This window comes from Stomoxys calcitrans, chromosome 5, assembly GCF_963082655.1.
Source record: "Stomoxys calcitrans chromosome 5, idStoCalc2.1, whole genome shotgun sequence".
Taxonomy (NCBI): Eukaryota; Metazoa; Arthropoda; class Insecta; order Diptera; family Muscidae; genus Stomoxys; species Stomoxys calcitrans.
In genome coordinates, this window is record NC_081556.1 from 52,124,474 (window position 1) to 52,255,125 (window position 130,652).

The following is a 130,652-nucleotide window of genomic DNA, read 5'->3' on the forward strand; positions in this document are numbered from 1 at the left end:
AATTCTTTTATTAAGTTCAAAATGAAATCCAACAAGTAAAGATCAAGCTGTGAAGGTTGGCGCATAAGTTTTCTCAGTTTAATGAAAAGATGATCATTCAGATCACAGAGTTATTACATTATTTGCAAAATTCTTTCGGTATCGATATAGATGTCCGCCATATCCTGAAATGGCTCACATTTAATCAAATTTGCCAAAGTTTAGAGGAAGTAATTTGAGTTTGAGTCATCTCTCTTTACAAAGGAGTTTTACTATCCCGAAATAGTCACTGCAGTATGTTGAAGGGCAGTATCAGGGTTGGCAGTGTGATCAGATTACGGCTTCGTTTTCCACCTAAACAGACGATTTGGCAGTAAAGGCCAGAGGAGTGCCGTCAATATACTTGGCTAACACGAAACCTTTCGGTTCGACGCAGTCCGAGTTAAGGGTGTGGGCGACGAACTCTCGCTGTGGAACAGCGAAACGGTCGGTAGGACGGGGAGACCCGGGTCTGGAAAAGACGACGCTAATACTGAAAGGAAGAAAGAAGGAGGTGAGTATGGCTTTCGGTATTATAACGGGACACAGGAATACGAGCTCACTTATGTAAAATCGGTTTGGCAAGTGATAGCATGTGTAGGTCGTGTAGAGAGAAATTAAGAGTTTTGTAAGTAGCACTACTGTGGTACACTGAAAGAATGTAGGCGGTACTTCGCTAATATCTTTCGGTATTATTTTATTCAATACCAATACAAATAGGTCTGATACACTTCTAATACCGTATGATGGTAATTAAAATATGTTTGGTATCAAGTTTTCTCTCGGTTTACCACAAGAAACTACAAGTATCTAAATGAATATGTTGAACAAACTGTAATCTAATGGGATGAAGAAATAATCATCCTTGAAAATAGACCAATATGTTAATCTATGTTATGCTCACGGTGGCTCTAATCTTTCCTTTCTCATTTTGTTTCCTATTGGGATGCCCATAGGAAAAATGTACGGATAGCTAGAGTATTTCTACAAGAAATTTAAAATATATTGACCAGAAAAATCGCCTATCTTCAATTAAAGTATCAAATATCCCACCAAACAACAAATGTACCCCAGTATACACAACTGTTTCACCACAATACAAAATAATTTCAAGAGTTAGCGGCAAATTAAAAAAGCAATTAGGCATATAGATTTCAATCTAATGAATGGGAACTTTTATAAGCTGCGAAATTAGAACAATCTAAAAGATTAGCAATTTCGTTTGTTTACATGGATAAGATACTGAATGTCCGAAATACGCACTATATCATGACAAACTTCAATTTAGTTTTATTGCGCCGCTTCAAATCGGAGACACAAAAACCATTTGTCCCTCTCTAGCAAAATTCGACATATTTTTATGATGGCCAATCGTCATAAAGATTTCAAAGTTTTTCGTAGAAATTTTGAATTTTGTTGGCGCCGTAATTGGTTTGGTGAGTTCCATGGCATTTTATCACAGACCATATAACACAAAGATAATTATTATTTTTATCATGCTACCCAACTAAGAGTGATTTGATGGTCAATTCGTTCACCACCTTAATTTGCATTGATCAGTTTATTTGTCACCACCAGTGGAATCAGGTCGTTAGATTAATCCTTTAAACAGGGAATATGTGACGTGTAAAGTCCTACGAATGAAGTATACTTTAATTAAATAATTTAAATCTGGCAAAAAAAAGTACTAAAACATTATGGCTCAAACTTCCGGCCTAGACAATCCGGCATACAATAAATCACAGTCCGATTTGCCTGCAACGCAAGATGATTTTTGGCAAAATGAAGTAAGTAAAGAAAAAATTGGAAAAAAATGTTTCCTTAAAAAACAAAAAGAAGACTTCTATTGTATCTACCAGTGTTATTTAATGTGAGCTACGACAAACCTAGATCACTTAATCAATCATTTTAAGTGTTATATCTCCCGGAATTTCGCAGTATTTCGAATAAAATATATGCGACGATTTGCACAACAGTTATAACTTTCCAATACTAATATACATACAATAGATTCATGCCTTCGCTTGAACGCAGGCCTTCGTGGAATTTTGACAAGAGAAACTGGGACAACTATAAGCAAAAAAAAAATTGTTTAAAAAATTTTTACGACAAACAAAATACTTTTGTCACGAAGTTTTGCTTTTATTGTAACCGTGTAACTTTTCGCTTTAACATACCAAACGGTTGCCATAAACGTAGTATTATTGAAAGTACCTAACTTTGGTTATTTTACCGTCTACGTTAAAAGGACCTTTCTTTTGTTGAAAACCAAAAACTTTTTAATAATTGTAATTATTCCCCTGTGTCTCTCATAGACCAGTGGTTGGCAAAAATACTCACTCTATTGCACATTACTTTAAACGTACACAAGAAAATAATCCCAAGCAGATACATGGGCTTACAAATAATTGCAAAGGTGTGCTCGCCAATGGTAAAGACACATTCTCACATACAACATTTTTTCCTTTTTGTTTTGACTGAGCAGAGAACAGTCTGTATATAAAGCGGCTTGGACGAGTGCGGATGGTAAACTAGGAAAGTATCAAATTTGTAAGATTCGGTACAAAAATGCTGGTATGTCCAATGACAAAAATCATTACAGCATCACACAAATTCCTGCCAGAATTTCCAAGGCACATTCATTGTTAGGTGACATTTTTGCGATAAAGAAATATCTATCACATAGTAGGTATTTATATGTGCAAAAATAACAGCGCCTGCTTACTAAGGTTCTTGCTTTTACACGAGGAAGTAAGAGCTTTTGGTCGTTCGTGAAATGGATAAAAGGTAATTCTTCATCAATTCCAACTCTTTTTAATGATAATCAAACGTTCACTGACCCGGTTGATAAGGCTAACCTATTGGTTAGCTGAATAGCAATCAACCAATCCCCTCGAAAATGTATCTGGCATCATGCCGCAGATATTTTTTCGAACTGGTGGAGTTAAAAGGGTTCTTGAGAATCTAGCCGTAAATAAGTCCTCGGGCCCGGATGGCATATTAACACTAGTCTCGCGCAGGTGTTCTTCGACGCTTGCTCGTCCATTACGCAACCTTTTCAAACTTGCCTAATCAGACAGGTTCTCAAAGAAATGAGAACCTAAAGTGGAACTCCTTCTGACTGCTAGTTCGGGACACACACACAAAAGGTGTTCTATAGTCTCTTCTTCCTCGATGTCCTTACAGCTTCTGCCAAAGTCGTTGCTGGCAACCATCAGTCTGTCAGCATATTTTCCAATTAGACAGTGTCCTGTCATGACGGACACATTGACTGAGTCGTCTGTTCTAGCCAATCACAGCAAAGCAGTAGACCTCTTCAAGTCTAGATGAGGCCACATAGTTTTGGAATGCTCACAGCCCCCTCTTTGTGATCAACTATCATTCGTTGTCCTTCGGACCTGGTCCTGAAAACTTAGCTTACATGCCGCTAGAGGTATACCCACAAATTCCAGTGTCTCTGGAGTGTGTAAGGCAGTTCCTAGTCTCGCAAGCTCGTCTGCTTTACAATTCCCTGGGATATCTCTGTGGCCCGGCATCCAGAACAGGTGAATTTTGAACTGATCAGCCATCTCGTTGAGAGATCTGCTACAGTCGAGGGCGGTTTTTGTGTTCAGAGATACGTTCTCCAGGGATTTAATGGATGTCTGAGAAGATATGCATGCCAATCATCGTAATGACATTATATCTTAGTCATTGCACCACTTCCTTAATTGCAAGGATCTCTGCTTGATACACACTGCAGTGGTCGGGAACCTCTTCGATATGACCAGTTCTAGATCTTTAGAGTACATCCCAAATCCCACCTGGTCGTTTGGTTTGGAACCATCCGCATACAAGTCTATATAACTTTTGTTACCAAGGATATCAGGAATAGTGCTAAGGGTTCTATCAGGAATAGTGCTGAGTCGTCTCCTGATTCCCCTACCCCACCGCTTCTATAGACCTTCAGTTTTAACTTGTGGAATCCGTAGGATACAACCCCTTCAGACTTGTTGAGGTCTGCGAGATAGCCGGAGTTAAGTAAGAAAACTGCATGTCTCCGGTCACCATCAGCCTCATCCAATCTTCCAGTCGGTGGTTGTAGGATTGGGATTACATTCCCTTTGTCTTCCAAGTATCGCTTCAGGATCTGAGGGAATCCTTGGTATGCAAGCATGCGCCATTGGTAGAGAAGGAATATCTTGCTTCTTGACTAAATCTAATGCTGCACCTGGCCAGATCTCATCAATATTTTTTAGCTCACAACGATACATTTCAATTGAGCGTGGATCGCCGAAGGCAATTAGTCTGTATGGGCCTCGATCCCAGCCTGTATCGTCACAAACTGGAGGAGAACCAAGAAATTCCGCAAAGACATCGGAGTATACTGATCACAGTCCAATGACTATCCCACTCCAATTATTTCTAGGTATGCAGCACTGTTCTTCTCCCTTGTCGACAACTGCCATCACCAAACTGTCCCGAGCGCCTTTAGCAAAGGTTATTTTAGGCATGGGATGCCCTCGAGGTGACCGCAGCCTTTTGTCTGACTGAGGTGCAGTTTCCGAATCAAGACGTGTAGTCTTTGGTGTAGCCTGTGCAGTAAGAGTCCTAGGAACATTCGCACCAAGCCTCTCATTAAACCTGAGAGCGATGCGACTTCTATTATTCCAACCTCTTAAAGAGCGTGTTTGTTTGCTGAGGAAGGCCGATGGCCTAGGCAAATTATAGGCATGCGGAGAAAGAATAGGCTCGGCTTTGTCCTTTAGACTCGAACCAGGTGTCTTCGTCAAAAACCCCGTAGTCTGTCGGCTAGTGGAGCTTGGAGCAGCCGCTCCACCAGTCGAGGTTTCAGTAGCAGACAACATGCTACGGTCTGTATGGTAGCTATATCAAAGTCTTGATCGATCTAGGCCAAATTGCAGAAATATGTCGAGGGGCTTAACTTAACTCACTGTCCCAAATTTCGGCGACATCGGACAATAAATGCGCCTTTTATAGGCCCAAAACCTTAAATCGAGAGATCGGTGCATATGGCAGCTATATCCAAATCTGGAACAATCTGGGCGAAATTGAAGAAGGATGTCGAAGGGCCTAGCACAACTCACTGTCCCAAATTTCAGCAAAATCGGACAATAAATGTGGGTTTTATGGGTCTAAGACCCTTAATCGGCGGATCGGTCTATATGGCAGCTATATCCAAATCTGGGCCAAATTGAAGAATGATTTCGAAGGGCCTAACTCAACTCACTGTCTCAAATGTCAGCAAAAGCGTATCATAATGTGGATTTTATGGGCCTAAGACCCGAAATCGGCGGATCGGTCCATATGGGGGCTATATCAAGATATAGTCCGATATAGCCTATCTTCGAACTTAACCTGCGTATGGGCAAAAAAGAATCTGTGCAAAGTTTTAGCTCAATATCTCTATTTTTAAAGACTGTAGCGTGATTTCAACAGATGGACGGTCGGGCATGACTAGATCGTCTTAAATTTTTACGCTGATCAAGAATATATATACTTTATAGGGTCGGAAATGGATATTTCGGTGTGGTGCAAACGGAATGGCAAAATGAATATAACCCCAACCTTCGGTGGTGGGTAAAGAAAGTTAAAGTTAAACAAATTTTTTTGTGAAAATTTTTCGAACGAATGATAACTCAACGCCTTATTTGCTACTTGGAAATAAAAAATATTGAATGTAATCAAATCTGGATTCAGCGGTAATTGGGGTACCATAGATAACCTAGCTATTTCGCACTTGGATATAATGAAAGGTTTTTCTTGAAGAAGGGACGTAGAAGCGGTCTTTTTTGATAATTGTACGGCATATGTACCTAACTTTTAGAAAACTGCGGCGGAGGTTTTCCCCTCCTAATGCTGGCGACATTTGTGAGTTACTTTGCCATGTAAAAACTCCTCCCCAAATAGGTGTCGCATTGCGGCACGCCATTCGGAATTGGCTTCTGAGCTTAAGCTTGAATTGGACAGCCCTCATTGATATGTTACAAGTTTGCCCCTGTTCCTCAGTGGAATGTTCGTGCATTTTTTTTATTTTTGTCATAAGCCTAATTGCATAATACTGCCAAATGTCTTTCAACTTACTCACTCTAACTCCCATTATTTTCCTAGAATGCTACAAATGTTGATGTCGAAGATCCAAATTCACCAAAGCGTGATAATTGGGGTAATGACCTGGAGTTTTTAATGTCCTGCATTGCCCTCTCCGTTGGCTTGGGAAATGTGTGGCGATTTCCATTCATTGCTCTACAAAATGGTGGTGGAGCCTTTTTAATACCCTATCTGATAACACTTGTGTTGGTGGGCAAACCAGTCTATTATTTGGAAATGATTCTGGGTCAATTTTCCAGTCGAGGAAGTCTCAAGGTATATGATTATGCGCCCATTATGAGAGGTAAAGTGCTTCAGAACATGTATTATATAGTTGAAGATATTTATTATAATTTTGTATTTTAGGAGTTGGTTTTGGCCAATACATTGCCATATTTTTCGTAGCCGGTTATTATTCCTCATTAATGGCTCTAACATTACGTTATCTGATTGATTCATTCTATTCCACACTGCCTTGGAGTTATTGCCGCGAGGAATGGGGTGACATGTGCATCGATTCCAAATACAAGGATGAAACGCCACCCACAGGTGGTGAAGTGAGGAAAACCTCAGCCGAGTTTTATTTTGTGTAAGATTTAAGAGATTTTTGAACTTTAATAAAACTTGCCAATAACTCTTTTTTATTTAATACAGCAATATAATTCTGCGGGAGAAAGATAACATTGATGATGGCATTGGAGTTCCCAACTGGACGCTGGCACTTACACTTGCCTTTGCATGGATTTGTATTTCAGGGGTTGTCTTTAAGGGTATCAAAAGTTCAGGCAAAGCCTCCTACTTTTTGGCCATATTCCCCTATGTGGTAATGTTGATTCTTCTGATACGCGCTCTAACATTACCAGGCGCCTTTGACGGAGTGTTGTTTTTCTTAACGCCACAATGGGACATGGTACTCGATGCCAGAGTATGGTATGCTGCTGTCACTCAGGTTTTCTTTTCACTCTCCATTTGTTATGGTTGCATCATCATGTATGCTTCGTTCAACCGTTTTCGTCACAATATCAGGAGGTGAGTTTCGAACCATGTATTACTTAAAAAATATGTTTTATTCGTATACTTAAAGGGATTGCAACATTGTAACAACATTGGACACATGTACCTCTATGCTCTCGGGCATTATTATATTTGGCATTTTGGGCAATTTAGCCCATGAGTCAAATACCTCCGATATACAGAGTGTAGTAAAGGAGGGTCCAGGTTTAGCCTTTATTTCATACCCCGATGCCATCTCAAAATTTCAAGCTGTACCACAAGTAAGTAAATGTATTCTCAGAATCACCACAAGTACTCATATTAATTCTCTATACAGGTATTCTCAGTCTTGTTTTTCCTGATGTTATTCATATTGGGTGTTGGCACCAATGCCGGTGTCTTTTCGACAGTCATCACTGTGATATGTGATCGCTTTACAACGGTCAAACGTTGGATTATCCTTGTAGTTACAGCCTCGGTTTGTTACGGTTTTGGATTGATGTATGTAACACCTGGAGGTCAGTTCATGTTGAGCTATATTGACTTTTATGGTGTAACTTTCGTTGCCATTGTTTTGGCAATATTCGAGCTGATATCCGTGGCGTGGGTTTATGGTAAGCTTAAGTTCATAGTTTGTATACATAATTTGTTTAAACTGTGGCCCACATACGTAGAGTTTTCATCTAAATCTGAACACTTGGACTTTCGTTTCCGGTGCAAAATTGCATAGGCTCTATTAGGTATAATGGTATTTTACTTTCTATCAACACACTGCCTGACATATAGGGCCTTGTCGCCGTTTAACCAAAGAATGCGCTCCCTGCAGAGAATCCAGCATAGGTTTAAACAATAGATGTTCCGTCCAACACAACCCCATTTTGCAGATTAATACGGCAAGAGTTGCTTTTTTCGCTCTTTCCAAAACGTTGGGTTTCCTGTGTAGTAAAACACCCAGGTATCTTGCGCTTACACCAAATGGAAAATTCTCTACACCCAAGTGGACAACAGTTACTGGGGATTTCTTTATGTCTTCTAAAGAACTACTTCCATTTGGACGGGTTTAGACCATTTTCCTATGATCTCTTTTTGTTCGTACAGAGATCTTCTTAAATTATATTTCTAGAATGATACGCGACCACTTTTACAGCATAATATATTGTTTAAGGATATAGCCTAAAGTTTTGATGGTAATACAACCTCTTGAGGTCTCCCTCACAGAGATATTCCCAGGAATTGTAGCACAAAATAATTCGTTTCACATAAAGGACATTTTCTACAAGTGGGAGCATATTTCTACACCAGTAACGAGCACACAATTGCAATCACTTGCAAGACCATGGGCTTGCTTGGAATTATTTTCTTGTGTACGCACACAGTACTGTGCAGTGGTGTAAATTTTGCCCATTATTGGCCTATACGTTCAAACACGAGCACTTTTTCTCTAGTATGAGAGACACAAGAAAATGATTATTGGTCCAGTACACGAGTAATCGTTGGCGGCTATCGAAACCCTGTTGCCATTAAAGAGTTTTTGGTTTTACAACAAAAGAAATGTCCTTTTACTGTAGGCGAAGCTGCTAAAGGATTTACAATAAACAAAGTTAATTACGTCCATTAAATCGTAAAGGCAAAAGTCTGGCGGAGTCGACTATATAATACCCTATACTACCGAGTGCGCGTATTTCTTTTAATATATAAATTTTGCATACCTATTGAAATATTGAATAGAACCTTGTAAGATTTTCTTAGGATAGTACAAAAATTGTGGATTCTACAGCCCTAAAAGCCTATCATATAAAAGATATAAATCTAAAACGATTTTAATGAAATTTTGCGCCATCGGATCAAAATTGTGCTTACCACAGCCTTATAAGGCCATATCGGATGAAAAATATGTAAAAACCAGCAAGAAAGGCAAAGTCGGGCGGAGTCGACTATATAATACCCTACACTTCCTAGTGTACGTAGTACTTTTTATATATAGAACAAATCTCGAAATCTAGTCGGTCTTTAATTTGGATACCTATTGCAATATCTAATAGAACCATGTAAGATTTTCCTACGATAGGACAACAAATTTGAATTTAGAAGGCCAAATCGGATAAAAGATTATATGGGAGCTATATCGAAACCTGTGCCAATTTTGATGACACATACTGGGACGTCAAATAGAACATCTCACGCTTTATATAGTAAAGATATGACCAAATTTGTGCATTTAACTGCCTTAAAAGTCCAAATCGCATAAAATATATACATTGGAGCTATATCTAAATCAGGACCGATTTTAATAAAATTTTGCGCACGTATTCGAACGTCAAATAAAACGTCTCATGAAAAATTGGACGAAAATTGTGGTTTTTACAGGCTAAAGTCTATTTCGGATGAAATCTAAACCGAATTTTATGAAATCTTGCACACGTATTAAGACGTCAAATAAAACTCCCAAGATCGGACTAAAATAGTGGCTTCTACAGCCTTAAAGGACCAAATAAAACACCTAAGATCGGACTAAAATAGTGGCGTCTACAGCCTTAAAAGACCATGTCGGACAAAAGATAAATATGGGAGCTACATCTTAATCTAAACCGATTTCTATGAAATTTTGCGCTCGCATTGGGACTGAAATAAAACAACTCACGCAAATTTTTGTAGGGCCAAAATTGTGCCTTTAAGTCCAAATCGGATAAAAGACCGATTTTTTATGCACACACATGAAGACGTCAAATGAAGCACCCCATGCCAAATTTTGTAAAGATCGGACCAAAATTGTTGCCGCTACAAAACTCCATATCGGATAAAAGATATATATGGGTGCTATATCTATACCTGAACATTTTTATGAAATTTTGCAGTCATATTTAAACTTTAAAGAAAACACTTCGTGCAAATTTTTGTAAAGATCGGATCGAAATTGTGGCTGCTATAGTCATAAAATTCCATATCGGATGAAAGTTATATTTGGGAGCTATATCTAAATCTGGACAGATTTTTTTGAAATTTTGCGCACATCAAATAAAGCACCTCATGCTAAATTTTGTAAAGACCGGACCAAAATTGTGGCTTCTACAGCCCTAAAAGTCCATATCGGATTAATGATATATATGGGAGCTATATCCAAATCTGAACCGATCTTGTTCAAAATCAATAGCGTTCGTCCTCACTCCAATGCATGATCTATGGAGGCCAACTCACAAAGCCATTTCGAAAGACAAACTGCTTACTAAATGCATACTTCAATATATCCACTGTTTCACGAGCACCATCTTGTCGTGTATCATCGCTCGATATGAACAAAATTATACGCCGATGCCACCATCCCATAAACTACACCAACTATCTTTTTTTTTTTTTTTTTGGGAAGCATCGGTATCTCTTGTCGGCATATAGCTGTTCTCCATCCTATATGCGACAGTTTTTGTTGTTTAAGTATCCATGTACCTTGAAATAAATCTCATTACTGAACACACTTTTTGACGAAACAATGGATTTCCATCAATATGTTATAAGGCCCATTCCATCGGGTTTCAGTCGTTGCTCGTTTGTGATTTTCTCTATGATGAAATAGCAGAGTATACTGAACGCTTTTCATTTTCACAGATGGCTTTTGGACTTATCAACTAGTGCTGCCACCCAACTGCCAGATCTTTGAGAGACTCGTCTAACATATTTCAATAATCTGAGGTATATATCGCAATGTCCGACCAAAAATTTCAATATCGTTATCATAACCGAGCAGCATGTACGGTTTGCGATATTGTATTCAAATGGATTATGTAAGGTCAGGAATACCCCATGGATTTTTTGTATGTTAAAATAAGAATTGTCTTAAGTAGGTGCTGAAGATGAAACATCGAGTGATCCACTTATATAAAGCTACATCAGATCATAGGGCGATAAACGATCAACATAAACGAACGACTTCACATAACCCCACATGAAATAATCAAGAGGCGTTAGACCGCAAGATCTATGGTGGCCAACTCAAAAAGCCATTTCAAGGGATAAACTGCAACTGCATGATCTATGTTGGCCAACTCACAAAGCCGCCGATGCCACCACCCCATAAACTACACTAACTATCATTCTTTTTGGGATGAATCGGTAACTCTTGTCGGCATATAGCTATTCTTCACCCTAGATGCGACAGTTTTTGTTGTTTACATATTCATGTACCTTGAAATTAATCTCATTACTGAACACAGTTTTCGACAAAACATTGGATTGCCATCAAGCTGTTATAAGGCCCATTCACCTATCGAGATTCAGTCGTTGCTCGTTTGTGATTTTCTCTATGATGAAATAGCAGAGTGTACTGAACACTTGCAATTTTCACAGACGACTTTGGACTTATCAACTAGTGCTGCCACCCTGAAGAACTTAGCTAATAAAAAACCAATCGTTATTTCCGCAACTGCCAGATAGTTGAGAGACTCTTACATATTTCAATAATCGGAGTTGTATATTGCAATGTCCGAACAAAAATGTCAATATCGTTATCATAACCGAGCAGCATGTGCGGTTTGCAATATTGTATTCAAATGGTTATCCATTTGAATATAATATTGCATTAATATTGTAAGTTAAGGAATATCCCATGGATTTTTTGTATGTTTAGATAAGAATTGTCATAAGTATGTGCTCAAGATGTTAAATCGAGTGATCCACTTAAATAAAGCAACATCAGATCATGGGCAGATTTAAGCCCGGCTTGATATAGAGAATCGATGTCACTGGAGAAATCATCTTGCAAAATTTCAGCCAAATCCTTTACGAATTTCGCCTTTTAGAGGGTCAAGAAGTATAATTTGTTTTCGGACCATACTTGGTACTACTTGGTTAGGGTCACAAGAAGGTTATCGTGCAAAATTTCAGCCAAATCGGATAAGAATCATCCTATCTAGAGACTCACGCTTATATGGGAACTATATTTAAACATGGATTATACATGAACTGTAGCAGATTAGACCCTAATTCATAAAAAATATTTGTGCAAAATTTCAAGCAGCTAGCTTTAGTTCTTCGATAGAAAGCGTGCTTTCGACAAACGGACGGACATGGGTAGATCGACTTAAAATGCTATGAAGATCAAATTTATATGTATATACTATGTGGGTCTTATACCAATATTTTGAGTAGTTACAAACGGAATGTTGAAGGTAGTATGCAAATGAAAATTTTGCCCTTGCCCTTCCACCATGGAACAGGGTCTAACTTCTCAAATATCAATGAGTGCAGTCCAATTCACTTTGAAGATAGAAAACCCCCATTTTATTGTAAAGCAAATTTTGCCCATGAACGCTCCATTAAGGAACAGGGACAAACTTTTCACATATCAATATGTGCCGTCTGATTCTGAAGTTTTAGTTTCAATGATAAGGAGCCTCATTTTTACAGCCGGCTCTGAACGTCATGTCGCAGTGCGACACCTTTTTAAGTAGAAGTTTTAGCATAGCATATTATCTCACAAAAGTCGCCAACATTATAATGGATTAACACTACTGAAATTATATTGTTCTGATGTTCTCACCAGGATTTGAACCCCGGCGTTCAGTGTCATAGGTGGAAAGTGAACCTAAACGCCACGATGGCCACCTTCCCCCCCACACATTTTATTGTGGGGGGTATAAAAACTACACTGCACTACACTATACTACATAGATGATGTTCTTGTCTTAAACCTTGTTGCCAATTTTTACTGCGGAAGCGATTTCTTATACCAACAAGCAAAGACATATCCGTTTTACATTTACTCATGCTTACTTTAATTTTACCACTCATATATATTTTATGCTATAAATAAATTTATTTTTCTAGGTGTTAAAAACATATGTCGCGACATAAAATTCATGCTGGATGTCAATACCTCGATTTACTACCGTATCTGTTGGTCCATCATTACACCACTTTTTATTACGGCGGTATTAATTTACATGTTGGTCGACTATGAACCGATACAGTACAATGGTGTACGATATCCTGAGGGTTTTTATGGTAAGTTCATAGTAACATTTTGTTGAATGTATTACAATGCGTTAATTCGACCCTCATTATAGCTCTTGGCTGGTGTATCTCCGCTGTGGGTATTAGTCAACTTTTAATATGGGGCTTCTATGCCACACACAGTGCAGGTCCAGATCTAAGCTTTGGTGAGCGTTTTAAGAAAGCTTTTAAGCCTCTTCCTGATTGGGGTCCACTTGATCCAAAACATCTGAAGGAGTATAAAAAATTTGTCTCAGATCAAGAAATTCTAGCAGTGCGAAGAAATGGATTTTGGGGAAAGGTTTATGATAATATTTTTGGATAGTATAATTGCAATATCGAATACATGTATATTTAATTTTTTATTTCGTTTAAGTAAAGAAAAATATGCTCTAAAGGTTAGGCTATTTTATATAGTAAAAAAATAAAAAAAAAAAACTTTGCATTTGAAACTCTTTATTTGCCTTGTTTCACTAGTTTGTTCAGTTCACTGTGGCTACACAGTGAAAAAAAAAAAACAAGTAAAAGCGTGCTAAGTTCGGCCGGGCCGAATCTTATATACCCTCCACCATGGAGCGCATTTGTCGAGTTCTTTCCCAACATCTCTTCTAAGGCAAAAAATGATATAAGAAGAGATTTGCTCTGCTATTAGGGCGATATCAAGATATGATCTGGTTTAGATGACTATTAAATTATATGTTGGAGACCTGTGTAAAATGTCAGCCAATTCGAATAAGAATTGCGACCTTTGGGGGCTCAAAAAGTAAAATAGAGAGATCGATTTATATGGGAGCTGTATCGGGCTATAGACCGATTCAGACCATGATAAACACGTATGTTGATGGTCATGAGAGGTTCCATTGTACAAAATTTCAGGCAATCGGATAATAATTGCGACCTCCAGAAGTTCAAGAGGTCAAGATCCCAGATTGGTTTATATCGCAGCTATATCAGGTTATGAACCGAATTGAATCATACTTAGCACAGTTGTTGGACATCATAACAAAACACGTTGTGCAAAATTTCATTCCAATCGGGTAAGAATTGCGCTCTCTACAGGTTCAAGAAGTCAAGACACAAGATCGGTTTTGCGTTTCTGATAAGGGGATATCAGATATCAAAAAATGTAGTACCATATTTTCAACACGGGGTCATTATGCACCATCTGTGAAAATTTTAAGAAAATCGGTTCAGCCGTTTCTGAGTCTATAAGAAACACACAAACAAACACAAATTAATTTTTTTTATATAAGAAGATTGGAGTATTTTATATGTATGTATAAGAAAAAAACTATATGATTAATAGCAAGAAGCGCTGCGTGAACATAAGGCATCAACAAGCTCTTTCCATCAAACTATGTCAGTGGCCAAAACCTTTGCTTGATTCCATATTGTATGGGTTGATTCTAAATCTCTGATTGTACAGCGTACTTATCTGTTTGTCAGGCGTCACCTACCATGCTGTCCCTGCGGGTTCCAGCCTACAACATTTCGGTCGGCAAAGAGTCCACCCACCAAGTCCATTTTTTGCTTGGGATTTGTACATGAACAGGGTTAGTGTTGGTTATTGCCATTCTTCATTTGGAATTTAGTTTGGCCAGAAAATTCAAAGTATTGTATTAATATAATTTTTATACCCACCTCCAAAGGATGGGGGAATACTAATCTAAGCATTCCGTTTATAACACCCCGAAATATTCGTCTAAGACCCCATAAAATAATATATAAATTTTGGTCATATCTACGTTCTAAGTGGCTCTAGCCAATTCCGTCCGCCTGTCGAAATCACGATAGCGGTCGAACGCGTAGAGCTTCAGAAGTTAAATCGGGAGATCGGTTTTTATAGGAGCTACACATAGATCTGAACCAAAATGACCCATTTGTAATCCCCAATGACCTACATTAATATTAAGTATTAAGCGGCTGGCTTTACGCCTTTGCCCGCTATTGTGATTTCGACAGACGGACAGACGGTCATGACTAGATCGACTCAGAACGTCGAGACGATCAAGAATATATAAACTTTATGGGGTCTTAGAGGAATATTTCGAGGTGTTACAAACGGAATGACTTGATTAGAATGCCCCCATCCAATGGTAAAGAGTCGAAAAATAGATTTTGCACTACAGTTGAAAATTCGAAATTTTGTATTATATGAGATGTTACTGCATCTCTGAGATATCACTGAGACGTTGGCCACAATCCACATAAGGGCTAAATTCTTCAACGTCAGCCTTATTTGTGCCAATGCCCTGACGGAAGACAAGAACCAGCAGACCAAAGCGAACTAAGATGTAAAGGAGCGAAATGAGATTTACATCAGTCAGAATGAAGTAATGAAGTGCGGAAATTTAGTCAAAGAATCAAACATCAAACGAATTACTTTGGTGCAGGCACATCCTCCTGCAGAGATAAAGAAGGAAATCTAGTGACTTTTGTAGGATTTTAAGAGCTCTATCTCAATCAAGCCGATAGGTCCATAAATGACTGTTTGACAAGCAGAACAAAAATTGACATACTCGAGGTGACCAAATTTCAATCCCCATGGATAAGCCTCTGAACCCACTTGGGTTCCTAAATTTTTCGTACTTATTGGAAAATACTTCAACATTGACTGTATAAAGTTTCTTGTACATATCTCTATCCGTTCAAAAACTCCAGAATTATTTCCAAGATTTTTCGATTCGGCAACACTGTGTGACGGTATATAATGTTAACCTCATAGTCAGAATGAGGTCCAAGTAACAGTGACCCGACTGAAGAACAACAAGGTAGCTGGAGCCAATGGGTTACCCGCTGAACTATTTTAGACTAGAAGCGACAAGCTGATAAGTCGTATGCATCAGCTCGTCTGCGCGATCTGACTAGAAGAACGCTTGTCCCGTAAACTAGAAAGGAAACAAGACCATTTATAGAGGAATAAGTCTTCTCCCCATCGCATACAAGATACTCTCGAGTGTACTGTGTGAAGGATTAAAACCTAAACTCAATGAAAAAATTTGGCCCTATCAATGCATTTTACGAGTTGGTAAATCCACCATGGACCAGAAATTCACACTGCGCCAACCCTGGAAAAACCCAAGAAGTACCCGGGAAGGTCAACTCATACCTTCTCTTCGTTGACTTTAAAGCCGTTTTCGAAAACCCTACACGTTCAAAGTTATTTCAAGCCATGTCTGAGTTTGGTATCCCTTAAAAACTAATAAGCCTCTTCAAAACTAATAAGCCTCTGCAGGATGACGCTTGCTGATACACTAAGTTAGGTTAGATTAAAAAGAGGGTGCGGGCATTAATCCGCCTCATGCCACTGTGGACATAAACCTAAGCCAGCAATCGGCTTGTTGTGCGGTCTAAATACTAAAATTAACCTCAAAAAAAATCTTTGTGGGGAATTCTCAGACACACTACTTACAAGAGAACACATACTCGTTTATGCCGACGACATCTACATAATGGGTCGGTCAACGAAAGTAGTAACTGCAACCTTTGAAAGAGTCGAAAGAGAATCAGTGAGAGTGGTAATAGAGATAAGACAAAATGGACAGTATCAAATCCCACACCGTATTGTACACCAGAGCGTATAAAACAAAAATATGAATAACGTTGGGAACCACAATTTTAAGATAGTCAGCTATTTTTTTCACCAGTTTTGAAATATAGCACAAAATAATATTAGCAAAAAATGGTACTTTGGATTAAGAAAGCAGTTTAGACACAAGGCCAGCTTTCTTATATGGTTCCGAGGCATGGGTACTTCATCAGAAACAGACGGGGCAGTCCTTGGAGTGTTTGAGAGAGAAAGAGAGCATTGCATGAACCACGCACTGTGTGAGCTGTATGAGGACGTTAGCATTGTGAAACGTATCAAATTATAACGTTTGCTACGGCTAGATCATGTTGTCAGAAGTAATGAAGAAGCCCCAGCGAAGAAGTCTTTTGCATGCGATCACGATGGTACACGCAAACCGGGACGTCCAAGAGCCCGATGGAAAGATCAAGTGGTGAAATGCATCTCGAAAGTAGGTGCCAAATATTGGAGAAGGGCGCTTGGAAAGCTATTCTTAGTTCGGCAAATCGAACAAATGTTCTGTAATAGCTAATTTAAGTAAAAAGTAAAGTCACTGCAGCTCCAAACTTTGTTGAGTTTGGGAAGGACATTTTTAGTATTGTTGATACATTTACGGAAGCCTGATTCCGATTATCATTCCTGGGCAATTTTACTGCCAACAAAAGAATGTTGTCAGCAACTTCAATCACAAGACCGTTTATAATGATCGGTGTCATATTTGTTATACACTCCACCATAGGATGGGGGTATACTTATTTCGTCATTCTGTTTGTAACTCCTCGAAATATTCGCTTAAGACCCCATAAAGTATATATATTCTTGATCGTCATGACATTTTAAGTCGATCTAGCCATGTCCGTCCGTCCGTCTGTCTGTCGAAAGCACACTAACTTTCCCTAACACGCTAACAAATACTTCTTATTAGTGTAGGTCGGTTGGGATTGTAAATGGGCTATATCGGTCCATGTTTTGATAAAGCTGCCATATAAACCGATCTTGAATCTTGACTTCTTGAGCCTCTAGAGGGTACAATTCTTTTTTGATTTGGCTGAAATGTTGCATGAGGTGTTTTATTATGACTTCCAACAACTGTGTTGAGTATGGCTGAAATCGGTCCATAAACTGATATCGCTGTCATATAAACCTATCTGAGGTCTTGACTTCTTGAGCGTCTAGAGGGCGCAATTCCTTTCCGATTTGGCTGAAATTTTGCACGACGTGTCAGGTTATGATTTCCAACAACTGAGCTACGTATGCTTTAAATCGGTTCATAACCTGATAAAGCTGCCATATAAACCGATCTTGAATCTTGACTTCTTGAACCACTAGATGACGCAGTTCTTGTCCGATTTGGCTGAAATTTAGCATGAGGTGTTTTGTTATGACTTCTAAAAACTGTGTCAAATATGGGTCAAATCGATCAATAACCAGATATAGCTGCCAATTAAATCCATCTGGGATCTTGACTTCTTGAGCCTCCAGTGGGCGTAATAATTATACGATTTGGCTGAAATTTTATACAACGGCTTCTTCTATGACCTTCAACATACGTGTTAAATATGGTCCGAATCGTTCTATAGTCTGATACAGATCCCATAAAAACTGATCTCTCTATTTTACTTCTTGAGCCCCTAAAGGTCGCAATTCTTACTCGAATTAGCCGAAATTTTACACAATGGCTTGAACTACTACTATGGTCTCCAATATTTAATTCAATTATGGTCCGAATCGGACCATAACTTGATATAGCTCCAATATTAAATCAATTCTTTTCTTATATCCTTTGTTTGCTCTAAAAAGAGATATCGGGAAAAGAACTCGACAAATGCGATCTATGGTGGAGGATATATTGGGTTGCCTAAAAAGTAATTGCGGATTTTTTAAAAGAAAGTAAATGCATTTTTAATAAAACTTAGAATGAACTTTAATCAAATATATGATTGCCATTTTGTTCGATAACCTTTTGCCATCTTCCTGGCAAATTTAGTATTCCACGCTCATAGAACATCTGGCCTTTATCTGCAAAAAACTGAACCAAGTGCGATTTTATGGCCTCATCATTGCCGAAAATTTTACCATTTAAGGAGTTCTGCAAAGATCGAAATAAATGGTAGTCTGATGGTGCAAAGTCAGGACTATATGGTGGATGCATCAAAAGTTCCCAGCCAAGCTCACTCAGTTCTTGGCGAGTGACTTAAGATGTGTGCGGTCTAGCGTTGTCCTGGTGGAATATGACATCTTTACGATTGACCAATTCTGGTCGCTTCTCCTTGATGGCTGTATTTAATTTGTCCAATTGTTGACAGTAAACATCCGAATTAATCGTTTGGTTTGGAAGCAGCTCAAAATATACCACACCCTTCCAATCCCACCAAACAGAGAGCATAACCTTCTTTTGGTGGATATCAGCCTTTGAAGTGGTTCGCGATGGTTCACCATGCTTGGACCATAATCGTTTTCGACTAACGTTGTTGTAGACAATCCATTTTTCATCTCCAGTTATGATTTGTTTTAAAAACGGATCGAATTCATTGCGTTTAAGGTGCATATCACAAGCGTTGATTCAGTTTGTTAAATGAATTTCTTTCAATACATGTGGTACCCAAATTAAAATTGACGCCAAACAAACAAATGTAAACAAAATTTCGCGCACTTTTTTTCTAAAGCAAGCTTAAAGTAACAGCTGATAACTGACAGAAGAAAGAATGCAATTACAGAATCACAAGCCGTTGAAAAAATTTGTCAACACCGACTATATTACCGACAATTACTTTTTGGGCAACCCAATATAAGATTCGGCAAGTAAACAAGTAAAAGACTTGTTAAGTCTATCCTCATCAACTTGGTCTTACTTTTTTATTTTTAGGCATACTCTAGCAGCAAGTTCATCCAAACGTCCCAATTTTACCTTTATTTTACTTCAATGTCCACATTCAAATGACTCTTGGATTTTTTCTCCCAATTGGTGATAAAATGTTCACATTTCGTTTAAAGTATTGAGGTCCAAACTTCTTATTAATTGACTCATAGCTCACATAACACTTGAGCAGCTATGCATATAATAATTGAGTTCATACAAGACGCGACCCCGTCGGCGTTCATAACATTTCTATTTATTTACAATGTGGGCATCATAAAGATTTCTTAGATTTTAACAGAAAAATTTTCAAATTACCTTTTTTATCAAAATGATTAAAAAAGAAAACAAAGAACATAATGAGTTGCTACTATCTTTGCCAAATTTACCCACTTCGTTAATAGCCTTATATTGAGTTGATCAGTAATTTAGCTACCACAAGCGGGTGTAGGTTGTCCAAGAAAACGTTCTACAAAAAATGGAATATCGTCTCAGAAGTCCTACGAATAAAATTTTAAATTAACCTAAACATAAAGAGAAAAAAATTATTATGTCGCAGGCAACAGGGATGGATAATCCAGCTTACAAGAAATCACAGTCAGATTTGTCCTCAACGCCAGAAGATGATTTTTGGCAAAATGTGAGTAAAAACAATGAAAAAAAGAGCGTGCAGATGAAGTGAAGAAAGAGCATGAAGATGAAGTGAAGGTTTCTCGATTCAGGATTCTCAAATTTCGAAAGTTGAAACACAGAAAGTATTGTCCTAACAATTAAATAAAAATTGTTGCTTTAAGTAGGTGCGGGAAATGTTTTTAATTATTTTCGTTTTTTGTTGATATCGTTGTAATCTATACAACAGATATTTATCAGACAAATAATTGTATGAACTGTAAACAAAAAATTTTGCGAGCGTGGTATATTTACGTTGACTATGTAAATAACAGTACCCAGTATAAATAAATACATAGAACTTAGAACTTTTCGAGTTAAAAACGTACCCCTCTATTTATTTAAGAATTTTTATTGAGAAAAAATATTTGAAATATCGGGCTGTTTCATTAAGGGCATTGGTAAGAATTTTACCAATACCGCCTGTCAGCAATACGTAGCGAACTTAGTTAAAGCATGCTAAGTTCGGTCGGGCTGAATCTTATATACCCTCCACCATGGATCGCAATCGTCAAGATATTCGCCCGATATCTCTTAATAAGGAAACAAATCATAATGGATACAAATTGTCATGCTGTTGGAGCTATACCAAGTTATAAACCGATTGGGGCCATAATTGGTTTGGCTTCTGGAGACCGAAGTGGAAGTCATTGGAAGCTAGATCATGTTTATATGGAAGCTAGATCATGTTATGAACCGATTTAGACCATACTTGACACTTCGTGCAAAATTTCAGCCAAATCGGGTAATAATTCACACTCAATAAAGCTACAACGGTAATATCCTCTAAGCGGTTGGATATCTGCGTCTGTTTCCAGCGGAGCGGTACATCTAAAGTCCGGGAGTAGGCTAAGAGTGAACTCCACAGACCCAATACCTGCAAAGGTAGTATCATCCACTATTCGGCAGCCTACTGGTCTGGCACCTGGTTCGAGTCTTGGGAACAAGATGGGTCCAATACGTTTTCGCATGTTTGCCATTGGCTTAAGAATTCTCTGGAAAAAAATGTGGGGTCATCGAAGAGGTGGAAAAATGAAAGTTTCTTTGCGTTCTATTTTTTTTAATGGGCTCGGTGCGGCAGTTTCTAAGACTCATACCATAAAGGACAGAGATTCCCTTAGTTGAGCTTGGGAAATAGTAGTTGGCCGGGCTATCCCGGACAATCAACATCCTAGTTCGAATGTATGTGTCGGTCACCTGGTCAACATCCTATCACCAAGAGAACTAAGGCTAACAATAGTACACATTGATTCTTGGACCCATTATATATAATGTGGTAAGTGATATTCAATGAACTGTTATGGAATTGGCATGACCTATTCCAGATTGTGAGGTTGCAGTCTGGTATAGAGACCGATTCAAATTAATTTTTTTGGCCTGGAGCAGAACTTTGACCTGTGAAGAGGGAAGATATCGCTTTCCGATCTATGGCACACTTATGGATACAAAAGAATCAGTCAGATCCCGAATCCATATTTAAGACACTAATGAACGTTTGTCCCGCTTTTTCAACCACCGACTGAAGGATTGGATGAAGCTGATGAAGCTCCGGCTGCCTCGATGACCTTGACAAGTAAAAGAAAGTTGTGTCCTATGGATTCAATAAAATCAGGCTAAATGTCTATAGAAACTGTGAGGTTGGGAACTCAGGAGATGACTTAGCAATTGTTGTTGATGACATGTCTGGCTATCACCCCCTAATGCTGGCTACATTTTTGAGGTACTATGTCATGTAAAACCTTTTCCCCAAATAAGTGACGCACTGTGGGACGCCGTTTGGACTCGGCTATAAAATGAAGGCCCCTTATCATTGATCTTGAACTTGAATCGGACAGCACTCATTGGTATGTGAACAGTTTGCTCCTGCTCCTTAATGGTAAATTCATAAGCAAATTTGCATTTTTATACCCACTACCATAGGAAGGGCGTATACTAATCTAGACATTCCGTTTGAAACACCTCGAAATATTGATCTAGGAAACCATAAAGTATACATATTATAATAATATAGATGTAGCTCGTTGGGGATTGCCAATGGGTCATATTGGCAGACTGTCGCTTAAATCTAACCCTAATACTCATTACAAACTATTTTCGATGTGAACTTTCCAATATTCAGTCCATTCTTATGATAAATCAATCTTTTGGGACTATAGCATAAATTTAAATATAAATTAATTGTACGAACTAATAGTAATATAAAAGTCCGCCTTACTGAATAAAAAACCAGGGTATCAACGCTGAGAGTCTAATTCATCTCTTCATAGCTTTCGCATTACTTAAAGGTGGATCCCAAATTGCTCCTTACACCATCGTTCGTTCCATCGCTTGCGTCTAAGCTCCCATCGTTGCGATCACTTATGCCTCGCCGAGATCAGTTTTTTTCGCCTTAAGGCGTCTTCGCAGTTTCTTGCTACTGCAGTCCAGTTGCCAATTCTGCCGATCATTTTGTCAACAACATTTTGTGCAGTTATTGACCCAGACTGGCCTTAAAAGGATGCTCGTTGTACCTCCCATCGTGTGCAGTGGAAGTCATCCAGGCATTCTTCAGCTCGTAGAGGCAAAAAATTGTGCGTAAATATTTCAGAAAATATCTGTGTTATGTAATGTTTGCATCCCCATGTCTCGAATATAAAAAATTCTTGATATCTGGGATTAGTTTCGTGGTTATTCCTTCTCTTCTCTTATTTAATTTTTGTAGTTTTGGGTAGGTTTACTGTTCTGTCTCTACTTGACAACTGCAGGGCGCTCCTCGGCTGCCATTTGTGCTATTATCTGCACCGCACCACCCATAATGGTCCAATATGCTACTCTTAATACGGCGGTTCGCTGAACATAAATCAGCTTTTTTGCTCTGTGCCAGACACAAAGGCTATTCGCACCCATATAAGAGGATGCTGTTACAGGGATCCATTAAAAGTTTTCTCTTTTTGAGTAGTGGCCCTCCTATGTTCCACATAAGTCTGTCCAGTTGGGCCATGATTCACATCGCTTTTTGAGCACAGAATTTTATCTGCGGACCAAAAGTCAGTTTGGTCGAATTCCAAAATTATTTACCGCTTTTTTTGTCATGATGACTATGACATCGATTCGTATGTCTATTTTCAGAAGAATTCGCCGTTTTGTAAGCAGAATTAGTTGACACTTGTGTGTGGCCAACTCTAGTCCGCATTTGTATAACCAGTTCCTAGAGCGGATTATGACCTGTGTTTCCGGTATGACTGCCGCAATATCGTCTGCGTACCCTACGAGGAAGGTCTCGTTAGGCCATTCCATCCTTAGGATGTCATCGTAGCTGATGTTCCACAGGTCCGGGCCCAGGAATGAAACCTGGGCTGCTCCTGATGTTATCTGTAATCTCTTTTTTACAGAACTCGTATTGTAGACCAAAGTTCTATGTCTACGGCAGCGTTTGATTACTCTTAAAAGGTTACCCGGTATTTTAGACTTCCTTTGAATTTCGTCTAATACGTCTTTTCACCTAAGACAGAAGCCGTTGTGCCTTGCGGATAACCCTCCTCCCGTGCTTATAACTTCTCCCAGTCAAGCATATATAGAGGTCTGTAGGATGAGGGTGCCTGTGCATATTCTTTTCCCTTGATTATCAATTCCAAATTCTGTTCTTTCCAGCATTCTGGGAAAACACTTTCGGTAGCCATAGGAGTGAGTATGCCCGGCCTTGAGAAGGCACCTTTGTTGGATTCCCATCAGGACCTGGTGCTTTCATATTTTTAAATTTTATGGCTGCCAAATTAAGTTCCTTCACTATAAAAGGGACAAAACCCCATGTTTTCTCATTAGCAGTATTTCCTGCATCTATTTTGTGTCTGGCGAACAACTTGTTTACAATGCTCTCCATAGTCTCATCGTCTAGCTCGCTTGCTGGGTTGTTACCGCCAATCTTTTTATAACAACTTTGTAGCCAACTCCCCAAGGATTTCGCTAAATATCCTCTCTCAGTGCTTCCCACTGGTCTTTTTTTGCTATTCTTTCTTTGCCTCTTCATAGTATTCGTATTCCGATGATGCTTGTCCTCTCCGCTTAGCTCTCGTATATTTTCTTCAACATCTAGGGCTATTTCGCCTTAGAGTATCGATTGTTTCGTTCCACCATTGGACTGCAGTTTCCTCTTGGTGTTTTGGTTTTCGGCATCGCCTTGTTACTGGCTTTAGTTATGGCACTCATTGTCTGGGGTACTACGGTTCTGCCATCTTCTTCGATCTGCTGGCTACCCGGTAAATCTCAAACTTGAGTAGAGAAAATTTCAGCTTATTCACATTCCACTTGAGGGTGATCTTTACACAAATTTTTGATACGTTCTTTTCCAGTAAAAATTTGCAGGAGAGTAAGAACAACCTCCAGCTTTGTTTGCTATTTATTTGAATTAAATAGCTGGTTTTCATAAATGAGCTGTTCAGTACTGAAAATTTCTGGTGGGAAAAAAGCCTCCAATAGAAATTTACAAGCTCTCAATTACCCAACTCTCAAAATTAAGGTAGCTCTCACGCTCTACTCTGCTGGCAAATAAAGTACGCAAATGACTTCCAGTAACAATTTGTTCAAATTATCAGACATTTTTGAGTACGCGAGAACACTTTATATTGTAATCTACGAAAAATTCTAAGAAGTTTTGCCTAAGAATCCATGGGTCTAAAACAGAGGTGGGCAAAGACACACACAATTTTGTACATTACATTGCAAGAGCATAATTGATTAAAAAACCATGGGTTTGGAAATGTTGTGCACATGTAGGGGTGCGCTCATCACTGCTTAAAAATAAAAATTGAACTTTCTGGTTTTATCTACAATATTTGGTTATTGGTTCATTTTAAAATTTTATCATCCAATGCTTACATACTTAAATGGCAATAACAGAGCATTTGTCCCATCAGCCGAACGGAGAATAGCGTTAGAAGCGCCTCGATCTTCTGTGCTCTAAAACAACACCGATAGGGTCCAAGTATTTCGTTGACTTTAGACTTTAATCTTTCACACAGTACGGTCGATAGTATCTGGTATGCGATGGGGAGAAGACCTATCCGTCTGTAGTTGGCACATACCGTCTTGTCATCTTTTCTGTGTACGGGTCATAGTAGGCTGAGATTCCAATCAGACGAGCTTATACATACGCTATATCAGCATGTAGCCTCCTGTCTTAAACAGCTGGCAATCCATCGGATCCTGCTGCCTTATTGTTTTTCAGCCGGGTAACTGCTACGTAGACCTCGTCATGACTAGGTGCTACATATCATTAGGGATTGGTTCTGCGGCATCCTCTTCGTCGCCATCATCAGATACCAGCAGATGGGAAAGTGTTATTTCCATATCCTCAGCATACTATCTGTACAAGTTACCAGATTTCCTTCTTTGTTTTTGCGGGTGGATGTGGCTGCACCAAAGCAATCGGTTTGATGTTTAAGTTTTTGATAGACTCTATTCTGGCTCCTAAACATCTTGATTCTCTCACTCTCAAGCCTTTCCATTACCTTCTACCTCCTGCGGAAAAGACGATTCTCTTCTCTCCCAAAACTTATCCTTGGCGCGTTGCTACTGACTGTAATGTGACCCTGTATGCCGCATTCTTGGCTTCAGTAGCATTTTGGCACTCATGGTCGTACCATGGGTTACTTGGGGGAGGCTTTTTGTACCCAAGTACGGATGTTGTGGCTCTTTTCATGGAGTGGGCAATGGTTTGCCATTGCCCTGCGCTTTCTTGAGGCAATTGGGTCAGCCGAGTGAAGTATGCCGTTGCCACCTGTTTTGTTAGTAGCTTTCCGAAGTTTTGCTTCCTTGCTGTGTTAGATCGTACATTTCTCGCCATACTAAGACAGGTGCGAAACTTTGATGCAACAAGGTAATGATCCGAATCGATGTTCGTGCCTCTTACATCTAACACGCTGGTTGTATGCCTTCTATCACATGTGGCCATGTGCATCCTTCGATATTGGAATCTGGTGCTGCTAATGTTTTTTACCGCGGCGAAGTTGATTAGCATCAATTCATTATCGAGAGTTTCTTTGTGTAGGCTAAATTTTCCGACTGTTAGGCCAAAGATATTTTCCTTCCCTGTTTTCCCATTAAAATCTCCCAGAACGATTTTAATATCACGGGCAAGACAATGGTCATGTGTTGAAGAATTTGGCCTTTAAACCTGGAGATAAGTTGTTTCAGTCTCCGACTTCCGACAAATCCATAGCCAAATTCATGCTTCGTTTCATGGCAGCCACAAATTGACTCGCCCTAAAATGAACTTTCTGTGTATGATGTGAAAACATCTATGTGTCACTTTATATTTAAATATGTTGGCCGATGATTTATGGATTCATGGTTGCACTTAAATAAAGTCTATAAAAATCTTTTCTGAAACTTCTAGTGTCTTTGAAATTTGCCAAGCTGAATCGACCCTTTATGAGTTTTTAGATAAGTGAAACTTCTGCCGCATATACACAAAAAATTGCAATGGACTTTTGAAGTTGAGACTATGGTTTTGTATCCTTCTATCAATAACTGTCCTATCTCTCTAAGGATCACCTTACGATTCCTTATCCAAAAAAACAATGTTACACAATAATATATTGTTGTGGGACAACCGATCTGCAAGGGTCATAACTTTCTACCAGGGTTCTTGGTTGTTCACCACAAATAAACTCTCTAAGTAACAGACTGGTGGCCACCGTAGCGCAGAGGTTAGCATGTCCACCGATGACGCTGAATACCTGTGTTCGAATCCTGGCAGGAACATCAGAAAATTTTTCAGCGGTGGTTATCCCCTCCTAATACTGGCGACATTTTTGAGGTACTTTGCCATGTAAAAATTTCTCCTCAAAGAGGTGTCGCTCTGCGGCACGCCGTTCGGACTCGTCTATTAAAAAGTAGGTCCCTTATCATTGAGCTTAAATTTGAATCGGACAGCACTCATTGATTTGTGAGAAGTTTGCTCTAGTTGCTTAATGGAATGTTCGTGGGCAAATTTCCATTTGTAAGATGTATATTTTTTGATCCCAAGCCAAAAACACGAATCTAACAAAGCACCATCCAAAACTGGGGGTTACTTGACCATCCAACAGACTTAAATGAAAAGTTTTTGAAAGTTGAATTTGGCTCCATTATCAAAATTTGGGAACGAGTATCTAGGATCGAATCTCCTGGCAAAACCCTCGGATTGGAGAATTTGACTGATCGGAATAGTATGGGATTCAATCGAAATCTTTGAAGGGGTAGAGTACTAATCTGACATCTAAATTCTAATTCTAATAATAAAAATCAAGCAAATGGACATTTAGTCTTATCGGGAATAAAACATGTTTGAGGAAGAGAGAAAAAAGAAATCTGAATCTAAATTTAAAACCAAGTGCTCAAAAAATCTCCCAAGTGGCAATATGAAAATATCTGTAGGATACCGACTTATGTACCCCTAAAATTGTCTCCATCGATGAGTACTCTAATTCGGTCTTTATAACACACAAATAAATTATATTTGTAAGCAGAGTACGATCAGGAAGCAAATTTTGAGGTAGATTATTCGTAGGCCGCCTAACCTCTTAAATATAATCGCAATCATAAAGATTGGGACATTAAGAGACTCAAATGAAATCTATTTAGAGTTAGAGCATTGATCAGGCACCAAAAATTATGGCGTAGTTCCCCACGCCACTCCAAAGCTCCTGATCAGATATGTAGTCTGATGAAGACACTAAGAAGTTCAAATGAAAAGTATGGAGAAGTTGAGTACGAATACGCTATCCAAATTTCATGATTCGAGGCCCAAAGTCACCCCAGTGGAGTTTAATGTCAGACTGGATTATATGGAACCTAAATGAAAGGTTTTTGTAATTAAAGTATTTCATATTTTCTCCCTCTTTTTTTCAGACCACTACAGATGCTGATGCAGAAGATCCAAATGCACCCAAGCGAGATAATTGGGGAAATGACCTGGAATTTTTAATGTCCTGCATTGCCCTCTCCGTTGGCTTGGGTAATGTGTGGCGATTTCCATTCATTGCTCTGCAAAATGGCGGTGGAGCCTTTTTAATACCCTATCTCATAACGCTTGTGTTGGTGGGCAAACCAATCTATTATTTGGAAATGATCATGGGACAATTTTCAAGTCGTGGAAGTGTCAAGGTATATGACTATGCGCCCATTATGAGAGGTAATGACGAAGATTAGCGATAGCCCAGAAATTAATAATAACGATCCTCTTTAGGCATTGGTTTTGGCCAGTTTATTGCTGTATTTTTAATAGGCACTTTTTATTCCTCTCTAATGGCTTTGACATTACGTTACCTGATTGATTCCTTCTATGCCATATTGCCTTGGAGTTATTGTCGCGAAGAATGGGGTGACATGTGTATAGACTCCAATTACAAAGCCCAATCCGAAAACCAAAAGCTGGACGAAGGCATTGGCCTGAAAAAAACTTCTGCCGAGTTTTATTTTGTGTAAGACTCTTTTAAAAACAAATGAATAGAAACTTTAATGCTGTCATACGTTTAATGCAGCAATATAATTCTGCGGGAGAAGGACAACATCGATGATGGCATTGGAGTACCCAATTGGACACTGGTTCTTACTTTGGCATTTTCATGGCTAAGCATTGCAGCCGTTGTCTTTAAGGGTATCAAGAGCTCGGGCAAAGCCTCCTACTTCTTGGCCATATTCCCCTATGTGGTCATGCTGATACTTCTCATACGCTCGCTAACATTACCAGGAGCTTTTGATGGGGTTCTATTTTTCCTAAAGCCTCAATGGGACAAGCTACTCGATGCCAAAGTATGGTATTCTGCTGTTACTCAAGTCTTCTTCTCGCTGTCTATTTGTTATGGAAGTATTGTCATGTATGCCTCTTATAACCGTTTTCAGCACAACATCAGGAGGTAAGATTAGAATCTGCAATTCTAATATGGAACGTCTGAACTTTAAATATTTTTAGGGATTGCAACATTGTAGCCACATTGGACACATTGACCTCATTACTTTCGGGTATCATAATATTTGGCATTCTGGGCAATTTGGCCTATGAGTCGAATACCAATGATGTTCAGAGTGTAGTAAAGGAGGGTCCTGGACTGGCATTTATTTCTTACCCCGATGCCATAGCAAAGTTTAACGCTGTACCACAAGTAAGTAAATGCTACTTTCAGAATTGCCAAAAACTCTCATATCTTTCCCTATAGGTATTCTCTGTTTTGTTTTTCTTGATGTTGTTCATATTGGGTGTTGGCACCAATGCCGGTGTTTTTTCAACAGTCATCACTGTGATATGTGATCGGTTTACAACGGCCAAACGTTGGATGGTCGTACTTGTTACGGCTGTGGTTTGTTACTGTTTTGGATTGATGTATGTAACACCTGGAGGTCAGTTCATGCTGAGCTACATAGATTTTTATGGTGTTACTTTTGTGGCTATTGTTTTGGCCATATTCGAGTTGATATCGGCGGCCTGGATTTATGGTAAGTTCAAATGCGGTATTTTCAACAATACCACATATTACGAGACAGGGCGGTCGCAAAAGTAGCCGACCAAACAAAGAAAACACAAAAAATTTGGGGAAAAATTTCTTTATTTCTCAACATAACCTCCTTTTAGCTCGATACACCATGTCCAGCTGGTTTCAATCACTTCGAAGCCCTGTTTGTTCACAACAGACAACAAATTTGCCCCTGAACATTCCATTAAGGAACAGCAAACTTCTTCTCCACTGATACTAGTAAAAAGTAAAAGCGCTTTTATCAATCTGATAATAATGTGGGAGCTATATCAAGTTATGAATAGATTTGGACCATACCTCGCACAGTTTTTGAAGTCGAAACTAAATACTTCGTTCAAAATTTCAACCAACCCTCTAGAGGCGTTGCGGAGGCCACCGTAGCGCAGAGGTTAGCATGTCCGCCTATGACGCTGAACGCCTGTGTTCGAATCCTGGCGAGACCATCAGAAAAAATTGTAAGCGGTGGCTTTCCCCTTCTAATGCTTGCAACATTTGTGAGGTACTATGCCATGTAAAACTTCTCTCCAAAGAGTTGTCGCACTGCGGCATGCCGTTCGAACTCGGCTATAAAAAGGAGGTCCCTTATCATTGAGCTTAAACTTGAATCGGAAAGCAGCACTAATTGATATGTGAGAAGTTTGCCCCTGTTCCTTAGTGGAAAGTTCATGGGCAAAATTTGCAATTTGTATTTCTGCCCTCTAGGGGCTCTAGAAGTCAAATCGGGAGTTCGGTTTATATAGTAGCTATGTACATCAGGTTAGGGACCGATTTGGACCATACTTGGCGCAGTTGTTAGAAGTCAAATCAAAACACCTCATGCGAAATTTCAGCGAAATCGAATAGTAATTACGTCTTATAGGGACTCAAGAAGTCAAGAACCGTGACCGGTTTATATGGCAGCTACTTATATTATCTTATGGATCGATTTGACCAAATTTGACACAGTAGTTAAAAGTCAAACAAAAACCCAATGCGAAATCTCAGTCGAATTATAGACTCTGGAGACTCTAGAGACTTAAGAAGTTAAGATCCAACATGGGTTTATATGGCAGCTATATCAAAATATGGACCGATGTACTCATACCAATCCAGAATATATATGCTTTGTGTGGTATCATATCAATATTTCGATGTGTAACAAACGGAATGACGAAATTAGTATATCCCCATTCTATAGTGGAGAGTATAAAAATAATTTTCATGGATTATTTGACTCTACAGAATAATTAAGAAACAATAATTTTTTCAATACTTGCATGTGTTGTGACCTCCTTGTGAGTAGTGTGCCATGCCTATTCACACCTGCATCTCGTATAATCTTCTCCAGCAGGACATTAAAGAGATCACACGATAGGATGTTTCCCTGTCTGAATCCTCGTTTGGTACTGAACGGTTCTGAGAGCTTCTTCTCAATTTTAACTGAAGAGCGTTGTGAGCTAGCGTAATCTGGTTCCCTGGCTTAGGGAGATATACTCTGCTTGTATTAGAATGTCATATATACCTTTGGGATGGAGGGACACGAAGATTATTTTCATTCCAAAAGCAGGAAAACCCTATCACACGAAGGCGAAAGATTTTCGTCCTATTAGTCTGTCATCCTTTATGCTGAAGACTTTTGATAAGTTGATAGAATCATATCTTAGGGAAAAGATCCCTGGAGATCACCTTTCGCAGCAGCAACATGCATATAGTAAAGGCAAATCCACTGAAACAGCGCTTCACGACTTAGTTGGCTACATAGAGGGTTTACTCGCTGTCAAGGAATACAATGGTAGCATTCCTTGACATTGGAGATGCTTTCAATAATGTAAAACCGACGTCAATTATGAAGGAGTTGGAGTTTCTAGGCATCAACTCTACCGTAAGAAAGTTTATTAGTAACTTACCTATTAAAAGATGCATTACGGCAGGCTTGGGATCTGTGGAGAAACACCTCAAGAAGGTGTACTGTCTCCTCTACTTTGGAATATAGCCATTAGGTTAGGTTGAAAAGAGGGTGCAGATGTTAATCCGCCCCATGCCACTATGGACATACACCTAAGCCAGTAATCGGCTTGTTGTGCGCTCTAAAAGAAAAAAAACAAAACATCATCTTCCCCGCATGCCCTACACATGCTATGACTTGCCGCACCGATTTTACGTAAATGAGCTCGAAGTCCTATGTGTCCGGTTATGATACCAATAGCTATACTGACCTCCTTCTTGCTTCCTTTCAGTAGTAGCCTCGTCTTCTCATGATCTGGATTCCCCGATAGGATTTTCGCCGTCCTACCGACCGTTTCGCTGTTCCACAGGGTTTCATGCGCATTGGCCGCCCACGCTCTTAACTCGGACTGTGTCGACCCAAAAGGCTTCGGGTTAACCAAGTTTTTTGACGGCAGTCCTCTGGACTTCACCGCCTAATCGTCTGCCCTTTTATTTATAACTATTGGTCTAATCACGCTCCTGTAGAGCCAGTGGACTATCCTCGGATTCAGGCCTTATTTCGAGCCAAGGGCTCGTCTACATATTGCCCAAAATCTGTGAGCCTTCTCAGTACGCTCCTGAATGTGACACTTCCAACTCAGTTTCCTGTCCAAGATCACACCTAAGTATTTGACCTTGTCAGATATCGAGATCGTAATCGAAACATAGCCATTAACAATATATTATTGTCTCTGGAAGAGCGTATGCTGATGACGAGGCAATTGCGGTCTGGGGAAAGTTTCCCAGCACACTATGAGATATACTTCAGGAAGCTCTACGTGCAACAGCAAAATAGGCTACCGAAGGTGGTCTAGGTATAAATCAGTGCAAGACAGAAGTAGTTCTTTTCAGCAGGAGATACAAGTTTCCTTCAGTGGAACCTGTCTCCTTAGGTGGAGAGAAAGTTTCATTTACAGAAAGCGCAAAATACCTGGGTGTTTTGCTGGACAGGTAATTGAACTTCAAATCCAACATTTTGGTAAGGGCAAAAAGGCCACTCTTGCCCTATATACATGTAATAAAGCCATTATCAAAAGTTGGGGTTTAGACCGCGGGTCATGCATTGGGTATATACTGCAAATGTCAGACCTATTATGCTATATGGTGTTGTGGTTTGGTGGAAGTCGCTTCAGAAGTCCACCTACTGCTCAATACTTAACCGAATCCAGAGGATGGCTTGTTTGTGCATCACAGCCGCATTGAGGACGACATCATCTGATGCACTGAATTTAATGCTATATCTTATGCGTCTGGACATTGTGGCTACCCAAATTGCAGCGACAACTGCCGTGAGGTTAAGAGAGCTTTTTCATTGGCCATACGGACACTGTGTTATCCTTGATCAATATCCGATGTCCCAGGCAGTGTGGATTACACCCAATATGAGTCGCTTTTTGATAAAAAGTACTGCACCACTATTCCTGATAGAACCGATTGGAACTACGATATCCCTGGTAACAGAAGTTACATGGACTTATATACGGATGGTTCCAAACTAAACGACCAGGTGGGCTTTGGGGTGTACTCTAAAGACCTAGAACTAGTCATATCGAAAAGGTTTAACCGACCACTGCAGTGTTTCTCAAGCAGAGATCCTTGCAATTAAGGAAGTGGTGGAATGGCTAAGATATAATGTCATTACAAATATTGACATAAATATCTTTTTAGACATCCAGGCAGCCATTAAATCCTTGGATAATGTATTTCTGAACACAAAAACCACCCTCGATTGTCGCAGATCTCTCAACGAGATGGCTGAACAGTTCAACATTTACCTGTTCTGGGTGCCGGACCACAGAGATATTCCAGGGAATTGTAAAGCAGATGAGCTTGCGAGGCTAGGAACTACCCTACACATTCCAGGGATACTGGAGTCTGTGCGTATGCCTCTAGCGGCATGTAAGTTAAGTTTTCAGGACCAGCCCCGAAGGAGTACAAGTGATAGATGGTCACAAAGAGGGGGCTGTGAGCATTCCATAACTATGTGGCCTAATTTAGACTTGAAGAGGTCTACTGCTTTGCTGCTATTGGCTAGAAAAGACGTCTTAGTCATTGTGTCCGTCATGACAGGTCACTGTCTTACCGGAAAACATGACATGAAAACAGACAGAAGGTTCCAGCAACGACTTTTGCAGAAGCTGTGACTACAACGAAGAAGAAGAGACTATAGAACAACTTCTGTGTGTGTGTCCCGCACTAGCAGTCAGAAGGAGATCCACTTAAGGTTCTCATTTCTTTGAAAACCTGTCTGATTTAGAGCATGTGAACATTCGCAAATTATTAGGCTTTTAAAAGCGATCTGGATAGTTCAACGGTAGGAACCAGAAAGCATTTTCCTTCTTCTGTTCGTGTAGTATCAAAATGGACGAAAACGTCTAGTGAGTCTGATGCCAGACTGCCACTTACACCTAACCTAGCGTCATCTTGCAAAGTCGTATCAGTTTTACAGGGATGAGCCCTTCAGCAAAACGAAATACAGATTCGGATTTCAAAAAGTGAACATTGTACAATGCATGCATTCGGGTACATTTTACTTCAGATAAAGTACTATCTTGCAGTCTGCTATCGTAGTACGAAATTCCTACAAATGCAACGTGTTTGTTTGGCAAAAGCTTGGGTAAACATACACACGCCTAGTTTTTTATATGAGAAAACAAACAATTTGCAAACCATTTGTGTGATCAGTCCACCTTTTTATAATGACAGCGAGACGCTTTCATATACAGCGGGTAGTTTCCCATATCTCACTGTAGAGGTGATGAATTCGAGATAAAAATACTCCCAAGCACTGAAAGGTGGTTGTTTTTCAAAATTATCTACTCAACAGCAACTTATTAGTGTTACTCTATCTTCAGTATCTCGCTCTTCAGAAGTCTTAAAATACAACATCATGTGGGTTCAGCGTTTACCAGTTCAACAAAACAGTCACTAATGAATGGTTTTGTGCAGGCCTTTGGCTCATGCTAGCATGGGAGCTCTCTGAGGGAGAGCAACAAGGATTACAGTGCCCAGCGTACCAAGTGTCTGATGTCAGACAATTCTGAACAAATTCTGAACTCTTCCGACAAAATCCTTTCGAATTCTGTTTGACTTTCTCAGGGAATTTTTATCCCGATAGTTCGGATCGAATTCTGAACGATTTCTTATATGCTTGTTTGAAAGAATTTTTGTTCTAACAGTTCTGAGAGAAATATGAACGTTGTCGGAACCCCGTTCCGTATGGACCTTTTTGAACCGCTAAGAATTTGTCTTCCGACATTTCGGAAAGAATTCTGAACGATGTGTGAACTGCGATTCTGAAGTTTTTTTTCCAGAGATTGCTTTTATTGCGATGTACAATATTTGTTGGATCGTTATGAAATGTTGTTCCGACAGTTCTGAACGATGTCTGGACAGCACGCCGAAGGATTTTTGTTTTCTTTTGTGTTCGATTTTTGTGCAGTCTGAACTTTTTGTTGTACTGCTAGTATTTAATGCGAAGGAAGAAGAATTAAAATAAAGAGAACACTACAAGTGCTCTCTGGAGGTTTCCCTGGTGGTTTTTGTTCTTTAAAAGTACCCAGTGAACCAAACATTCAGAAATCGGTCAGAAGTCTGAAAAATTTTTCGAATTCGGATCCGAATTCTTAGCGAAAAATATATGCAGTGGTTGACACGATGTCAGAACAAATTGTCGGAGGGAAATCTGATGCTTCCGCCTAAAGTTCTGGCAGAATACTTTCAGAACTCTGAATCAAAATTATGGGAAACTTGGAAGGGAAATTAGAGTTGTAGTTAAGACTGACGGATGTATTTTCCGACTTGTCTTATCGATTTCTGAACGAGTTCAGGCATAAAATTTTGTAGAATTCGAACGTATTTTGCGAGTTGTCTTTTGGAATTCTAAAAAAAATCTTATAGAATTTGAAGATGTTTTTCCACGGCTGAAATTACAAAGTTGCTCCTAAACATTCCATTAAGGATCTCCTTTTTATAGCCGAACCAAAGGGCGCACCTATACCTCTTTTACATTGCATAGTACCTAAACTAGGTGGGCTGAAAATTTTTTCGGATGTTCTCATCAGGATTCCAGTCACTCAGCGTCAAGAAAAATATGCAGAAACTTTGACGAACTTTGGATACCCATCACCTCGAGTATATATGTAAACCCCCTTTCGTCACAATCCGATGAATATTGGATAACTTATGCATACAAATTCGGCGCGGACATTCAGTGGTCTAATAAATATAAGTCACTGATCAATTTCGCAGAACAAAATATTGGTCTTTTTGGAAGCTATATCCAAATATAAACCAATCTGAACCACTGCGTCTAACATAAGTCACTGCGTCGAACGAAAACGGATAATAAATGCGCTTTTTATAGGGACAAGACTTTAAATCGATAGTTCTTTCTATATGGCACCTATAACAAAATCTGGACCGATTCGGGTCCCGAGAGCTCATATACAAGAAACATTTTCATGCTTTTTATGGGATTAAGACCCAAAATTGGGATATCGGTTTATATGGCAATAAATATAGTCCGATCTATGTATGACAGCTATATCGATATAGTCTAATCCGACGCATATTTTGGGCGGATGTCGGGAGGCTTAAACAACTCAAATTTCAGTGAATTCGTACAAAAATTAGGCTTTTATAGTCTTCAGACCCCTTATCGAGGGATCGGTCTCTTTGGCAGCTATATCTAAATATAGTTCGATCTGAACCATATTTAGGTCGGATGTCGAAAGGCTTAAAAAATTCACAAATTTCAGCGAATCGGTTAAAAAATAATGCATTTATGGGCATTAAACCCTTTATCGTGAGATCGGTCTATATGGCAATAAATATAGTCCGATCTAAACCATGTTAAGGTCAGATGTCGGGGCTTTAAGTAACCCACTGCTTCAAATTTCAGCTAAATCGGGTATAAAATAAAGCTTTTATGGGCTTCAGACCCTATATCGGGAGATCGGTCTAAAGGGCAGCTATATTCACATATAGTTCGATCTAAACCATATTTAGGTCAGGTATCGTGAGGCCTAAAACTACTTACTGTTTCAAATTTCAGCGAAATCGGATAAAAAATAAAGCATTTATGAGCATTGGACCATTTATCGGAAGATCGGTCCAAATGGCATCTATATCTAAATATAGTCCGATCTGAACTATATTTGGGTCAGATGTCGGGAAGCCTCACTGTTTCAAATTTCAGCAAAATCGGGTGAAAAATACAGCATTTATGGGCATTAAACCCTTCATCGGGAATCGGTCTATATAGCAGCTATATCCAAATATGGTCCGATTTGGTCCGTTCAAGAACTCAACCAGCGTGCATTAAAAAGACGTATCTGTGCATATTTTCAGCTCAATATCTGAATTTTTGAAGGATGTAGAGGACACAAGGACAGTTAAATCGTCTTAGAATTTTAAGAGGATGCGAAATAAATTTGTATGGTCGGAAATTGATATTTCGATGTGTTGCAAACGGAATAACTAAATGAATATACCCCCTATCCTACGGTGGTGGGTATACAAAGCAAACACAAAAAGACAAAAAAATCCGACACAGAGTTCAGACATAGTTCAGAATTACTACCGAACTGTCGGAAGAACAATAAAAAAAAAAAAAACAAGTTATGGTTCATTTCGTACCATAATTGATCTGAATATTGGAGACCATAGTAGAAGTCATTGTGTAAAATTTGAGCCAAATCTAGTAAGAATTGCGTACTTTAGGGCTGAAGAAGTAAAATAGGGAGATTGGTTTATAGGGGAGCTGTATTAGGCTATAAAGCGATTCATGCCATATTCGACACGTGAGACTCATGAGAGAAGCCATTGTACAAAATTTCATCCAAATCGGATAATACTTGCGCCCTTTAGAGGCTCAAGAAGTCAAGATCCCATATCGGTTTATATGGCAGCTATATCAGGTTATGGACCGATTTGAACTATTCTTAGCACAGTTGTTAAAAGTTTTAACAAAACATCTCACGCAACTATCGGAAAAATATTCCTTCAAACCAGCACTCCAGAAATCGTTCAGAATTTCTTTCCAACTGTCGTACGAAATATTAGAAAAAAATCTACTACGACTTTCGTTCAGACTATTGGCCGAATTCAGGACACTGGGTGGGAGCGCACAAATAAGCCTGCTGATGTCGGCAAAGAGCATTGGGTACATGGGTTACACGACACTTGTTGTAGAGACATTGATTAGGATTTATTTTATCGCAAACCCGAGAACAATTATTAAAATAAATTTTAAGAGAAAAAAACATAACGCAACAATTGCGGGATGAGGCAACAAGAAAAAAGCTGTTGCGGTCAGCTTAGTTTAACAACTGTTCGCTTTAATTGCTACAGCTCGACCAATAAATGGATTGACAAAAAATCCACTTGAACACACTATATTTTATAGCAAACTATGAGTAACTAATTAATTAGGGGAACACTCCACTCCGAAAAAAAACCCTCACCAACTGACATACAATATATGTATGTGGGTTGGGACAATATGAGACTGAATTTAATGGTATTTGGCGACATGGTAATGAAAATGGCGATATTAATATTTGATACCAAGTGTAAAGGTCACTTTGTGAGTCTCGGAATCACTTCCCGATTCGACTTGGCGATGTTCGTTACGTTTTTTTTTAAACGTATTAATGTAAGAAACTTTAACTCTCTTTCAGGTGTTAAAAATATTTGTCGCGACATTAAGTTTATGCTAAATGTCAATACCTCGATTTATTACCGCATCTGTTGGTCTATCATAACGCCAATTTTTGTAACTGCTATTTTAATTTACATGTTGGTTGAATATGAGCCGCTGCAATATAATGGTGTACCATATCCTGATGAATTATATGGTAATGTTTTTTCTTTCCTTACTACTAAATGACAAATGTAAATGTCACTTTTATTTCAGTCATTGGTTGGTGCATCTCAGCGGTTGGCATAGGCCAACTTCTGATATGGGGTTTCTATGCCTGGCACAATGGGCCTTCAGAGCTAAGCTTTAGTGAGCGATTTAAGCACGCCTTTAAACCATTGCCGGATTGGGGCCCACGTAATCTAAAAAATTTGAAGCGGTATCAGCAATTTGTTGCAGACCATCAAACGCTGTCGGGGCAGAAAAATGGATTTTGGGCAAAGTTTTATGATAATATTTTCGGGTGATACAATAAAATTCAACTTCGGATAAGAAAACAATTTACTGCATTTGATAAATTCTACACCATTATACCTTGAAATAAATCATAATATGTAATATTTTATAACATTTTATTCCGAATTATGCAAGCATTATTAATCCAAAAAGGAAGAAAAAACAAATTTAGCCTGTACACGCAAAAAAATATGACGTTTGGAATATTTGTTTTTTGGCGAAGCACTATTTTAATAGTAAATGTGCAATATTTCCTTCAACCGTTGAACGTTAGTCGTGATGTTAAATTTACTTTTAATAATAAATTCACTTTGGTTGTGGCAAAGCTTTTATAAACTTAGATTGTGGAAAAAGAAGCTCTTTTACATAAAAATTCAAAACTTTTGCTAAGCTAAAAATGCTTCGTTTACAGCAAATTCCGATTCGGTGCCCGAAAATATGATTTTTTGGTTTGTTTATTTCTTGTGTTTCTTCCATTCTACAGCGCATAGATTTAATAATGCTTTGTGTAATAAAGAAATTTCCAGCCTTTGTATTCAAAACTTTTTCTAAGCCAAAAATGCTTCGTTTACATCGAAATACGATTCGGTGCCCGAAAATATGATTTTTTGGTTTGTTTACTTCTTGTGTTTCTTCCATTTGGCAGGTTGGGTTGCTAAACAAAACAGCCAGCAGTGAGATTTGAAGCAGAATATCCGCAGCGCATAGATGTAACAATGCTTTGCACAATAAAGAAATATCCAGCCATTGGCCATCTGGCGATTTTATCATAAACAAATCAGAACATTTCTGATAAACGAAGCTTATTTCTAGAGAGGTTGGTTCATTTATGGCAAAAGAATTATTTTTTTGGGTATGCACTGAAAACATTTTTGTCCTAACTGTAAAGATTCGAGCCAAAGATTAGTAAACTTTGTTTAAAGACGATAAATTTTCCAACTTTTTAAGGACACATTCCCTTTGGTGAAAAAATTTTTTTCTTCATATTAAGAATTTTTTATTTTAAATGGTAAGTTAATAAATCCTGAACTTGGCATCTTGTTATTAAAGACAAAAATCTAAAATGAATGCCGAAATATGGTTGAAAGTTAGGACATTGACCTTGTGTTTTGGTTCTTTGACTCGTTTTCATTGCTTAAATTCTACAAATCTTAATTTCTGAGCCAACTTTTTCTTCAGTGTACGTGGTGTAAACAAATAACAAAACACTTTGAGCACCCCTCGTTCGAAATCAATTTCAATTTATTTTCAATCAAGAAATCTAACTAAGCAATTTGCCAATTGGCACTTAAAAAATCAAATTCTTATCTAAAATATGAAGGGAATTGATTTACAACTACTTCGTTCAACAAACCATATCGATAAGGGCGTATTCACTAAAATTGCAATAACATTTCCTAAGACTATTCTTTTTTGCTTCATATACTCCACAACAGGAATTGAATAAAATGCAGCCAGTTTTAACTGCATTTTAACGGTTAAAATAGTTTATCTGTTCTGTAGCAAATGAGAACGCCCAAAACATAAGTTTGTTGTTTTCGACAAACAATAAAATTGCTTGGCAAATATTTCCCCAAAGTCAATACAACTTCTTTAATTGTTCTTTTTTATCAATTAACAAATACGCGGGAATGTCCCCCAAATGTACACAGAAAAAAGTTGGCCTAATCTTTGAGATTTCCCTTTTTTGTAGGATTTTTGCAATGAACAGGAGCCAAAGAACCCAAACTTTAAAATAAAGATGATATCTTATTGTAAAATACAATAACGAACACTTTAATTAACTTTAATTTTATATGACAGAACATGTCACATTGTCCCATTTGCCGAACATAGAATACCAATATCTGAAACCCAGTTTCGAGATGTCTTTCACCACTAGGTCTTTCCATCTGGCTTTTGGTTGTCACGGTTTGCGTGTACCACCGTGATCGTCTTCAAGAGATTTCTTCACTAGGGCTTTTCATTCATTCTGACAACAGCTATACGTACCGTGGCTTATACGAAACCGATACCCTCCATCAATGCAAACAGGTCCATATATTACCATATATTTCATCTTCGATTTATTTCAAAACAAGTTAGAGCGTGCTAAGTTCGGCCGGGCTTATATACCCTCCACCAGGATCGCATTTGTCGAATTCTTTACGCGGTATCTCTTTTTAGGCAAACAAAAAATAATGAATAAGAACTGTTATGCTATATCAAGTTACAGTCCGATTCAGACCATAAATGAAATGAATGCTGAACATTGTAGAAGTCATTTTGTAATATTTCAGTCCATTCGTATAAGAATTGCGACTAGTAGGGGGTCAAGAAGCAATATCGGGAGCTGTATAAAGCTATAGATCGGTTTATATGGGAGCTGTATAAAGCTATAGATCGATTCAGACCCTATTGGACACGTATGTTGAAGGACATGGGAGAAGCCGTTGTACAAAATTTCTGTCAAATCGGATGAGGATAGCTTCTTCAAGAGACTCAAGAAGTCAAAATCCCAGATCGGTTTATATGGCAGCTATATTAGGTTATGTATCGATTTGTGCCATACTACGCACAGTTGTTGGATAAGATAACAAAACATCTCATGTAAAATTTCCGCTAAATCAGATGAGAATTGCGCCCTCTAGCGGCTGAAAAAGTTAAGATCCAAGATAGGTTTATATGGCACCTGTACGAGGTTATGAACCGGTTTGGACCATACTTCGCACAAAAGTTGGAAGTGATACCAAAACACCACGCGCAAAATTACAGCCAATCGCCCTTCAAAAGCTGAAGGAGTCAAGACCCAAGATCGGTTTATATGTCAGCTATATCAGGTTTTTCACCGATTTAAACCAAACTTGTTGGATGTAACAACAAAACACCACTTGCAAAATTTCAGTGAAATCGGACTAGAATTGCGCCCTCTAGAGGCTCATGAAGTCAAGACCCTTAATCGGTTTATATGGCAGCTATATCAAAACATGGACCGATTTGGCCCATTTACAATCCCAACCGACCTACACTAATGAAAAGTATTTGTGCAAAATTTCAAGCGCATAGCTTTGCAAATTGCAAATGCAAATGAAAATTTTGCCCATGAGCATTCCACTAAGGAACAGGGGCAAACTTCTCACATATCAATGAGTGCAGTCCGATTTAAGTTTTAAGCTCAATGATATGGGACCTCCTTTTTATAGCCGAGTCCGAACGGCGTGCTGCAGTGCGACACATTTTTGGAGAGAAGTTTTACATGGCATAGTACCTCGGTTTATATGGCAGCTATATAGGGTTATGGACCAATTTTAACTATTCCTAGCATAGTTGTTGGAAGTCATAAGAAAACACGTCTTGCAAAATTTCAGCCAAATTGGATAAGAATTCCTTCTAGTGGCTCAGGAAGTCAAGATCTAAGACCGGTTTATATGACAGCTATATCAAAAAATGGACCGATTTGGCCCATTTACAATCCCAACCGACCTACACTAATAAGAAGTATTTGTGCAAAATTTCAAGCGCATAGCTTTACTCCTTCAAAAGTTAGCGTGCTTTCGACTGACAGACGGACGGGCATGGCTTGATCGACTTACAATGTCATGACGATCAAGAATATAAAAGCTTTGTTTGGTCTTAGACGCATATTTCGAGGAGTTACAAACAGAATGACGAAATTAGTAAACCCCCATCCTATGGTGGAGGGTATAACTAGTGTCATTTAATTGCGTTACGGTGATGCCGAGGTTGATGTCTACCTCAAAGTTGTAGTTCCCAATTTCCCTATTTTCTTTATCTGCTCGGTTGTATAGGGCTTTGTGGGAGTTGATACCATCCACTTGGTCTTATCTTCATTTACTGCCAAACCCATTTTCGTTGATTCTCTTTCGATACTGGTCCATAAATTCTAAAGGCTGAAATTGGTTCATCCGGTGAGCGACCCATAATATCGATGTTGTCGGCATAAACGAGTAGCATAGGTTCTTTTGTCACTAGTGTGCCATGCCTATTACCACCTTCATCTCGTTTAATCTTCTCCACCAGGATATTCAAAAGATTACACGGTAGGCTGTTTCCCTGTCTGAAACCTCGTTTTGTATTGAATGGTTTGGTTAGATTCTTTCCTATTTTAACTAAGGAGAGTGTATAAGCAAGCGTCATCCTGCAAAGTCGTATCAGTTCTTCAGGAATACCAATCTCAGACTTAAAATACCTTTGAACGTATAGGGCTCTCAATGACGGCTTTGTAGTTAACGAAAGTTGGTAGGTGTAAATTTGTCCGTCTCGGGTCATTTCCACGATTTTTCGCAGTGTAAATATCCGGTCTACGGTGGATTTACCAGGTCTAAAGCCACACTGATAGGGCCCTATTATTTCGCTGGCTTTTGACTTTAATCTTACACACACGCTCGATAGTATCTTGTATGCGATGGGGAGGAGACTTATTCCTCTGTAGTTGGCACATACCGTCTTATCCCCTTTCTTGTGTATGTGACATAGTATGCTAAGGTTCCAATTATCGGGTATGAGTTATTCCAGCCAAATTGCGCAGACGAGCTGATGCGTACGCCATATCAGCATGTAGCCTCCGGTCTCAAACATTTCAGCCGGCAACCCATCGGCTGCTTCTGCCTCATTGTTTTTCAGCCGGGTTATTGCTACGTGGACCTTGTTCTGCCTAAGTTGTACATAATCTAACCATCATCAGGGATTGGTTCTGCGGTATACTCATGACCACCGTCATCGGATACCAGCATGTCTGAAAAGTGTTATTTCCATATTCTCAGCACACTATATGCATCATTTACCAGATTTTCTTCTTTGTATCTAAAGGAGGATGTGCCTATACCAAAACCATTGGTTTGATGTTTATTTTTCTTTGATAGCGTTTTCGGACTTCATTCGAACATCATTCGAGCTCCTGAACATCTCTATTCACTCACACTCACTTCTTTCCATTTTCTTCTTCTTTTACTTGCGGAAGAGACGTTTCTCCTCTCTTCTATTCTCCCGATATCTCTCCTTCGCCAGGCGAATTGCTACTGGCTGAAAAGTTGACCTATATGCCGCATTCTCAGCTTCAGTAGCTTTTTGGAACTCCTGATCGTAACATGGGTTCTTTGGGGGCCGCTTTTGGTACCCATTATACATAAAACGATCTCACGATTTAACTCCTTAAACCCTTGTTAACAGCAATTTTCGCCCGATTTTGCGTGCAGTGTTCTGTTATGATTTCCAACAACTGTGTTAAGTACTGTCCAAATCGGTCTATAACCTAATATAGTCCCAATATAACCGATCTCCCGATTTGAGCCTTTACAAATCGCAATATTTGTTCGGTTTGGCTGAAATTTTGCATATAGTGTTTTGTTATGACTTCCAAAAACTGTGCCAAGTACGGCCAAAATCAGTCTATAATCTGATATAGTTCCCAGATAAACCGGTCTCTCTTGTTCGGTTCTTAGAAGCTTTAAATTTTGCTCGTTTGACAGCAGTTTGGTATGTAGAATAAAATTATGCCCTACAACTTAATTTATTTTGTATACATTTTTAGCAGAATCCATGGTGGTGGGTTCCCAAGATTCGGTCCGGCCGAACTTAGCACACTTTTACTTGTTTCTAATTTTTTTGCCCGTTAGGGAGAAGATAATTTTTCTAAAGATGTATTAATTTCTCTTTGAGCTTAATGATCGAAAATTTTATACAATGGAAAAATTAAGAACCCCTTGGTTAGGATTGGGGTCATCATCAATCTGAAATCTGTAGGTGTAACCTCTCTCTCGAAATAACCTCTATGAAATGCGTACAACACATTAACCAATCCTGACATTTTGTCCTACTGGCTGTGTCACTTTTTCAAATGTATGAGCGTTTGTTTTATTGCAGCGTGGATTTCTTGTCCACATACCAACAATTTTTTTCCACTGGATGACCTTGAATGTTGAAGGGCCTAACAAAACTCACTGTCCCAAATTTCAGCAAAATCGGATAACAAATGTGGTTTTTATGGGCCTAAGACCCTAAATCGGAGGGTCGGTCTATATGGCAGCTATATCCAAATCTAGACCGATCTGTGCCAAATTGAAGAAGGATGTCCAAGGGTCTAACATAACTCATGGTCTCAAATTTCGGCAAAATCGGATAATAAATGTGACTTTTATGGGCTTAAGACCCTAATTCGGCTGATCGGTCTCTGTGAGGGCTATATCAAGATATAGTCCGATATAGCCCATCTTCAAAATCTGACAATAAATGCGCCTTTTATGGGCCAAAGACCTTAAATAGAGAGATTGATCTATATGTCAGCTATATCCAAATCTAGACCGATCTGGGCTAAATTGAAGAAGGGTGTCCAAGGGTCTAACATAACTTATGGTCTCAAATTTTGGCAAAATCAGATAATAAATGTGACTTTTGTGGGCTTAAGACCCTAAATCGGCGGATCGATCTCAGTGAGTGCTATATCAAGATATAGTTCGATTTGGCCCATCTTCGAACTTAACCTGCTTATGAACAAAAAAAGAATCTGTGCTAAGTTTCAGCTCAATATCTCCACTTTTACAGACTGTAGCGTGATTTCAACAGACAGACAGAAGGACATGGCTAGATCGTCTTAGATTTTTACGCTGATCAAGAATATATATACTTTATAGGGTCGGAAATGGATATTTCGTTGTATTGCAAACGGAATGACAAAATGAATATACGCTCAACCTTCGGTGGTGGGTATGAAAAGTCAGATTGCACCTAGCAACACTTAGTGTTGCCCAGGCCAGAAACTTAAATAGCAGCCGTCATATTGGTTCATGCCTTGCTCTCTAAATTGGTCATAATAGAAGGTCCATCAGATTGGCATCTGGCTTAATGCACAGCAACTTTGTGTGGACGAAATGTAGTGCGGAACATATTTGTTAAGCCTTTCTTGATTCAGATTTAGATTATAGATTTAGTCTTGTCTGTACGTCCATGGTCTACGACCGAATTGTCTGCCGGTCCACGGCTCTAAAGCAGCTATGAAAATGTTTTACCGACATCGCATTTACTTTGTCGCTGGGCTCAATGGCGAAGGTGCTTGGGGGTGTTAATCGGCGGTCTATGTTGCTCATACCATCACTTGAAAAGGAAAACTACTTCGTTTGACCGTTCGTTTAATCAAATTGAAGTAGGTGCGCTCGGTGAAGTAAACACAATTATTTTGGAAGTTTACGTCAAAGAAACTATGTTCAGAAATTCACTACATTGGTGCAAGTGGAACAAACCCTTTGCTGATTTAAGTCATACTTGTACCTTCTGGAACTTGTAAGGCCTCGAGCTCATTTTTCAATGTATGCTGCATCTTTTGATGGGATATTTTCAAATCTTTAGCCATTTCATAGGCACTGCACAGAGGATTTCGTTGAATTCGGCGTTGAATTCACTCGCCGAACCATTTCAGGTGTTGTTGCAGTTTTGTTTTCAATTAAATAGTATTTTTTCGCGTGTAGGGAATAACATAAAAATTCTGAACCTATAATAAAAGTACAAAGTAAAGTACTTTAGGAATTTTTTTCAGACCTCATATAAATGAGTCACTTTACTTGACTAATAAACTAAAAATTACGTTAGAATTTAAGAGATTCCAAAGAAAATAATTGAATTACAAACTAAAGATAAAAAAGTAAAAGCGTGCTACGTTCGGACGGGCCGAATCTTATATACCCTCCACCATAGATCGCATTTGTCGAGTTCTTTTCCCGATATTTTCTTTTAGGCAAACAAAGGATAAAAGAAAATTACTGATTTAATGTTGGAGCTATATCAAGTTATAGTCCGATTCGGACCATAATTGAATTGAATGCTGGAGACAATATTAGAAGTGTTGTGTAAAATTTCAGCCAATTCCACTAAGAATTGCGCCTTTTAGGGGTTCAAGAAGTAAAATGGAGAGATCGGTTTATATGAGAGCTGTATCAGGCTATGGACCGATTCGGACCATATTTGACAAGTATGTTGAAGATTATGGGAGAAGCCGTTGTACAAAATTTCAGCTAAATCGGATAATAATTACGCCATCTGGAGGCTCAATTAATCAAGATCCCAGATCGGTTTATATGGCAGCTATATCAGGTTAGGGATCGATTTGAACCATATTTAACTCAGCTATTAAAAGTCAAAACAAAACACCTCATGCAAAATTTCAGCCAAATCGGATAAGAATTGCGCCCTCTAGTGCCTCAAGAAGTCAAGATTCAAGATCGGTTTATATGGCAGCTATATCAAGTTATTGACCGTTTTAAAGCATAATTAGTACATTTGTTGGAAATCATATCGAAACACGTTGTGCAAAATTTCAGAAAAATCGCATAGGAATTTCGCCCTCTAAACGCGCAAGAAGTCAAGACCCCGGATAGTTTTATATGACAGCTATATCAGGTTATGGACCAATTTCAACCATACTCAGCACAGTTGTTGGAAGTCATAATACAATACCTCATGCAAAATTTCAGCCAAATCGGATAAGAATTGTGCCCTCTAGTGGCTCAAGAAGTCAAGATCCAAGATCGGTTTATATGGCAGCCATACCAAAACATGGACCGATATAGCCCATTTACAATCCCAACTGACCTACACTAATAAGAAGTATTTGTGCAAAATTTCAAGCTGCTAGCTTTACTCCTTCGAAAGTTAGCGTTCTTTCGACAAACAGACGGACGGACATGGCTAGATCGAATTAAAATGGCATGACGATCAAGAATATTTATACTTTATGGGGTCTCAGACGCATATTTCGAGGTGTTACAGAATGACGAAATTAGTACACCCCCATCCTATGGTGGAGGGTATAAAAAAGTCTACACTCGGTTAACCATTATTTAAGATGTCACTTCATAGTTTATGTACTTCCCTAGCTATAACTGAGAGAATAGACCGAGTGCTGCCTGTTATCTCAAGTTGTCGTAAAATTTTACACCTCTTATCATCACTCATTTGTCTATACAAATATGCAACATTCATTCTAAATTATATCGTAACTCAAGCAGATTCATTTGAGAAATCAGTTTTCCGGGCAACGTTATTGGTGTTAAAAGCTTGAATGTTAAATTAAGTAAATTTCGAAAATGTATAAACAACGCACAGGAATTGAAAATCCTTCTTATGTCAGCTCAAATGATGATCCTGTAGAAGATGGAGATCAGAATGTTAGTGATGATTCAAATGTGCTTAAATTAAAATAAATAATTAAAAAATTGAGATAATCAAAAAGTGAATAATTTTTTTATTTATGCCCACGAACTCAACATAAAAATAATTTGCATATACAACTCAAATTCCTTTAAAGAACTATATAACCCAATTTCGAACAAATGAGCATTCTATGTTTAAGGTTTAAGTGGTGGTTTTACAACAGACTCAGTTATACGTTTTCGTCCATAATGATACCATAGGAACAGGAACCATCCAGATCGCTTTAAAAACCCCAAAAATTTTCGAATGTTCACATCCGCTAAATCAGACAGGTTCTCAAAGAAATGAGAACCTAATGTGGAACTCCTCTTGACTGCCAGTGCGGAACACACACACCGAAGGTGTTATATAGTCTCTTCTTCTTCGATGTCCTTACAGCTTCTGCAAATGTCGTCGCTGGCAACCTTCAGTCTGTAAGAATGTTTTCCGATTAGACAGTGACCTGTCATAACGGACACAATGACTGAGACGTCTGTTCTAGCCAGTGACAGCAAAGCGGTAGACCTCTTCTAGTCTAAATTACGCCACATAGCTCTGGAATGCTCACAGCCCCCTGGTCCTGAAAACTTAGCTTAGATGTCGCTAGAGGCATACCCACAGATTCCAGTTTCCCTGGAATGTGTAAGATAGTGCATAGTCTCGCAAGTTTGCCCGCTTTACAATTCTGGGATATCTCCGTGGCCCGGCACCCAGAACAGGTGAATTTTGAACTGTTCAGTCATCTCGTTGAGAAATCTACGACAGTCAAGTGCAGTTTTTGAATTCAGAAATATATTCCCTAGCGATTAAACGACTGTCTGAGAAGATATTATGCCATTATATCTAAGCCATTGCTAAGATCTCCGCTTTATACACAATTCAGTAGTAAGATAACCCTTCGATATTCTATATAACTTTTATTACCAGGGATATTGTAGTTGGAATCGGTTCTATCAAGAAAAGTGCTACAGTAATTTTTATCAAAAAGCAGCTCAGGCAATCCAGGAATCCACTCTGCCTGGAACATCGGGCATTGTATCAAAGATAACACAGTGTCCGTAGCCACCCCATGACCTAAGAGAATGCTCCCTTAGATTCACAGCAATGGTCGCAGAATTTGTCGTGAGGCATTAGGTGTAGCATTAAAGTCTAGCATCAGATGGTGTCGTCTTCAGTGCGTTTGTGATGCAAAAACAAGCCATCCTTTGGATCCGGCTGAGTATTAAACAATTGGTGGACTTTTGATGTGGCGACCACCAGACCACAATACCATATAATATTGTAGGTCTAACAAATACACTATAAGCCCAATGAATAACACGTGGTTTAAAACCCTCAACAAGGAAGATTTGCCTTTCTGTCCTTATCCAAATTGTTTGATTTGAAGTTGAATTCAAAACACCCAGGTAATTTTGCGCTTTCAGTAAATGGAACATTCTTTCCTCCAAAGGAGACAGGTGCCACTGTGAGCAACTTGTAACTCTTGCTGAAAATAAGAATTTCGGTCTTAAACGAATTTACGTATACAACACTTTTGGTAGTAAGAGAACCCTCCATGTAGACGACTGGGATCGTGAAGGGCTGTTTCAGTGGACTTTCCCTTACAATATGCATGATGTTGCCGAGACAGGCGATCTCCAGCAATCTTAACCCTAAAATAGGTTTCTACCAACCTCTCTAAAGTCTTCAGCATAAAGGATGACAGACTAGTTGGACGAATATCTTTCGCTTTAGTGTGGTAATGTTTTCGTGCTTTTGGAATGAAAATTAACTTTATGTCAGAACAGAACAAATCCTAGGTAGAATTCTGCAGCTCCGTGAAGGATACATCTGAGGCCTCTGGACTAAGGAAGATTCTGTCCACAAGACCTTTTATGGTCGGGTATATTCAGAGGTCAGAGAATGTATGGACAATGTCTAGTGAGGAAACACTAGAACTACTCGTTAATACACATTTCCTGGGAAATTCTCCAACGGACAACGGGGTACCAGAAGAGGTCGTCACTGGTATGCATTCGTTGGAAGCCATTAGGGAAATCGTGTCTGAGCCGAAAATCGTTTGGGCGATAAGAAGTTTCGACTCCTTTAAGTCGCCAAGCCCTGATGATGTATCACCGGTTGAATTATAAGCTATGTCTGATAGACTGGTTCCCTGGCTTAGGGAGATAATCTTCGCTTGTATCAGAATGTCATATATACCTGTGGAATGGAGGGACACGAAGGTTATTTTCATTCCGAAAGCAGGAAACCCCTACCACAAGAAGGCGAAAGATTTTCGTCCGAAAGCAAGAAAACCCTACCACAAGAAGGCGAAAGATTGTCGTCCAATTAGTCCGTCATCCTTTATGTGGAAGACTCTTGAGAGATTGATAGAGACGTATCTTAGGGCAAAGATCCCTGGAGATCGCTTGTCGCGGCAGCAGCATGCATATAGTAAAGGCAAATCCACTGAAACTGCCCTTCACGACCTAGTCGGCTACATAGAGGGTTCTCACGCTGTCACGAAATATACAATGGTAGCATTTCTTGACATTGAAGGTGCTTTCAATATTGTAAATCCGACGTCAATCATGAAGGAGTTGGAGTTTATAGGCGTTAACTCTACCGTAAGATAACTCACGGTAGTAAGTTAGTTATTAATAACTTATTTACTAAAACATGCATTACGGCAGGTTTGGGATCTGTAGATCCAAAAACATGAGTCAGCAGATGAATCCTCTCCTCTACTTTGGAATATAGCCATTAACACTATATTATTTCTCTGGAAGAAAAAGGTGTAAAAGTGGTCGCGTATGATGATGATGTGGCAATTGCGGTTAGGGGAAAGTTTCCCAGCACTCTAAGAGATATACCTCAAGAAGCTCTACGTGCAACAGCAAAGTGGGCTACCGAAAGTGGTCTGGGTATAAATCCGTGCAGAAGTAGTTCTTTTCAGCAGGAGATGCAAGTTGCCTACAGTGGAACCTGTCTCCTTGGGTGGAGAGAATATTTCATTTACAGAAAGCGCAAAATACCTGGGTGTTTTGCTGGATAGGAAATTTAACTTCAAATCCAACATTTTAGAAAGGGCAAGAAAGGCCACTTTTGCCCTATACGCCTGCAAGACAGCCATTGGCAAAAGTTAGGGGTTTAGACCGCGTGTCATGCATTGGGTATATACTGCATTTCTCAGATATATGATTCTATATGGTTTTGTGGTCTGGTGGACGGCGCTTCAAAAGTTCACCTGCTGCTCAATACTTAGGCGGATTCAAAGGATGGCTTGTTTGAGCATCACATCCGCACTGAGGACGACACCATCTGATGCACTGAATTAAAGGCTACATCTTATGCCTCTTGACATTGTGGCTTGACAAATTGCAGCGACCACTGCCGTGAGGTTAAGGGAGCTTTCTCATTGGTCATGTGGCAGCTATGGACACTGTGTTATCCTTGATACAATATCCGATGTTCCAGGCAGTGTGGGTTACACTCTACCTGAGCCGCTTTTTGATAAAAAAAAGTTCTGTGCCACTATTCCTGATAGAACCGATTGGAATAACGATATCCCTGGTAACAAAAGTTACATAGACTTCTATGCGGATGGTTCCAAACTAAACGAACAGGTTGGCCTTGGGGTGTATTCTAAAGATCTAGAACTGGTCATATCGAAAAGGTTACCCGACCAGTGCAGTGTGTATCAAGCGGAGATCATTGAAATTAAAGAAATGGGGGAATGGCTAACATATAATGTCATAACAACGATTGGCATAAATATATTCTCAGACAGCCAGGCGGCCATTAAATCCCTGGAGAACGTATTTCTGAACACAAAAACCGCCCTCGACTGTCGCAGATTTCTCAATGAGATAGTTGAACAGAGATATCCCAGCGAATTGTAAAGCGGACGAGCTTGCGAGACTAGGAACTACCCTACAAATTCCAGGGATACTGGAATCTGTGGATATGCCTCTGGTGACATGTAATCTAAGTTATCAGGACAATGTCCGAAGGGCAACGAATGATATATGGTCACAAAGAGGGGATTGTGAGCATTCCAAAACTATGTGGCCTAATCTAGACTTGAAGAGGTTTACTGCTTTGCTGTCATTGGCTAGAACAAACGTATAAATCATTGTGTCCGTCATGACAGGTTACTGTCTAATCGGAAAACATGCTGACATACTGAATGTTGCCAGCAACGACTTTTGCAGAAGCTGTGAGGACATTGAAGAGACTTTATAACACCTTTTGTGTGTGTGTCCTGCACTAGCAGTCGGAAGGAGTTCCACCTAAGGTTCTCATTTCTTTGAGAACCTTTCTGATTTAGCGGATGTGAACATTCGCAAGTTATTGGACTTTTTAAAGCGGTCAGGATGGTTCAACGGTAGGAACTACAATAGAAGGCATTTTCCTTCTTCTGTTCCTGTGGTATTAAATGGACAAAAAAGCTAAGTGAGTCTGATGGCAGACTGCCACTTAAACCTAGCCTAAGCTACGATAGGCATCATCTTTGAAGAAGTATAGTCCAATGATGCCACCAGCCCATAAACCTCACCAAACTGTGACTTTTTCTAGATGCATTGGTAGCTCTTACAATGCTTCTGGGTGATCTTCACTCCAAAATCGAAAATTGTGATTATTTACGTACCCATGAATGAGCTTCGTCGCTGAATCGAAGAGGCGCGCGGTGAACTTTCTTAACAGGGTGCGCATTTTGATAAATTCAATATTTTGCAAGCGTTGTTAGTTTTTAAGACGAATTATAGACGAATTATAGACCAAACTGAAGATGTTTGACTATGAAACAAAACTTGCGTGAGCTGTTTAAACCAGTATTGCCAAAAAAAGATAATAGCTGAAAAATCATCTTTTAGTTGAAAAACAAAATGAAGATCAATCGAAGAAGGGAAGGGTTTTTGGGTATTAAAAAGAACTAAAAGTGGACTTATTTAAAGAAAGCTAAAGTATTCGAGTCAAAGTTGAAGATAAGTTCGAAATATGAATATTCTAACGGCTGGTTGCAAAAGTTTAAAAATCGAAATGAAATTCACAAGCATACGGCTGAAGGAGAAAAATCCTCAGCTGAACTTGTAGTTGTCAAAAAGTTTGTGAAAAATTTAATAAATTTATTTCAAGGTAAAAACTAGGTTGAAAAGTTGTTGCAGATATTAATCCGCCCCATGCCACTTTGGACAAATAAGACAAATTTATAATGGAGATGAAACTTTTTTTGAAGTGTTTGCAACACAGCAGTTTGTTATGCCGTGTTGAAGGAGTAATAGATGGACAAAGGAGAGGCTAACTGTATTATTATGTGCTAATGCTGCTGGTACAGTCAAGTGCAAGGCGTTAGTTATTGGAAAAAGTGTTTGGCCAATATTTTTAATGAGTTTTAACAAAGCTCCCGCTTTTTATAAAGCCATTAAAAAAGCTTACTACTACTACTTATTTACTATTGAACATTCCATTAAGGAACAGGGGATACTTCTCTCATATCAATGAGTGCAATCCGATATATGTTTAAGCTCAATGATAAGGGGCTTGCTTTTATAAGGAGAGTCGTACAGCGCACAGTGGGCGAAAATAAAAAAAAACACTTGTAAAAAATATGCCGTGAGAAAACGGGTAGAGATATCTCTTTGAAATTTGAAATGGTTAGAGCTAAGGTGTCAACGAGATCGTGTGCAAAATTTCAAAGAGTTTCCGGACGTATTTTGGCAGGCCCTAAAATTGATCACCTCGGTATTTCGAAACATTGTGCGGGCTGCCAAATTTTCATTTATATTATTTACAAATAGTGCTCAAAAATCTATACAAAAAAGTTTGCTTGTGGTCTTAAATGTCTCCAATGGTCTCAGAGATATTTGACTTTAGTTTTTTTGAGCAATTTTGACCGAGGTCTGCTTCGTATTTTGCGATTTGCCAAAACCCTTGTGCTTCGATTTTCATTTTTGTGCATGATTTGGATTCGTGACAAATTACAACGACTTTGTCGCGACAAGTGTCCACATCTGTTTATTCAGCTAAAATTTATACAGTTTGGAAGTCAAAAAATTGGAAAAAATTGTATTTTTGGTATTTTTCGTTCAAAAAAAGTATTTTCATTGATTAGTCTTTATTGAAAAAAAATGCTTCAATTTTCTTTTTTTGTAAAGAGAACATATTGTAGATGCATTGTAAATAAAATTTGAAGTAAATAAAACGGGTCCTATATGTTCTTCAAAATAGATAATTTTTAATTAAAACCAGTAAGGAAAGGCAAAAGTCGGGTGGAGTTGCGCTATATAACACCCTACACCACCGAGTATACGTAATACTTTTAATAGATAGCACTTAGATCCAAATTTAGTCAGACTTTAATTTTGCATACCTATTGAAATATACGATTTTTACGATGGTACGAAAATTGTGGCTTCTACAGCTTTAAAAGTCGAAACGCATAAAAGATACATATGGGAGTTTTAATCGATTTTGATGAAATTTTGCACACGTATTGGGATGTCAATCAAACCATCTCAAGAAAAATTTTGTAGAGATCGGACCATATCGGATGAAAAATATTTATGGGAGCTATATCTACATCTGGACCGATTTTTATGAAACTTTGCTTAAATATGAAAGCATTGAAGAAAACGGCCCATGCCAAATTTTGTAAAGATCGGAAAAAATTGTGGCTTCTACAGCCTTAGAAGGCCATATCGAATGAAAAATATATATGTGAGCTATATCTAAATCTGGACCGATTTTTATGGAACATATGAGGACGTTGAATAAAAAGATCCACGCCAAATTTTGTAAAGACCAGACCAAAATTGTGCCTGCTACAGCCTTAAGAGACCATATCGGATGAAAGATATTTATGAGAGCTATATATAAATCTGATCCGATTATGATGAAATTTTGCACACATAGTGGGACGTCACAGGAACCATTTCATGTAAAATTTAGTAGAGATCGTACTAAAATTGTGGCTCCTACAGCTTTCGGCAAATCGGATGAAAGATATATATGGGAGCTATATCTAAATCTGGACCGATTTCAATAAAATTTTGCAAACATTTTGGGACGTCACACGAAACATTTCATGCCAAAATCGGTAGAGATTGCACCAAAATTGTGGCTTCTACAGCTTTAAAAGGGCACATCGGATGAAAGATATATATGGGAGCTATATCTACATCTGGACGGATTTTTTTTCAAAATCAATAGCGTTCGTCCTTAAACCAAAAAAGACACTTATGTAAAATTTTGTGAAAATCGGACAACAAATGCGACCTGTACCTTGATTACAAGAATACATGGACAGACAGACGGACATAGCTAAATCGAATCAGGAAGTGATTCCATATACTTATCGAGCTCTTCTGCTTCTTAGAGTTGCAAACAAATGCACAAATCTATAATACCCTGTACCACAGTGGTGGTGTGGGGTATAAAAATGGAAAAACCCCTCGAGTTAAAAATTTCCAAACCCTAGATCCCCCAATTGGGCACATGTTTTTTTACTCCATATGTCACCTAGGTTAGGTTAGGTAAGATAAGAGTGATCCTTTACAGACTCACTTAGACAATTTTAGGTCCATTGTGAGACCACAGTAGCGACAGCTCAAGGCTTCAAGCGGGAATCGGACCCACGACCCCTGCACTGGTAATACAAGCACGCTACCAACCCAGCTACCGGGGTGCAATCGTCTTCTAAACCCTAGCAAAAAAAATTTTCCTCCTAAAAATATTTTTAGCCACAACAAATTTACTAAAAAATGGCGATTTTGAAACCAACTTTGCTTGGAAGGGGTATTTTGGGGATTTTTGAAGAAAAAAAAAATTCGGGCAGAATTGGTTTTCTAAAACACTTCTATCTACAAAATTCAATTCAGAATTGCTAAGATATCTCTATTTAATTTCTTCTTAGAATTTTTCCATTAAAAAAACAAATTTGCAAATTAGACCATAAATGAAGATTTGGCAGCCCGATCAATTTTTCGAAATACCGAGGCGACCAACTTGAGGTGTCTGCCAAAAGGCGCCCGCACAACATAAGGCCTTGAAATTTTGCTCACGATCTCGTTAACGCCTCAGCTCTAACCATTTAAAAGAGATATCTCTACCACTTCTCACGCGGCATATTTCTTGCTAGTTGATTTTATACCCTCCACCATAGAATTGGGGGTATACCAATTTCGTCATTCTGTTTGTAACTACTCTGAGACCCCATATTCGTCTGAGACCCCATAAAGCATATATATTCTTGATCGTCGCGACATTTTATGTCGATCTAGCCATGTCCATCCGTCTGTCCGTCCGTCTGTCAGTCTGTCCGTCTGTCTGTCTAAAGCACGATAACTTCCAAAGAAGTAAAGCCAGCAGCTTCAAATTTGCACAAATACTTATTATTAGTGTAGGTCGGTTGGTATTGTAAATGGGCCATATCGGTCCATGTTTTGATATAACTGCCATATAAACCGATCTTGGATCTTGACTGATTGGAATGAAATTTTGCACGACGTGTATTGTATGGTTCAAATCGGTTCATAATCTGGTATAGCTGTCATAGAAAGCGATCTTGGATCTTGACTTCTTGAGCCTCTAGAGGGCGCAATTCTAATCTGATTTTATTAAAATTTTGCACGTAGTGTTTTGGTATCACTTCCAACAACTACGCTTAGAATGGTTTAAATCGGTCCATGTTTAGATATAGCTGCTATATAAACCGATCTTGGGTCTTGACTTCTTGAGCCTCTAGAGGGCGCAATTCTTATCCGATTTTATTGAAAATTTGCACGTAGTGTTTTAGTAGCACTTCCAATAACTGTGTTTAGTTTGATTCAAATCCGTTCATAATCTGGTATAGCTGTCATATAAACCGATCTTGGATCTTGACTTCTTGAGCCAATAGTGAGCGCAATTCTCAACCGATTTGGCTGAAATTTTGCATGAGGTGTTTTGTTATGACGTCCAATAACTGTGCTAAGTATGGCGTAAATCGGTATAGAACCTGATATAGCTGCCATATAAACCGATCTGGGTCTTGACTTCTTGATCCTCTAGAGGGCGCAATTCTCATCCGATTTAGCTGAAATTTTTTACAACAGCTTCTCTCATGACCTTCAACATACGTGTCTTATATGGTCTGAATCGATAGCTTGATACAGCTCCCATATAAACCTATATCCCGATTTTGCTTCTTCAGCCCCTACAAGGCGCAATTCTTATCCGAATGAACTGAAATATTACACAATGACTTCTAAAAAGTTCAGCATTCATTTATGGTCCGAATCGGGCTATAACTTGTTTTTTTTTTACTCCTTGAAGAGCCCTGGCTTCACTGGCATTTCAGGCCAAGGCAAATGTTTTTAAAAATATGTGTAAAAAATGATTACTCCATTATCCGGGAAAATCGATTGTCCGTAATGCCTTCGGTCACGAGCATCTCGGATTATCGAGGTCCGACTGTAATTGTTTCAAGGTTCTCCTTTTAAGCCATTAGCGTAAATAAAGCATTTATTTATTTCAAATGTTTTAAGCTAATACGCTTTTTTTATGGAGTTTAAATAGAGCGCCAACCCTTAAACAATGGATTTCATGTTTTTCCATAAAATTTAAATGCCAAACGTGTTCATGCATATAAAGTGGTTAATGACATATCTAAAAAGAAAATTGTGGTAGACGACACCATTTCCATTCCATTTATTTAAAAAACCCAACCATTGCAGTATTGCATTGCAATATATGAACTACATTAACTTCTCTATATCTACACTAGCAAATTTGTAAGTAAATAACAAAACAAGTGAAACCGTGCTAAGTTCGACAGGGCCCAATCTAATATACCCTCCACCATGGATAGTATTTGTCAAGTTCTTTGAATGACTTTTTTTTATATATATTTATATATATATATATATATATATTTTTTATATATATTTATATATATATATATATATATATATATATATATATATATATATATATATATATATGAGCTACATCAAGTTATTGAACCACCATAGAGCAGAGGTTAGCATGTCCGCCTACGACGCTGAACGCGATGGTTGGAATCCTGGCGAGACCATCAGAAAAAAGTTTTCAGCGGTGGTTTTCCCTCCTAATGCTGGCAACATTTGTGAGGTAGTATGCCATATAAAACTTCTCTCCAAAAAAGGTGTCGCACTACGGCACGCCGTTCGGACTCGGCTATAAAAAGGAGGCACCTTATCATAGAGCTTAAACTAGAATCGGACTGCACTCATTGATATGTGAGAAGTTTGCCCCTGTTCCCTTGTGGAATGTTCATGGGTAACATTTGCATGTTTTACATCAAGTTATTGACATAGAAAAATGTCATCTCCGAAATTTCAGGCAATTCGAGCTCTAATTGCGCCCTCAAGAGGCTCAGAAAGTCAAATCGAGAGATCGGTTTATATGGGAGCAGTCTCAGGTTATAAACCGATTTAGACCATACTTAACACAGTTGTTGAAAGTCATAACAGAACGATATGTGCAAAATTTCAGCCAAATCGGACAAGAATTGCGCCCTCTAGAAGCTCAAGAAGTCAAGACCCAAGATCGGTTTATATGGCAGCTTTATTAAAACATGGACCGATTTGGCCCATTTACAATCCCAACTGACCTACACTAAAAAGAAGCATTTGTGCAAAATTTCAAGCGCATGACGTTATTCCTTCGAAGTTAGCGTGCTTTCGAACGACATTCGAACGGACATGGCTCGATTGACTTAAAATGTCATGACGATCAGGAATATATATTTTATTGGGTTTAAGACGCATATTTCTAGGTGTTTCAAACGGAATGAGGAAATTAGTATACCCCTATACTATGGTTGAGGGTATAAAAATTATAAATTATCAGCCAGTATTCTTCTTTTTATACCCTACATCATAGGATACAGGTATACTTATTTCGTCATTCTGTTTGTAACTCCTCGAAATATTCGTCTGAGACCCCATAAAGTATATCTATTCTTGATCGTCATGTCATTTTAAGTCGATCGAACCATGTCCGTCCGTCTGTCTGTCGGATGCACGGTCAAATCGGTCCATAACCTGATGTAACTGTTATAGAAACCGAACTGGGGTCTTAACTTCTTCAGCCTCAAGAGTGCGCAACTTTTATTCGATTTGGCTGAAATTTTGAACGATGTGTTTTGTTATGACATCCAGCAACTATGCAAAGTATGGTTCAAATCGGTACATAACCTGATATAGCTGCCATATAAACCCATCTTGAATCTTGTCTTCTTATCCGATTTGGCTGAAACTTTGCAAGAAGTGTTTTGTTATGACTTCTAACAACTGTGGCAAATATGGTTTTAATTGGTCCATTACCTGATATAGCTGTCATATAAAACGATTTGGGATCTTGACTTCTTGAGGTCGCAATTATAATCCGATTTGGCTGACCTTCAATGTACGTGTCAATTATGGTCTGAATCCGTCTATAGCTTGGTACAGCTCCCACATAAACTGATCACCTTATTTTACTTCTTGAGCCCCTAAAGAAAGCAATTTTTATTCGAATTGGCTTAAATTTTATACGACGACTTCTACCACGGTCTCCAACATTCAGTCCAATTATGGCCCGAATCGTAAAATAACTTGATATTACAGCTCCAATATCATAGCAATTCTTTTCTTTCATCATATAAAAAGAAATACCGCGAAAAGAACTCGACAAATGCGACCCATGATGGAGGGTATGCAAGATTCGGCCTGGCACGCTTTTCCTTTTTTGGAAATATTTCATTTATTAAATATTTTGTGCAATGGTTAGCATGTCCGATTATGGCGCTAAACAACTGGGTTCAAATCCTGGCGTAAATATTAGATAAAAATTTCTGTGGTGGTTATTCCTCCTAATGTTGGCGACATTAGTGAGGTATTATACCATGTAAAATCTTCTCCCCTAAAAGGTGTCGCACTGCGGCTTGGCGTTCGGACTCGGCTATAAAAAGGAGGCCCCTTATCATTGAGCTTAAACTTCAATCGGACAGCACTCATTGATATGCAAGAAGTTTGCCCATTTTCCAATTTTCCTTAAAGGAATGTTCAAGCGCAAATTTGCCTTTGCGTATTTAAAACGCTGTCATCTTTAAACTGCTAAAGATATTCATAGGATTTTTTATTTGTTTTACATATGTACTGATAGGCATTGAATAAAATTTTTTAATACAACTTCTTTATCAGAAAAAAAAATCATGTAAATCTGTTAAACATTTTAAAAGTTGTAGCCTCCAGAAGGTTGGAGAGGTCAAAAGTGATCAACTTTGTTATGTTGTATCTAATCCTGTATTAGAGGTGCGGACCAACAACAGCTTGTTCGTGAAAGCCTATGTTTCCCTCTAGATCATTTTGTAGTGTTTAAATTAATGGATCATAAGTTATATGCTTATATCTCCAATTTTGTCCTTTCGAAGATTGTAGGTCGGAGAGGTAAAATGCTACAGACAGAAACTTATTTTATTTTTATACCCACCACCGAAGGATGGGGGTATATTCATTTTGACATTCCGTTTGCAACACATCGAAATATCCATTTCCGACCCTATAAAGTATATATATTCTTGATCAGCGTAAAAATCTAAGACGATCTAGTCATGTCCGTCCGTCTGTCTGTTGAAATCACGCTACAGTCTTTAAGAAAGAGATTTTGAGCTGAAACTTTGCACAGATTCTTTTGTTTTTGCCCATAAGCAGGTTAAGTTTGAAGATGGGCTAAATCGGACTATGTTTTGATGTAGCCCCCATATAGACCGATCTGCTGATTTTGGTTCTTAGGCCCATAAAAGCCACATTTATTATCCGATTTTACTGAAATTTGGACAGTGAGTTATGTTAGGCCCTTCGATTTCCTTCTTCAATTTGGTCCAGATCGGTCCAGATTTGGATATAGCTGTCATATAGAACGATCCACAGATTTAGGGTTTTGGGGCCATAAAAGCCACATTTATTATCCGGTGAGTTGTGATAGGCCACTCGACATCCTTCTTTAATTTGATCTAGATCGGTCTAGACGCCATATAGACCGATCTCTCCACTTAGGCCACTCGATATCTTTTTTCCATTTGGCTCAGATGGGTCCAGATTTGGATATAGCTGCCATATAGACCGGTCTCTCGATTTAAGATTTTGAGCCCATAAAAGACGTATTTATTGTCCGATGTTGCCGAGATTTGGGACAGTGAGTTGCGTTAGGATCTTCGATATCCTTCTTCAATTTGGTCCAGATTTGAATATAGCTGCCATACAGACCGATCCGCCGATTTAGGGTCTTAAGCCCATAAAAGCCACATTTATCATCCGATTTTGCTGAAATTTGGGACAGTGAGTTGTGTTAGGCCACTCTATATCTTTCTTCAATTTGGCTCAGATGGGTCCAGATTTGGATATAGCTGCCATATAGACCGATCTCTCTATTTAAGGCTTTGGGCCCATAGACGGCGCATTTATTTTCCGATGTCGCCGAAATTTGGGACGGTGAGTTAAGTTAAGCCCCTCGATATACTTCTGCAATATGGCACAGATCGGTCCAGATTTGGATATAGCTGCCATATAGACCGATCTCTCGATTTAAAGGATTGGCCCCATAAAAGGCGCATTTATATTCCGATTTCACTGAAATTTAACACGCTGACGTATGTTTTCGACATCCGTGTCGTAAATAGTGCACATTGGTTTATATACAGGGTGGCTGATGAATATTGCTACAATGATGAATATTGCTACATTTTTTTTTCGGTGTATGGAATACATTTTTCTTTTATTCATGTTAAATTAAATTATTAAATTAATTATTAAATTATTATTAATTAAATTAATTAATTAATTAATTAAATTAATTATTAAATTATTATTATTAAATAGAAAAAAAGTTATTACATTTTTTTTTGGTAGCGGCTTTCATCAGCCACCCTGTATGATATAGCTACTTAAAAGACCAATATTTTGTTACACAATTGAACAATAACTTGTACTTATTAGTATTTGGTCCAAATCGGTACATATTTCGGTACAGCTGCTATGGGGCATAAGGTATGCATTTTTTACCGGATTTTGACGAAAGGTGATTTATGTATATATCTGAGGTGGTGGGTATCCAAACGCCTTTTTACTTGTTTTTTGTGATCATTCAAAAACGCGAGCAGCCGTATTTCGAATTAGTCACACTTTGTGTCTAGTAAGAAAAAAATATTAGAATTCACAACAATAAAATTATTTGGAATCCCCTCAATTAACAGGTAAAAACCACTTGTTATTGCGAATAAACTAAGCATCTATTAAAAAGATGACATAGATTTATTCAGATACAGTTGTGGCAAAAATTACTCATACGCTTTGCAAAAAATATGCGAAGTCTTTAATCAGTTAGCACAGACATTTTGAACTGTTCTCATAGTATCGAGATTTTTGACATAAAATTTCAAATTGGAGGTGTGCGAAAAGTTCTTTCGGCCACAGCTTTTGCCGACTAACTGAATTCTGTTACCTCAAACCGCCCTCCATTGCATGTAGTTCAGCTGCTACTACAACAGAGTACTTATTGTATCGTAGATGTTAATTGTTTAAGTATTATTTATTGAATCGTCCGTCAGTTCAGTCCTCCGGGAAACGGCACTTGTTTTTAAAAACTTTTAAACAGCCGAAAAAAAAGTATAAAAATAGTAAAAAATAAATTCGTTATTGAAAAAATGAGCGCTCAAGGAGGTTGGGACAATCCTTCTTTTAAATATTTTAATAAGAGTGTGGAAGACATCGCAATAACCAAAAAAGTTAGTTCTTTTATAAAAATCAATTTGTTTAAATTAGCAGATAACAGACTAAAAGCATTTGCATAAAAAATATTATGAGGAAGATACTGAAACAAACCGATGGTCGATCGTAAATGTCGTACAATTCAAAATTATATAGCTTTCTGATGGAAATCATGAAAAATGCCATTAACCATACGCTCAACAAACCAAATGCTTGACTAACCAATTCTAAAGTTCTTTGGTTGCACTGTGATTTTACTAACCATTGCACAGTGAGCTAAATGCTGAAAATACTGCAAATAAGTCCACAACTTTTTATCTGTTCATCTGGATGGTAATAAATGTTCTAGACACTTGTAGAGGAGAACTTAGATATGGCAAAAGTATATTCCAACCCATGGACGAATCGATCAATATTTTGATAAAGCTCCCATACATTTCACAAAAATAGAGATTTTAAAGCCGAGTTTAGTGAAGCCTACATGGAATTTAGAGTAGATATAATCCGATAAGGGAAAAGGTATGAAAATTTTCCTTAAAATAAAGTTTACACAAGTCTGCTATAAATTTCGGGCCTAATAATGAAAGTGCAAATTTTTATCATGAAAAATGGTTTTATTGTTTTTCAAAATATCCTCCAGCGAGATTTATATACTTTAACATGCATGAAAGACAGCTCCAATACATGGTTTTTGAACAAGACAGATTATCGTTAACCGGTAGCCATAATATTTCGTATTTTGCTTATTAGCATCGAAAGGATCAAATGGAGGCTAAGCATCTAAAAAAAAACAAGTAAAAGCGTGCTAAGTTCGGCTGGGCCGAATCTTTTATACGCTCCACCATGTATCGCATTTGTCGAGTTCTTTTCCCGGCATCTCTTCTTAGGCAAAAAAAAGGATAAAAGAAAAGATTTGCTCTGCTTTTAGAGCGATATCAAGATATGGTCCGGTTCGGACCCCAATTAAATTATATATTGGAGACCTGTATAAAATGTCAGTCAATTCGAATAAGAATTGCGTACTTTGGGGGCTCAAGAAGTTAAATAAAGAGATCGATTTATATGGGAGCTGTATGAGGCTACAGACCGATTCAGACTATAATAAACACGTATGTTGATAGTCATGAGAGGATCTGTCGTACAAAATTTCAGGCAAATCGGATAAGAATTGCGACCTCTAGAGGCTCAAGAAGTTAAGATCCCAGATCGGTTTATATGGCAGCTATATCAGGTTATGAACCGATTTGAACCTTATTTGGCACAGTTGTTGAAAGTCATATTAAAATACGTCATGCAAAATTTCAGCCAAATCGGATAGGAATTGCGCCCTCTAGAAGCTCAAGAAGTCAAGTCCCCAAATGGGTTTATATGACAGCTATAACAGGTTATGAACCGATTTGAACCATACTCGGCACAGTTATTGGTTATTATTTAGTTATATCGTAACAAAATAATTCGTTCAAAATTTCATTCAAATCGGATTAGAATTGTGCCCTCTAGTGGCTCAAGAAGTCAAGATTCAAGATCGGTTTATATGACAGCTATATCAGGTTATTGACCGATTTGAACCTAACTTATCACAGTTGTTGTAAGTCAGAGCAAAACACGGTTTATATGACAGCTATATCAGGTTATTGACCGATTTGAACCTAACTTAGCACAGTTGTTGTAAGTCATAGCAAAAGACGTCGTGTAAAATTTCATTCCAATCGGATGATAATTGCACCCCCTAGAGGCTCAAGAAGTCAAGACCCAAGATCGGTTTATATGGCAGCTATATCAAAACATGAACAGATATGGCCCATTTACAATCCCAACCGATCTACACTAATAAGAAGTATGTGTGCGGCTAGCTTTACCCCTTCGAAAGTTAGTGTGCTTTCGACAGGCAGACGGACGAACGGACAGACGGACGGACATGGCTAGATTGACACAAAATGTCACGACGATCAAGAATATTTATGTACTTTATGGGGTCTCAGACGAATATTTCGAGTAGTTACAAACAGAATGACGAAATTAGTATACGAGTATGGTGGAGGGTATAAAAACGAGTCTACGTAATACTTTTAATCTATAGCACTTATGTCCAAATTTAGTCAGACTTTAATTTTGCATACCTATTGAAATATCGATACCTTCTACGATTTTCTTACGATTGTGGCTTCTATAGTCTACAGCCTACAGTCGAAACGAATAAAGATATATATGGGAGTTTTATCTAAATCTAATTCGATTTTGATGAAATTTTGCACACGTATTAGGATGTCAATTAAAACATCTCATGAAAAATTTTGTAGAGATCGGACTAAAATTGTAGCTACGTCAGCCTTAAAAGTCGAAACGATTAAAAGATATTTATGGGAACTTTACCTTAATCTGGTTCGATTTTAATGACAACTTTCGCATGTAGTGCGACGTCAAATAAAACATCTGCAAAATTTTGTAAGGATGGGTCCAAAATTGTGGCTACTACAGCTTTAAAAGGGCATATCGGATGAAAGATATATATGGGAGATATATATAAATCTGAACCGATTCAGATGAAATTTTGCATACATACTAGGACGTCATAAAAAGCAGTTCGTGCCAAATTTGGTAAAGATCGGGCCAATATTGTACAGCCTTAATAGGTCAAATCGAATGAAAGATATATATGGAAGCTATATATAAATCTGATCCGATTGTGATGAAATTCACTTATATTGGGGCATCGCAAAAAAGCACTTTGTGCCAAATTTGGTAAAGATCGGGCCATAATTGTGCCTTATACAGCCTTAATAGGTCGAATCGGATGAAAGTTATATACGGGAGCTATATCGAAACACGTCGTGCTAAATTTCAGCTAAATCGGATAACAATTGCGCCCTCTAGAGGCTCAAGACGTCAAGACCTCAGATCAAGACGTCAAGACCTCACTTGTTGGAAGTCGTAATAAAACACCCTCATGCAAAATTTCAGCCAAATCGGATAAGAATTGTGCCCTCTAGCTCAAGAAATCAAGATCCCAGATCGGTTTATATGGCAGCTATATCAAAACGTGGACCGATATAGCCCATTTACAATCCCAACCGACCTACACTAATAAAAAGTAATTGTACAAAATTTCAAGCGCCTAGCGCCCTTTACTCCTTCGAAAGTTAGCGTGCTTTCGACAGACAGACAGACGGACAGACGGACGGACATGCCTAGTTCGACTTAAAATGTCATGACGATCAAGAATATATATACTTAATGGGGTCATAGGCGAATATTTCGAGGAGTTCCAAACAGAATGACGAAATTAGTATACCCCCATCCTATGGTGGAGGGTATAAAAATCATGCAATTTCAGTTTCAACCAAGTCAAACGTTTTCACAAAGGATGTTTACTTGTCGAAAATTTCGTCTATGGGTAATGCATTATTCTTTTGCGTCTATTTATAGGATTTATTTATTGTAAAGGGTGATTTTTTTGAGGTTAGGATTTTCATTCATTAGTATTTGACAGATCACGTGGGATTTCAGACATGGTGTCAAAGAGAAAGATGCTCAGTATGCTTTGACATTTCATCATGAATAGACTTACTAACGAGCAACGCTTGCAAATCATTGAATTTTATTACCAAAATCAGTGTTCGGTTCGAAATGTGTTCATTCACCGTAACGTTGCGTCCAACAGCATCTTTGAAAAAAATACGGTCCAATGATTCCACCAGCGTACAAACCACACCAAACAGTGCATTTTTCGGGATGCATGGGCAGTTCTTGAACGGCTTCTGGTTGCTCTTCACTCCAAATGCGGCAATTTTGCTTATTTACGTAGCCATTCAACCAGAAATGAGCCTCATCGCTGAACAAAATTTGTCAAAATTTGAACACATTTCGAACCGAACACTGATTTTGGTAATAAAATTCAATGATTTGATTCGTTAGTAAGTCTATTCATGATGAAATGTCAAAGCATACTGAGCATCTTTCTCTTTGACACCATGTCTGAAATCCCACGTGATCTGTCAAATACTAATGCATGAAAATCCTAACCTCAAAAAAATCACCCTTTAGTATTTACGCTCTAGTTTCTTGGGGTAATTGGGAAATTGGCCGGATCAAAATTTATTTAAATTCCAAATAAATATGGAACATAGTATCAATTTAACGTTATCTCTCTCTTATCATGACAGGGATCTTGTGAAGTTCAAACGGAAGCAGAAGAACCTTCCGCCCCTAAACGCGACAACTGGGGAAATGACATCGAGTTTTTGATGTCTTGCATTGCCCTGTCCGTGGGTCTTGGCAATGTGTGGCGATTTCCCTTTATTGCCTTAGAGAATGGAGGTGGTGCTTTTCTGATACCCTATCTAATTACTCTGTTTCTAGTGGGTAAACCTATATATTATTTGGAAATGATATTGGGCCAGTTTTCTAGCCGAGCCAATGTTAAAATGTACAACTATGCACCCATAATGAGAGGTAAGGCAACACAAATTATTTCCTCCGCATGAGGTTGTTAATCCTTGTTTTCGTCTCTATTTTTCCAGGTATAGCCTATGGTCAAACAATGGCAATATTTTTCGTAACGACCTATTATTCATCGCTAATGGCTTTAACTCTACATTATTTTATCGATTCCTTCTATCCCACTCTGCCATGGAGCTACTGCCGAAAGGAATGGGGTGATCTATGTATTGATTCCAAATTGGATAGCGATGAAAGCCGTAAGAGGGCGCAACAGAATTCAACTGCAGTAAAGAAATCTTCGGCAGAGTTTTATTTTATGTGAGCTTAGCAAAAATATTAAAATTCTAGTTTGATTACGCATCCTCTTTTGTTTAGTAACATTGTACTGCAAGAGAAATCCAATATAGACGATGGTCTAGGAGTGCCTAACTGGAAATTGGTACTTACCCTGGCCTTTGCCTGGCTAGTGATAACTGTCGTTATTTTCAAAGGAATCAAAAGCTCGGGGAAAGTTGCATACTTCCTGGCCATATTTCCTTATGTCATACTCTTGGTTCTACTCATAAGGGCTCTAACCCTTCCTGGGGCTTTTGATGGGGTGTTGTTTTTCCTTACTCCCCAATGGGATAAGCTGCTCGATGCCAAGGTATGGTATGCTGCAGTCACTCAGGTCTTCTTCTCGCTGACAGTATGTTATGGTGTCGTTGTGATGTATGCTTCCTTCAATCGTTTTCGTCACAATATCAGAAGGTCAGTCTCTTCGCCTTTTACTGCTGAATTTAGAATTTGAGTCTATTTCTGAATACTTCAAGAGATTGCAACATTGTCACCTCCCTGGATACACTTACATCGCTGCTCTCGGGCATAGTTATTTTTGGTATTCTGGGAAATTTGGCTTACGAATCAAATAATCCGAATATAAAGAGTGTGGTTAAATCTGGACCAGCATTAGCCTTCATTTCTTACCCGGATGCCATAGCCAAGTTTCAGACCATGCCTCAGGTAATAGTACTAGAATGAGAATCTAAGAATATTTTAGAATAATTTTTTCTATCTTTTAAAGATTTTTTCAGCCTTCTTCTTTCTAATGTTATTCATTTTGGGTATTGGCAGCAATGTGGGCATTATCTCAACCGTTATTACGGTCATAAGCGATCAATTTCCCAATATTAAACGTTGGATTGTCGTGTTGGCTTCTGTGCTCATCTGCTATGGTCTTGCCTTGTTATACGTCACTCCCGGAGGGCAATTTGTCTTGAACTACATCGACTTTTACGCTGTTACATTGGTAGTAACAGTATTGGGCGTTTTTGAACTTCTATCGGCCAGTTGGATATATGGTAAGAAATCAAGAAATTGTAAAAAAAACATAGTCGGGTTTTAAATAAATTTAGTCCTTAGGGATCTTCTTGATAATCTTAGTCGATCTAGGCATATGAGTCGGTTATAGAGCTGTACGAATTGAATGAAAGGTCATGTGTGTGGGATCAAGCTATTGTGAATCAACGCTATATTGGTGTTATTCCAAGCCAAAAACAGTCCACCATAACTGCATATGGGGACCAAAACTACCTTGAGTGACTTTCAATCGAGTGATGTCGTTAATGAACGTAGACATATTGGTAAAGTTCATGGCTGGGTGACGGAAGAATAAGGTGGCCAATCGGTCTCCCATCCGTTATTTTAAAGACCATGGAGGAATGGTGCGCGAAATTACTATGAGATTGTATGCGTGAGTTAGGTTAGGTTAGGTTTAAGTGGCAATCTGCCATCAGACTCACTTAGACGTTTTCGTCCATTGTGATACCACAGGAACAGAAGAAGGAAGATGCCTTCTCGTTCCTACCGTTGAACCATTCAGATCGCTTTAAAAAGCCCAATAACTTGCGCATGTTCACATCCGCACAGATTCCAGTGTCCCTGGAGTGTGTAAGGTAGTTCCAAGACTCGCAACCTCGTCCGCTTTAGAATACCCTGGGATATCTCTGTGGCCCGGCACCCAGAACAGGTGAACTGTTCAGCCATCTCGTTGAGAGATCTGCGACAGTCGAGGGCGGTTTTTGTGTCGGTCGGTAGGACGGCGAAAATCCTATGGGGGGATCCAGATCGTGAGAAGGCGAGGCTATTACTGAAAGGAATATTGATATCATAACGGGACACATAGGACTACGAGCTCACTTATGTAAAATTGGTGAGGCAAGTGATAGCATGTGTAGGGCATGCGGGGAAGAAGATGAGACTTTGGAACATTTCCCTTGTCATTGCCCGGCTTCGCGTCCAACAGATACCTGTACTTAGGTGGAGACACAATATCAGACATGAACCAACTTAGGGAAGTGGAATTGAAAACAATTAAGGATTTTGTAAGTAGCACGGAATTCCTAACTTAAAGTGTTCCTTTTAGAGGTTACTTTATAGTTTTTAGAGCGCACAACAAGCCGATTACTGGCTTAGGTGTATGTCCATAGTGGCATGGGCGGACTAATATCTGCACCCTCTTTTCAACCTAACCTAACCTATGTAACTAATGTTACCAGGGGTATCGTAGTTCCAATCGGTTCTATCAGAAATAGTGATCCAGTAATTTTTATCAAAAAGCGGCTCAGGTAGGATGTAATCTACACTGGAACATCGGATATTGTATCAAGTATAACACAGTATCCGCAGCCGCCACATTACCAATGACAAAGCTCCCTTAACTTCAGGGCAGTGGTCGCTACAATTTTGGTAGCCACAATGTCCAGAGGCATAAGATGTAGCATTATATGCAGTGCATCAGATGGTATCGTCCTCAGTGCGCCTGTGATGCATAAACAAGACATCCTTTGGATCCGGTTAAGTATTGAGCAGTATGTGGATTTTTGAAGTGCCGTCCACCAGACCACAACACCTTATAGCATAATAGGTCTGACAACTGCAAGAGTGGCCTTTATTGCCCTATCCAAAATGTTGGATTTGAAGTTCAATTTCCTGTGCAGCAAAACACCCAGGTATTTTGAGCTTTCTGTAAATGAAACATTTTCTCCAGCCAAGGAGACAGGTTCCACTGTAGGCAACTTGTATCTCCTGCTGAAAAGAACTACTTCTGTCTTGCACGGATTTATACCCAGACCACTTTCGGAAGCCCCTTTGGAGTTGCACGTAGAGCTTCCTGAAGTATATCTCTTAGAATGCTGGGAAACTTTCCCCTAACCTCAATTGCCACGTCATCACCATACGCGACCACTTTTACGCCTTTTTCCTTGAGGAGTCCCTTTGCTGACCCATATTTTTAGATCCACAGATTCCAAGCCTGCCGTTATGCATCTTTTAGTAAGTAAGTTTTTAATAAACTTTTTTACGGTAGAGTTGATGCCTAGAAACTCCAACTGCTTTATGATTAACGTCGGTTTTACATTATTGAAAGCACCTTCCATGTCAAAAAATGCTACCATTGTATATTCTTGACAGCGAGAAACCCCTCTTTGTAGCCGACTAGGTCGTAAAGGGCTGTTTCAGTGGATTCGCCTTTACTATATGCATGCTGCTGCCGGGCGATCTCCAGGGATCTTTGCCCTAAGATATGTTTCTATCAACCTCTCAAGAATCTTCAGCATAAAGGATGACAGACTATCCATATATGTTTGTACCCACCACCTTAGGATGGATGCCATTCCGTTTGTAACACCTCAAAATATTCGTTTAAGAATAGGTCATTGGGGATTGCAAATGGACCATATCGGTTCAGATCTAGATATAGCTCCCATATAAACCGATTTGCAGATTTGACTTCTTGAGCCCCTGGAAGCCGCAATTTTTGTCCGATTTGGCTTAAATTTTGCACATGGTGTTCCATTATGACTTTCAACAACTGTCTCATATAAACAGATCTCCCGATTTTACTTCTTGAGCCCCTGGAAGTCGCAATTTTGTCTGATTTGGCTGAAATTTTGCATATAGTGTTCTGTTATGACTTCCAACAACTCCAATACGGCCAAAATCAGTCTATAACCTGATATAGCTCCCATGTTAACCGGTCTCTCGATCATCCTTCTTCGGTTCCTAAAAGCTTTAATGTTTGCTGGTTTGACAGAAGTATGGTATGTAGAATATAATTATGCCCTACAACTAACTTTATTTTGTATAAATTTTTAGCAGAATCCACGGTGGTGGTTTCCCAAGATTCGGCCCGGCCGTACGTAGCACGCTTTTACTTGTTATATTTGTATCTATAAATTACATAGATAATTCGGGACCCAGCGTTTCAGACCTGGCTGGAAGTCTAGGCGAAATTCTCCACCGTTGCTCGGGAGGAGTAGTCCCTCAAAGCGTCTTGGCTAGTGGTGAGAGTGGAGAGATCGGTCTGTACGACTCCCCCTTACACGGGCCCTTCCCAGGCTTCAGTAGCGGGATCACTCTGCCCATCTTCCAGACATCGGGTACTATAAGAATGTTCAAAGGCAGGTTGGGACAGTCGTAAGTTACTCGACTACAGGTTGATCCAGATTCTTCAGCATCAGTGCTGAGATTCCGTCAGGGTCCACGAATACGACGAATGGATCTTCTCCTAACCCTGTCAAGGGATGCACAATTTACATTGCTCCAAGTATTCATGCCGCAAATCAAGCTTATGTTCGTTGACAACCCTGTTAAAGTGAAAGTGACCGGCACTTGGGGTATTCGGCCGGCTGGTATAAAGCGAGCGGCTGTTGCGTTAATAATGTCTCGGAGTTTTCTTTCGGCAACCAGCACATTTGAGGGGAGTGTCAGTTCACTAAAGCTGCGGTTGGTGTACTCTCTGAAGCCGGCCCAAGCGGCCTTAGTTCGATTAGGCCCGGTAATGAAGTCGGTTGGTCGGTCAATGGTGAGATTTATGGGAAGGTGGCTGAGAAGAGATCAGGGGATGCGTTGGTAAGGAGAGATCAGGGGATGGCTAGCTGCTACACCTCCTCGTAATCCTAGTGGGGGAATCCTCATTCACCGGGCAAAACGTGGAATCTTCAATCTGCTCTGCCAAAGCTATGCCACGCTGGTCGTTACCTAGGGGAGAATGCCATGAAACGTGATACGCATTAAAGTCGCCTTGTACCAGGGGATGATGGCCATACAGTAATCCACTGGGTCACAACTACCAACCGATGGCATGTACACGTTGTAAAGCTCTATCTCGGCAGTACCGGGCCTGACTGCTATCCCCATGCACTCCATGCTGGGGTCACTTGCGCCAGGGGCAGGCGAGATAAGTCCCAATCCCCCACCGCCGGTCCTTAAACGATCCTTACGTAGCACATTGTATGCATGACAAATGTGCAAGCTGCAGATGTTGTTTAGTTTGTATGCATGGCAAATGTGCAAGCTGCAGTTGTTGTTTAGTTTGTCCCCTGAATCGCTTCATAAAACCCACAATCACGTCGATCTTGGCTTGCAATTCAATTGCATAAAAGATACACTTCCCAGCACTGGCCTGCTGCGACTATACTCCCATAGTGACATAAGGTCAGAGCAAGATCGGAAATGTACCCACTTCATGCGAACAGAGCCAGGGTCCGAAGTTCTTTTCAGTCCCGGCACGGACTAGAAGCTTCCCATGACGAAACGGGTTAATCCGGTGCGTACAACCGGCTGCCATGTGATTGATGACCAATTGGGGTCATACTTTACAGGGTTATTGGATTCGGATTCGGATAATGCTTGGATCAGATGTTGGAGGCCACAAGAGAGATCGTCGCCAAATCGGATAAAATTTGCGTCTTCTAGAGGCTCGAAAATTACAATCGAGAGATCCATTAATATGGGAGCTATATCTAAACATGGACCGATTTGGCACATTTACAATCCCAACCGACCTACATTAATCAATCCCATGGCAGCCGGTTGTACGTACCGGATTGACCCGATAGAGTTCTTCATCGGCAAGGGCTGCCGCCTCAGAGTATAACACATTGCTACAGCAACAACAACAACCTACATTAATTAGAAGTATGCTTGCAAATTTTGGAGGGGCTAGTTTTATGGGTAGACGAACATGGCTGGATCGATTTATAATTTCACGACGTTCCATAATTTATAGACTTTATGTGGTCTTAGACCATTATTTCGAGATGTTACAAATAGTATGACGAAGTAAGTATACTCCCATCTTCTGGTGGAGCTTATAACGATTAGCACCTCCTTCATATAGCCGAGTCCGAACGGCGTGCCGCATTCCAACACCTCGTTGGGCAGAAGCTTTTCCATGGCTTCTTTGCATTGCATAGTGATTGTACATAGGCCAAATCGGTCCAGTCCATGTATAGACAAATCTAAAAAAACGCTCTCTGGAACACAGTTACTTCCATTATGAGTTTCTACTTCCATTGCCAAATTTATTTTTAGCTTGATATAACTTGCATATAAACTTATCTCAAGATATAATTTTTCGAGTCCCTTAGAAGACGCACTTTAGGCGAAGGGAAAAGGATTTTTAGCTAAATTGTTGCTCAATGACTTTTTAAATAACATACATTATATGTGTCAAGTACTTCTATTTATCCGATCTTGACTTGTTGGACCCTAGAAGACTCAAATCCAATCCGTTTTAGCTTAAATTAATATGTCCTACGCAAGGTATAGTCATTGGAGTTGCTACAATCCAATGGCAGCCGTACGGTTGTACGTACCGTATTGACCCGATGGAACTGTTCATCGGCAAGGGCTGCCGCCTCAGTGTTCTTTTTATTTTTAGAATTTCTATGTATAGAGAGAAGTGGTTCAAGAACTTAAAGTAAATCCGTTCCATGACGGATGGTATGTAAATTTAAGCCAAGCCAAATATAACCCACTTTTACTATATGCCTCTTTACAAAGAGATTAAAGACCCAGAAAAAATTGATTACATATGCTTTTTCACACTCTCCCTCAATTCGGTTCTTAAATCTAATACGTATTTGAAAATAAAACGCATTTAACTGGTGTCAATGTGCATATACATATATTTTATTATGTTCTAAGTACTAAATAATCGAGAACTGTATAGCCAAGGAAAAGTGATCTGATCCATAATTCTTATTTGGAATTTTGCCATACGATTGGCATGAAATCACATTTGGTAAATTATAGGTACTGTTTATTTGTATGGTCTTTTCGCCTCCAAACGCACATGACTTTAAAATGTAATCTACAACGATCCACTGATTTTGAAAGGTGGAGGCACAATCGGATCCAAAATGTATTGATTCCAATAAAAAGTGTTCCTCTTTCTCTTCTTTAGCTGCTGGGACCACAGCTCGGCGTTCCGTTGTTAGCATGCGAAAAGGGGTACTGTCTGGTGTACAATTGAAATCACCTGTCAATATAACTGGAAGTCGATGGGTGTCTTTAGTGGGGTCTTTGGAGAATTTTATTATGCCTCTAATCAATTTACTTATTTGGCTAACGCGAACATCGTGCCTACGTGGATTGTACAGAAGGTGTGTAGTTACCACTACAAATGTAGTCGCTGGATCAGAACGCAGAGCAAATTTCGCCATCAAGGCAATGTTCTCTCTATTTGAAATGCTACATCCCTCGTCATAATATTCAATAATGCTATCCTCAATTAGTTTGAATTTACTTTTATCGTAAAGTATGGCACAGCCATCGCAGCGAGCTCCAGTCCTCTTCTTGAACAAATACTCCAGCTTTATGGGACCACTATTTCTTGCACCGAAAAGACGAACCATTTCCTTGAGATGAACGTGTTGCACTTCTTGCAAGCACATTATGTCAGGTTGAAGTTTATTTACTTCCAGGCCAAGCTGGCCAATTCGGTACTTCCAACTCAGAAATTTGGGGTCATTATCATAGTAGAGAAACATGTTGTCCGTCAATAGCTCCTGTGCTAATATATTATACGACAAAAGTCGGTAAGAGTTGCTGCTTTCTTGCAGTGGTGGTTTCCAGTTACGCTCCATTGGTGGTCTTTGTATTTTTCTAATGCCGCTGCTTTTCTTTAAGAAACATTTGTGCTGCCTTATGCAATCAAGTTCACGTTTCAATATCGTCAAATATTTAGTGGATCCCCCAAGAGACCATGAGAACATTTAACAAATATAAAATGAGGTAGGAAGAAAATAAACTAATCTCTAATCAGCTATAGAAAAATAAACTCATTGTATCAGCTGATTTAAGGCAGACTTAGTAACAACGTAACGTGTCTTTATGTGTGTACATAACACATTATTTAGGCGATGCGACATTTATTGAGAAGGCGAGAGCATACAATCCAAGATAAATTTATGTATAGATATTATATCGCAAACAAATGTGTACGGTTTTTCATTTTTCAGAGAATACCATCTGTCAATGAGTTTCCATAACGTTCGGTAGTGTGTGTGCATTATAGTTAACTAATCAAATTTTCATAAGGTTAAGTCACTAGCCCAATATATCGTAGTACTGACTTTATTCACAGTGAAAATTCCATTAAATTATTAAGAAATCCGACAGACGCTATTATCGCCAAAGTACAGACAAAAGTCAAACAAAAACACACAACAAAGATAACAGCATTGATGTAGAGTTGACTGCTGCCCATTTCTAGACAGTTAATTACCTTTACAATTAATTGAAGCGAAATTTGCGTTGGAGCAGCGAAATGTCTCTGATATTTTGTTCATTCAGAACAAAATATCAGAGACATTCCCTTCCACGGAATGTGTTCGCATTTTTTCGTCACCATTTTTTTTTTTTGTAATGCATTTTGACAGTTTTTCGGGTGAAAAGTTGAAGTCAGTACTAGGCTGCCAGTCGTGACGATTTTACGTCATTTCGACTAGGGGTGTGCACGTGAGTCATGAGTTGTCGTGCCTCGTTTTGATAAAAAAAATTCAATAATTTGCAAGAGTTGTTCATTCGTAAGACGATTCATGGTTAAATTATAGACCAAACTGAAGACGCTTGCCATTGAAACAAAACACGAAACGTGTGTGAACTGTTTAAGCCAGTGTTGCCAAAAAGATAACAGCTAAAAAAATCACCCTTTAGTACCAGCCTTTAACTGAAAATCCATACAATTAAAAATATGTTCAACGTAAGCCTTGTTTGCCAATCATTTGCCGTAATACAAAAGAAAAACGAATTTCCATTTCAAACATTATTAAAGCATTAACACTTGGTTTGAAAAGTTTTTTATAAGTCAATACCATATTTAATCGGTCAAATATAGATATATATTTTGTCTGTGTATTAACGCCATACCTTTCTCTTTATTATGAAACAATCACCCAATCAGTTATCTAAAGAAATGTACTATTCTGTGAATACCAAAATAGCACATCTTATTGGAAGACCCTCTACTTAGTTGTGTTTGGGAAATAGATTTTGAGACATCATAAATTTTGCATTCGAGATAGCTGCCATCTTCATATGAAGTGATGAATTTAACAATAAATTTTTTTTAAGGCGTTAAAAATATTTGCCGTGACATCAAATTTATGTTGGGAGTGGAAACATCGGTTTACTATCGCATCTGTTGGGCCATCATCACTCCAATTTTCATGGCAGCTGTGTATATCTATATGTTGGTCGACTATAAACCGCTCACCTACAATGATGTCCGTTATCCCGAAAGTTTATATGGTATTTATTTATTTTGTGTTATAATCTGTTTTGTCAATCCAAACTATTTAAATCCACTTTTTTCAGCTTTGGGTTGGTGTATTACTGCTATTGGCGTGGGCCAACTTCTGATATGGGGTTCATATGCGATTTGGAGTGGACCCGAACTGAGTTTTGATGAACGTTTTCGAGGAGCTTTTAAACCTGCTTCTGATTGGGGACCACTGGATCCGACAGCTCTCAAGGAATACCAAGATTTTGTTAGAGAAACAACAAGTATTAAAAAGACAGGGACTTGGTCAAAAATTTTGGATAATATTTTCGGCTAACTTTTGCTAAAGTATGTACAAATGTTGTTTTTTACCACTTAAATTAAAACAAAGCAATAAAATAATTTTATTAACTCAAAACCCGAATTGAGTTTCGTAGATTTTTTCGAAGGGCTGAAGTACGCTTGCGCCCTCCACACCCACACAATAACGAAAGAGCAGAATGTTCTTAGGAATACAACATATATACAAACCACTTCCGCGGAAGCTTAAAAAATCAGGTCTCTCTCCGGAAAATAGCTAACCATAGCGTTCAGGTACTCTGGTAAGACCGAGTCAGCCCTGCGGCAGGCAGTATCCAAAACAAAGTGGGAACGGGTACAAATGAATCTACATGTAGTATTGTGGTTTCTATTGCAACGCTACAGCTATTTCGGAGAGGAAGATTTCGCATCGACAACGACGCAGTCATCGTCAGCAGTTCGTTCGATAAGATTTCAAAAGATCATCAGTCCCAAGTAGAGGATCTTGTTAATGACGTATACCCACTACCTGTGAGCAAAGCTCGACTTTGTGAGAAAGGGGGATGTGTCCTAACTCACAAAGGTCTTCAGCAAAGGATGGTCCAGCAAGTTCAAGATGGAACACATATTTGAAGTCTTAGGCGAGCAAACTCAGGGCTTGTCCTCCATAGGGAGGAGAAGGATAATAAAACTGTGCAGTGGCAGAAATCCCACCGCAGACTAGAAAAGGCGGGGCCGAAGACGACACAATCACCCAATCCCAATATACCCTTTTTTGGAGAAGCAATGACAGAGGTCAATCACAAAACATTTACCAGAGTGAGGAAAGATCCATATTGCTTAAATGGAGGAGCCATTGACAATGCGTAAGAAGATTACTTGACTGAACCATGGCATCTACACAATTATTTAATGTAACAACGAGAACTATGTCACATTTTATTGCACATATGCGTACTGAAAAACAAAATTGGAAAAAATTAAGATTTTTTACTTATTCGTAGTTTTTTAGCTATGAAAACGAGCTCAGCAACTAAACTCTCAGAATAAAGATGCTATCTTTAAATTTAGTTTCCTATTCACTAACTGACATGACCATCAATTTAAAGTTTTGATCGCTGGTTGATTCTTATTTTACTTCAATTATTATAATACAATATTTGACATTTTTTTTTTCTAAATAGCATCTAAAAAACAAAAAAATAAACATTTAAAGACTCTGCTATTTGTAAGGCTGTTTGGCGTCTTTAATTACGGTTCACTGTTGTCTTCTTGATGTGATTTAATTGGCTATGACAGAATATTTGTTCCACTAGCCGAATGCAGATTAGCGTTCCAAGCGCCTCTATCTTCTGCGCTCATTTAAAATCTTTGACACCAAGTTTCGAGGTGTCTTGCACCACTTGATCTTTCCATCCGGCTTTTGGTCTTCCCGGTTTGCGTGTACCACCGTGTTTGCCTTCAAAAGACTTCTTTGCTGGAGCTTCTTCTTCCATTCTGACAACATGACCCAGCCAAAGCAATCGTTGTATTTTGATGCGTGTAACTATGCTATCGTCGTCATATAGCTCATACAGATCGTGGTTCATACGTCGCCTATGTTATCCATTATCGCAAACTGGCCCATATATTTTACGAACAATCTTTCTCTCAAATACTCCAAGCACTGTCTCAGGATCATATAACAGCACGGGTAGTATCAGTGTCTTGTGTAGTGCAATCTTCGTCTGTCGAGAGGTGGCATTGTTTCTAAACTGCTTACTTAGTTCAAAGTAGCATCTGTTTGCCAGTATTATTCTTCGCTTAATCTCAAAACTGGTGTCATTCGTTTCGGTTACGGCTTAGTTACAGATAAAGTTACTGACTGTCTCAAAGTTGTGGTTCCCAACTTTCTCAATTTTCTTTACCTGCTCGGTTGTGCAAGGCTATTGGGAGTTGAAACCATCCATTTCGTCTTATCTCTATTTACTGCCAGACCCATTTTCACTGACTCCCTTTCGATTCTTTCAAAGGCTGCAGTTACTACTTCCGGTGACAGACCTATGATATCGATGTCGTCGACATGTGCTCTCTTGTGATTAGCGTGCCATATCTATTCACATCTGCATCTCGTATAACCTTCTCCAGCAGGATATTAAAGAGATCACACGATAGGCTGTCTCCTTGTCTGAAACCTCGTTTGGTATTAAATGGTTCGGAGACATTCTTTCCTATTCTTACTGAAGAACGCGTATCAGCAAGTGCATCCTGCAGAGTCTTATTAATTTTTCAGGGATACCAAACTCAGACATGGCTTGAAATACCTTTGAACGTAAAGGAGTATCGAAGGCGGCTTTGTAGTCAACAAAGAGGTGGTAGGTGTTGATTTGTCCTTCTCGGGTCTTTTCCAGGATTTGGCGCAGTGTGAATATCTGGTCCAGGGTGGATTTACCAGGTCTAAAGCCGTATTAATAGGGCCCAATTATCTCATTGACTTGAGGTTTTAATCTTTCACAAAGTACGCTCGAGAGTATCTTGTGTGCGATGGGGAGAAGACTTATTCCTCTGTAGTTGGCACATTCCGTCTTGTCTACTTTCTTGTGTACGCTGAGGTTCCAATCATCGGGTATGCGTTCTTCTAGCCAGATTGCGCAGATAAGCTGATGCATACGCCTTATCAGCGTGTCATCTTCGGTCTTAAATAGTTCAACGGGTAATCCATCGGCTCCTGCTGCCTTGTTGTTATTTAGTCGGCTCACTGCTACTTGGACCTCATTCTGACTAGGAGGTAAACATTCTACACCATCACCATCTTCGCCGCCAACGTCGGACACTAGCAGTTGGGTAAAATGTTATTTCCATATCCTCAGCATGTTATCTGTGTCAGTTACCAGATTTCCTTCTTCTGCACCAAAGCCATCGGTTTGATGTTCTATTCTTTGGTAGAATTTCCGGACTTCATTCTGACTCCTGTATATCTGAATTCGCTCACACTCACGTCTTTTCATTTCCTTTTTCCTTCTGCGGAATAGACGTTTATCCGCTCTCCTTTTCTCCCGATACCTCTGCTTCATCTGGCGCGTTGCTAGTGATTGCAGGGTTGATCTATATGCCGCATTCTTAGCTTCAGTAGCATTTCGACACTCTTGATCGTACTATGGGTTTCTTGGAGGAGGCTTTCGGTACCCAAGTACAGTTTTCGCGGCATTTTCCATGGAGTGGGCAATAGTTTGCCACTGTGCCATTATATTATCGGAACAAGGAGTGCTTTCATCAAGCAGTTGGGTCAGTCGAGTGGAGTATGCCGCTGTCATTTGTTGTATTTGCAGCTTTTCAATGTCCAGCTTCCGTGCAGTGTCAGAGCGTACTTTCCTGTCATGTTCAAACTGGTGCGAACCTTTGCTGCAACAAGGTAATGATCCGAATATTCGCTCCACGGATCGATCGTACATCTAATACGCTGGATGAATGCCTTCCATCTATCACAACGTGATCAATTTGGTTACTCGTGTTTTGATCAGGTGACAGCCATGTGGCTTTGTGAATATTTTTATGTTGAAATCTGGTGCTACAAACTACCATGTTTTTTGCCGCGGCGAAATCAATCAGCCTCAACCCATTACAAGACGTTATCTCGTGGAGGCTAAACTTTCTGACTGTTGGACCAAAAATGTCTTTCTTCCCTATTTTCGCATTAAAATCTCCCAGAACGATTTTAATATCATGGGCGGGGCAGCGGTCATATTGTCTCTCTAGGCGCTCGTAGAAAATATCTTTGGTCTGCTCGTTTTTGTCTTCCGTCGGGGCATGGGCACAAATAAGGCTGATGTTGAAGAATTTGGCTTTTATGCGGATTGTGGCCAGCCTTCCATCCACTGGAGTAAAGCTGGAGACAAGGTGTTTCAGTCTCCGACTAACCACAAATCCACAGCCAAATTCATGCCTCGTGTTATGGCATCTAAGGTATAGTTCGTCTCCGTTTAGTGTTGTAGTGACGCCATTCCCAGTCCATCGCACTTCCACTTGCCAGCGTGTATTCTGTACCTTCTCTATAAAGAGTGCGGACATTCCAGGTTCAGAACCGCAAATCATGGTCCCTTTTTCGTTTGCGTGGGTCGTCAACATTGGGGAGGGGTCCGTTTTTACTATTCCTATGTTTCTCATAGTTTTCCGGGGGCGGGTTACTTGCCCAGCGCCCCAACCGCATGGGTTTTGTGGGATTGAACATGTATCACTCGTTGTGGCGAGCCGACGGTCGCCGCCAGCCACCCCAACCTGGGAACAGACGCTGATGTTGGCCATTGGTTATTTGAAGGCGCCAATAACTCACCTTGTCATCTCGAGTATCATTGGCACTTAGTATTTAATTAAGAGCCATTGCCACCTGACTCCTCACTGAGACTCTCCTCTCGAAAATCGCTGACTACCAGCGGCCGCATTTGCAGCTTCTCCGTATAAAAACGGAGCTTTCTACCATCCGCAACCTGTGGACGCGCCAGGTAGCTTTCAGCAGAGCTCCCCGTGATAACGACACAAGTCGGAGTTCAAAGTTCCAGCCTGTATGGTGCATATAGTTATCCCGTGTCGGCCTTGTTGTCTTGTTCCAAGGTTAATTTCCTATCTTTCAACGATATTTTGACCTTCATTTTAGTTTTTTGCCTTTAATAACAAGGCACAATGTTAAGGATTTATTAGGTTAGGTTGAAAAGAGGGTGCGGATATCAATTCGCCCCATGCCACTATGGGCATTCATCTAAGCCAGTAATCGGCTTGCAGTTCACTCTAAATAAAAAACTTACCTCCGTGCTGCTTACAAAAACCTTAATTGTTTTCCAGACCACGCCCCTTAGCTGGTTTGTGTCTGGTATTAAGTCCCCATCTAAGTGCCGGTGTCTGTTGGCCGCGAATGCCGGGCAATGACAAAGGAAATGATCCAAAGTCACATCATCTTCCCCACGCATATTCCCACATGCTGTCACTTGCCGCTCCGATTTTGCATAAGTGAGCTCGTACTCCTATGTGTCCAGTTATGATGACCTCCTGCTTACTTCTTTTCAGTAAAAGCGTTGTCTTCTCACAATCCGGATTTCCCCATAGAATTTCTGTCGTCCTACCGACCGTTTCGCTTTTCCACAGTATTACATGCGCTTTCATACCTCACGCTCTTAACACGGAAATCGTTCTGCGTAAGGATTTATTAACCTACCATTTGAAATAAAAATCCTTAATATGAAGAACAATATTTTTCACCAAAGGCAATGTTTCCTTAAAAAGTTGGAAAAATTATAATTTTTAAATTAGGTTTGGTAATTTATTTAAAAATTAAAAAAAAATTTTTTACTATATCACTTCTCCCACAAAACACAGAAAGAATCGAGAAAATATCTCTATTTAATCCGATTTTATGTAATTGGCAAAATGAAAATCAATTTTGTAAAGAGGTTTAATTTTTCAAAATCTTTTATAGTCGTCACTATAACACATGAAACACGACCACTTTTTAAAGGAATACACACAATTTTAAGGGAAATTTCCATACCTTTCCAACGATGTATAAAACATTTTCCAAACCGGATTTTATCTATTCTAAATTCCATTTAGACTTCTTTATTTGTGAAAAGTACCCTTATATGGGAGCTTCATCAAAATATTGATCGATTTGCCCATTGCTTGCCATGCCGAGAAAATGTCGCTGGTCAAATTTCAGAAAAATTGGAGTGAAAACCTGGGTTCCAAAGCAAAAATACCAAAAAAAATGGAGTCCACCGTAGCGCAGAGTTTAGCGTGTCCGCCTATGAAAATTTCAGGCAAATCGGATAATAATTGCGACCTCTAGAGGCTCAAGAAGTCAAGATCCCAGATCGGTTTATATGGCAGCTATATCAGGTTATGAACCGATTTAAATCTTATTTCACACAGTTGTTGAAGGAAAAAATAAAAAACATTCATGTAAATTTGATCCAAATCAGATAGGAATTGCGCCCTCTAGAAGCTCATGAAGTCAAGTCCCCAGATCTGTTTATATGACAGCTATATCAGGTTATGAACCGATTTGAACCATACTTATCGCACTTGGTGGATATCATAAAAAAACCTGTCGTGCAAAATTTCATTCCAATCGGATAAGAATTGCGCACTCTAGAGGCTCAAGAAACCAAGACCCAAGATCGGTTTATATGGCAGCTATATCAGGTTATGGGCCGATTTGAACAATACTTGGCACAGTTGTTGGATATCATAACAAAACACGTCGTGCAAAATTTCATCCCAATCGGATAAGAATTGCGCACTCTAGAGGCTCAAGAAGTCAAGACCCAAGATCGGTTTATATGGCAGCTATATCAGGTTATGGACGGATTCGAACCAAACTTGGCACAGTTGTTGGATATCATAACAAAACGGTCGTGCAAAATTTCATGCCAATCGGATAAGAATTGCGCACTCTAGAGGCTCAAGAAGTCAAGACCCAAGATCGGTTTATATGGCAGCTATATCAAAACATGGACCGATATGGCCCATTTACAATACCAACCGACCTACACTAATAAGAAGTGCTTTCCTTCGGAAGTTAGCGTGCTTTCGACAGACAGACGGACGGACGGACGGACAGACGGTCGGACATGGCTAGATCGACATAAAATGTCACGACGATCAAGAATATATATACTTTATGGGGTCTCAGACGAATATTTCGAGTAGTTACAAGCAGAATGACGAAATTAGTATACCCCCCATCCTATGGTGGAGGGTATAAAAAAATATTCAGCGTTGGCTATCCACTCCTAATGCTGGAAAAATTTGTGAGGAATTTTGCCACTTGATAGAATGCTATGGCAGCCATGTCTAATCGGAAAACATGCTGACAGACTGAAAGTTACCACCAACGACTTTTGCAGAAGCTATGAGGACATCGAAGAAGAAGAGACTATAGAACACCTTCTGTGTGTGTGTCCCGCACTAGCAGTCAGAAGGAGTTCCACTTTAGGTTCTCATTTCTTTGAGAACCTGTCTGATTTTGCGGATGTGAACATTCGCAAGTTATTGGGTTTTTTAAAGCGATCTGGAAGGTTCAACGGTAGGAACTACAAGGCATCTTCCTTCTTCTGTTCCTGTGGTATCACAATGGACGAATACGTCTAAGTGGGTCTGATGGCAGACTGCCACTTGAACCTAACCTAACCATGGCTCGTGTCGCACGGCGCCACGCCGTTCGTACTCGGCTATAAAAAGAAGGCCCCTAATCATTGAGTTTAAACTTGAATCGGGCAGCGCTCATTAGCTGATGAGATCGGACATTAAAATGTTTCTCATGTAACGGTGCCCGATGGTATAGTGTGTGCATGTATTCTTTTGATCTCGCCAAACTCTTTCTCCAGAGTGCTAAGTCATCAATCAAATCGGTTCAGTAGATCAAAAGTTATAGCCCCTCTGAAGGTTGGGGAAATGGTAAGTGGTCGACTTTGACACCCTGTGTCTCACCCTGTATAAAAGATAAAGTTCAAAATTTTTCTGAAAGACTACATATGTCCTCCGCTACAAATGTTTAAAACATTTTTTACCGCTAAGATCAACAGATAAAAAGTTGTGGACTTATTTCCATTTTTTTCGCCGTTTGTCCCACTGTGCGGCGGTCAAAAATAGTATGTTTTGTATTGTTGGAGTGAAAACCTGGGTTCCAAAGCAAAAATACCAAAAAAATGGAGTCCACCGTAGCGCAGAGTTTAGCGTGTCCGCCTATGAAAATTTCAGGCAAATCGGATAATAATTGCGACCTCTAGAGGCTCAAGAAGTCAAGATCCCAGATCGGTTTATATGGAAGCTATATCAGGTTATGAACCGATTTAAATCTTATTTCACACAGTTGTTGAAGGAAAAAATAAAAAACATTCATGTAAATTTGATCCAAATCAGATAGGAATTGCGCCCTCTAGAAGCTCATGAAGTCAAGTCCCCAGATCTGTTTATATGACAGCTATATCAGGTTATGAACCGATTTGAACCATACTTATCGCACTTGGTGGATATCATAAAAAAACCTGTCGTGCAAAATTTCATTCCAATCGGATAAGAATTGCGCACTCTAGAGGCTCAAGAAACCAAGACCCAAGATCGGTTTATATGGCAGCTATATCAGGTTATGGGCCGATTTGAACAATACTTGGCACAGTTGTTGGATATCATAACAAAACACGTCGTGCAAAATTTCATCCCAATCGGATAAGAATTGCGCACTCTAGAGGCTCAAGAAGTCAAGACCCAAGATCGGTTTATATGGCAGCTATATCAGGTTATGGACCGATTCGAACCAAACTTGGCACAGTTGTTGGATATCATAACAAAACGGTCGTGCAAAATTTCATGCCAATCGGATAAGAATTGCGCACTCTAGAGGCTCAAGAAGTCAAGACCCAAGATCGGTTTATATGGCAGCTATATCAAAACATGGACCGATATGGCCCATTTACAATACCAACCGACCTACACTAATAAGAAGTGCTTTCCTTCGGAAGTTAGCGTGCTTTCGACAGACAGACGGACGGACGGACGGACAGACGGTCGGACATGGCTAGATCGACATAAAATGTCACGACGATCAAGAATATATATACTTTATGGGGTCTCAGACGAATATTTCGAGTAGTTACAAGCAGAATGACGAAATTAGTATACCCCCCATCCTATGGTGGAGGGTATAAAAAAATATTCAGCGTTGGCTATCCATTCCTAATGCTGGAAAAATTTGTGAGGAATTTTGCCACTTGATAGAATGCTATGGCAGCCATGTCTAATCGGAAAACATGCTGACAGACTGAAGGTTACCACCAACGACTTTTGCAGAAGCTATGAGGACATCGAAGAAGAAGAGACTATAGAACACCTTCTGTGTGTGTGTCCCGCACTAGCAGTCAGAAGGAGTTCCACTTTAGGTTCTCATTTCTTTGAGAACCTGTCTGATTTTGCGGATGTGAACATTCGCAAGTTATTGGGTTTTTTAAAGCGATCTGGAAGGTTCAACGGTAGGAACTACAAGGCATCTTCCTTCTTCTGTTCCTGTGGTATCACAATGGACGAATACGTCTAAGTGGGTCTGATGGCAGACTGCCACTTGAACCTAACCTAACCATGGCTCGTGTCGCACGGCGCCACGCCGTTCGTACTCGGCTATTAAAAGAAGGCCCCTAATCATTGAATCGGGCAGCGCTCATTAGCTGATGAGATCGGACATTAAAATGTTTCTCATGTAACGGTGCCCGATGGTATAGTGTGTGCATGTATTCTTTTGATCTCGCCAAACTCTTTCTCCAGAGTGCTAAGTCATCAATCAAATCGGTTCAGTAGATCAAAAGTTGTAGCCCCTCTGAAGGTTGGGGAAATGGTAAGTGGTCGACTTTGACACCCTGTGTCTCACCCTGTATAAAAGATAAAGTTCAAAATTTTTCTGAAAGACTACATATGTCCTCCTCTACAAATGTTTAAAACATTTTTTACCGCTAAGATCAACAGATAAAAAGTTGTGGACTTATTTCCATTTTTTTCGCCGTTTGTCCCACTGTGCGGCGGTCAAAAATAGTATGTTTTGTATTGTCCCTCATAACCACTTTAATCAAACCAATTTTATTAACAGGTTCATAGCGATATCAAATGAAATTAGATGTTGAATTGTTACCACCTTCTTCAGTGTGTTTTCATTTTATTTCGATAAACCTATAGCCATATAATAAATCCGCAAAAGCGTTGGTGCCATTGCAAACGGATTAATTCAATAGAAAAAGTAAAACTTTGAACTGGCTGTGAGCATTTGGTAGTACGCCGATCAGCGCAACATGGATCTTTGTGTGTGGCGTTGTTCATACACTCAAAAATTCATTCATTAGCCATAAACGAAATTTTCCATAAGTAAACTTCTTTTGTAAAAAAACGTGGACTTTGTTTACGATAAAATTGCAATATCTTTTATGATAAATTCATGAAAGAGTTTGTGACGAATACATTTGGTTCGTGAACATCGAATCAAATTTCGTGAAAATCGGTTAACAAATGATCACATTATTGCTATATTATTCCAAATCGGACAAACATGTGGTAGCTATATCTAGGCTAGGTTGGATCGACAGTTATTTACAGGCTGACTTGGACAATTTTCAGTCCATTGTGGTCTTGCAGTAGCGACTGACCAAGGCTTCTGATGGGAATCGAACCCACTAACAAACGGGACCAACTCGGCTACCGGAGCGCCAAGCTATATCGAAATTTGAACCGATTTATGTCAATTTAAATATGGATGTTATAAAAAAAGACATTGTGCTAATTTTTGAGAATATCAACTGAAAATATGCTTAAAAAAGCTTTACATATACACATATACAAATCTGAAACAATTTTGATAAAACTCACCAGAAAGTGTCATAAGTTAAATCGGACGAACATTTGTATATGTATGTATAAGTTAATCTTATCAAAAATGGTATTTCTATTCTGCATACAAATTAACATGGAAGTACAGGTAAACGAACCTGGCTAAATCAAGATTCTGAATTGATCGTCAATGGGTCCATCTCTTCTCGTTTAAGATATTACAAACAGATGCGCTGGCTGGCTTCCCTATATATGGCACACGATTCAGAGAAGCCTTAAGTTGCTGGTTGAAGCCGCTTCTGCAGGAAAAAGAGTCAATGTAGGAAGTGATGCTAATGCACATCACTAAATATGGGGAAGTTCGGATGTCAACGGAAGGGGTGATCGCATCTTATATGTAAAATTCCATTTGTGTTTGTTTGTTTGTCGAGTTTGTTTGTTCCGTATAGACTCAAAAACGGCTGAACCGATTACCTTGAAATTTTCACAGATGGTGTAGATTGATCTATATAATTTTTTGATATCGGGAGAGGGCGGACCCTCCCCTTGCCACAAAAATAAAAGCGGACCGATCGGGACAATATGGGATTCAAATAAAAGGTATTCAAGAGTAAAGTACGAATTTCATAATAAAAGTTGGGTCCAAGTACACGGGGAGCCGCCCCAGCCTCAAAAACCCCTTAAAATAGGTTTATTTGACGACCATGACAATGTGGGACTCATATGAAATGTATTCGGGAGTCGATTACAAATATGGTCAGAAAGTAGGAATAAGCTTTATAATTTATTGATAACGGAAGGGGACGGACCTTCCACCATTACCCCAAAAACACCACCCAAAATCAAAAGTGGACCGATAAGGACAATATGGGTATCAAATGAAAAGTATGCTGGAGTAGATAACGAATCTGGCATACAAATTCATGTGAAGTATAGGAGGACATCCCACCCAAATGGGCACATTACCCAATCACGGATATATGGGACTCGGTTTGTTTGTTTCGTATAGACTGTAAAACGTCAAAACCCATTTTCTCGAAATTTTCGCATATTGTGTAGGCTGGTCTGGAAGGAAACATAGGCTATATAATTTTTCGGTATCGGAAGGGGACGGACCCTACCCCTTATGCCAAAAACACAAAACCAAAAGTGGACGGATTGGGACAATGCAGATATCAAATGAAAGGTATTGTAGAGTAGAATTCGAATATGGTATTAAAATATGAGTCTAAATACCCATCGGTCCGCCCCAAACCAAAACTCCCCCAAACGCAGATATTGGACTTTCATTTCAATATGAGGCTTAAATGAAAGGTATTCGGAAGTAGATTTCGAATCTGGCATACAAATTCAGATCAAAGTATAGGGGGTCATTCCACCCCTCAAAAACGCCATTAGGCCTTAGACTATAAAACATTAGGTCCAAGTAATGAGAGATAGCCCACCCCCAAATGGGCATATTAGCCGACCATGGCTATATGGGACTCAAATGAACGGTATTAGGGAGTAGATTGCGAATATGACATTAAAATTTGCGTTCAAGTCAAGGTGGTGCTTTTCCTCCTAAATATACGGCAAATGGGTTATTTGACCCATTATGACAATATGGTACTCAAATGAAAGGAATTTGAGAGTAGAAAACGAATTTGATATCCAATTTTGGAGCCAAGTGTTTTGGGGTACGCCCAAAAGCACCCCCTAAACTCAACTTCATTTTCGTTGGGAATAAAGAATGAATTTGATATCTATTTTCAGTGCAAAGTGCCGGTGGCCGCCCCCGCCCCAAAACATCCTCCAAACGGTTCATATTTACCGGCCAGGGCAATATGGGGCTCAAATTAAAAAGAAGTGCAGCAACATTACCCTAGGAAGAACATTACCACCAGGAACCGAGAAGAGGCAAATTTTCCCACATCAATGAGTGCTTTCCGATTTTAGTTTAAACTCAATGACAAGGAAGCATTTTTTTATAGCCGAGTCCGAATGACGTCCAGCAGTGCGACACCTCTTTGGGGAAAATTTTTTAAATAACCATGCATGGCATTGTACCTCATAAATATCGCCAACATTAAGAGAGGATAAACATCGCTTTGTCCGATGTTCTGCAGGATTCTAACGCATTCAGCGTCATAGGCTACAATGGCACGAATTCGATATCCGCATTCAGGGCGAAGTGTCCCCACCCTTAAAAGATATTAGAGAGTTGAAGAAGGCGCAGCTGAGCGCCCGGTTCAGCTAGTATGTTATAAGTTGCACACTGGCGATTTGTTATAAAGATGATAAACTGACCTTTATAACCAGGAATAGGCGGAAGGTACTAGATATTACCTTTGTATCGGAGGATATAAGCTTTTCTGATCATCGTTATATTAGTTACAGCTTTGGCGAATATGCTTGTGTGAGCATCTCCTAGTGCCAAGCCAAGAGGCAAACAGCGAGTGCCATGGCTGATCCCAAAGCTGGTTGATCTAAGGAATGGCTGAAGAAAACTCTTCTACTGGGCCAAAGCCACTATATATCTGAGGCCAAGGAAGATTCTGTCCTCGAGATCTATTACGGTGGTGTATATTCAAAAGCCAGAGAATGTCTAGGGAGGAAACACTAGGACTACTCGTTGATACACATTTCCCGGGAAATTCTCCAACTGACAACGTGGCGCCAGAAGAGGTTGTCACTGGTATGCATTTCTCGAAGGATTTTGGGGAAATTGTGTCTGAGCCGAAAATCCTTTGAGCGATAAGAAATTTTGACTCCTTTAAGTCGGCAGGCCCTGATGATGTATCACCGGTTGAATTACAAGCTGTGTATGATAGACTGGTTTCTTGGCTTAAGGAGATATACTCTGTGGAATGGAAGTACACAAAGGTCACTTTCATTCCGAAACAGGACAACCTTACCACCCGAAGTTGAAAGATTTTCGTCCTATTAGTCTGCCATCCTTTATGCTGAAGACCTTTGAGAGGTTGATAGAAACATGTCCTAGAGCAAAGATCCCTGGAGATCGCCTGTCTCGGCAGCAACATGCATATAGTAAGGGCTAGACTGCTGAAACAGGCCTTCACGACCTAGTCGTCTACAAAGAGGGTTCACTCTATGTCAAGGAATATGCAATGGTAGCATTTCTTGACATTGAAAGTGCTTTCAATAATGTAAAACCGACGTCAATCATGAAGGAATTGGAGTTTCAATTCTTCCGTAAGAAAATTTATTAGTAACTTACTTACTAAATGATTCATTACGGCAGTCTTGGGATCTGTTGATCTAAAAAGATGGGTCAGCATAATACCTCAAGAAGGTGTATTGTCTCCTCTACTTTGAATTATAGCCATTAACAATATATTATTGTCTCTGGAAGAAAAAGGTTTAAAAGTGGTCGCGTATGCTGATGACGTGGTAATTGCGGTTAGGGGAAAGTTTCCCAGCACTCTAAGAGATATACTTCGGAAGCTCTACGTGCAACAGCAAAGTGGACTACCGAAAGTGGTCTGGGTATAAATCTGTGCAAGACAGAAGTATTTCTTTTCAGCAAGAGTTACAACTTGCCTACAGTGACTCTTGTCTCCTTGGGAAGAAAGAAGGTTTCATTTACAGAAAGCAAATCATATCTGGGTATTTTGCTGGAAAGGAAATTGAACTTAAAATCTAACATTTTCGAAAGGGGAAGAAAGGAACACCTGCAAGAATCCATTGACAAAAGTTGGGTGTTTACACCGTGCGTCATGCACTGGGTATAGACTGCAGTTGTCAGACCTATAATGATATATGGTGTTGTGGTCTGGTGGACGGCGTTTCAAAAGACCACCTACTGCTTAATACTAAACCGGATCCAAAGGATGGCTTGTTTGTGCACCTGATGCACTGAATTTAATGCTACATATAATGCCCCTGGACATTGTGGCTAGACAAATCGCTGCGACTAGTACTGTGAAAAGTACTGTGCCACTATTCCTGATAGAACCGATTTGAACTACGATATCTCTGATAATAGAAGTTTCATAGACTTCTATACGGATGGTTCCAAAGTAGACGACCAGGTGGGCTTTAAGGTGTACTCTAAAGATCTAGAACTTGTCATATCGAAAAGGTTAGATGACCACTGCAGTGTGTATCAAGTTCAGTTAAGGAAGTGGTGGAATGGCTAAGATATAATATCATAACGACAATTGGCGTAAATATATTCTCAGGCAGCCATTAAATCCCTGGAGAACGTATTTCTGAACACAATAACCGCCCTCGACTGTCGCAGATATCTCAAAATTCACCTGGATTTGTAAAGCAGACAAGCTTACGAGCCTAGGAACTATCTTACTCATTTCAGGGTTCTTGGAATCTGTGGGTATGCCTCTAGCAACATGTAAGCTAAGTTTTCAGAACCAGGCCCGAAGGACAAGGAATGATAGATGGTCACAAAGAGGGGCTGTGAGCATTCTAAAACTATGTGGCCAAATCTAGACTTAAAGAGGTCTACTGCTTTGCTGTCATTGTCACTGTCTAATAGGAAAACTTGCTGACATACTGAAGGTTGCCAGTAATGACTTTTGCAGAAGCTGTGAGGACATCGAAGAACAAGAGACTGAAGAACACCATCAGTGTGTGTGTCCCGCACTGGTAGCCAAAAGGAATTTCACTTTTGGTTCTCATTTCTTTGAGAACTAGCAACATGTAAGCTAAGTTTTCAGGACCAGGCCCGAAGAACAAGGAATAATAGATGGTCACAAAGAGAGGGCTGTGAGCATTCTAAAACTATGTGGCCAAATCTAGACTTAAAAAAGGTCTACAGCGTTGCTGTCATTGGCTAGAACAGACGTCTCAGTCATTGTGTACATCATGACAGGTCACTGTCTAATCGGAAAACTTGCTGACAGATTGAAGGTTGCCAGTAATGGCTTTTGTAGAAGCTGTGAGGACATCAAAGAAGAAGAGACTATAGAACACCTTCTGTGTGTGTCCCGCACTGGTAGCCAAAAGGAGTTCCACTTTAGGTTCTCATTTCATTGAGAACCTGTCAGATTTAGAGAATGTTAACATTCGCAAGTTGTTGGGCTTTTTAAAACGATCTGGAAGGTTGAACGGTAGGAACTAGAAGGCATCTTCCTTCTTCTGTTCCTGGGGTATCACAATGGACAAAAACGTCTAAGTGAGTCTGATGCCAGATTGCCACTAAAACCTAATCTAACAGATGCGCTAAGTATGGTATAAAAATTTTCACATTCCAAGTTCACATCCGCATACGACTGCTTATCCACCAATACTGAGCCTTTGACCATTACTCAATGAATAAAAACAAAAATGAGACGTTTGAGTGTATGCCTCTATGAGCACACGCTCATGTACTATCTGCCAAATGGAAGAAGACGCTGTCAATTCCTTATAGTCTCTTTCGTCTGGTAATGAATTAATTGCCAATAATGGAATAAAATAATAACAGCAGGTATTGGCAAAGTATCGTTTTTTTTCTATCAGTGTATATTCATGGTTCGATCTGGACCATATTCAGTGCCGATGTCGAGTGCAGCTCACCGTATTTTCTGTACATTTGAGCGAAATTGGGTGATATAAATGCCTTTTATAGGCTTAAGTTTTCTAATCGGAACGTCAGTCTATATGACAGCTATATCACATTGCGTTCAAATCTGGCCTTCGCTCGGCAAAGGCGCTAATACATCTCACTGTACCAAATTACAGCGAAATCGGGTAATAAATATGCCGTTTAAAGATTTAAGACCTTTAATCGGTAGTTCAGTCCATATGAAGTCGACATCCAGATATAATTCAATCTAGCCAATGTATATACGTATGCCACCGTAGCGCAGAGGTTAGCATGTCCGCCTATGACGCCTATGCGAGACCATCAGAAAAAATTTTCAGAGATGGGTTTCCCCTCCTAATGCTGCCAACATTTGTGAGGTACTAGAATCGGTTTTGGATTCACACGCCCAAATAGCTGACACGAGAAACGAAATAGATCATGTTGTGCTAGATGGAAGGCATTCAACCAGCGTGTTAGATGTACGATAGATCCGAGGGGCGAACATCGATTCGGATCACTACTTTGTTGCAGCAAAGGTTCGCACCCGTGTTAGTATAGCGAAAAACGTATGATCTACACGGAAGCTGGACATCGGGCAACGGCATACTCTACTCAGCTGACACAATTGCTTGAAGAAAGCACTTTCTGTTCCGATAGTATATCAACGCAAGGCAAACCATTACCCCCTCCATGGTATCAAAATCGTCCACCAAGGAAGCCAGGGTACGACCAGGAGTGTCAAAAAGCTACTGAAGCCAATTATGCGGCATACAGGACATCTTTACAGTCAGTAGCAACGGAGAGTTATCGGGAGAAAAGGAGAAACAGAAGAATTTATCTTCCGCAAGAAAAAGAGGGAAATGGAAAGACGTGCGTGTGCGTGAATCGAGATGTTGAGGAGGCAGAAAAAGTTAGAAAATTCTACCAAAGAATAAAACATCAAACCGATGGATTAGGTACAGGTATATCCTCCTGCAGAGGCAAAGAAGTCAACCTGGTAACAGATACTGATAGTTTGCTGAGAATATGGAATGAACACTTTTCCCAACTGCTGGTATTCGATGACGGTGTCCATGAGTATAACGCAGAATCAATCCTTGTTGATGGTATAGCATGTGTACCACCTAGTCAGAACGAGGTCAACATAGTAGTAACCCGACTGAAAAACAATAAAGCAGCAGGAGACAATGAGTTGCCGACTGAACTATTTAAGACCGGAGGCGTATGCATCAGCTCGTCTGCGCAATTTGGTTAGAAGAACGCATACCCGTTGATTGGAACCTTAGCATACTATGTCCCGTACACAAGGAAGGGGACAAAACAGTATGTGCCAACTACAGAGGAATAAGTCTCCTCCCCATCGCATACAAGATGCTATCGAGCGTATTGTGTGAAAGATTAAAATCTAATGTCAACGAAATAATTGGGCCCCCGCAAAGCTAAAACGACTTTGCAGGATGACGTTTGCACGCTCCTCAGTTAAAACAGGAAAGAACCGTTCAATGTCAAACGAGGTTTCAGACAGGGGATACAGCCTATCGTGTGATCTCTTTTTTAATATCCTGCTAGCGAATATTTTACGAGATGGAGATGTGAATAGGCATGGCACTCTGCTGACAAGAGAACATATGCTACTCGCCTATGCCGACGACATTGATATTATGAGTCGATCACCGGAATAAGCAATTGAAGGCTTTGGAAGTATGGAAAGAAAATCAACGAAATTCGGTTTGACAGTAAATGGAGATAAGACAAAGTGGAGGGTATTAACTCCCACAAAGTCCTATGCACCCGGGCAGATAAAGAAAAAAGGGAAATTTGGAAACTACAAGCTTCGAAAGTTGGGAACTACAACTTCGGTCACTGTATTACTTAAACAAATGACATTAGTTTTGAAATTAAGTAAAGGATTATATTGGCTGAGGAGCAAAATCACCTCTCGACAGATGGAAATTACACTATGGTTAGGTTAAGTTTAAGTGGCAGTCTACCATCAGACTCACTTAGACGTTTTCGTCCATTGTGATACTATAGGAACAGAAAAAGGAAGATGCCTACTAGTTCCTAACGTTGAACCATCCACATCGCTTTAAAAATCCCAAGAACTTGCGATTTTTCACATCCGCTAAATCAGACAGTTTTTCAAAGAAATGAGATCCTAAAGTGGAACTCCTTCTGACTGGCACAGAAGGTGTTCTATGGTCTCTTGTTCTTCGATGTCCTCACAGCTTCTGCAAAAGTCGTTGCTGCCAACCTTCAGTCTGTCAGCATGTTTTCCGATTAGACAGTGACCTGTCATGATGGATACAATGACTGAGACATCTGTCAGTGACAGCAAAGCGGTAGACCTCTTCAAGTCTAGATTACAAAAATTACATTACACAATACACTGATACTATCCGTGCTGTTATATGGCTCCGAAGCATGGATATTTGCGAAAGCAGATGAGGAGGTACTTGGAGTGTTTGAGAGAAAAATCCTTCGTAAAATATATGGACTAGCATACGTTAATGGAGAAAATAGACATCGTATGAACCACTATCTGTATGACGACGATAGCATAGTAATAGGCATCAAAATACAATGGTTGCGTTGGCTAGGGGATGTTGTCAGAATGAATGGAGAAGCTCTGGCGAAGAAGTTTTTTGAAGGCGAAAAAACAGAACACCCAAAAGGGAAAGACCAAAACTCCGATAGAGTGAACAAGTGGTGAGAGACTCCTCGAAACTGGGTGTCAGAGATTGGAGAAGAAGGTCAGAAGATCAAGGCACTTGGAAATCTATTCTACATTCGGCTAGAGTAATAAATTTTTTGTAATGGTCGACTAAAGTAAAGTAAGTAATTCAGTTTAGTTCGATAGAATCTTCTAGAGCCGCGATAAACCAAAACGGGGGATAGATTTTTAGGGGCATGAATTTACTCAACGTACCAAATTTTAACTAGGTAAAAGGTAAAAGTGTCGTCCGCTACAGACTCACTTAGATAATTTTAGTCCCTTGTGATACCACAATAGCGACAGACCAAGACTTTTGTGGGAATCGAACCCACGACCTCCGCACTGGCAATCCGAGCACGTTATTAACTCGGTTAACGGGCGCCTAATTTTCAACTTTATCTTATAAAAAATTGAGGTGTATAGAAACTAATGAACTTAAATCCCGAAGTCGGTTTATTTGGACCAATCTGGCTGGAAACTGGTTAAAAATTAAGGCTTTTGGGTGCCCAAGAAGTCAAATCGAAAGACAACTTTGTAAGTAAGCTTTTCTAAATCCGATATGATCCATTTGCAATATCCAATAACCTACCCCAATAAGAAGTATCTGTGCAAAATTGCAAGTGGAAATCTTAATTCTTTCGACCGCTATCGTAATTTCGACAAGCGGCAGGGCATGATTGGATAGAATAAGAATGTCAAGTCGTTCAAGAATGAAGTGCTAAACGAGAATGCGTGCGATAGCAGTACGAGCGTGATTAAAATAACCCTCACTCTCACATCTCACTCTCAATGATACAAACATTAACAGTTTTTACAGATTCCCTGTTTGGCGGTGCGATAACTTTTATGCCAATACCATGTACCTACAACACTCTGTGTCGGCGGTCGGCGCTAACATCAACTGCAACAACCAGCTGCGGCGTTTAGAATCGGCAGCGAGGAAACTGGCGACACTGCTATCCGTACCTCAACTGAAGTTCAATTGTTTGGGCTAAAGCTTTGTAATTCAAAAACTTGGTGAACAGTTCGTGTTTCAGCGCTTAACTCTATGGACGACAATCCGTTATTTAAGATAGTAAATAAAGCGGGAAAAACAAAAATTAATATGAAAAAGCAATAAAAAAGTAGTAATTAAGCAAACACTGAAAGTGATAGATAGATTAAAAACAAAGTGAAAAGAAAATTAACCCATTGTTAGTTAATATTCAAACATTCAATCAAGTGATTAGCTCTCGAGAACAAACAAACTCACCAATTTAGAAAGGTAAGTTTTAAAACTGAGCAAACAAAGTGCTGCTGACATTTTAAGCGGAAATGAACTAGTATTTCACTCATATACAGGTGAAAAAAAGCCATGATCAGTGTTTAAACACCCAAAGAGTATACGTTTTTCTAGTCTTCTGGGCTTATTTAAGTACCATTAATGGGTAAGATGACACTCAATAAAAGTATCTGTAGTTAGTTTGATTTCAAAATTGACAATGGACCATGGGTTAAGGTACCAAACCAATCAAAATGACTGTTTGAAAGAAGAAAGTGGCCAATGTGATTTCCAATTTATTTACTTTTAAAAAAATTCTAAGTTTGTTAAATAAACTTATTGAATATATAATTCCATTAATTTACTGTTTATTATCTTATTCTTATATATAAAAGTGTATTTGTGTTTGTTTGTTAGGTTGTTTGTCTGTTCCGTATAGACTCAAAAACGGCTGGACCGGTTTTTTTGAAATTTCCACAGACAGTGCATAACGATCCCGTGGTGAAAATATGGTACTACATTTTTTGATATCATAAGGGAGGGGGGCGGACCCTCCCCTTACAATAATTTTCAAAAACACCAGATCTCCGAGATGAAATTTTGTATGCCACCTTATGGTACAAAAACACGAAATCAGTATACCAATTTTGGGTCAAATAACTTGGGGGGACGCCCCATCCCAAAGCCCACCCGGACGGACATGTTTACCGATTGGAACAAAATGGGTATCAAATGAAAGGTATTTAAGAGGAGAGTACGAACTTGGTATACAAATTTCGCCCAAAGTGTTCGGAGGAGTCTCCCACCCCCAACTGGACTTTTTCACCGCTTTGGGCAATATGGGTATCAAATGAAAGGTATTTAAAAGAAGAGTACAAATTTGACATAAAAATGTATTCCTTGGTGTCTAAGGGTACTAAATTTTTTTAATATCTGAAGGGGGAGCAGACCCTGCCCCTTGCCATAAATTTCATAAACACTAGATATCTGAGATGGGTGGTGCGATTGAACCGAAGTTTTGTGTGCCCTCCTTTAGTAACCTAAAAACAAAAATTTGATAACTAAATATCGGATGGGGTACCTAGGGGGGTGCCCCACAACAAAAACCTATTAAAATATCTATAAAGACCAATCACGACAATATGGGAATCAAATGAAAGGTATTTAAGATTAGAAATCGTATCTCATATCCAATTGTGTTTGGGGGACTACCTCAACCCCCAAAATATCCCTAAATCCGACATATTTACCGACCATGGTAATATGGGACTCAAATGAAAGGTATTTGCGAGTAGGATACGCATCTAATATTCAAGTGTGGGACCAAGTTTCTGCGAGTCCATCCCTTCCCTATAATACCCCCAAATAGGACTTATTTACTGACCATGGCAATATAGGCCTCTTTTTTTATTTAAGTCTATAGATAATAAATACCCTTACAGACTAATAACAATATATTTACAAATGTATTAACCTAAGAATTTAAAATTAATATAATTTTCCTTTTTAAACTTTCTCGATTCTCAGATAGATCTATTATATCTTTCAGTTGATTAAATTGATAACATAGGTGCCGAAAGGTGCATAGTTGGTTCTATAATAAAACATTTTCAAAATATCTGGTCTGAAAGGAACGTTAAAGAAACTTCGACAGAAGAAAGCAGGAATATATTTGACCATGAATTAATTTAGTCAAAAACGTAATGTTTAGCATGGTTCTACGACTTTTTAATATAGGAAGCTTTATAAGATTTAATCGGTACTCATAAGAAGGTAATGAACTTCTGTCCCGCCCATCTCAAATAAAAGGTAGAATGAATACGAATGTAGAATGAGTGTAGAATACGAATCTGGTATTCAAATGTGCGACCAAGTGTTTGGGGGGCCGCCCATTCCCTTAAACACCCCCAAACAGGACAAATTTACGACCATAGCAATATGGGGTTCAAATGAAAAAATGAAAGAATGAAGTCCCACCCCAAGGAAGTCCCACCCCCAAGGAAGTCCCACCCCCATAACAACCCCAAAATAGAACATATTTGCTGGGCATGACAATTTGGGTCTTAAAGAGAGTGGAGCTCGATATTGATAGCTTTTAGGGCCCATACCGAAAACAGGACTTATTTGCTGACTTTTGCAATAAGGGGTTTAAATAAAAGGTATATGAGATAGGAGAACGAATTTGATATCCAATTTTGAGTCCAATGGCAATATGGGGTTGAAACAAAAAATGACATTTGCGAGTAGAGCACGATGCTAAATTATTTTTCAGGGCTAAGTTTTTGAGGAACCACCCCACCCCCCAAAACCCAATATTTACCGACCAGGTCAGTGTGGGGCTCAAATGAATTGGCCACTTCCGCGACCAATTTTCTGGGTGTCTTCTTCTTCCCCAAAACATATTTACTGACCATCTTCATATAGCCCCCACATAGACCGATCTGCTGTCTGCTGATTTAAGGTCTTAGGCCCATAAAAGCCACATTTATTATCCTATTTTGCTAATATTGAGACAATGAGTTGTGTTAGGCCACTCGAGATCGTGCACCAACAAGTTACCTCTTGGTGCTGGGGTTCAGCTCACTGGGGGCAAGGTTCGTCACAGCCAACATCTAAAAGGTAAGGGGTGTGTTTCGGAGGCACGGTCACTGAGCTCGGTGGGTCGGTTTGCGAGCGGCCACACCTTAATACACGGTTGGGCACTGGGGTTTGGCAGCCGGTGGGTGGTGACACGAAGCAGTGCAAGAGCTAACAATGCATCCAGAAAAATTCACAGTTTGATGCGGTTTATGGGCTGGTGGCATCATTGACCGTACTTCTTCAAAGATGATGCCAATCGTTACGTAAGTGTGAATGGTGAACGCTACCGTGAGATGATATCCATCTTTTTCTTTGCCCAAAATGCTAGAGCTTGACTTGCGTGACATGTGGTTTCAACAAGATCATGCCAAATGTCACACAGCACGCATAACAATGGACTTATTGAGCGGCGAGTTCGGTGAACATTTTAATTTACGTTCGGGACCAGTAAGACTATTTTTTGTGGGACTATGTTACAGACTATACAAACAAGCTCGCTTCAATTGAGGCATTGGAAGACAACATTGAAGCATTTATTCATAAGATACCTGCCGAAGTGTTGGAGAGTATGCCAAAATTGGACTAAGCGGATGAACCATTTGAGGCGTAGTCAGGGTCAATATTTGCATGAAATAATGTTCAAAACATTAAATTATATGGACCGTATCATCGATTCAAATAAAGATTTCATGCATTTTTCTGAATTGTATGTGTTTTTTTTTCAAAAACTTTCCTATAGCTCTTAAAAAATCACCCTTTAATAATAGTTGTGGAGTACTTCTTCGTTTTATACTTTGGGACCACTATTTGTGCTATAAAAAATAACGTAAATAAATTTTTATCCTTGTTGCGTTGACATTCTAGTTCATAAATATAGGCGTAAATAGTCGCTGTGATTGATGGTGTATTAAACAAGTTATTCCCAAATGTTGAAATAAATTCAACAATACGTCATATACGATAAAAGACCATAGCAAAAAAACGAATTACAACCGCCTTTTCTTGCCGGCGGTGTTGAACGATGGATATTTAGGTTATTGTTCTATGTAAATTTATACAACTTTTATCTCTGAATACTTTTATGGTGACTATATTACTTTATAGCTGTTCATTTATGTCAGCCAGAACAAGCAACATTGGGTTCATATACATATAATACGCTGTATTTAAGAGGAATATTCGGATTATTATGGTAGTCGGCAATTTGACACACTTGAACGATTTATTTGTGTGAAAAGTGAAATCTAAAATTTTAAAATATTACATCAATATTAATTTTCTTTAATATGTTATACCCTCCACCTTTGGGTTTACTCACGTCGCAGAGTGGGAGAAAATCGAAAAAAATAGAAAAAAATAAGGATAGAGATATCTCTTTGAAATTCTGAATGATTAGAGCTGGTAGAGATATCTCTACCTGTTCTCACACGACATATTGTTATTATTTTTTTCGATTTTCTCCTACTGTGCTTTGTCATTCCGTTTGTAACACATCGAAATATCAGGCTAAGACCCTATAAAGTATTTATGACTAATTCTTGATCGCTATGACATTGGAAGTATTTCTAGAAATGTCTGTCTGTCGAACGCTCCTTAACTTTCGGAGAAATAAAGCTAGGCGCTTGAAATATTGCACAAATACTTCTTATTAGTATAGGTCAGTTAGTATTGTAAATGGACCAGTTTTAATCTGTTCCAAAACATTCGATACAGTTGAAAAATATTTACTGAATCCAAACTGAGATCGTGATTACAGTGAAGAAACTTGATGACACAGTGAGTCAGTGACGATTTTTCAAAAAGTTTAGAAATGCTCTAATCTTTGCGATTCCTCTTTAGTTAATGACATCAGATTTACATTCACTTTGAAACAGGGGTATAATGAAAGAATTTTTCCCTGATGGGTGAAAATACAGTTTCCGTAATGATTCCTTGAATAATATTGAGAGAACACTAGACAAAGATTTGCACAGTGTTTTAGAATATTGCTAGGGCTACCATCTGAACAATTTACAATATGCAAATATTACAATACAGTATCAGCTGTTGTTAATGGAACAGATATCGTGTTATTTCCATGTAATGCTGCCAGGTCTTTTCGTCAAAAAAAAAATCGTCCAAATTGAAAAAAATCGTAAATTTTTTTCCGAAAATATTTTAAAAATTTGAAGAACACATTAAGATTCGCCGATTTTCGATGATTGGAACCCCAGTGGGAGGGTAAATAATAAGTGTTGCTCGATTTGGTTTACTATTAATTTCAATAAAACTATAAACAAATCAATATTTAATATCCAGTGGCAAAATTTCATAAAAATTTTCTCTAAAGACAAAATGTTAATAATGCTAAATTTCAATAGAAAAAACTTTATAAAGGCATAGTCTGAATAAAACTGTATCTAAAGACAGAAATTGAGTATTGTTTAAAAATAAAATTTCAATGACAATCAAAAGTTAAATGAAATGTTACATGAAGGCAAAGGAAATTTTTCCAAATACAATGAAATATTTGCATAGGCGAAATAAATAAATATCCATGGATCTGAAGCATGGGTACGTGTGAAAGCAGATGAGGTAGTGCTTGGAGTATTTGAAAAAAAGATTTTTCGTAAAATATATGGACCAGTTTGCGTTAATGAAGAATATAGGCGACATATGAACCTCGATCTGTATGTGCTATATGACGACGATAGCATATTTACACGCATTAAAATACAACGGCTGCGTTGGGTAGATCATGTTGTCAGAATGGATTAAGAAGCTCCAGCAAAGAAGTTTTTTGAAGGCAAACACGGCGGTACACGCAAACCGGGAAGACCAACAGTCCGATGGAAAGATCAAGTGGTGGGAGCCACTTTGAATCTTGGTGTCAGAGATTTTAGAATGAACGCATTATATCGAGGCGCTTGGAACGTTCGGCTAGTAAAACAAATGTTTTGTCATAGCCAATTACTACTGCACAATCTGTAATCTAAAATACTTAGATAATAGTGAAAAGAGAAGATAGTAAAAACCTTAAGACAAAATGTCAACGTTTACTAAACCTCAGATAATTTTTAGAAAGGTATGGAAAAGAAACGCCTTAGGAAAATTTTATTGAAATGTTCTCCTCTAAATTAATTTTATAACATGCTTTGAATTTTTTAAAAAATATTTTTATTGAATTCGGATAGAATTTTGCTGGAGTTTCTAAAAAATTGGTTAAAAGAAGTTTTTTTTTTATCGAAAACTAGCTGGCTCGGTGTGCTTCGCTACACCCTTAGGAATTTGAGGCCTCCTTGCGACATGGCCCAAATTTGAAAATACTTTATATTCGTAATTTACAGTCAAATACGTTTCGTCTGATTCCAATATGGATATACAATACATGTCCATTTAAGGCATAATTTTTGGATGAGGCGACCCACCTGGAAAGAACCCAAAATTTTTATAGAAGTTTGGTATTCTACTCTCAAGTAACTTTCGTTTGTATCCCATTTTGTCCCGATCGGCCTTTATGACCATTTGAGATCCCAAATTTTCATGTTAATTTCGTATTCTTCTACCAATTACCTTTTATTTAAAACCCATATTGTCCCAATCAGGAAATATGTCATATTTGGGCGGTTTTTACGGTTGGGGCGTGTCCACCGACACTTGGGATCAAATTGTTACGTTCTCCCAGATTATTTGACCCCAAAGTCTTCTACAAATTTCGTGTTTTTGGGTTACCATAAGAGTGCAAACCAAATTTCGTTTAAATCGGTCCACCCATCTACGAGATCTGGCGTTTTTGAAAATTGGGGTAAGGGGGAGGGTTCACTCCCCCTTCGGACATCAAAAAATGGGGTACCCAATATCCATCGGGGGTAAACACTATCATCTGTGAACATTTCATGAACATCGGTTCAGGCGTTTTTGAGTGTATTGGTAACATACAAACAAACAAAGCGCAACACATTAATTTTATATAATATACTAGCCGAACCGGGCCCGCTCCGCTGCGCCTTCTTAACTCTGTAATATCTTTTTAGGGTGGAGACACTTCGCCCTGAATGCGGATATCAAATTCGTGCCATTGTAGTCTATGACCCTGAATGCTTTCGAATCCTGGCGAGCACATTAGACAAAGCTGTGTTTATCCCCTCTTAATGTTGGCGAAATTTACGAGGTACAATGTCATGCATGGTCATTTAAAAAATTTCCTCCAAATAGGTTTCGCACTGCGGGACGCCTCTCGGACTCGGCTATAAAAAGGTCCCTTATCATTGAGTTTTAACTTAAATCGGAAAGCACTCATTGACGTGTGAAAATTTGCCCCTTCTCGGTTCCTGGTAGTAATGTTCTTTCTAGGGTAATGTTCTCATTATGAGGGAGAGACGGGACCTCAGACACTACGACTCAAATATGGATATCAAATTCGTGCTGCACTTCCAAATCCCTTTAATTTGAGCCCCAAATTGCCATGGCTGGTAAATAGGAACCGCTTGGAGGGTGTTTTGGGGCTGGGGCGGCTACCGGCATTTTACACTGAAAATAGAAATTAAATTGGTTTTTTTATTCCCAATGGAAAAGAAGTTCAGTTTAGGGGGTGCTTTTGGGCGTACCCCAAAACACTTGACTCCAAAATTGGAAATCAAATTCGTTTTCTACTCTCAAATTTCTTTCATTTGAGTCCCATATTGTCATAATGGGTCGAATAACCCATTTGACGTATCTTTAGGAGGAAAAGCACCACCTTGACTTGAACGCAAATTTTAATGTCATATTCGAAATCTACTCCCTAATACCTTTCATTTGAGTCCCATATAGCCGGTCGGTTAATATGCCCGTTTGGGGTACTTGGGGTGGGCAACCTCCCATTACTTGGACCTAATGTTTTATGTCATATTTGTAATCTACTGCCTAATACTTTTCATTTGAGTCCCATATTGACATGAACTTCGAGTATATATGTTTAGAGGAGTTTTGAGGTTGGGGACCCGCTGGATACTTGGACCCAACTTTTAATACCATATTCGTTTTCTGGTCTCCAATACCTTTCATTTGAAACCCTTATTGTGCCCATCGGACCACTTTCGGATATAAGTGGCGTTTTTGGGGTAAGAGGGAGGGTCCGTCTCCACCCGATATCTAAAAATTATGTAGCCTATGTTTCCTTGCAGACAAACGCACACAATCTATGAAAATTTTAAGAAAATGGGTTCAGCCAAGTTTCATACAGTCATAATGGGTCAAATGGCGTTTTTGAGGGGTGGTGTGACTCCCTATACTTCGATCTGATTTTGTATGCCACATTCGAAATATACTCCCGAATACCTTTTATTAGAGCCCCATATTGAAATGAACGTCCAATATGTCTGTTTGCGGGAGTTTTGGGGTTGGGGCGTCCCAATGGGTACTTTGACTCAAATGTTGATACCATATTAATGTTAATCTAATCAATGCATTTTTAACGCTTAACTAACTTATTGCTCAAACTTATTAGGATGTGAAGATGGCGTTAAAACACAGCTGTAGTTACAAATATTTGTTCAGTTCCGTTCAATAAAAAACCTCACATGGCAATTTTAAAAGTAAAATTCTAAAAAAATATTTTATACATTGTATTGAATAGTGATTCACACCTGCATTTCAAATTATAGTGAACACCAAGAAATGAGCTTTCAATTTCATGCGGCATCTATAACCGCAAAGTGCCCACTGTTGAGAATTTTGGAAATTATGAATGCGGCAATGCAACCAAAACTCAAATTGGCGGTTTACAATGACTGCACTTTTGCCACAGCACTGTGCCACCTGAATGCATCCGAATGCAAAGGCCACAACCATCGAATATTTCGTAATATCTCAATTGGCCAACACGTTCTCTGATGACTTTTGTTTTCTATGAATTCTTTTTCTTTTTGGCTGCACTATTGTTTGTTTTGTTTATGAAGTATCAACACGAGACTGTTAAAACATATGCAATATGTACTTAAATCTTAGGGTGTTCCAAATAATTTTGGCTTAAAAAATTTATTGACTTTAAAGCGAAATACCTACACTACAACTAACGTCAATAGTGGAAAAATGAATATAAAGATCTCCTATACATCGCCTGAAGGATTCTATTTGTCCTGTTTTACAACAATGTCACTTTGCTGCATGGGGATCCAGTGTCAATAGCTGTCTGACTCTGGTTGACTCTTTTTATACACTACACCACCACTGTCGTAGTAGCGACATGTTGCTGCATCAGGATAAATTTCGCACAATTTCAATTGCAAATGTAATTAAAAGCTCACGAAATGGGCCGAATCAACCCTGCTTCCATACTGTTGTCTCTGTTGTTGTTTGACTTTTGTTTGTGTTCTGACAAAGAAAGAGTCCATCGGATTTCGCATTAATTTAATAGGCATTTTCAACCATATTAGGTGTGATGGCTTCAAGGGCCGTGCGTTTGTATGTTGAATTTAAATCGTATTTATTGCGGAAACGCCTCTGTGATACAATTACCACATTAATCACGGTCGACAACCCTGTCTATTAGCTGTACTTTTTCCCAATGCATGTGTTTTCGTGTAATGACAGACATTTATTCTTGCGACAATTACACTGCTTCCATGGTGCACATTATCCTGTGAATCTGTTGGAAGTTGTATTGATGGCTTCGAACGCCAGACAACGGCAACAGCTCTAGCTATTGCTCCATGTTTCCAGGTTCGAATACCAGCCGGGCTCTGCCGAAATGTTTCATTTTCAAGTTTTTTGCCTGTTAGGGCGAAGATAATAAAATTTCACAATTTTTGTTTGTTTCTCTTTCGAGAAGAGCTCATTGATCGGAGATTTTCTTTGCAAATGGAAAAGGAAAGCCAGAGACAGCAACACACACATTAACCACTATGGGACGCGTTTCGTCTTTGGTTAGAAAACTTTTCAACCATATTAGCTGCTTCAAGGGCCGTGCGTTGGTATGTTGTATTTGAATCGTATTTATTGCGAAAACGCCTCTATGATACAATTACCACATTAACCACGCACAATTTTTGGTTTGGTTTGTAGATAATTTGATAATGGTCTTTGTCAAAGGTAATTTGTGTCCAAATTTAGGGACCAAAAATGTGAATATATTATAATTATTGTTTTGCTTTATAAAATAAATACATCGATGTCCTATATTTTGGATAATACCTTGAAAACGGAGGAAAATTGGTTATATATGAAGTTTCGAATAGCACTAATCTATAACGGATGCCATAATCCAAAAAATACGAATCTCGATCGTAATAAGTCGATTACGGATGCGAGGAGAGGGCCCCTGGTTTATTTGCATACACCCTATTAACTGCAGTCGCTGTACAGGTTTGAGTGGGTTGCTTATCTCTATTTTAGTACTTTAACAACTTTAGTTCAGCGTACTACGAAGTCATTGTGTCAACAGAAACATTGTCGGTAAGCCTCTTAGCATGGATCTGCATAATTGTCTTTTTGGGGGTATATGAGTCTAGCGACAGGTTTTCGCAGTCGCTGCTCTTATAATGCCGCACTCACCATTAAAACGTGAACAGCACCCACAGATAAGATCACTTAACTGAAATGCATGCGCAACAAAGTGACTCAATGACAGCAGGTTTAGCATGTATGTAAAAGCCATTGGATATTGTAAACAAAATGAAACTAGTTTTGAGCGGTAAATAGGAATTTCGCACGCCATTTATCTTTAAGCTAATGTGATGAGTTAAGTATTACAATTCCCTTTAAAGCTCACCATATTGAAGTTATGAGAGCAGTTCATTTTCTTGTTTACTCTACGCCATTGGAAGTTGGTTTATCGTCGTCATTCGACTTGCAACTCATCGTAATATTGATCTCAGATCCAACATAGTATAAATATTCTTGATCGCCTAGACATTCCAAGTCCGCCCGTGCGTCTGTGTTTCCGTTGAAAGCAAGCTATCTTTTAAAAAAGTAAAAGCCTCTAGAAAGCGTAATAATTATACGATTTGGCTGAAATATTTAACGTGGTATTATTGGTGGATGATATATAAGGTTCGAGTCGGCCGATACTTCTCTCATGTCCGATTCAAGTTTTAGCTCAATGATAATAGACCTCCTCCTTCTTGGCCAAGTCCGAATTCCGTGTCGCAGAGCGACTTCACTTAGAAATGTTTTACCTGCCTGAAGTCCGCATTAGTAAGGGCAAAACCAATGGTGAATATTTTTTAAATGTTCCGCCAGAGTCCAGGTAGGGCTGGCAAAATATCGATGGCACTATCGATATTTAATATTTTGTTGGAATATCGATTGATATTTTTCCGATGGATACTATCGCAAAAGTTACCATACTGAATGCATCCTTCAGGATACAATACGCCCATAGAGGGCGCAATTTTCATCCGATTAGGCTAACATTTTGTACAATGATTTCTCTCATGACTTCCAACTGAGTTTATTAATTTTGGTTTTATTTGGTCTCTGCATTGATATTGCTTCTATATAAATCGATCTCCCGATTCTTACTTCTCATTTTCGTTTGAAATATAGGTGATGAGAAATTAACGATAGTATCGATATTTGTATTAAAACTATCGAAAATATCGAATGTTACGATTATCGATGGTTTGCCAGGTCTAATTCCAGGGGAATTGAAATTTGTAGATATGCCTCTAGCGGTGCTTGTCCTTGTGATAATACCCAAAAAACAAAGAATGTCAGATGGTCACTTGAAGAGGGCCATAACTTTGCTGTCATTGGCTAGAATATAACTCTTACTGTCGGGTTGGAGGGCAGAATGAAGATTACAATTACCGATTTCTGCAAGAGGCTACTATCCTTGCGAAAACGCCGAATCGATCGAAATGCTAAGGCGTTTAAAACACTGAAATGGTAAAGAACTCTTCTGTGGCGAATATACCAAGATGTGGCCCGATATTGAAAAAATTTCCGAGGTGAGAACAAAAAAGTAAAAAGGCGTTAAGTTCGGCCGGTTCGAACTCTGGATACCCACCACCTTGGGTATATATTTAAACCACCTTTTGTCATAATCCGGTGAAAAATCCATAATTTATGCTCTTATAGCAGCTTTATCGAAATATGGTCCGATATGGAGCAAATTCGACACGGATATTGAGAGGTCTAATAATTATAAGTCACTGTTCAATTTTGTAGAACAAAATATTGATCTTTTTGGTAGCCATATCCAAATATACGACGCGGATGTCGAAAAGCCCAACATAAGTCACTGTGTAAAATTTAAGCGAAATCGGGAGATCGGTCCATATGGCAGCTATATCCATATCTGAACCAATCTGGGCCAAATTGAAGAGGGATGTCGAAACACCTAACACAACTCACTGTCCCAAATTTCGGCGAAAGCGAACAATAAATGAGCCTTTTACGGGTTAAATACCTTATATACCTTAAATCAATGTTTATCCATTGTGATAACACGGAACCGGAGAAGGAAGATGTCTTCTAGTTCCTACACTGAAAACATCTTTGTTCTAATTTTAAAGATTCGAGCCAAAGATAAGCAAAATTATTTTAATGATGATCAATTTTCCAACTTTTTAAGGAAACATTCCCTTTGATGAAAAATATTTTCCTTCATATTGAGGATTTGTTTTATTTTGTTAGGTGAATAAATCCTTAACTTTGCGTCTGTTATTAAAGACAAAAATCCAAACGAAGGTCAAAATATCTTTGAAAGCTAGGAAATTGGCGTTGGGACAAGACATCGGTGAACCGTAGTTAAAGACGCAATATGGATTTACAAATATGAGCGTCTTTAAATATTTAATTTTTTTTTAGTTTAATAAAGCATTTTTTAGTAAATAATAATTGGACAGTCATCTATTAAATAAAATAAGAACCAATCAGTGACCAAAATTTGAAACGCATGGTCATATCCGGTAGTAAGTAGGAAATTAAATTTGAAGAAAGCATCTTTATTTTAAAGTTTTGGTTCTTTGGCTCACTTATATTACAAAAATCCTACGAATAAGGAAAATTCTTAAATTTTGGGTAAATTTTTTTAGTGTACCGTTGAACGAACAATTCAGATCGTTTGAAAAAACCCCACAAACTTCTTCCGAGTGAATATTACCCAGTCCATAAAGAAATAAGATAAGAAATAAAGTAAGATGGAACTTTTTCTGCTTGCCCGTGCACGACTCACGCACATCTGATGTTTTATAATCTCCCCTTCATCGAATCTCTCCCAACTTCTGCAAAAGTCGTTGCTCAGTGAACCAAACTTCAGAATTCGGTCAGAAGTCTGTACGAAAGTCTGAAATTTTTTCCGAATATGGAGTGGTTGAAACGATGTCGGAACGAAATGTCGGAGGGAAATCCGATGTTTTTGCCGAAAATCCTGATAGAATGCTTTCAAATTTCTGAACCAAAATGAGAAATTCGGAAGGGAAATTAGAGTTGTTGTTAAGAATTCTGACCGAATTCTGATATTGAGTCTTAATGAATATGGATGTGTTTTCCCACTTGTCTTATCGATTTCTGACTGCATTCTGGATTAAAATTTTCTAAAAATCGGATATACTTTGCGAGTTGTCTTATGGAATTCCAAACGAATTCTAAAAAAATTCTTATGGAATTTGAATGTGTTTTTCCTTTAGGAATCTTTTTTTCATAGCCGATCCGAACGGACTTTTACATTGCATAGTACCTCACAAATGTCGCCAGAACTAGTAGGGCTGAACATTTATTCTGATCTTCTCGTCAGGATTCGAACCCAGCCTCTCAGCATCATAGGCAAACATGCTAAACTCTGAGCTAGGGTGGCCTCCAACAAAAATATTCAAAAAAAGCATTCACAATAAACACTCGACAACGAGTTTAGATATCGTTCAGGATTCCTTTCGAACTGTCAGGAAAAAATTCTACCATTAAAAATGTGCCACAAAAAAGCAAGCACAAAAAAAGACCGACATCGAGTTCAGAATTCATTCCGGATTCAACCCTAACTGTCGGAACAAAAACAAAAATACCATACGACAGGACTTTCAGACATCGTTCAGAATTCTTTCAGAACTGTCGGAACAAAACTTTCTATATACAAATAAATCAGAAATTGTTCAGAAGTCTTTCCGATGAGCCGAAAGAAAAAATGTAAAAAATGTACGTCAAGACGAACAGATATCGTTCAGAATTCTTTCAGAACTATTGGAAAAAAATTTCTCCAGACAAACACTCCAGAAATCGTTCAGAATTCCTTGAATTCAAAAAAAAAACTCCTGCGATAAGACGTTCAGAACTGTGGGAAAAAATTCCTCAGAAAATCAAACAGAATTCGGAACGATTTCGGTAATTTCTTGTCGGAAGAGTTCAGAATTTGTACAGAAATGCCTGACATCCGAAACTTGGTTCACTGGATAATTACAAGTTTTAGTCCATCATAATATTTTCCAATCAGACAGTGACATAACTAACCAACTGCCATACCTTGCTTTTCGGGCCTGATCCTGATCCTTACATGTTGCCAGATGAACGCCCATAATACTAAATTTACCATTAGAGAACAGGGATACTTCTCTCATATCAATGAACTGGCGTGCCACTTAGCGACACTACTTGGTAGAGAAGTTTTAACATGGCAGGACACCTCACGAATGTAGCCAGCATTATTAAAGAGATAGCTGCTGAGGATTTTTTTCTGATGTTCACGCCGGGGTTTGAAACCAGGCTTTCGGCGTTATAGGCGAACATGCTATCCTCTGCGCCACGGTGACCTCCAATGAATACCCACAGATGCCAATTCGCCTGGTATGTGTAAGGTAGTGAGTAGTTTCGCAATCAGGTTTGCTCTAGAATTCTGTTGGCCGTCCCCAAAACAGGTGAATTTTGATCTGTCCAGCAATCTCGTTGAGAGATCTGTGCCAGTCGAGAGGGGTTTTTGAATTTCGAAACGAAAAATATATGGATTTAATGGCTGCTTGAATGTCTAAGAAAATATTAATGGCAATCGTAGTTATGGTATTACAGCTTATTCATTCAACCACTTTCCTAATTGTAAGGATTTCTGCTTGATGCACACTATAGTGATCGGGTAATCTCCTTGATGCGACCTAGTTTTTTGCAGAACACCCCAAATCTCATATTTGTGTATTCTGGAACCATCCGTATATAAGTCCCTGTATATTCTATTATTATTTATGGTAGTCCTCGTTATTGTATTATATCTTATCCATTCAACCACTTTTCTAATTGCTTACAATTGTGTACAAACTAAAGTGGTCGGATAATTTCCTCGATATGACCTAGTCACAGAACGTCCCAAATCTCATCTGGTCGTCTAGTTTGGAACCATCCGTATAGAAGTCTTCGTATATTATATTATCAACGATATTGTTGTTGTTGTAGAAGCCACGTATTAGCATGTTCCGATTCATAGAACCGATTACCGCGGGAACGTGATAGCCATAGGATTTCAAAGACGCCAATAACTGGCGTTGGCATATTCATGGCAATCATAGGCACTCAGTGGTAAGAGTCAGTGCTGCCTAGGTAGTATCCAATTATCATGTGTTGAGCCAAGGATATTGTAGTTTCAATCGGTTCTATCAGGAAAAGTGGTACAGAACTTTTTATCAAATAGCAGCTCAAACAATTTGTAATCTACACTACCTGAAACATCGTGCATTGTATAAATTATAACACAGTGTCCATAGCCGTCTCATAACCAAAGAGAAAGCTCAATTAGCCTCACATTGGTGGGGGCAGCATTTTGTCTAGTCACAATGTCTAGAGGAATAAGGTGTAGCATAAAATTCAGTGCATCAGATGGTGTCGTTCTCACTTTGGATGTGATCTACAAACTAGCCATAATAGAATTAAAAAGTTAGTCACTTGCTCAATAACCAAACAACAACAAAAATTTACGATACAACTCTGTGTGGATGGGGGTAGAAATTCCCACCCATCTGTCTGTTTGCATTGACACGTGCAGCAGCCAAAAAATCAAATGATTTGTGATTACAAACGTATAATTGAAAACATTTAAAATCTGGAAAAATAAACAAAATGTGAAAAAAATTTGATGTTCTAGTGGGATTGGGATGCAACTCTGAAATTGGAAAATTTCATCAGCTGGCCTGAGCTTTACCTTCATAATTCTGCTATAAAACTAGCTATACTTTGGACCCGGCGGAATATTGAATTTTAGGTGGATTTTTGAAGCGCCAACCACATTTATATACAGTTAATGCATGACACGACACACCCAAATTTTCCTTATGGCTATCTTGCAGGCGTAGTCGTATAGGGCAGGTATTGGCTTTGTTAGCTTTTCCAAAATGTTGGGCCTTTGAAGTCCATTCCAAGACTCTCCTCAGAAAATAACTGCCAACCATTAACCGCAGTCGATAGTATCTGCATTGAAACCACATGCTGACGGAAATCCACAGTGTTTAGAAAAATTATCTGCAGCAATTAGGTCTGTAATCCCAGATCCTTATTATGTGTATTATGTTTAGAAAAACGTTGGACTTTGTTCACGATAACAGTACATGTTTTTGCAATAAATTCTTGCAAGAATTTGTGACAAACATAACGTTTTTTACCTTGACAATACCTTTAATTCTTGGTATACATATTGTAGAACATGTTATTCGGGGTTTCAACTAGCTTTTCTTTATTTATAAATTAATTTAACGTCAAATGTTTAAAATGGATTACGTATATTGAAAAGGATTACCAGCTCCATTTATTGTTTTAACATAATTTAAACTCAAATTTTTACGAATTATATGCATATATCAGTTAGTAATTCAAACTCTTCCGGAGTAAATTTGGATTTACTTCGATGTCATGATATACAATTATATTAAAAGCATTCTACTTCACAAAACCTATTATGGTTTTGTTTTATGATCTACAGTTTTCGTTATGCTATAAATAAAACAAAAAAATTGTTGTTGCTTTCGCACATTTAAATACCCACTTTGTGATGCATGTTTCATTATCGCGTAAATGTTACCAAACAATGCATGTGCCTTGGAAATTCTTATTGTGTTTTCTTGTACCTGGCATCCATTTGTGTATTGCTCTAATGATTTTTGTCATTGTACATACCAGAATTTTTCTACCGAAACTCTAAAATATACTTTCTGAGTTTATCATTCTGTTTTACACTCATTCAAAACACAAAAGGACAAAATGTTGTGTGTGAAAACGTGTCTACACCAGTGACGAGCACACCATTGCAATTAATATTTTCTTGTGTACGTGTGATTATTTTCTTGTGTACGTACAAAAGAGTGAGTAGTTTTGGCCACCACTACGCTCAAAAACTCACCCTTTCTCTCAAGTAGGAGAGGCACACGAGTATAATTATTGGTCTGGTACACGAATAATCGTTTTCGGCTATCAAAACACTTTCACAATTAAAGAGTTGTTGATTTTATAATAAAAGCAAGGTCATTGCATCGTAGATAAAGCTACTAAAGTGTTTACAATAAACAAAATTAGTTACGTTAAATAATACTACGTTTATGGCTAACGCTTGATGTGCTGAAACGAAACGTTCCACGGTTACAATAAAAGCAAAACTTCGTGACGAAAGTATTTTGTTTGTCGCAAATTTTAATTTTTTGGTGTGCATTTAGTTAACAATTATTGGCAAAGACAATGAACAGAATGTCATGCATCAATGGAATGCTTGTTTTGTAAACTTGCAATTATCGTGTCACTTGCTTGACCGCTATTTTTTTTTTTGTCGAGTGTATAACTGCAGTGCAAAATGTACACTTGCCAATGAAAATTGTTTAGCATTAGTTTTCTAGTTTGGACATTTTTCAAATTGGCAATTTGATCAAAACAAGTTTTTCTTATGCTCTTGTGATTATTTATTTTTTTCAGATCATGCCATTGTCCTTGGCAAATATTTTGTTACTTTTGGAGCATAGCAAAAGAGTCTAAGAAGCTATTTATTTCGGATTTGGAAGTTTGAAGGATACCATGGCTGCTGGCAATGAATTTGAGAGCGATGCAGGTTTTGTAAATTTTGCATATGTGCCTTCCCGACATGCTTCGACTACATCAATTCCTGGTGAATATCGCAAAACCCTCGACTCAATAGACTACACAGCGTCCGTTAAGACGAAAATCGACGCAGCATCCACAGGAGACCATGGAATAGATCTCAATACAAATGTAAGTGAAATTAGTTTTGGCATAAATTAAAGAGGTATCGTTACATTGTTATACCCTTTGTAAAAGTAAATGTTTGGGTTATGTGGGGATACTTGTGTCTTCAAGCAAACCAAATAAATATTATGAAAGTTCCTTAAATTATAAATAGATATTCTCTTTATAGAACATATAGAAATCTTGTGTGCTGCTAAAACCTCACAACATATACTCAAACAAAAAACAGTAAAAGTGTGTTCGGCTAGGCCGAATCATATATACCCTTCTCCATGGATCAAATTTGTCATGTTCTTTGCCCGACATCTCTTTAAAAGAAGCTGTATAATGTTATGGACCAATTCTGACCACACTTAGTTTAGATATTGGAGACCAAAGTCATTGTACGAAACTGCAGCCAAATTGGATATGAATTACTCCCATTAAAGTCTCAAGAATTAAAATCGGAAGATTGGTGTACATGTACGCAAAAAAAATAAAACGTTTGAGACACTTTTACGAGAAACAAAATACTTTTATTAGGAAGTTTTTCTTTTATTGCAACTATGTAACGTTTCGCCTCAACATATCAAACGGTAGCCATAAACGTGGCATTATGAAATGTAACTAACATTGTTGTTGGGCACTATGTAGACGGGCCGTAGGCTCGAAATGTGGTCTGAATCCGAGGGTAGTCCACTGGTTCTACGGGAGCGTGATTAGACCAATACTTACTAACCCCTCAGTACGACGATTGCGCATACAACATTGTGAAACGGCGAAACGATCGGTAGGATGGCGAAAATCCTATGGGAAGATCCAGATTGTGAGAAGTCGAGGCTATTACTGAAAAGAAGTAAGAAGAAGGTCAGTATAGCTATTGGTATCATAACGGGACACACAGGACTTTGAGCTCACTTATTTAAAATCGGTGCGGCAAGTGATAGCATGTGTAGGGCATGGAGGGAAGATGATGAGACGTTGGAGCATTTCCTATGTCATTGCTCGACTTTCGCGGCTAACAGACACTGGTACTTAGGTGGGGGCATGACATGAACCAATTTAGGGGAGTGGTATGGAAAACAATTAAGGATTTTTTAAGTAGCACGGAATAACTAACTTACAATTTTCTTTTTCGAGGTTACGTTTTAGTTTTTTAAGCGCACAACAAGCCGATTACTGGCTTAGGCGTATGTCTATAGCGGAATGGGGCAGATTAATATCTGCACCCTCTTTTCAACCTAACCTAATGGGTTTTAGTATTAACTCTAGCCTTGCCCCACCGGAATTTTGGACCATTCCAGTGCAATGACTTTTTTCGGATCATACATACTGGCATATTTGTATACCCCCCACCATAGGATGGGGGTATAATAACTTCGTCATTCCGTTTGTAACACCTCGGAATAAGCATCTTAGGTCCCATATATTCTTATATAACATATATTCTTGATCGTCATGATATTTTAATTGATCAAGCCATGTCCGTCCATTTGTCTGTCGAAAGCTTTTTCTAAGGAGATTTACTCCTGTTTGCTTGAAATTTTGCACAAATACTTCTTATTAGTGTAGATCGGTTGGTATTGTAAATGGGCTAAATCGACCCATGTTTTGATATGGCTACCATTTAAAACGAAATTTTGCACATATTCTTTTTGTTTGACTTCTAACAACTGTGCCAAGTATGGTCTAAATCAGTTCATAGCCTGATGTAGCTGCCGCTCTCCCAACAACTGCGCTAAGTACTGTCTAAATCAGCCCTTAACCTGATGTAGCTGCCATATAAACCGATTTCCCGATGAGATTTCTAGAGGCTCTACAGAGCGCAATTCGTATCAATTTTGGCTGAATTTTTGCACATGTCGTTTTTACCACTTCCAACAATCCTGCCAAGTATGGTCCTAATCGGTTCATAACCTGGTATAGCTATCATATAAACCGATCTCCCAATTTGACTATCTGAGCCTCTGAAGGGTGCAATTATTACTTGATTTGCCTGAAATTTTGGAAGTGGTATTTCTCTGTGGCTGCTAACAGCCATGACAAGTACGGTTCATATAGGTCAATAGCTTGGTATTAGTCATATATATTGGGTTGCCCAAAAAGTAATTGCGGTTTTTTCATATAGTCGGCGTTGACAAATTTTTTCACAGCTTGTGACTCTGTAATTGCATTCTTTCTTCTGTCAGTTATCAGCTGTTACTTTTAGATTGCTTTAGAAAAAAAGTGGAAAAAAAGTATATTTGATTAAAGTTCATTCTAAGTTTTATTAAAAATGCATTAACTTTCTTTTAAAAAATCCAATTACTTTTCGGGCAACCCAATAATTGAAAAAGTCCTTCAAAGAAGTTGATAAGTGCGATCCGTGGTTAAGGGTATAAAAGATTCGGCCAAGCAGAACTCAGCACGCTTTTTCTTAGTCAGTCCTTACCTTGCTTTCTAAAATGGCACAAATGGCAAAAGTTCATTGGAAAGGCATTTGCGGAATTGTTGTTAAAAAAAAAACAAAAACAATGCCAGGTATGGCTTGTAGTTTAAACAAGTAGAAGAAGTATTTGTGCAAAATTTCAAGCGGCTAGGTTTACTCCTTCGAAAGTTAGCGTGCTTTCGACAGACAGACGGACGGACGGACATGGCTAGATCTACTTAAAATGTCATGTCGATCTAAGACGATCATGACGATCTAAGGGGTCTAAGACAGATATTTCGAGGAGTTACAAACAGAATGACGAAATTAGTATACCCCCTTCCAATGGTGGAGGGTATAAAAAGGCTGAAACTGGACAGAATTTTAAATCCGGCACAAAGTGGTTCATCTTTAACGGAAATTCTACGCTTCTATCATTTTCAGAAACTTCCATTGCCCGATGAATATTCGCAGCCAAATATATCGCCCCAGCGTGATAGTTGGGGCAATGATGCAGAATTTTTAATGTCCTGCATCGCCTTATCTGTGGGTCTGGGCAATGTTTGGCGGTTTCCGTTCACAGCACTGGACAACGGTGGCGGAGCCTTTGTGATACCATATATTATAGTATTATTTTTAGTGGGTAAGCCGGTGTATTATATGGAAATGCTTTTGGGACAGTTTTCCAGCAAAGGCAGTGTTAAGGTCTACGATTTTGCACCAATAATGAGAGGTAAGAGTTTTTGAGTTTAAAAGCTTTCCTATGCATTGTTCGCTTTTCTTTTTCAGGTGTGGGTTATGGCCAAGTTTTGGCCACTGGCATTGTCACAACTTATTATGCCACTTTAATGGCTTTGACTTTGCGTTATTTTGTCGATTCCTTTTATTCCATTCTGCCTTGGAGTTATTGCCGCGCAGAATGGGGTAATTCTTGTATAGATTCGAAACCGAAAACAGACAATTTTTATTTACAAAATTCAACAGCTATTATGGATGTGAAAAGCACTTCGGCGGAAAACTATTTCATGTAAAGTATCGCATGAAATGTGAAGATTCAAATCGATGTTAAGTTTTTTTTCATATAATTCTTCCTAGCAATGTGATACTGCGTCAAAAGAATGGCATCGACGATGGCCTTGGTAGCCCCAGTTGGTCATTAGCATTGACATTGGCCTTTTCATGGCTCGTCATAGCTCTTATCATGTTAAAAGGCGTTAAAAGCTCGGGAAAAGCTTCTTATTTTCTGGCATTATTCCCTTATTGTATAATGGCTATTTTACTTGTACGTTCGCTAACTCTGCCAGGAGCCTTTGATGGAGTTCTCTACTTTTTGAAACCTCAATGGGATAAACTCTTGGACCCCAAGGTATATTATTAGTAGACGTTTGCTTAGACACAACTTTAATATACAATATTTTTATTTCAGGTTTGGTATTCTGCAGTCACTCAGGTTTTCTTTTCATTGGCTATTTGTTTTGGTAATATCATAATGTATGCTTCATATAATCGCTTTGGACATAACATCAAAAGGTAATAAGAAAAGTATTGTGGATTCAATGTATCACATATCTTTTTAAGAGACTTTAGAAAATCAAATTGTCGGACAGCCGAATCTTGGCAACCCATCACCATGGATTCGGCACAAATGAACTTAGGTGACGTAGTAGACTAATCGTGAGATCGGTTACTATGCGAGTTATATCAGCCAATAGTCCGATTTGAAAAATACTTTAATCATAACTATCCAACCAGTAAGGAAAGGCAAAAGTCGGGCGGTGCCGACTATATAATACCCTACTCCACCTAGTGCATGTAGTACTTTTTATGTGTAGAACTTATCTCGAAATCTATTCAGATTTTAATTTGGATACCAATTGAAATAGCAATTTAGGACCTTGTAAGATTTTCCTACCATAGGACAAAAGATTTGGATTTCACATCCTTAAAAGACCCTATCGGATAAAAGATTATATGGGTGCCAATTTTTATGACACATACTGGGACGTCAAATAGAGCATCTCACGCCCTAGATTGTAGAGATGTGACCAAAATTGTAGTTTTTACTGCTTTAAAAGTCTATATCGGATGAAATATACACATTGGAGCTATGTCTAAACTTGGACTGTTTTTAATGAAATTTTGCGCACGTATTGGAACGACAATTTAAACGTCTCATGTAAAATCGGGCGAAAATTGTGGATTCTACACCCTTCAAATGCCATATCGGATGAAAGATTTATATGGTAGCTATATCTAAATCTAAACCGATTTTTATGAAATTTTCCACACATATGAAGACGTCGGATCAAAATTGTGGCTTCTACAGCCTTAAAAAGCCAAATCGGATGAAAGATATATATGAGAGCTATATATAAATCTGAACCGAACCAATTTTTATGAAATTTGCACATACATTGAAACTTCACAAAAACGACTTCACGCCAAATTTGGTAAAGATCGGACCAAAATTGTGGCTTCTACAGCTTTAATAGTTCAAATCGGATAAAAGATATATATGGGAGCTATATCCAAATCTGTACCGATTTTTATGAAATTTTCCAGATACTTTAAGTGCAGTAACAAAACAGTGCGTGCGAAATTTTTATGCAGATCGGTTGAAATTTTTAGCTACTACCGCCATTTAAGTGCAAATCGGGCGATACATATATATGGGAGCTATATCTAAATCTGTCAAAGACGTCAAATAAAACACCCCATGCCAAAAAAGTAGTGGCTTCTACAGCCTTAAACGGCCATATCGAATGAAAGATATATATATGGGCTATATCTAAATATGGACCGATTTTCATGAAATTTTTCACACATATTAGGACGTCAAATGAAACACCTCGTGCAAAATATTTTAAAGATCGGACTAAAACTGTGGCTTCTACAGCCATAATAGTCTATGTCGGATGAAAGATATATATGGGAACTATATCTTAATCTGCACCGATTTTTGTGAAATTTTGTACACATATGTAGACCTCTAGTAAATACACAAATTTTGTGAAGATCGGACGAAAATTGTGGCTTCTGCAGCCTTAAAAACCATATCGGATGAAAGATTTATATGGGAGCTATATATAAATCTGAATCCATTTTTTTCAAAATCAATAGCGTTTGTCCTTGGGTCAAAAAAGTGGCATGTGCAAAATTTTGTGACAATCGGACAACAAATATGACCTGCACTTTGATTACAAGAATAGATGGACACACAGTGGTGGTGCAGGGTATAATGATAATCAACGTTTTTTATACCCACCATCGACGTTTTTTATACCCACCATCGAAGGATGGGGGTATATTCATTTTGTAATTCCTTTTCCAACACATCGAAATAACCATTTCCGACCCTATAAAGTATATATATTCTTGATCAGAGTAAAAATCTAAGACGATCTAGCCATGTCCGTCCGTCTGCCTGTTGAAATCACGCTGCAAATTGCAAATTTTGCCCATGAACATTTCACTAAGGAACAGGGGCAAACTTCTCACATATCAATGATTACAGTCCTATACAAGTTTAAGCTCAATGATAAGGGGTCTCCTTTTTAAAGCCGAGTCCGAACGGCGTGCCCCAGTGCGACACCTCTTTGGAGAGAAGTTTTACATGGCATAGTACCTCACAAATGTTTCCAGCATCAGGAGTGGAAAACCACCGCTGAAAATTTTTTCTGATGGTCTCGCCAAGATTCGAACCCAGGCGATCAGCGTCATAGGCGGACATGCTAACCTCTGCGCTATGGTTGAAATCACGCTACAGTCTTTAAAAATAGAGATAATGAGCTGAAACTTTGCACAGATTCTTTTTTGGTCCATACGCAGGTTAAGTTCGAAGATGACTTTATCCTGAACTATATCGGCCTATATGCTGAGCTATATCGGACTATATAGACCGATCCGCCGGTTTAGGATCTTAGGCCCATAAAAGCCACATTTATTATCAGATTTTGCCGAAATTTGGGACAGTGAGTTGTGTTAGGCCAGGCGATATATTTTTCAATTTGGCCTAGATCGGTTCAGACCAATCTCTCGATTTAAGGTATTGGGCCCATAAATGGCGCATTAATTGTCCGATTTTCCAAAAATTGGGACAGTGAGTTGTGCTATGTCCTTCGATACCCTTCTTCAAATTGGCCCAGATCGGTCCAGATTTGGATATAGATGCCACATAGACCGATCTCCCGATTTAAGGTTTTGAGTCCATAATAGGCGCATTTATTGTCAGCTTTCGAAGAAATTTGGGACAGTGAGTTGTGTTGGGTCCTTCTACATTCCTCTTCAATTTGGCCCAGATCGGTTCAGATTTGGATATAGCTGCCATAAAGACCGATCTCTCGATTTAAAGTTTTGGCCCCTAAAAAGCGCATTTGTTATCCGATTTCGCCGAAATTTGGGACAGTGAGTTGAGTTAGGCCAGTCAATATCTTTCTTCAATTTGGCCTAGATCGGTACAGATTTGGATATAGCTGCTATATTGACCGATCTCTCGATTTGAGGTTTTGGACCCATAAAAGGTGCATTTATTGTCCGATGTCGCCGAAATTTGGGACAGGCAGTTAAGTTGGGCCCCTCGATATCTCCTTGGAATATGGCACAGATCGGTCAAGATTTGGATATAGCTGCCATATAGACCGATCTCTCGATTTAAAGTGTTGGCCCATAAAAAGCGCATTTGTAATCCGATTTCACTCAAATGTGACTTATGTTAGACTTTTCGACATCCGTGTCGTATATGGTTCAGATCAATATATATTTGGATATGGCTACCAAAAAGACCAATGTTTTGTTCTACAAAATTGAACAGTGTCTTATACACATTAGACCTCTCAATATCCGTGTCGAATTTACTCCAAATCATATCACCATATTTTGATATAGCTGCTATGGGGCATAAGGTATGCATTTTTCACCGGATTTTGGCAAAAGGTGGTTTACATATATACCCGAGGTGGTGGGTATCCAAATTTCGGCCCGGCCGAACTTAACGACTTTTTACTTGGTAAATTTTCAGAAAAACCAATCTTTAAATCGAAGCAATCAAGGAAGTTGCTATTTGCTAAATATTAGTTGTCAAAGAATTTTTTCTCCAAAAATAGGAAAATTCTTTTAAAAAATGGTTCATGGAAGGTATTGTGGATACCATTAAAAAGATTAAGGCATCCAGCGACCTGTCCAAATGCAAACAGCATTCCTATGTCAAGGGAAGTGACATACCTATGTCAATGGAAGACCAGTACCACTCCTATGGGTGTCTCCACTCCTATGGGTGACCACCACAAATAAACTTTTACGGATGCTGAGTAATACTATATAATACTTCTAAGGGGTATGAATCCGAATCCGCTTTGTAGAAGTGCCGAAAGGGTCTTGGAGATGGCATACGACTGGGGTAGATCTAGGGGTCTCAATGTTAACCCAGAAAAGGCTGAAATCTGCTTGTTCACAAGGGAGACGAAGGTGGATAGAGGATATGGAAGAAATGGAAGAGGATTCCAATCGGATACCTGAGACGACACTTGAGGTCGAGTGCTACTAGCGGCACAGTCTTGACGGAACTCTGGTATTGCCATCTGGAAGTTCATGCTACACAAACGGATCAATTCTAGAAGATAGAGTGGGCCGGGGGTCTACATTGAGAACCGAGGGACTGAGATGGATGGTAAGGTCACGAACAGTCTTTGTGTGTAAGAAGGAGATTAACGTCTTGCCTGAGGATGGCACGGTCCGCATCGTTTGGATGCCAGGCCATAGCGTAGTAAAGAGCAGACGATTTGCCAGTGATGGCCAAAAGACTGCCGTCAATAAACTTGGTTAACCTGAAGCCCATTGTGTCGACCCAGCCCGAGTTATGGGCTTAGGCTATGAACGCATGTAACACTGTGGAATAGCGGAACTGTTAGTACAACGGAGATACTATAAAAAGATCCGGTTCGTGAGAAGAAGAAGGAGTTCAGTATCTTAACGGGACACAGTCATGTGTGTACCGAGCTCACTTATACAAAAAAATGTGCGGCATGTGATAGCATGTGGGTCATGTAGAAAATGACGAAACTTTGGAGCATGTCCTATGTCATTTCCCCGCTTTCGTGGCTAACAGAGACCTGCACTTAGATGGGTTTGCTATTACGCCTTTATGTGTTATATCTATCCAAAGTAGTCTAAGCTCACTATACTGTTCTCCTAGCTTCCTGTTTGATGTGGGTACCGGAATAAATCTAAGATTACATCATTTGGTCCCTCCGGTCTTCGTTTGCCCCGTAGTTTCGGTGTTGACAAAAAGAGATTCACTGAGAGCATTTTGTATTTCTATGTGTATGAATAATTTTGTATTTCAGGGACTGCAACATTGTCACCACTTTGGATACGTTCACATCGCTGCTTTCAGGAATAATAATTTTCGGAATCCTTGGAAATTTAGCCTATGAATCAAATACCACTGACATAAGAAGTGTTGTTGAAGGAGGTCCTGGATTGGCCTTTATTTCATATCCCGATGCTATAGCGAAATTTAAATTTGTTCCTCAGGTAAAAGTTTTTTCTCCATGTAAGAACGCCCGAATAACAATCTTCTCCTTTAAGATATTTTCAGTATTATTTTTCCTTATGCTCTTTGTCTTGGGAATTGGCAGCAATGTGGGCATGGCTTCCTGTGTCATGACTGTGATAAAGGATCGTTTCACACAAACAAAACACTGGGTTATTGTGGTGAGCATAGCACTGGTATGCTATTTGTTGGGTCTGATGTACATAACACCCGGCGGTCAATATGTCCTAAATCTTTTGGATTTCTATGGGGCGTCGTTTGTGGCTTTGGTCCTGGCCATATTTGAATTGTTAGCGGTCGGATGGATTTATGGTAAGTTTGAGTCTTAATACAGATGTAGACATTTACAAAGTCAACAAGTTTGATTTTCAGGGGTCAAGCGCCTCTGCAAGGATATCTATTTTATGCTTGGCATAAAGACTTCATGGTATTATCGTATCTGTTGGGGCATTATTACGCCAGCATTTATGGCAGCTATTTTGATGTATACTCTGGTGGAATACAAACCATTACAATACAACGATTACACTTATCCCTCCGGAGTTTATGGTACGTTTTATAGTGTAATTGAAATAGGATTTTAAATTCTGATGTTTCCGTTCATTGCAGTATTCGGTTGGTGCTTATCGGCCTTTGGCATTGGACAACTGATTTTCTGGGCTGTATATGGTGTCCACAGGCGTACCGGAGCAACGCTTTGGGAGAAAGTTGTGAATTCATTCAAGCCCAAATCGGACTGGGGACCTTTAGAACCTACTACCCTGAAGGCATACAAAATATATGTGGATGGCATGAAAGTTGATGACATGTTTAAACCAAATGGATTTTGGTATAAGATTTATGATAATATTTTTAATTAAATGATCACCAAGTACCTGTAATGAATGTGAATGTAGTAGCCGAACCAGGCCCGCTCCGCTGCGCCTTCTTTAACTCTCTAATATCTTTTTAGGGTGGGAACACTTCGCCCTGAATGTGGATATTGAATTCGTGTCATTGTAGCCTATGACGCTGACGCGTTCCTATGACGCTGACGTAGCCTATGACGCTGACGCGCTGACGTGGCGAACATCGGACAAAGCGCTGTTTATCCCCTCTTAATGTTGGCGACATTTGCGATGTACAATGCCATGTATGGTCATTTAAAAAATGTTCCCCAAATAGGTGTCGCACTGCGGGACGCCATTCAGACTCGGCTATAAAAATTTTAATTGGAAAGCACTCATTGATGTATGAGAAGTTTACCCCTGCTAGGTTCCAGGTGTTTTTAAAAATTAGGGTAATGAGAACTGCTTTTAGGGGAGGGATGGCACCTCAGACATTTCGACTCAAATATGGATATCAAATTCGTGCTGCACTTCTAAATCCTTTAAATTTGAGTCCCATATTGCCATGGCCGGTAAATATAAACCGTTGGGAGTATGTTTTGGGGCTGGGGCGGCCACCGGGACTTTGCACTGAAAATAGATATCAAATTCGCCCTTTATTCAAAACGGAAATTAAGTTCAGTTAAGGAGGTACTTTAGGGCGTACTCCAATACACTTGGCTCCAAAACTGGCTATTAAATTCGTTTTCTACTCTCAAATACCTTTCATTTGCGTCCCATATTGTCATAATGGGTTAAACCAATTTGACGCATCTTTAGGAGGAAACGCGCATTGATTGGCTAATATGCCCATTTGGGAATGGGCGACCCCCCATTACTTGGACCTAAGATTTTATGCCATATTTGTAATGGACTGCCTAATACTTTTCATTTGAGTCCAATATTGACATAACCATCGAATATGTCTGTTTAGAGGTGTTTTTGGGTTGGGGGGCCCGCTGGGTACTTGGACCAAAATTTCAATGCCATATTCGTTTTCTGGTCTCCAAAAGCTTCCATATTTGATACCCTTATTGTGCCCATCGGAACACTTTCGGATATGGGAGGCGTTTTTGGGGTAAGAGGGAGGGTCCGCCTCCACCCGATATCTAAAAATTATATAGCCTATGTTTCCTTCCAGGCAAACATACACAATCTATGAAAACTTTAAGAAAATCGGTTCAGCCAAGTATCATATAGTCATAATTGATCTAATGGCGTTTTTGAGGGGTGGCGTTACCCCCTACACTTCGATCTGATTTTGTATGCCAGATTTAAAATCTACTCCCGAATACCATTCATACCATTTAGGGAAGTTTTGGGGTTAGAGCGGCCCGATGGGTACTTAGACTCAAATTTTAATACCACATTCTATTCTACTCTCCAATACCTTTCATTTGATACTTTACATATTTGATTTTGGGTTATATTTTGGGCATAAAGGTGAGGGTCCGTCCCCCTTCCGATATCGAAAAATTATAAAGTCTATGTTTCCTTCCAGACCAACCTACACAATATGCGAAAATTTCGAGAAAATCGCTTGTGCCGTTTTCTAGTCTATACGGAACAAACAAACCGAGTCTCATATATCCATAATTGGCTAATCTGCCCATTTTGGGCGTGTTTGTGGGGGTGGGGTAACCCCCTATACTCCGACATGAATTTGTATGTCAGATGCGTTATCCACTCCCGCAAACTTTTCCTTTGATACCCATATTGTCCTTGTCGGTCCACTTTGGGTTTGGGTGATGGTTTTAGGGTTACGGTGAAAGGTCCGCCCCTTCCGTTATCATTTAATTATAAAGTCATGACCATATTCGTAATACACTCCCGAATACCTTTCATATGAGTCCCATATTGTCATGATCGTCAAATAAACCTATTTTAAGGGGTTTTGAGGCTGGGGCGGCCCTCCGGGTACTTCGATCCAACTTTTATTATGAAATTCGTACTCTACTCTTGAATAACTTTAATTTGAATTCAATATTGTCCCGATCGCTCCACTTTTATTTTTGGGTAGTACTTTTGGGGTAAGGGGAGGGTCCACCCCTTCCCCATATCAAAAAATTATATAGCCTATGTTTTCTACCGGATTAAAGTACACCATCTGGGAAAATTTCAAGGTAATCGGTTCAGCCGTTCTTGATACTATACGGAACAAACAAACTGACAAACAAACAAGTGGCAGGGTGTTAACAGGTCCTGTTTTTAAACATCAGGAAATTCCAGCGGTGATATGTATTTTGAATGATTCCTCCAAAAACATCATATGAGGAGTTTTTCCGATAAAAGTTCACATTGGTCCTTAGGACCTCCTTGATCTCCTTGTGTAGATGGCTTGCAATTTGGTGACAGCCTGTGATGGTTCTTTATTCCACGATATGACAGGTCTGAATGTTTCTTCACTTCGTTTCGCTCACTGCTGAAACCCAAACTGGAGCTGGATAGTTAACTACCGGTCGACACAACGCCTTAAAAGTTAGAAATATGTTTTATTAGTCAAAGACTCGAGGGCTATGTTCTTGTTCTTATAGCGCAGATTACAGCAGGACTGGCAGACATCGAGAAGGGATGGTCGAGTGTAGACTTTGTCGCTGATGAATTTGAGAAATTTTCTGGTTACCACTGTTAAAAAATTCCGCCAGATCCCGTTCGAAAATATTAATTAGTTCGCCTATCGATGCAATTAACTCTCCCCTGGATAACCCACACCTCCACACCAGTTAGGTGTGGAGAGAGCTTGGTGAAGTAGAGAATTTCCCGTAATTTAGAGTGGATTCAATAATGCAAAACCTGCGCGGCAGGCTTGGGATCTGTCATTCTGCAGAGATGCGTCTGCAGAAGGACATCTAAAGAAGCTGTACTGATTCGACTATCTTGGAATGTTGCCGTTGATAACTCAGTACAACAGGTGGAAGGTGGTGACTTGCAATTGCTAGTAAGAGTATTGGTATTAGGTCAGTAGGGCTGACCTAATAAACCCAATGAACTTTCTCAGGTCAAACTTTTATAACCGTCCCCGCAGACAAAAGGCCTAAGAGAGTCCGTTAAACAAATAGAATGCCACTCTTACCTAACCTAACCCCAAAAAACAAATCTTATTTTCCTTTAATTGGCTATGACAGAACGTTTGTCCCATTATCCGAACGAGCGCCTCGATCTTCTGCGTTCATTCTAAAATCTCTGACACCAAATTTCGAGGTGTCTCCCATCACTTGATCTTTTGATCATCGGGCTATTGGTTGTTGTTGTTGTTGTTGTAGCAGTTTATTGTGTACTATCTTTCGTCTGCTTGATTCTGTTGAGTGTCAAGACCCAGGAACTCCGCGACTAAGATGGGGTGCGTCCACAGGGATCTGGGTCTGAGTCGAGTGGGTCTGGCCGGGCAGTTAAACAGGTGACGTGTATCGTGCGGTCCCTGGTTACAGTCGGGACATACATCTTGCACGTCGGCATCAATCCTAGCTCTGTGAGAATTGAGGCGGCTGCATCTGCCGGAACGTAATTGAGCCAGAATCACTCTGGTTTGCCGGGGGAGGTCGATTTCTTCGGGTGCAATGGGTGGCGGTCGTTCTCCAAGGACTACATTCACCCGGTAGCCAGTTAACGCGTCTGCTACCGTGTCTGCATGAATGTTGTTCAGACCCGCTTGATATGCCGCTTGATCTAGAGGTTCTCTCTTGTAGCGCTGGACCTCACGCTCTAGATCATGTAGATCTACCTTAAGGCTTCTGGGCGGTGGGTATCTATCCACAAGATGATGATTTGGATGATTTCTGCGATAACAGCCCAAAAGGTATTGCTTAGACAGCATGTAGTTATGTCTTCGCACTGGTAGGATCTTTGTCTCCTGGTGGAGGTGGTCCACATGAGAACTAAGGAGGCAGCCCGTCGCAGTTCGGAGGGCGGCATTCTGACAGATCTGAATATTATTCCACTGCGTGTCACAAAGCTGACGTGACCACACTGGCGCTGCATAACTTACCACAGACCGGCCAATTGCTTTGTACGTGGTCAACAAGGTTTCTTTGTCTGCACCCCAAGTGCTGCCAGCGAGTGACTTGAGGACCTTGTTTCTACTTTTGACTTTATTGCAGATTGCTGTGGCATGTGGGGAGAAAGTGTAGGAGCTGTCAAATGTGACGCCAAGTATTTTGGGACACTTGATGGTCGGAATCAATTCTCCATCGACCATCACAGTCAGCTCAGAATTCACCTCACGCGTATTTGTAGTGAACAGTGTGGCTGAAGATTTGGTGGCGGATATCTTCAGATTTCTTGCAGCGAAATATGAGGCAAGCTCGTTGAGATAGACGTTCAACCTATCGCAGATGTCATCAATGGGTGGGGGGCCTGATGCCAAGATCGTACAGTCGTCCGCATATGATACGATCTCTATGCCGTCTGGAGGAGGTGGGATGGAGGATAGGTAGAGGTTAAACAGAGCCGGAGATATCACCCCGCCTTGGGGAACTCCCTGTTTCACTCTACGGTGTTTTGACTTCTTATCCCTAAATTCCACAAATGACTGGCGGCCACACAGATAATTCGCGACCCAACGTTTAAGGCCTGGCTGGAGGGACGTGTTGGCGATGTCCTCAAATAATTTGGCATGGCTGACCGTGTCGAATGCCTTCGATAGGTCCAATGCCACGAGGACCGTCCTATCACATGGCCTGGGTTGATTGAAGCCACGGCAAATGTGTGTGGTGATGGCATGCAAAGCTGTTGTTGTGCTGTGCAGTCTCCGAAATCCGTGTTGATGCTCGGCGAATGGAAATTCTCCTACGAGGCTCGGGAGGAGTAATGCCTCAAGCGTCTTAGCCACTGGTGAGAGAAGGGAGATCGGTCTGTACGACTCCCCCAAACTCGGGTCTTTACCAGGCTTCAGTAGCGGGATCACTCTGCCCATTTTCCAGACATCGGGAACTATAAGAGTGTTCAATGACAGGTTAAGGACAGTGGTAAGGTACTCAACTCCAGGTAAATCCAGATTCTTCAGCATCAATGTAGAGATTCCGTCGGGGCCCAACGCCTTGGAAGATTTGGCGCCACGGATGACATTCGTAACTTCGCCCACGGTAAATTGTGATGGCTGTTCATCGGCTCGGAGACCACGAATACGGCGAATGGCTCTCCTCCTTGCCCTGTCTCTCTCGGGATGCACGATAAATTGACGGTTGAACAACCTGGCGCATCTCTTCGGATCAGTCACGGTTAACTCGCCAAAAGTGACTGAGGTCCTGTCGTCCCGTCTACCGGGGTTCGAGAGAGACTTAACAGTGGCCCACAATTTGCCTGCACCGGTGCCTAAGTTACATTGCTCCAAGTGTTCCAGCCACAAATTCCGCTTATGTTCGTTGACTACCCTGTTTATTTCCAGATTCAGCTCGCTGATTCTGGGGTTAGCGGGGTCCATAGCACGAATCCCATCACGCTCGTCTGCGAGTACCACTGCTTGCGCCGGGAAATTGGGTCGCACTTGCGGTATTCGACCGGCTGGTATAAAGCGAGCGGCTGCTGCGTTGATGATGTCTCGGAATTTCCTCTCGGCCACAAGCACATCAGAGGGGGGTGGCAGTTCATTGAAGCGGCGATTGGTATACTCTCTGAAGCCAGTCCAATTGGCCTTCTTGTAGTTGATGAACGTTCGGCGCTCAGAGGTTATGAAGTCGGGTGGTCGGTCGATGGTGAGGATTATGGGGAGGTGGTCTGACCCCAAAGAGATGACGGCTTGCCAGGATACGTCACTCAGGAGATCAGGGGATGCGATTGAGATGTCTGGCGAGCTGCTGCACCTCCTCGTAATCCTAGTGGGGGCATCCTCATTCACCGTGCAAAACGTGGAGCTATCTATCTGCTCTGCCAAAGCTATGCCACGCTGGTCGTTGCCTAGGGGAGAATGCCATGACGAGTGATGTGCATTGAAATCCCCCAGAACCAGACGACTATGGCCAGATAGCAACCCACTTATGTCGGGGCTGTAGGCCTGGCCATTAATCGGGACACAGCTGCCAACCGGCGGTATATACACGTTGTATATCTCTATCTCGGCAGTACCAGACCTGACTGCTACCCCCATACATTCCATGTATGGGTCACTAGCGTCAAGCGCAGGCGAGATAGGTCTATACTGCACGGAATGGTGTATAACGAAGGCCAATCCCCCACCTCCATTCCTTGAGCGATCCTTACGTAGCACATTGTAGCCGTGACAACTGTGCAAGCTGCAGGTGTTAGTCAGCTTTGTCTCCTGGATCGCTGCGACCGATATGCTCTTCCGACTCATAAAATCTACA

The 130,652-nt window shown here is 39.3% G+C and overlaps 5 protein-coding genes across 7 annotated transcripts; 4 read left to right on the forward strand and 1 right to left on the reverse strand.

Moving 5' to 3' along the window:
* The first annotated feature begins 1,715 nt into the window (after positions 1–1,715).
* Positions 1,716–13,421, forward strand: LOC106087554 (sodium-dependent nutrient amino acid transporter 1). The gene is made up of 8 exons (XM_013252632.2): positions 1,716–1,805; positions 6,130–6,412; positions 6,475–6,697; positions 6,763–7,137; positions 7,193–7,382; positions 7,439–7,715; positions 12,919–13,095; positions 13,158–13,421. Exons 1-8 carry the CDS (start codon positions 1,716–1,718, stop codon positions 13,406–13,408), a joined length of 1,866 nt encoding a protein of 621 aa, XP_013108086.2. The 3' UTR covers positions 13,409–13,421.
* A 6,551-nt stretch (positions 13,422–19,972) lies between these two features.
* LOC106087555 (sodium-dependent nutrient amino acid transporter 1) lies at positions 19,973–39,283 on the forward strand. Its single transcript, XM_059369769.1, has 9 exons — positions 19,973–20,148; positions 28,047–28,329; positions 28,384–28,618; positions 28,679–29,053; positions 29,110–29,299; positions 29,354–29,630; positions 38,317–38,493; positions 38,553–38,799; positions 39,277–39,283. The coding sequence occupies exons 1-9, from the start codon at positions 20,059–20,061 to the stop codon at positions 39,281–39,283; spliced, it is 1,881 nt and encodes a 626-aa protein (XP_059225752.1). The 5' UTR covers positions 19,973–20,058.
* Positions 39,284–47,679: 8,396 nt separating this feature from the next.
* Positions 47,680–77,133, forward strand: LOC106087484 (sodium-dependent nutrient amino acid transporter 1). 2 transcript variants are annotated; one of them, XM_013252537.2, is made up of 8 exons: positions 47,680–47,947; positions 66,886–67,174; positions 67,243–67,480; positions 67,538–67,912; positions 67,975–68,164; positions 68,226–68,502; positions 76,562–76,738; positions 76,805–77,133. In XM_013252537.2, exons 1-8 carry the CDS (start codon positions 47,867–47,869, stop codon positions 77,044–77,046), a joined length of 1,869 nt encoding a protein of 622 aa, XP_013107991.2. In that variant the 5' UTR covers positions 47,680–47,866; the 3' UTR covers positions 77,047–77,133. The 2 variants fall into 2 exon arrangements, with proteins under 2 accessions (XP_013107991.2, XP_059225610.1); XM_059369627.1 differs by lacking the exon at positions 47,680–47,947 and adding an exon at positions 62,544–62,739.
* Positions 74,090–75,268, reverse strand: LOC106087486 (protein angel). The gene has a single exon (XM_013252539.2). The coding sequence runs from the start codon at positions 75,199–75,201 to the stop codon at positions 74,134–74,136; it is 1,068 nt and encodes a 355-aa protein (XP_013107993.2). The 5' UTR covers positions 75,202–75,268; the 3' UTR covers positions 74,090–74,133.
* A 19,385-nt stretch (positions 77,134–96,518) lies between the features above and the next one.
* LOC106087487 (sodium-dependent nutrient amino acid transporter 1) lies at positions 96,519–124,368 on the forward strand. 2 transcript variants are annotated; one of them, XM_013252540.2, is made up of 10 exons: positions 96,519–96,854; positions 114,264–114,557; positions 117,382–117,670; positions 117,727–117,964; positions 118,033–118,303; positions 118,364–118,467; positions 123,279–123,468; positions 123,523–123,799; positions 123,860–124,036; positions 124,097–124,368. In XM_013252540.2, exons 2-10 carry the CDS (start codon positions 114,363–114,365, stop codon positions 124,345–124,347), a joined length of 1,992 nt encoding a protein of 663 aa, XP_013107994.2. In that variant the 5' UTR covers positions 96,519–96,854; positions 114,264–114,362; the 3' UTR covers positions 124,348–124,368. The 2 variants fall into 2 exon arrangements, with proteins under 2 accessions (XP_013107994.2, XP_013107995.2); XM_013252541.2 differs by lacking the exon at positions 96,519–96,854 and adding an exon at positions 114,126–114,146.
* Positions 124,369–130,652: the final 6,284 nt, after the last annotated feature.

Bases quoted from the DNA above. Each gene is read 5' to 3' on its own strand.
- LOC106087486 (XM_013252539.2), bottom strand. From the start codon at position 75,201: ATGTTCTCATGGTCTCTTGGGGGATCCACTAAATATTTGACGATATTG.
- LOC106087487 (XM_013252540.2), top strand. From the start codon at position 114,363: ATGGCTGCTGGCAATGAATTTGAGAGCGATGCAGGTTTTGTAAATTTT. The intron at 118,304-118,363 runs GTATATTATTAG...TTTTTATTTCAG, and splicing joins ATAAACTCTTGGACCCCAAG to GTTTGGTATTCTGCAGTCAC. The intron at 123,469-123,522 runs GTAAAAGTTTTT...TTCTCCTTTAAG, and splicing joins AATTTAAATTTGTTCCTCAG to ATATTTTCAGTATTATTTTT.
- LOC106087555 (XM_059369769.1), top strand. From the start codon at position 20,059: ATGTCGCAGGCAACAGGGATGGATAATCCAGCTTACAAGAAATCACAG. The intron at 29,054-29,109 runs GTAAGATTAGAA...AAATATTTTTAG, and splicing joins TTTCAGCACAACATCAGGAG to GGATTGCAACATTGTAGCCA. The intron at 29,631-38,316 runs GTAAGTTCAAAT...ACTCTCTTTCAG, and splicing joins ATCGGCGGCCTGGATTTATG to GTGTTAAAAATATTTGTCGC.
- LOC106087554 (XM_013252632.2), top strand. From the start codon at position 1,716: ATGGCTCAAACTTCCGGCCTAGACAATCCGGCATACAATAAATCACAG. The intron at 1,806-6,129 runs GTAAGTAAAGAA...TTATTTTCCTAG, and splicing joins ATGATTTTTGGCAAAATGAA to AATGCTACAAATGTTGATGT. The intron at 7,383-7,438 runs GTAAGTAAATGT...TTCTCTATACAG, and splicing joins AATTTCAAGCTGTACCACAA to GTATTCTCAGTCTTGTTTTT.
- LOC106087484 (XM_013252537.2), top strand. From the start codon at position 47,867: ATGTATAAACAACGCACAGGAATTGAAAATCCTTCTTATGTCAGCTCA. The intron at 67,481-67,537 runs GTGAGCTTAGCA...TCTTTTGTTTAG, and splicing joins TCGGCAGAGTTTTATTTTAT to TAACATTGTACTGCAAGAGA. The intron at 76,739-76,804 runs GTATTTATTTAT...CACTTTTTTCAG, and splicing joins TTATCCCGAAAGTTTATATG to CTTTGGGTTGGTGTATTACT.